Consider the following 142,781-nt stretch of genomic DNA (forward strand, 5'->3'; position numbering starts at 1 on the left):
GCCCTACTTTAACTTGGTTCATATGTGTTCTATGTTACGTGACAATAAATATTGTCAAAACGTTTTTAAATCGTACTAAATTCATTTGATTTGACAGTCAGGTATTGATTACATGCAGATGTGGACACAACTAGGCTACTTAAATATATAGCACACTAAATAGTTACACATTATGATCATCCAAACCTTTGCTTCAAGAAATGTTTTCTACTGGACCTCTTTGAATTTTAGTTGAATACCCCTGCTATATATCATCTCTTGCACTATAACATCTTATTATCTACAACCTAACTGTCTGCGGTCTTTTCACACTTGAAAGTCTTAAGAATGGAAACAAAGCACATGGGGAGCTCTCTGAAAGATGTGACTATTCTTTTCAGCTTTTAACAGGAAAGAAGGAGGGAACCATAGAGACTTAAAGAGATTAAAGGACATTAAAGACAGTTCCTGTCATGTGTGTGTATGGGTGGGTGTCTGTGTGTGTGTGTGACAGAATGTTAGCACGAGAAAAAAGCGTGTGTTTCACTGATTTGATATCTAATCATTGTTGAATGATAAAGTAACTGAAATGTCAAATAGTAGCCATTCAGCATGTGAGAGTAAATAAGCTTTCCTCTTTTTACACCTGCTCACCTCATGCTTCTTTTTGATTCTTAAAATATTATTCCTGAATTTCTCTTTTTTCTATATGTGTATGTTTTATACGCTGTTGAAGTTAACGTTGTGACGGAGTTTGGTCTTGGTGAGCCCAGCGACTCCTCCAACACCAACTATCACCCCACTACTGAAATATGAAGTACGAGCGTACGGTTCAGGAGCAAATGAAAGTTTTTGTCATCCAGCCAGTCCTCCTCTTAAAGCTGGTGTATCTCTCTATGTGACTCATGGGGCCAAAGTAACCAAATTAATTCCACATGAACAAAAATAAAATATTCTCTTAATAGCTCCCTGTCTGGTGCACATTTTCCACGCTGTCCAATTTTCCATTATTGTGAAACTCCCTTGGCAAAGAAGACTCACTCAGTATTCCGGAGAAATCAAAGCATCAAAGCATCACATACAACAAGAACATGAAAAACCAGAAGAGCAAGCACCAACTGAGAATCTGGAAACCTGAATCCTGCAGCCAGTCAGCAGGTGTTTAACAGGAGACATTCCACCACAGAACAGATGTATTTATTGCACACAGGCTTGTGGGGCTCATGACAGTTGGAATTGAAAATGGAGCAATTGCGCACATACACATACACACCCACAAACTACATCGTTTAGTCCATTAGTCCATCAATTGACTGCTTGAACTGTTCATATGACTCTTGAATTCATCTCGTTACTTGAGTGATCTGTTAGGGCCTGGCCGTGTCTCCCGTGTCTCCCTTGTCTCCTGTGTCTCCTGTGCTATGAAGGAAGCTCACACACCTCAGCCTTATCTGCACATGCTGGCTTGACCAAATTGAAACCCCACATTCAGGCTGAGTCGTATCACGAAGCTGCTAATAAACGAGAAAAGATTTGTTAATGCCGTCCTTGTTGATACAGAGATGTGCTAACTTCCATAAAAGGAAGCGTGGCTAAAAAGTTGAGCCTATAGGAACAAGATGGAACGTGTGTATTGTCTATTGTTTTTGCTTAGCCGTCTGTAAATGTCATTACTTACAAGGAGGTGTCATTATCTTGTTGATCTAATCACCCGTGATCAATACCTTAGACCAAGCATTATTGTCATATTGTTTTGGTTGCAATCCCAGCAGTGTGAAAAGCATTCCGAAGCACGTAAGAAGCTCACATAAACACTTGCCTGCCTTCCATAGAGAATCTTCTTTCATAGAGAGTCTTGGTGTCCTTACTGCTGCCCCCCCCTGTGCATGGATCAAGGCCTCAGCCAAATGTATTGTATATCAATTTCTGCATGCCACATGTCACCTTTTGCACTCTATTCATGGTGTCTTTCCTTATTGAACTAACATGCATCAAGGGATATTACACAAAGTTTAACACCATTGTAGGACATGTGAGGGATATTGTTCTAATGCAGCACCTGTGTCAGAGCACAGACCTGAGACCTGAGACCTGCTGCACCTCCAGCTCTAGATCATAAAATGTTATCATTGACAATATGAATGATGGCCAAATCTATATATAATAAATAAATATGATACACAGGTTGTAAAAGCCTTGACTGTTACCTACATCAGGATTGTGGTGAGAAAGCCAATGCGTATTAAAAAGCATCCAATTTTCAAGTATTGAGCCAAAAATCAAGTTTCAATCAGTTTGGTCCCAGGCTCAATAAAACAGAATACTATGGCTGTCACATGAGACCCAAAAACAAACACGGCAGAGACCCGCTGGGCCCTGACCCTGGGCTGAAGGAGCTGGGCTCTAGGGGATCGGAGAAAAGAGGGGTCAACAGGGGCTGTGAGACTCCAGAGAGTGTATGGCTCAGTTCCAGTGTTGGGTAGATGTTCAACGTGTTCAGGCCTGCCTGATACCAGCAGCCAGACATGCTCAGCTTTATCATCTTACTGTCACTCTGCTCAGATTCCTTCAATACAGCTCAGCTCACTGACAAGACTGCCCCTCACCGGGCTACAAGACCATCAGTCACACACACACACACACACACGCACACACACACACACACACACACTGTTCATTGCGTGTGCCAAAGTGCATCAGACGCCTAAATGAGACTCAATTAATGTAATTAATGTGAAATAAAAAGGTAGTGCGATCAGATAGATGACATAAGGATTTGGTCTGGCTCGCACTGTGATTAGGGTTCGTCACAGCAATCAAGAGTTGCAAGCTGCCATAAATCGGATACTTGCACCTTCCTGCGCATCATGAAGCAGACGGATCAAGATAACACAGTTGCTTTTTAATGCAAAATGGAAATGGAAAATCCAAACATCTCATGTCATAACCAGATGGTGTATTCGGAAAAACTGCTGTCAACAGAAACAAAGAGCTGATTAAGGGGATTTCCAGGTTCTGTGAAATAAAAATCACCACCAACCTAGACTTTCCCTAGAGTGATGCTGGCTGAATGAGGGGGAAGAGGGAGGTTAGCTAGTGAGGATTGTTCCTGTCTTCACCCAGATGTTAACCTTTTCCAGCAGTTACAGCGAAATAATACGGGAGAGATTCCATCGTTCTTGGAACACAGCAGCTTTATTATCATCAGCATGCTGCTAATACACTGTACATTTATTTATTAGTCTGCTGCACACACGCACACGCGCACACACGCACACACACGCACACACACACACACACACACACAAACACACACACGGTCCTGCCTTCCTCCTCTGGTTTCCTGTTGGAGTGTGTGTGAGCTCGTGTGTGTGTGTGTATGGGTGTTTGAACAGTGAGTCTCCAGCTGCTGAGCGGATTGGAGCGCCCAGCTCACCGAACTGGACGCTTCTCTCGCTTTTAATCTGAATGACACTTGGTAAACACAGCGAGGAGGAACATGGATCCGCATCGAGTTTCCTTACGAAAAGCTTTATCGATCTTTTTCGTCACCGTCCTGCTGGAACCGGGGACTGTCGGTGAGTTCTACTAACTTTACGCGTGTCCCAATCCCCCACAGAGGAGCGCCACATTGCAGCGCAGTGTCGGTGTTCATCTCCAAGCTTGTGTTTAACGGGCCGGGGGAGATGTTTGCGTCCTCCACATGTTCCGCCTGGCTCTCAGGAGAGTCGAGACCGGCCGAGAGCGACCGAGAGCGGCCGGGGCGCAACAGGTGACTCGCTCCCGGCAGGCAGCTCCTCTGCGCCGCTCTGCTGCTGCTCACACTCCGGGGCAGATCAAGTGGAGTTTTCCAATTTCCAAAGCCAAACACCTTCCACGGAGGCTAGAGAGATTTTTCTCTCTCCACACATTGCATAACAGGAGATTCTTCAAGTTCTCTTATCCACGAGTTGTAGTTAGATAAGAGAAGTCTAGACGAGTTTGTTGTAGAGGTTTTCAAAGCATCTAAACAAGTGAGAAGAGCTGTAGAATCTGTTAAGTCTTTGCTTGAAAGTATGCCTCATTTTGTTGTCTTCCTCCATGAAAAGTGAAATGTGGTTTCAGACTAGAACATTCTCTCATTTGGGTTGAGAGACTGTAAACTGCCTGTCTGGTGTGACATGTAGTAAGTGTAGTAAGTTGTGTCCAACACACTTGGCCCGATTCCATGTGTCATGCAGCAACGCCTCCCACCTCAGTAAACCACAGAACCCCCCCCCAGAGCTTCTGACAGGTGGGTTGGACATTGCAAAGTAGTGTTACGGAAACCAAAAGGCCAAATGCAAAGTTCATACTTGCTATGAAGTCATGCACATTGAAGTTGTCTTGTGTTGGTGTCCACTCCTTCACTTCTCCCCTCTTCTTCCACTGTCTGACCTCTTCCCCTCCTCTCCTGCTCCTGCTGTTTGTTCCTGCCCTCCTCCCACACTAAGGCCTTTTTTTAACCTGGAAATCCCACATACCAAAGGACCGTGTGGTCCCACTGCATTGTAGGTGTCACAAATAGACACACACACACACACACACACACACATATGCGCACACACACAAGCAACACACCCAAACCCCCACCCACATACACACGCCCCCATGTTCCACACTAATACACGTGAATGCACATGCCCACACACACATGCACACACACACACTCTGTGATATTGCAGCGTAAGCCCTGACTCCATCCCTGCACCTCTTTGGGAGGAAGTTGCTTACCACTCTTTAAGTTCCAGAACAGCTTGACATCTTGGTTATCTAAACATGAGGGCCGGGCTCTCTTTTTTTTGTTTGCTTTTAACTGATGTTGATAACCATCTGCTGGCTGGGCTGTTAGAAGACGGTTCCTTCTTCCGTCCTGTCCAGGGAACCTTTTCCCATCTGAGGGCAGAGGTCACCATTGGTTTGGGTATTTCCCCTCACGCTCACTCAGGAATGCAGGGTATAGATTGATCAGGCTCACCAAGTTAGTCATGTAAGACTGTAGCTCGAGGAGAGGAGAGGAGAGGAGAGGAGAGGGGAGGAGAGGGGAGGAGAGAAGAGAAGAGGAGAGGAGAGAAGTCATCCACCCTGGTGTTTCTGAAGTGTCTGCTTTTAATTTTTCCCATATTAGTCCACTTCTCCTTGCAGCCAAGCTGAAGTGATCCCTCTCTGTAAATCCCTTGGTCAGAGGTGGTTGAGGGCGGGAGAAAGAGGGAGAGAAAGGAAAAAAAAGAAGAGGTGTAGAAGGAAAAGGGTGGAACAAGAGGATTAGGGCCAAGTCATGGAGGAGGGTTAGGAAGGGAGTAAGGCTAAGAGAGGATAACTTTCAGGGGCAGAGGGAGAGAGAGGAGCCTCCTGCTGTGAACGCTATGTAGGTCTGAACGGCCTCTTGTCAATTGTCCCGTCTCATTTATACGACAGGGTTGTACGGAAAATGCAGAAAATACGCTGACGTTTTGAGTGTTTAGGATTTAGGAGAGAAACAGAGCGAGGAGGGAGGAGAGAGAGCTGATTGATGTGTGATCTTGTACATCATTTTAAGAGGGGAAAGGAGAGAAAGGAGGGACAGGGGAGGCTGGGGTTAAGGGGGTGACATTAGGGGAAAGCACCGGAAGGTTTGAAGTCACTATTGAGCTGACCGGACACTCGACATCATCAGAAAAGAATTACAGGTGGACTGTGACTCCATCCATTCGTTCTCTATAGCCGCTTATCCTTCTGCTGACTTGAAACTTCATTAGAACCTGAGTTTCTGGACTAAAAAACACTTGATACCTTCACCAAACCAAAGATTAGACATTCAAGGATTTATGTGAGTACACTGGCATGTTGAACAGTGTCATTGTTGTGTGTGTGTGAAGGTTGTCCAGTGGGCCGAAGCAGGTCAGTAGCATGGAATCCTTCTTGCAATAACAGGAGCTCAAAGAAATATCCACTATCAATCCTAGCTCCTTCAGGGGACACTGAGAGCACGGCGGTCCACACTGAACTCCTCCACTTTCCTGTGACGCAATGAGGTAACTCGCGTTTTCGTGCTGTAATTCCTGTGCATGGAAGGGCAGCAGGAAAAAGTGCAGCAGCGGTAGTAAAAGAGGGGAAAGTGTTTCAGCAGCTGGAACAAAGACCCTCATACCAGCACAGATTTCATGCACAGTTACTCTTCACACAAGGCAGGCAGACATAATCTGCTGTCACTTCAAAGCATAACACATAGCACCACTGTTTCATTTCTATTGTTCCTACAAACTTAACCCATTAACTAGACACTACACATACACCCATTATCTATTATAACCCATTATTCTCTCTCTTGTGTTTGTGTGCACGTGAACCTGTGTTGATTGAACCTTTCCCTTGGTCTTTCCCTTCACTTCTTCACCTTGTGGCTCAGTGACAGGACATAACACACGTAAGCTATGATCACCATTAGTGCAAAAGAAACAGGGAATTTTTTTGCGACTAAGTACTCACCTTCCAAACTTGTCTGACGTGTCCATGTTGTTGGCTGGATCTTCCTGTGGACTGATGCATCCAAGCCCCTGACAACTTTCTGTGTGTCCAGTTTGATGTTCCAGTGAACATGCATTAGTGCCTGCTTTAGGTTTGTTCACGGGGATCAGTCCAGGTTTGCCGGTTTTAGAGAGTTGTTTGTAGATTCTGAATGTGTGCCACTCAAAGACCTGACTTACTATGTAACTATTCCCACATTATTTTGATAAGTGAGGTATTGAGAAATCTGTGGAGTGTGCTGCATAGTTTAGTTTGGTATATTGACCAAATGACCAAATCCAAATTTTTAGATCGTCCCAGCGTAGTGATTTCTTCCTAATTCATCCACATTGTGACCAATAAGCAGAGTGAGTGGCCTCTTTGTGGTTGTGTCCATTTTTCCCCTCCCCTCTGAAAATTCTTACATTGACATCAACAAGCCTGTTATGTTCTATATCATGACATTTCAGACGTGTGTATCACCATGGCCCACTTAACCACAGACAACGCAAGGCATAACAGCTCATGGACCTGCTGAGTGCAGGCCACATACTGTATCTCCAGAATGCTACAGTCTCCAAAAAACAATCAAAGGAAAAACAATAAAAGTGACTGACCGTGGAATTTTGTAAACTTTCTTAACTTTAATTCAGCTTAACTCATGGTTGGTTGTTGTTCACTAGCGAGAGTTGAACAGTAATATAGCTTGGAATGTCGTTGTTGTTGCTATGGTAACCTGCAGTTTAATATACTTTGTGCAGTGAGTTAGAACAGCTGTTGACACCCACCGACCAATCAGGAACAAGTTTTTTGACACAAGCGTGACATAATGAGTTCTTAATGTTTAATCAGTGTTACAGTACAATAAAGGTTAATGATCACTACAAAGGCCTGTGGCTGACGGCACAGACTGTAGCTCAGTGTGTGTGGAAACGTGCTGCAAGATTTATTTGTCTCTGAGGTTTTGTGTGGGTGTTTGTACGCTGCTACTTGGTGCGGTCTGTCCTACGTCTTGAAAGTACATTTTCTGTGGTTGCTGTTAAATGAATAAACCATCTTACTGAGACTATGGTCAGGTACCTCTCTCGCACACACATATAAACACGCAGTGTGTCAGGGCAGCTCAGGTCGTAAAGCTGAATCAGTGGATTCTGAGGGTGGTGAGAATTGTGCAGGCTGAAGCTGAAGAACTCCTCTGCTCCGGTTTGCAGAGATCATGGCATGTGAGCTGATCTGATGATAGCACAGACGACATTCTGTGCAGTTGTTTTGCCTACAGGTTAGTTTCCCTCTTATGAGATCTGTTGTTGTTGTTGTTCCAAGGAGAGGACCTTTTTCATCATAGTGAAGTGGCTCTCTATCATATCAGATCACCTCTTTACTCAACCTGTGGAGGAGCCTCAAAGTCTACAGATAAGTGAGTCTTTGTGTGTGTGGGCCACATATATTTATCAGATTACTGCACTAGTCTTGAACAGATCTTTCTGATAATAAGTAAAGGGGTGGGCTCGTTATGATCTATTCAGTACTATACAGTACTGTTCACCATCACAGGTCCTCCCAGCTGAAGGAGGATTTCCTTAACCCTGAAGCTGCAATAGACCTGAATGCTCAGAATATATTTCAGCATCACGCTCTCTCACACTCCCTCCCTGGGATAGAAACAACATTCTCAACCACCAAATGTAGTTTTAGAAGGCCGCTTTAGAGTAGCACAAGGTAATGAAACCCAGTTTGTTTCAGTGTGAGAGAGGCAGGTGGTTGGCTCTGACTGTGCAGGGCAGGTCTGAACAGGTCATGGAGCAGAGGGAGATCAGGCACAGAACACTGACTTCATAACAGAGTTATGAAAGGATTAGATATGACTGATGATGCTGCTGACCTTGGCTGCCCACAACCTTCTGTGGAACCATCTTCATCCAGCTTTCAGCTTTTTGATTTTATCTCCCAATGGATGAGGATCCAATGACTGATTATCAGAGAACTCCAGTCAGACTCCAGTTGCAAATTTGAGAACTTGAGATTTGCTTGACTTACATTTATAAAAGACTCGACTTGGCTTTGACTTGGTGTTCATGACTTGACGCTTCACTTAGACCTGAGACAGATGACTTATTAGATATTTGCATTTTTCCAAAATCTTGTGTGAGTAAGCAGAGAAAGACCTTCCTCACGGAGGAAACATTTGCATGAAACGTTCAGTGCTATTGATCCCATGGCAGTTCTTGGCCAGACCCGCCCTTCAAGCACTATGATTGGCCATGTGCCCATCAACACTCTTGCTTTGGCTCGTGTGAGCAAGGGCGGCTGCTGAACATAGCCCTTGATAAGATATTGATAAGATAAGACTTCATTGTCCCAATCTAAATTTGTCTTGGACAATTCAGTACATTGTTTACTGTTAGGAACAGCATGACAGAGGAATTGGCAATAATGGACATTCGCAATGACTTTGAAATCGTCACAGAGCGGTGCTTAGGGAATTTGGAATCGGGACTAGGAGGGTCAATCTCAGAATCTAATGCTAAAATGCTACCTATGTTGTACAGGGATTGTCTATTTGCAGTGGCATGTTCTCTCTCTCTCTCCCTCTCTCTCTCTCTCTCTCTCTCTCTCTCTTGGGTTCTCTGTCTCTCTCTAGGCCTGATTTAATTGTGGAAACTGAGGTAGATTATCAGAATTTAGCATGACTTGACTTTTGACTTGCTTGACCTGAGCAATGACTTGACATGACCTGCATGAGACTTGAAAGCCAAGAGTTGCTTGAGACTTGCTTGTGACTTGCACATGTGTGACTTACTCCCACTCTTCCGATTCCTTTAATCACAAATGAAAAGTTTTGGCATTACTAAAAACAGTTTTATGAACACTGTGGACCAGATGTACGTACAGGAAACACATATTGAAAATAGTTGCCTGATGAGCCGTGAAATTAACTTCTTATTCACTAAGGGTGCTGCTAATTACGCAACCAGCTAAGGTGCCTGTCTACTAATCGCATTCGTTGTGTGAATTAGAGCTTAAAAGGTGCAGTTGTACTAATTTGCACCTGTTCTTCAGAGGCGTAGAAATGCAGAATTGAGCACTAATTGCATGACACCTTGGGAAATTCAACGTAAAAGTAATGAACCACACTAGTGATTACACACAGAACAGATGTAAACGCAAACTGTACTTCCAGGCCCATTTGCCTGTTTGACACATAACATGCATGTTTTCTAGAGCAGAATGTGTCTTCGCCCAAACCAGAGCGAAAGGCTCAGTACATCTGGCCCTGAGAATCTACCAGTGGAAAGAATATCTAGTAACATGAGTAATAAAGATCCCGAGATGTCATGTGAAATCATCCTGCTGCCAGGTCTGTTCATCATTAGCCAGATTAGTCATGTTGGTGTTGTTGGAGGGTTTGTGAATCATTTGTTGATAAGTTGCTCAGTCATCTCTTTTACTTTGAAGGAACTGTAAACAATGTCTCATCTACTTTCAAGTACATTTTTTGGATCCACTTTGTCATTTTGAGGGGATTCAACACTTTTGTGAGGTCCTGTATTTAAGCTGTAACTTGGTTATGAACAGGTGGCTTTTGATTCAGCCGTGGTTGTCTGTGTTGATGGTTTTGTGTGGTTCCAATCTATTTTTGAAGGCCTGCGTGGTTTCCTCAGGCCACATCCAGGACGTTTGCTTTGGTGAACTGTTTTCAGACTCAGTTTTTGCCTCCTAAATCGCTACCTACTATATGAAATGAATGAACTTGGTAGAACAAGAAATATGTAGACAGTGTTAAACCCCTTCTGAGCTATGAAAACCTATATGTTACATTGCGATATATATTTTGGTAAAGTTGACATTCTCTATTGAGGGCATCAATGAAAAGGTGTAAAGATTATTGATATAATGTCTTCAATCGGCCAACAACTGCATGTTCATGTTTCATGTTTTCTGCAGGTATGCTGCCCCCTTCCCTCATCAATCAACTGTGTAAGTTCTGTGATGTAGAGCCTTCGTCCTGTAATGGTACGGGGACGTGCATGTCCAATTGCTCTATCACGTCCATCTGTTCTGAGAACAGTGAGGTCTGTGTCTCTATCTGGTACGTATCTGTGATTTACATTAAGTCATTTCATCATCACAACGTAAACATTGTTAAAACATGGAGGTGTGTAGTAGCAGTGTGCAGTGTGGTAAATGTGAGCAGCGGTACATTGTTTTCCTTCATTTTCTGTCTCCATCTCTCTGTCTCTCTTAGGAGGAAGAGTAATGGTAGTTTCTCCATAGAGACCCTTTGCCATGACCCGTCCACACCGCTGTATGGCGTCCTCCTTGATGACTACAACAGCTCCACCTGTGTGATGAAAGAGAAGAATACGATAAGTGGGCTGGCTCACTTCTGTTCCTGCACTGAGGACGAGTGTAATGACAAACTGGCTTTCTCTCCCAGTGAGTACATGAACATGAACTATCTGCACGGGGGCACCAGAGCTGTTTTCAATGTGCTTGATGTTACTGTCTGCACTTACAGACAAATGATGCAGATAGCAAATCAAAGCCTTTACTTTTCTTAGACATAGAAAACAACATTTTGATATTCGGGACTTATCCCTAATTGTGTGTCTGGTCTCCCAGCTGTAAAAACAACACGGTTTTATTCAAAGAGTGGTACATCTTATCTGAAATATGTCATTATTTACACAGCAGGTCTATAAAACCACACCTCTTCCTCATTCTTTAACTGCTAATGAATAATGAATGGATTTATCTTCTCTGGGCTCTCGCTTTCCTGCCTCTGTGAGCAGCCATCTATCTCTTCTAATCTCTTTCAGTGAGTTATGTTTCCTCATGGTTTTACCCCGTGCTGCTGCTGCTGCTCCTCCATCTGTGCTTCTCTGCAGCCACAGAATAGGAAAGTTAATGCAGATTTTGGCATGGAAAGCTGCTCGCTTACATTTCACAAGTGGTGGGTGGGTTTCTCTGGTGACATCATGGTACCTGGAGATCCGTCCTCACTGAACATTTCTTCAAACATATTTTGACTAATCTCATTGACTGTAGCAAAATGCACGCTACAATGCATTCTGATCTGGAAAAATGAACCACATCCATTAAAGACAGAGCAGTCCCCATTATTTTCAATACCTAGAGAACTGATTCCTGTTTCCTACATACCATGACAAACCCACAGCCACTACCACTCTATGCTTCCTCATATAATCTAACAATACAATGTGTCACCTGAAGTAGTTTCCATCTTCCTCCCTTGCGTCTTAACTTGTGTTTCTTTATCTTCTAGTATATGATTTTGTTTGTTTGCATCTATGAAACTGTCCATTCCGTTCCATCAGCTGATATGTAGTGAGTTTGTTCCATTCTTTTGCGTCCTATGTTGAAAAGGGAGGCAGTAGTCGAGTGGGTAGAGCTTCCGCTTGAGAACCGGAGGGTTGCCGGTTCGAGTCCCTGCCGAGGTGCCCCTGAGCAAGGCACCGAACCCTCAAGTGCTCCCCCCTCTGCGAAGGGTGGTAATATAATGTAATGTAAGTCGCTTTGGATAAAAGCGTCCGCCAAATGATCGTAATGTAATGTAATGTAATGTAATGAAAAAAGCAACAAAAACACACAGAAAATAAGTATAAAGGAGGCGTTTGCATTCCATGTAAACATCAGCAGGGGATTCCTCACTATGGTTACATGCACTACATACAAGTGTGTTTTACTGCTGTCTCTGAAAAGAGACATCGGGCCTGTGTGAGTGTTAGTGTGTACGTGTGTATGTGGTTGTGTAGGTCAGTCGTGCTTGAGAGCTCAGACATGTGGTTTCCTGTCTGTGTTTAACTCAAATCAGAAACATCTCGAGCACATGGTGAACAGGCCCAATAGATACACGGCACCTCTGTGGTGAATGACAGTGAAGTGCTCACAGCAGGTCCATTACTCTCTTTCAATGAGTTCCTCAAAGCAAAGCACACTGGGCTCCTTTCCCTTCAGCCTCACATCACCCACTTATTAAACCCAATGTATATTATCTAAGTACAATACTGTCAGAGTCTGATGACGTCATGTGTTTAAACAGACCCACTAACACTGAGTTCCAGCTCTATACTACAGATAGACAGTTAATTGTAACCAGGTGTTGGGTGCACAGAATTGCAGGAGCTGTTTAAATAAATAGAGATTCAGAGAGATCTTGAAAAAAGAGCATTAATTATCATGTTAAATGGAATTTGCTTATTTTCCCTCATTGTCATAGTATTTATGCCAGCTTCGGCATAGTAAGCGGCTCCTAAAGAGACAGTACTTTGACCTGACCTGTTTTCATTAGGTGTGCACAGTGGTGCTGCAGCAAGAGTGGGTAGACTCAGTGTTGTTGTTGCACATAGAAAGAAAGGTAAAGATTCATAAATGAAAAAAAGAACTAATTGTAAAATACAGTATGACCATAAGGACGCTAGGATTTCCCCAAGCTGCAATGATAGCAAGTTAATGTTTACTTAGTGTCCACTGGGGAGCACAGTGGCGTGAACAGTTGCCTCATAGCTACAAGGTTGTGGGTGGAGTTTGTCTCCTCTCCTCCTGTCATGTCTGGGTTTCCTTTCAAAGTCCAAAGCAGTGAATTGGAACCTCTAATGTCCTGTTTGTCTCCATGTTTGCACCCAGTGACCACCAGCTCAGTCACATCATTCATTCAAGTTGCCTAGCTACCTGGCACTATATGGTTCTACCTAGCCTGTTTAAGTTGGCTATTTCCACAGATTTTGTCTGGAACTAAAGAAGGAAGTGTAGTTGCTGTACTTGCTTTCACACCTGGCAGCCTCTTCTCATAACATCCGTTTGTGTTTGATCCTGGTTGAGCTTAAAAATATTATGTGCCACCCAAACAGTAATATTTGAATTCTACATTTAAAAAGGCCATTTTAAATTGTAATGTGTGCATCTCTGTAAAAGTTTAGTGGATCTGGATTGCATCAGCTCCAGGGCCGATGTTACTCTGGTCACCCTCTTATTGATTTCCTACACTGTCGGGCCTACAGACATCAGTAAATATGACACAAAACACTAACACAATGTTTACCAGGGAAAGTTGGAAACGAAAAAAGGTCAGATAAGGACATAATATGTGGTAAAATAAGGGTTTAATCTGTGTTAAATCATTTCACACACACACACACACACACACACACAGGCACACACTCTTCCTCCCTACACATAACAGGAAGTCCATGTTTGTTTATTGGATCACTGCCACTGCATATCCCTCTGCAAATCCCTTTCATTGTTTCTCTCCCCGCATTGCATTCTTATGACATGCACGTAATACTGTTTGTACATGTGGTTAACTTCTTGAGTGTCACACTTAAGGATTCTTGTGTATGCAGTTGTATGTGTTTGCGCTTGTGTGAGTCCCCAAACATGCACCACACTGCAGCAAACACAAACATGGCTCTGTGAAAAGTCTATGAGAAGCAGATGTTCAGTAAATCAGATATGGAAATGCATGCTGTGTTGTTGTCACTGTCTCAGCGTGCTGTGATCACCAGTTGAGTAGATCAGAGCTGCTGTGAAGCTACACTACGTGAACCAATGATAAGTCGTCACTCCCGCTGCTCTGCAAAACACACAATAAGTCAATTTTAGGGTGCTGAGATAACAAGCATGATTTTTTTTAAATTGTAGTTTATTATTTGTGACCTGATCAAGTGAAACTGAGTTCAAAACTTGCACTTGTCACATGGTATTAATGGAGCTGAGGTCTGAGTCCAACACTTGGACTGGATCATATCTGAAACAGAGGCCAGACCCTGAATAAAGAAATTGTCTGTTTGAACTGAATGCATTTATGGAGCCGTTTTGATTTGACAACAATGCTCACATGGAGAAGACACTCCCACATCTGCAGTTTATGATATCATCTCTTATCTGCAAATTGCTGGGATAATAGTTATAGTTACGAATTACAGATCCACTTATCTTGTCCTAGAGTCTGAAACTTGGCACAGTGCCGTCATTGGCGCCCAAAATTTTAGGTGAGTTGGTTTGGACTCTTTATCTCACTTCCTTCAGGGTGCTCACATAGACTCCAATTCAAAAACGAAAGCAACATGTGACCAAGTGTCACAAAAAAAAGGGGAGCATGTTAGCATAAATAGGTAATCCTACAGTATTTCAGCTGACAAGACAGAGTTTAAAAAGGATGAGAGTAAGTAAGTAAGTACATGCTTTCAAACAGCGTGTGTCCTTTCAGTTGCATATTTAGCAAAAATAAGCAGCCAGAATCACTCTAAAAATGCTCATGACTGCCATGTGCACAGGGATTTCAGAATCATCTGCACTAGCGTGGTCATGGCTGTAATATCATAAATTCAGGTTCTGCACAGCGATAATTCACAAGTACTGATTTGGAATCATCACAAACGCATTAAAACTGATCAGCGTTTGTCACTCATAGCCTGAAAAATAGACCTGGATCTGCAACACACCAGCTGTTTCTAATGAAGATGCTGTAAAGATGATTTGGAGACAACTAATACAGTGTGTCTGCCGGTGTCAGTTACACACATGTGTTTTTGAGCTTGTGAACTAGATAGTTTCAATATGAAGAGATTGACAGTAGATACTGACTTGGCATTTGCCATTTTGTTTTAGCGCTGGTGAGAAAAGTTTGTCTTACATGCTGTGTGACAAATGAGACCACGCTAGAACTAATTCATCCCTGACTCGGATTGCTTCGCTTCCTACAGCATATTCATTTTTTTTATATCACCTGATCCCCTCTCGGCCATTCAAGAGGTGATTTTGGTAGTTCTATTTTACATATATAGGTAAAGAAGACGGCAATAAGAAATACTGCACTAGTTCTGTTTTGATGCAGCCTGTAAGAGCAAGAAGACGGAGAGAGAGAGAGAGAGAGAGAGAGACACACACACACACACACACACACACACACACACACACACAGAATGGAGTGATAAAGAAAAAAAGTTGCTCTGGAAATGTTCCAAGATCTGCTTTTTTATTCTTATTTTTACTGTTCGTCTTCCACTGTGGAATCTTGGCTCAGTGAGAACATCAGTCATTCAGTCACACAGCAGAATGCTTTATTGAGAGATGACTCACAGGCTGTCCAGGCCCGAGATGTATGAAAAAGGAGGAAAAGAAGAAGTCAGGCAAAAAGAGAGATCAGTGGCCAAGATGGACCAAGGTTCAGACAGAAATAGAGTCATGAAGAGATGGATGGAAGAATAGGGTTGCATTGATATGACCATGTTTATGAAGAGGTCTGGGTTGTAATGGAGCGCTGTTACCATAACAAGTAAATAGTGAGTGTGATAGTCACATATAGTCTGTGTTACCAGCCTCCTCCCTGTGGCCGGACTCCTCCATGCTCCACCATAACATGATACCAGCTTGGGTAAAGGACAGTTATTTCTATACATCTAAGAGCATAAAACCTCCAAATGGAAAGATGGTTGACAACTTAATTGATGTTAAACCTCGTCAGTGTGAGGTTTTAATTGGTAAAACGTAACCAAGTTATGGTTTGTACCAAGATACTGTATGTTGTGGTATGTAGTGGGTATAATTGTTCCTCTGAACAGCAGCCTCTGTTTGATGAGTTTTATTATTGACTTTATTTGAAATAACAAACCGAAGTGTTATCATGGCGTCTTAGCAAATTGCTGCCATTTACAAGACATAAAGCTTTCCTCCAGACATGAGGTCATGCTTCACCTGTTTGCTGTTACTGCCTACATATTACTATTCCAGTTGGTTGGCACCAGCTGTGGAGTAGACACAGACAAGAGTAAAGTTAGAAAAATGTAGATGAATTTTCAGGAAATGTGGGGAATACGAGGTCCAATCAACCAAAAAAATGACCAAGTATATGACAACATAAACTAAGTCATGATATGCAGTGCCTCCACCAAGTTTTTAGCACATGTAGAAACCTTTGATCTTCATCTGCATATGACTCATGTCCTTGTAGGATCCACCTTCCGGCCTAATGCCATCATACTTGGCACAATGGGGTACATCCTCCTTGGTTGAAGCTCTGAATGGAATTGTAATGAATTTCCTCTACCCAGTCCTCTACATTACCTGGTTTGAGCATGAAATCATGTCTGTCTCCTCCCTTTCCTCACTTCCTCTGTACTATCCAACCCACAACTTTGTTATTCACCAAACACTGTGAGAATCCAAGCAATTAGTGACTGGATAGAGCATTATGAGCATGAGTCAGAGATTTTGTATTGGCAAAAGTCATCCCAGCATACACTTATTGGGATGCACGCGCACACACACACACACACACGCGCACACACACACACACACACACACACACACACACACACACACACACACACATACACACACATACACACACACACACACACTCACTCATGGCAGGCTGTAGCTGAAGATCTCTCTATTAGTCTCAAAGTGTCAAACCTCATTGAACGCTGCATGAGAACACATTGGCATTCTGATAGGAAAAGGAAACATGACCACTTTTTCTTGGAACAACCTGACTGGCATTATTCCTACTTCAGCACACACACATACTATGGCAAACACACATGTACGGACACACTGAATTTGAGACGCAGGGTATGACTGTTCACCAGCGCTTTGAAGTGTTTCAGACCTCACAACTCTTTCTGAGCTTGTGTTCAGTTTGAGTCATTGCATCCGTGGCTTTGCCCAAAGCACTTTGAGATGGATTTATTGCTTGACAATAACACACATGCACATCAACACAACCACATAATGAAGAGATTAATCATCCCAATGTGAAACGTATTCACTCAACACCCTAGTGCATCACTTATTAGGCAAAGGCAAAGGTTCTTTAAAGGCAAAGAGAGACTTCAAAGCAGGTCAATCAGCTTAACTTTATGGTCAGTGTTGTGTGTGATCATATGATACATTCAGTTTTAGCTTTAGGCACGGGAGTTCAAAACAGCTTCACATATCACAACACACAATAAAGAAGATTGGAGCAAGTATCTCCAATGTGCTCCAGCGGTGGGAGAGTCTGGATCTTTTGGATATTTTCTGCTTTATGTAGTCAGTTGCAAATCAAAGACATGTTTCTGCACATTTTACTGCATAAAGTCACAAAATGTAGCTGTCACATATTTCATTTTTACATTTGTGCTGCTGTGTTGTCTGAAGAGGGATATCATGGAAACTCTTGCAGTCCTAATGCAGAATCGTTGCAGAGTGGTGGGACTTCTTCAATGGTCAACTGTGTGAGCTCCATCTGTGGGCCAGTGTGGCAGCTTCACCCACAGGGGTAATGATCCCCTGAGGGAATGACTGAGAAAAGTCTCAGTCTTTGAAAAGGTGCCCGGCCATGCCAGACCAGGCCGAGCCGGGCCAAGCGGAGGAAAACAGGCTCTCTACTGTTTTCTCCACGCCTCTGGAACTCGGCGGGTTGGCTGCTGCTCTGCCCCATCTGGCAGCAGAGTTAGAGGAGCGAGGTAGTTCATGCTATAGCTCACAAAGCTGTAAAGGCTGCTCAAACTGTAGGCCGGCTGACTGAACGCAGTACACAATCGGCACCCCGCTGAGATCACAGATCTCAAGATACAGATTCATAGATCTTCTTATGCGTTTCTAAAACCCTGTTATGATGGAAAAGTCATGATTTACAGTGCTTCATGGAACAAGACCTGCATGCTGTTTTCATAGCATAAGCTTCAAGGATGAGTTATATTTGGAGGTCTAGCAGCATATGCTTACGTTGGACTGCTGCTGTATATGTTGTGTATAACCCAAAATAAGGCTGTGTGTCCCAGAGATCTCTCTTTTCACAACTGCCATCGGGTTAGTTTAGTTATTTGCTTAAAAAACGTTGGACTTTGCTAATGAAATCTGCAATTTAACAGATTTATTATTTAGACACAGCAAGAACCACAACAGTAGCTGCCACTGCAGAGTTTTACTTGGCTCAACATACTTAACAGGAGAGGGGAGTGTGTGTTTAAGAATTCTATTTGGGATTTGAGGTTCACCCAAACTGCAGAAAGCGCCAGTTAACATATGTAAAACTAATCCACTAAAACGGTGGTTTTCAGTTCCGGTTCTCAATTACCACTGAAAATTTCCCATCTCCACACCCAACGAGCTGAATTTAGTGTGTTTAGCCAATCAAGGGAGACCTAAACTGGCACTGCTTAATAGACATGGTGCTGGTGCTGGTGATCATGTCCATGCATGGACTTCTACAACAAAGAGTGTGCTGTTTTGGCCTCAAGAAGCTGCTGGGGTTTGCACAATAAAGGAACAAAAGAAGCTCAACAGACCTCGGTCTTGTTTGCGTTGTTTGCGGACTTCACAAAATCTAAACCCCGCAATAAAGCTTAAATGGTATCACCACACTGTTAATGAACAGATGGGGAAACCCCCTACGTTAAGGGGATCCTGCAGGAACAGTGATGCTATTTTCCAAACAAGGTGATTGGTTAAGAGGCAATGCTTCATATTTCTGCCCAACCAACACACTAGGCTTGCCGTCGAGGATAAATAACTGTGGCGACAGAGTTGAAGTGAGGCATGTTTGTGAAAAATCAGACTTAAGCCTGAATTTAGCTCATAGTACAGGTCTCTGGGGTATTCACTAATGAATCCATATCCTCCCTAATCTACTCCTTTGTGTTCTTCTTCTGTCCTCTCTTTTTCAGTTGTGGATCCAACTCCAGAGAGCCCAATGGTCCTGGTGATCCTGGTGAGCCTGATGCCTCTACTGGTCTTAGCAGTTGTGATTGCAGCCATGTTTTACTGGCACCGCGTCTATCGACATCGTTTACTCAACCAAGAATGGGAGAGCAGCAATAAGAAGCGTAAACCCAAGGCCGGCGGGCTGGACTGCAGTGACGCCTGTGCCATCATGATGGATGATGACGGGTCTGATAGCAGCTCAACACATGCCAACAACCTGAACCACAACACTGAGCCGCTGCCCATCGAGCTGGATCTCTTGGTATTCTATTTGTGTTTCATTTCTATGCTTCATGTGATTATGGGAACATTATAAAGGTATCTCCACAGTTTGACAATGGAGATGTTGATTTACTTGTGATTTTGTTCCAGGTTGGGAAGGGCCGCTTCGCCCAGGTTTACAAGGGGAAGCTGAAGCAGAATACATCAGACCAGTTTGAAACAGTGGCTGTGAAGATCTTCCCCTATGAGGAATACGCTTCCTGGAAGAACGAGAAGGACATCTTCTCCGACACAGACCTCAGACACGAAAATGTCCTCCATTTCTTGACAGCTGAAGAGAGGAAGGTGGACAAACAGTACTGGCTCATCACTGCCTTCCACCCCAGAGGAAACCTACAGGTGAAGAAGAAAAGACATTACTCATTCATCTTCTGACCATTTCAGATTAATGCAGTTATTTTCTCCCTATTCTACTCGCCGTATTAATTTATTTTGAAAACTGTTCTCCATTTCCCTCCTGACCTCCAGGAGTACCTAACACGTCATGTGATCAGCTGGGACGAGCTTCGGGTGTTTGGCAACTCTGTGGCCAGAGGAGTTGCCCACCTTCACAGTGACCACTTGCTCTGTGGACGCCCTAAGGTCAGACACTATGAATATGTATGCTCTCTGTGTGTGTGTGTGTGTGTCTATTGAACTGTTATTCACTCATGAATTCGGAATACTGTGGAAATGGAAGAGATATAGATAGACAGGATTAGAATGAAGGCAATAAATACATTTTTGTCAAATTCAATGTATAGATCATTGATTGATGATTCAACAAAATCACGTTTGTTACTGTAATTTGTTTGATAATTTTCTTTTTTGATGCGTCTTACTTTAAATGCTTCATCAGTAACCTTGTCATCTGACGCTGTGCCATCAGGTCCCCATAGTCCACCGAGACCTGAAGAGCTCAAACATCCTGGTGAAGAACGATCTGACCTGCTGCCTGTGTGACTTCGGCCTGGGACTCCGTTTAGACAACTCCCTGTCTGTGGACGACCTCGCCAACAGTGGACAGGTCAGAGTCACTGAAGCTTTAGAGTTTAAATTTATTTGGTAGATGCTTCAAAGCAACATACAGGCTGCTGATGCTGAGTGTGTAATATTTTACTGCAGCTGTGGGCTGGAGGCAGTACGATCATTTGATGTTATGCTAACAGTGTTTGCCCTGCATGTTATGCTAGTATAAAGCTTCGGTGTGGTTTCTGGTGAGATATGAGCTGGCTGTTTGTTTTACTTTCTTCCATCTCTCTTTGTATATCGGGAGTGAGTTTAATTGGGAAATACACCCATTTGACTGACAATCAAATCTGACAATAAGAAAGCAACAGGGCAATCAAAGCATTAAGTGAGAGGTAACAGTTGTGTTGAGACAAGTCCACATCTGACAGTGCTCACTTCTTCTCGCCATCTCTCTCATTCCGACACTTTGACTTACGATTTATTATTCATTGGCTGGAACTGCACCAGCAGCAGGTGACAGGGTTCTGACTAATTTGATGACAGACACCAATCTACCTTTGTTGAACACACTTATTGTAAGTTGCTTTGGATAAAAGCGTCTGCTAATTGACCGTAATGTAATGTAATGTAATGTAATGTAATGAAACTGCAAATCCAACCACTTACACATTTTCCACAAGTATGCACTGTAACATATACACACAACCCATGCAAATACAGCAAAAACATGATCTCGGCCCATCAGAACCTGTTAGTAGTTAGGAATGCACACTGAAATGATGCACTGCTGCTTTGTGTGCCATCTGCATTCTTATAATGCATCAAACCTTTCAAGTTATGATCTATACCATAACAAGTACAATCCTGCACATTTTATGATTTTAGGAATAAAAGAAGAAAAGGAACACAAAATCTCATCCTTCACTCTTCTTCGATTCTATACTGCATGTTAACCCTTTGTTTTGTTGTCTGTGCTGCAGGTGGGCACGGCGCGCTACATGGCTCCAGAGGTTCTGGAGGCCAGAATGAACCTGGAGAACATTGAGTCCTTCAAACAGACAGACATCTACTCAATGGCCCTGGTGCTGTGGGAGATGACTTCTAGGTGTGATGCCATTGGAGGTCAGTGACATCAACACACACACTCTCACGTCTGTGTTATTAAACACAAAGCCGAGCATCAATGGCTGAGGTGCAGCAAGCTCACCTGAGCGCCCGTGTCACAAAGGAAACGACAGCCTGGAGATGGAGAATGTAATGAAGAGTAATGAGTTGAATGAATTGCTCAGGGAGAACCAGGTCCGGAACTGGTCTGGGAGTTGTTGCAAAAAGGAAACATTGTTCATGGTTACCTAGCAGACCTAGCACGTGGTCCATCAGCTATGAGGGTCTGGAGTTACCGAGCACAGGCAGAGAAAAGAGCTGGCAATATCTCTGATTCCCACAATCTAATGCGGTTTTGCTGAGCTTTTAGGGTGGTTTATGTGTTCAGCACTGGAGGATTGTCCAGTAGGTGTAATGAGGGAGCTGTGATTTAACTCTTGGCGAAGAACTAATGTTAGATTGAATCTGTTTTAGTTAGTTAGCCTCAAACCAAATCCACCACACTCAACACTCAAACTAGACCGGGAGAAACCTTTCCTCTATAAGTTTAACCACGACCGGAGGTAAAAAGCTGAGGTGAATGGGAAATTTCGTAAACACAGAAAATAATACACCTTTATGTTTTCACAATCTGTTTGAGTTATAACTCTTTAATAAATGTTCAGTGTTCTGCCAGTGAGTGTTGGCCACAGTAGCATACATGCAGTGTAACTATATCTGCCACTTGGTTGACCCACAGAGTTTGTGGTGGTTTCCTGTTGTGTTTGAGTGGCAGGCTGATGGTCGTGTCTGTCGGACTCAGCCTCACCTCCACGTCTGCAGCAGGGATCTGTGGAATGTCTGATATGTGAGGGGAGACAATCTGAACTCTGCCATTGCCCTTCTTTGGGCAGGAGAGCAAGGAGACACACACAGTGGATACTGTAACACTGCAGCTCCAGCTCCGGCTCCGGCTGTGTGTGTGCGCGATCTTTCCAATAAGTCCTGAATATCCTCATAAGAACAAGAAATAGAGAGCTTTTATATTTAGTTTTTCTCAACTCTCTCATTGATTTCTGTGTCAGGGCCATGTTTCTGCATCTGCGGTCCTATTCACATGTCTGGCTGTCCAGATGGTGTAAACACACACACACACACACACACACACACACACACACACACACACACACACACACACACACACACACACACACACACACACACACACACACACACACACACAGATGTTGGAATGTGACTGTCTAGTTCTACATGTCTCAGACTGTCTAGAAAGGGGCTGTGAGGTAGAGGAGGGAAGACTAGAAAGAGGAAGAAAGACAGAGAGAGAGAGTGTATGTGTGTGTGTGTGTGTGTGTGTTTGCGTGTGTGAGAGCGTGCACCCTGCTGCCGTTCCTCGCCCCAACAACAGTGGACAGAATGGGTGGATGGAAATTCTAAACCTGCACTGGCATTGCTGTTGTGGTCAGTTATAGTGCATTTCTCTCTCTCTCTCTCTCTCTCTCTCTCTCTCTCTCTCTCTCTCTCTCTCTCTCTCTCTCTCTCTCTCTCTCTCTCTCTCTCTCTCTCTCTCTCTCTCAGTCTTTCTGTCTCTCCCTTATTTATATCCTGTATTAGCCTGCAGGGTCTGCATGTTCTGTCTGTGCTGGGTTATGCAGGGTAACACAGCAGAGTCTGTATGGTGCCAGGCAAAAGGCTTCTGGTCCATGAAAGGAGACAAACTACAACTGCTACCAACACATGGTGACTGTGTGACCTTTAGACCACCCTGGTGTACGGTGCGATGCTGAATTCAATACTAAAAATATGCCTGCGTTCAGTTTTTACCGAAGTAGAGCAGTCATAGAGAAAACCTAGGATGCAGGATTTACCGTCAGTTCAAGAAGGAGATAAAGAAGGACATTAGGACACAAGAAATAAGATGAATGCAGTCGTGGAACAAGTACTGAACTAGTTTACATAAGTAAATAAAGAATGATATATGATATAATAACAGCAACATGTAATTTTAATTTTTAAATTAATCAAATGTAAAACAATAAATTGTGTTTTACAGTAACCAGGTCAATATTAAAGGAAAATAAGTCTGAAAAGTATTAGTAAATGTGTTTATACATGCTGCACTTCAGAGTTATTATAACTAGGAAATGTTGAGCAGCTTGTAATAAGGTCAGTCTCCTTCCTCACTTTGCTCTCTCTAAGTCCCGTCTAAACACAGTTGGTACTAAAGTGAAACTTTCCCTGTGCTGTAATGTGTTAGCCACAAAGCATGCCACAGGAATTCAACCCACAACTTTCTCTGGAGAAGGGCCTTTTGTTTGTTTCTCATCTGATGGATTGGAACTGTTTTGTTTTGATGATATTGCTGTTCTTTCCCGTTTCATCTGAGTTTGTGCTGCATGTGACATTGCAGGTGAAAAATCACTTCTGCTTTAGAACACCAATATTATCAAACTCCAGTGCTTTGCTCTGCACAGATTGGGAGTGAAACATACCTGTGGAGCCTCTGCACTGTTGAATTGTGTTTTCCAACTCAAACAAGGAGGCGTTCCTCCTTTAAGATTGTAGATCCCAGACAGTTTATCCAGCCACAGAACTTTCTGCCAACCTCCAGGCCACGAAGGATTTCAGACAGATAATCTGTAAAGGAAACTGCCGTAAACCGCTTCGTCGGCTCAGATTGGATACAGTAGGATTGCTTCATGGTGAGGCTCTGGGTGCAGTCTCATTTCAAATCTGAAATTCTTCTCATAGCTCCTGGCTGAAGAGAAGCAGCCTTTTGGATTTTGCTCTCTGTATTAAGTATATATGAAGAAAGGACAAGTAAAGACGTTAAACCTGTGCAGTGCAAACAATTAGCTCCACATCCCATCAGCTATACACTACACATACAGCAGACGGGTGCATTCCAATAGTGTCAGCCCCTCACCCAGCCTCCTCTGCACCTCCTCTCTCCCCCTGAAGGAGCGTTAACGTTAGCAAATTCAGTTAACAGCCCCTCCTCTGTAACATGACATGTGCTGTGACGCCATTCATTATTCTCTCAGTGGTGTCTGTGTCAATGACCTCATTAACAAGCATTCATGATGATGTCAGCCATTTGTGTTGCCTATCTCCGACTATTATCATTTGCACAATTTGTTTATTGCAAATTAAACATTATATAAAAACATAAATGTTATGAAAAGCATCCTTACGCCTAATTCTATAATAATGTGAGGACTGGACTAATTACCAGGCTTCTTGTGTGTGTTAATATTGACTTACATTAAGATGGGGTTCAGGGTTACTTATTCTTAGAACCACAGGTGGAGCAAACAGTTTCAAAGGAGGGAGGATTGTTTTGGGAGCACTGGGGTGTCAGGTCGGTCTGTGTAGCAACAGTTAATGGTTTGCATGGCTTAGGGGTCAGGTAGGAGGGCCCCTCAGGGCCGCAGGGAGGTCAGGAGCGGCCCTGTTGTTTGCTCCACTGAGCCGTCAGCTGCTGCTCTGCTTTGGTTTTTTCTGCTGCCCGCTGGGGTTCTCCCCGCTTTGCTGTTCGGGTGGTGAAGGCCACAGATTATATGGACTGTGTGCCGCCTGCTTGTACGCTCAATCACCACTCAGTCATTCACACACACTCTCACACACACACACACACACACACACACACACACACACACACACACACACACACACACACACACACAGTAGATTAGATTAGATTAGATAGGACGTTTATTTTTTATCTCACGGATAGGAAATTCAGTCGCCACAGTAGCTGACCTCTGTGACCTCATTGTTCAAGTCCCCACTGCTTGTTTACAAAGAAGTAACCAGGACCTTCACTTATAAAACTTACAATTGATCTATCAAATATATTGAGGTTTAGTTTACATTTCTCAGTAAATTATTTGTACATCTGATATGTAGTGGAGGACAGGTTAAGTAGAAACCCTCAGATTCAATTGTGTACACATGAATTTGTACGTATAAATGTACAGTATTGTGTTGCCAAATCCTTAAACGTTTGAAAGCTTTGCCTGATATTTAAAAGTGCTCCACCTCTTATTTCTGATTGTCAGTTTCTCCTTTTAGCTTCGCTGCCCCTCTTCTGTGTTTAGCTTTATGGATTCCAGGAAAATGTGCGGTATTTATTCCAACTGCACAGAGCCCAGCAGGAGATCTAAACAGCAAATAGCTGAGGACAATATGAGCCCTGCCCGCCTGGCACAAAGAACCTCCCGGAAAACGAGCCAGGCCGGGGCGGGTCCCTGTTTAAAACACTGGAAACGAGGGAAGTTCCACATGTCAAAAACAGGAAATGTGGGCCTGTAAAGTCAGCTTCTCTGCAGAGTCCCCATCCCAGCCCTCCAACTTCCCGTCCAGGGGTTCCACTCCAACCTTCCCACTTCCTGTGGTTAAGGACACACAGATGCAGACACCACACAGGCCTGACTTATACAGTATAAAACTGCTGCAGGTTTTCCTAGGTTCCACCATTCCATCATGTCACTGAACATGAGCAGTATATTGGAACTCTGGAGACACAGTGTCAAACTGCTGCCTTAGCGTTTGTGGAGTTATTTTAACAATTGAACCAAGGTTTGACCCAAAAATACATATGTGCCTTAACACATATGTGATGGGCTTTTGATTTACATTGAACATTCAGGTCTCCATTTTATTTTGCCATATTTGTAGAACACAGATATTAAGGATTTGACAGTTTGAGACATTGAATGTACAGCTCACCTACAGCTTTGGTTCAGTTTAATCAGACTACGGTTTGTTTCCCCATTGGTACAGTCCTTTGGGCAGCTCTTATCATAGTAATCCCACTGGGGCCCGGACCAAACAACTACACCTCCACCAGTTTAAGCATGTGGTTTTTAGTCCAAACAACCTCTGGAGCATCTTGTTTGTGGTCTGAACATGATCCAAGTGTATTGAGCCAAACTGCCCTGTGATTATCCACAGCAAATGAAAGGGACACAGGTGGTAACATAGCAAATTTACACATCTTCAGCTGAGCATATTGAAGTTGAGCTTGTGGCCATACATGCTGAATATGAGCCCCACACTTGAATCCTCTATTAATTCAATAGTATCTAGATATTCAGTATATGAAATAATGACATAGTGAATATGATCTTGCACAGACTGGTGTTTCATTTCACGGCGGCTGTGAAATGGTGAAAGCTTTGTGTTTGGGTCTGAGCAGACTGCAGCTGTTGAGAGTTCTGTTTCATGAGGTCTGGATCAAATCCCAGAACTTTGTTCTTTGTTTAAAAGTTATGATCTTTGTTTTTCCTGCTCAACATGAAATGGAAAAAAAACAAAAACAGATTGTGAGTTTGGTGTGTTGAACACTCTTAGATTGTAACTAGTTGCGTTCTAGTTCTGATTATTAGCTGATTTGTTGTTTATAGGAACAATAATGGTTCAAGTCTCCCCCCATGGTGGCATCATAAAAGACATTTCCTTTCCCGCCGTCAGCATTTATGGTGCCAGTGCATAAAGCGAAAATAACTGCCCAGTGGTTTGGGATACAATGACCTCATAGTAGGAAGCACTTACGCTTTCTTACCACAGAAAACCACCACCGGACACCTGTTCCGTCTGTTCTGTCTGTTCCGTCTGTCACTTTTAATATTGAATTATAACACAAGAAGACGTGGATTGACACACAAACTGACTATAATGTCAAATGTAAAGAAAAAACCATGTCTGCAGTGCCGTCAGTTGCTCACTATCTGCGGTCTGTGTGAGTGCTGCAATTCATTGTTTGTCTTTCTGTTTGCAGAGGTGAAGGACTACGAGCCTCCATATGGATCTAAAGTACGAGAGCACCCCTGTGTGGAGAGCATGAAGGACAACGTGCTGAGAGAGAGAGGAAGACCTGAGATCCCCGACACCTGGCTCAGACATCAGGTGAGATACACAGGAGGGATGTTCAGAGACATGAATCTAGTCTGTCTGTCTGCCCGTCTATCTATCATGTCTCTGCTCTATTCCTCCCTCTGCAGGGTGTAGCGGTGGTGTGCGCCACCATAAAGGAGTGCTGGGATCACGACCCTGAGGCCAGACTCACCGCCCACTGTGTCGCCGAACGCCTCGATGAGGTCGAGGACGAGATCGACAAACTGTCAAGCCGCAGCTCCTCAGCAGAGAAGATCCCTGAGGAGCTGAAGATCCCAACAGAGATGGAGGCCATGGTAGAAGAGATGAAAATCACAGAAATCCAGGAGATCATCCCAGTGGACTGCTCAGTGAGCGATGAGAAATGAGAGGAGACACATTTATTTCAATGGATGCTGAGGGAGATTTGAGGACACTTATTTCACTGTCATGGGATGGAAGACAGAAACCTCAGCAGTGAGGAACCACAGGAGCTGAGCTCCTGCTTTTCAGGACTTTGAGCCAGCCAGAGTTAACATTAACCATTTAAAAGCTAGAGATCCAAAAAGCCAATAAGTGAACGTTAACTGGAAGCTTCCAGAGCATGGATCCAGTCTGGGAGACAGAGATGTGTGAGCAAAGGGCACACACACTCTGCATGACACAAGAGTAAACAGGACAATAACCGTTCAACCAAAGATGTTTGATCTGCACTTTACCCTGCAATACTTATGCATAACAGGTGTTTTAGCTTTGATCTGGTCAGGGATTTTAACATGGGAGTGTTGGCTTTCACCTTACAGTGCCTCTGTGTGAGAGATGTTACCCAGACGCTGCCCACTCAATCCTCATCAGCAGGACAGTGTCTGTGTGTGCATGTGCATGTGTGTGTGTGTGTGTGTGTGTGTGTGTGTGTGTGTGTGTGTGTGTGTGTGTGTTTGTGTGTGTGTGTGTGTGTGTGAGCGCGTGTGTTGATTTTACCCAGCTATTGCTAAAACTCGTTTGCCAGCTAAACAAGCACAATGTAAATAAACCACAAGTGTACATAAAGAGATAAATCATCCAAAAGGGAAATTATTCTCCTACTTACCTTTGAGTGCCGACATTAAGATTTCATAGACAATTTCTTTCTCAACATTTTTGTATGTTTTCTGCCTATATCAAGAGAATACTGAGGAGCGTGCCAAAGATCTTCCCTCTGCTTTTATATGTGTTATGTAAAATAGTGTAAATCTTTTATGAATTAAAGAAATTTCTGTATTGTTTACTCACTTTGAGATTCCATTTTTGGCATTCTATGATCGATCCCTTGAAACCAGACTGGGAAAACGGAAAAAACTTCCATAGTGTTGTGAAGCATGGAAATGTTTATAGAGGAATGAGCTGTGACTCAGACAGAGATGTGTTTGGTTCTGGTGTGTGTATGTGTGGGTTCATATGCGTGTGTGTGTGTTTGGTGTCTCCCACTGCAGGACCAGACCAGTACCAGGGATGGTAACGGTGAACACACACAGAGACACAGACACACAGACACACGCACTAACACGCAGACACAGACACACACACACACGCAGACGCACACACACGCAGACACACACACACACAGTTTTTCTCTCTTTCTCATATATTTTTCCATCTGACATGCCACCTCTCCTCTGTACATCTGCTGGTGTGTTCCTGGAATTGCTGAGTCTCCTCAGGGACAAACCAATCCTGTGTCCAGAATTAGCTCCTGGCCTGTTTTCTATTTTTTTCTTGGCCCCAGTAGCACCAAAGTGTATTTGATGTAATCCCGACCTGGAGGCATCGCACTCCTTGCTGTATCTGTTGGATCAGCTGGAGTCTGGATCAGGTTGTGGTCTGAGTTTCAGAAGATTAACTCCAGGGTGCCTGATGCACCCACCTGGCACAGACAGAATAGCATCACAATATGATTTCCATAGTTTGATACACTAGCAATGGCTCCATCAACATTGTGAATATATTATATAATCTGAAACTATTACTACCACTGAGTAATCATCCTGTGGGAGGAGGAGAATTTCGCCTAGGCCAATGAGCGCCCTCTTGTGGAGCAGAGCAGAAGAGCGGTCTGCTTTATTGTAGATTAGGCTGTTAGAAATAACTAGAACATCACAAATAGAAAAACATTTTGCTGCTAAATCTACACTGTGGATGTTACAGATTTATTACTGTGGTTCTAAACAATGTCAGGTTTTTAGTCAGGTGCTGAATAGAAGCACTGGCCGGACCCGAGTGCTATTGTGTGTGTGTGTTCACATGTGCTCAGACGAACCGATCCAGGTGGGTAAACGCACGGTGGTTGGTGAGCAAAGTAACATCATGAATCTCCTCTTCATCAGCTCTGTGGACCCACCATGCATACTGTGGGATATTATGTAAGACTTGGAAGGGTCAAAGGAAGAAGAGCAGCCCACACAACAAAGTGTCAATTAAGTACTTAAAATATTGACCTAAACTGAAAGATTGGAGTATAGTGAGGGTCGTATCAATCTAAAGTTGGTGACAATCAAAGAAGGCACTGCTAGGACTGACATATTTCTAAAAGCGCTTTATTAAGAAAGATATAGTTACCTTTTATCTATTCTATATGCTGCAACGCACCATTCATGGCCACTAGATGGCAGCAGAAACCACACAAATGATAATAATCTCTATCTGAAACAATAAAATAAAATACAAAACCTTCACCAATGGCTAATATGGTGACCTGATCTTTATATTTCACCCCCACCTTGCAAATTTCGCTTTATGATGTGTGACGGTTTTGGCTGCAGAGCCAATATTGAGTTACAGCGCCCCCTATGGGTAGATATACACCAACATTCACCACCTTTGGAACAGGAATTGGTGGAACGTTCTGGACGTCATTCTGAAGTCTTTGTCATTTGGGGAATCAATCAATATATATTTTTTTCAAATCAAGAATAGCGAGCATAAAAATTGAAAAAGGTATAGGATAATTGTTTAAGAAGACTTATCAAAGAATCACACCGATTACATGTCTGAGTCAAAAATCCAGTGACTAGGTTGAAAAAAGATTTTACCAATATTTACACATTTGTGAATACAGCGCCATTGACCTAATGTGTTGAGTTTTTATTTTTTTTATCCATTTTTGGAATATGTTTATGTGCAACAATTCAATGAATGTGCCCTCTACCCAAGCATATATGTAAGTCCACCAGATCCAGTATGTCATCCAGACCAAATTTCCAAATTGTCTGTATCACACCATGCCACACCCTTCACAAATAAATCAACAACATGATTGATTGAGAGAGTGAGAGAGGGAGAGAGGGAGAGAGAGAGAGAGAGAGAGAGAGAGAGAGAGAGAGAGAGAGAGAGAGAGAGAGAGAGAGAGAGAGAGAGAGAGAGCGAGAGAGAGAGAAGGTGGTTCAGGATAAACCGTTAACCTGAGACACATTTTATCCACAATCCTTCCCCAGATTGTCAATCTCATCAAGGACAAAGTCCAGGTCCTCCCTCCGGACCTGAGGGCTGATGATGATCATTCTGAAGAAATTGACCTTGTCACCGTGAGGCTGATAGCCCACCATCATACTGCCCTTCTTCATCATGCGCTCTTTCACCAGTGGCGCTACCTATAGGAGAGGGGTTTGAGTATCTTAAATATCAGAACGTAATTGTAATATCAGGCTATTTCTTCAAAGGTTAGAGTTAGGCGAAGGTTAAGATTTTATTTGATGTCTCTGGTTAGGTTTAGATTGCACTGGCACAGGGTTAGTGTGGTCCCCATTCCTGTTTCCCAGTTTCTCACGCTCTAGTATATAAATCGAACAATGAGTATATTTGCATGCATTTACATGTTTATATGTGTATGCAGGTATATTATATTATACAGGTATATTTGCATATACAGGTATATTTGCATTACCTGAACAGGAAGGAAAAGTACAGGTTTGAGAGAATGAGGTTTGTGTTGTATGCAAGATCTGATCATTTGAACAAGTGAGCTATTAATACGCATTTAAACTGTCGAGAGGTGTTAAGGATTCGGCTTAAATAAGGCCAAGATTTTAAAAATGACTTACAGTGTTAAGCTTTTGCCAGAACTCAGGACTTTCCGACATGTTCCTCAGACTTGGTGGAATGTACCAGAAGCAAACATTTGTGTATTCCGGCTACATAGGTGGAAAGGCACATGTCAAAATATGGCAGCACATATAGGACGTACAAAAACAGACATGTTTATTTTACTGATGAGTAGCAGTACAATTTGGAAAAATATACAAATGCTCACCTCGATCAAGAGACAGAAACCCTCTCTTTTCTTGATCTCTTGGACAAGATATCTATAAAAAAAAAAGGACATTTATTTACCTAAAATCAACAATCGGGTTTATGGAAAGTATTCGGACTTCACATTTTAATTCATACTGATGCAAAAAAAAAGAGGATGCTGTTTCTTGAACGTTGGCTCTCTGTCTGTTGCATTAAGATCAGACACTGCGTCAAATTGTTTTACTAGGGTACAATTTCACAGTGAAGAAACTGAACTAACCGTAGAAGGTACGTTGCACAAAGCACATGGTGCACAGATTAAGATGCAGTCTCATTACTTGTGTTATGACATTTTTACATGTGGCACCACCACATTTTACTGTTCATTTCAAATGCACTCTGTTTGATCAGGCTGACCTGGCCATGGCAAGAGCTCTATCCACCCTCCGCGCCAGCTCCATGGTTCCCAAAGCCTTCCACATCAGCCAGAACTTGAAGGCATCTGGTTTTCTACTGCACTGAATGGACTTGTCTCCTGTGTCATAGCTGATGTCATAGAACTTATCCACCTGAAAGAGGTAGGAGGCCTGGGCGGAGTGGCAGTGCTGGAGAAGACCCTGAGGGAGAAAGATAGGAACAAGAAATGATGCATTGCTTTATTTGAATACTCTGAAGGGGCTTTTAATATCTTATTATGCATGCACAGGGCACATAGAACATCCTGTTTTAATATTACATTACTTTGACCACATCCAAGTTATATTTGCTTTTATCTTTTGAAATATTTAATGTGTTTTAGCTTCTAGGCCTCATGAGATAATCAAACAATTTGATCCAGAAGAAGGTTGAGAGGCACAAGTCGAACAGATGTTTTTATCAAAGCTAAGCGTGCATCCCTTACCGTTCTGTCCCTGACAAGGAAAGCACAGCACTGCAGACACGCCATCAGCATCTTGTGGGGGTTCCAAGCCACAGAGTTTGCCCTGATCACATTGAGATTTCACAGTAAGCATCAGTGCATACAGATCTGAAGACTTGTCGCCATTGTGTCTGACTCTAAGATAATCAGGCAGAGCTCAGAGCTAGGAAATGTTGAATGCTTTGAGTAGAATATGAAGAATATGAAGACACCCCTTTAAGTAACTCTTTTAACCATTTAACCAGTTACTCTTAACTGTAATAAGGATTCGCTGGACAACTTAAAAGACAATGTAAATTCCTTACGGCTTCACTCTGGCTCTTATTGAAGTGTTTACCTGTGGATTCCCTTTAACAGGTGTTTATGCTTCTCAGACATTAGAGCTGCTCCTCCCCAACATGCCTGTGGAAGAGCGAAGACAGGCGTGATATACAACAAGATAGGATTATTTCAAAACAAATGCATGGATGGATGGATGGATGGATGGATGGATGGATGGATGGATGAATAAATGAGCTCACATCCACATGCAGCCAGATGTTGTGCTTCTCACAAATGTCTGCAATTTCCTCTATGGGGTCAAACGCTCCAAGGACTGTGGTCCCTGCTGTGGCGTTTACCATAAAGGGCGCTGCACCCTGTAGAAAACACAAAAACACAAACAGAGGATTTAATTCAAGGAAGATGAAAACATTATACTTCATAATTTTGCAATGGTTTTTTTGAGGTTTCCTTCTCACCTCACTTTTAGCCATGTTGATTTGCTCTTCCAGCGCCGAGGGAATCATCTTCCCTCTAACAAGAACAAATCTCAGTTCAGTTTGACCCATCTGTCACACGGCAGACAGTAGGAGTTTGTGTTTTTGTTGTTTGATGATTGTTGGTGTGTTTCTTTAGTGTTTATTACTTTTTTGTATGATTTGGTGTTGGTTGCCTCTTTCAATTTGAGATACAATGAAAGGAAGTTGTAATAAGGAAGTCGTTATGATAATAGAGAATAGAAATGGGTACGTCTTGTTTGATTGTAAAAGTATTCAGTTGTGTGGATGTGCAGAATGTCATACCGGCTATCAGATGGTACAGCGTAAACATTCTTGGTGCCGATTCCCAGGAAAGCTGCTGCTTTTGAAATGGAGTAATGGCACTGAGAGTAAAAATAAAACAGTTTAGAGCAGGAGAAGGTTCTGTATTTATACTGTAAGAACATGCTTTATTCATGAATCATTACTTAAACTGCATTGGTGTGACAGTTTTGAAAGTTAGCGCCACTTTTGAGAAATTTGAAATGGAGTTATACTATTATTAGACAATTAATGCACTCTGTTTCTATTGACCCCACCTCCTTTGATGTGAACATGACCAGTCGTTGAGAAGCAGAGAGGCCGAGCTCCTTCAGGTCAGGGCAGTGATGATACCTGGCTACGTTCATGGCGTACATATTGGACACTGAGCCACCTGGAAGGGGAGAATAAACCATGAGATGTAGAGGTGAGGTGCAGATCAATAGCCTGCAGGATCTTGAAGGCTCCTCACGACCCCACCAACAGTCTGTTCAAGCTGCTGTGGTCAGGTAAACGACGCCGCAATCACTCAGCAAGAACAGAAAGCGACTGAGCAAACACCAGGATCTGTTGGTCAGTGTACCTGGGCTGAAGAGACCGTCTCCTCCTTCCTCCCAACCAATCATCGCCATCATCTTCCTCAGCACAGCCTCCTCCATTACAGTAAAGACTGGCGCCACCTCATAGGTATACCTGATGAAAACCACATTGTGATAAGTACCTGTATAATAATGTCTAAATGGAACAGCAGACACGTTGCACACATTTTGTACTTACAGGCTGGGTTTTATTGCATCTATAATGAAGCTGGCGACCATGGAATATGGCTCCATCCCTGCATACAGCTGGTTGAAGAATCGTGGATGTGCTACAAATAACATAAAAACAGACGCTTATCACTACATGATGACTGATTAAAGATGCCAAGCTTTTAAATGAGAGAGAACAGCAGTGAATTCTTTATATGTTAATCATCTTAGAAGAGCAGTGGCTTGGCTTGGCAATACAGCAGTCACAAAAGCCATTTAAACTCATCCAAACATGACTCAGGTTATATTGCCCCTAAAACCATCCAGAAGCCCCCATTTATTTCTGAAACTGTTAAATGTATATGGAGTTTGGGTTACTCATTCACTTTTCCAGCTCTCAGTGTTATTTGGAAGCTGAATAGAGCCTAGAGTCAACAGCATCACTACTCAAATCCTGCCCACAGGATACAGAGAGAGACGGATGAGAGGCTTCTATACCAGTGCATGCAAGGTTGACTCTCTGAACTATGATGTGAGCTTTTTAAATTCTGGACACGTACTTGTCTTGACGCTGTATCTGACGACATCTTTGCAGCGCTGCAGGATCTGGGACTCAGACTCGCCTCTATCTCTCAACTCCAGGTCCAACATGTTCTTCAGCTCCTCTGGAGGATGCCACTCACAAACCTGGGCAGTTTGACAAAGGATCTCACAGTCAATCTACAGCTTTTCACAATGATCTCTTGAATTCCACTATCTAAACACAGGAGTGGATTATATGACTTTCAATACCTTTTCTCTGACATCACTGGCATTTTTCACTGCATCCTCCATAATCAGGGTCATGGATTGGTGGATGAAGCTCTCTGCTGCATGTACATCCACAGCGGAGTCATTCAGAGCATCATCTGTCCAAACTGGAGAACACTCCCCTGGTACGTCAGATTCTGCCATCGGATTCTCTCACTGTGATTCTCCTCTACAAAGTTGAAAAGTATTTAGCTGAGTACTGTGATCAGTGGCAATAATGATAACACAATAAGCTCTCTTTGTCGGGCTTGAAGAGCAGGTAAGCATATAGGTAAGCAATTAGTTTAAGTGCACAATATCCAATGATTGATTGCACTTCTACCTCGCAGACTGTGTAATAGCTTGCATAAAAAGACTTTGGCAGATAAGATATCCTTCCTATTTAATTACTGCACTCATGTATAACTTTTAAGCAGCTGCAAACAGTTCAGCCCGACTCCAAGGCCGTCCAAGTTCCACTGAGAGTAAACGACTACATCTTCGGATACAGAAAATGCTGGGTCCCAAACGTTTGTTTCACTGGTAATTGGAAAGTGCTGCACAGAGGCTGGTGCTACATTTACATTACTGGTGTCAATGCCCAATGTTTTTGCCAGATGTTATAAACACAAGGTAGCCTTAAATGGATCGGAGAATATTTGATTCAATGTGCATTTTTACTTTATTGACGCATATCCAATATGTGCCACGTGAGAAAAAATGGAATTGGTTCATTTTGACCTGGTAGTAGAAATTGGCATCATATTTGATTCAAACAGGCCAAATGTGTGCAAAGGCTATCAGGCATTTGATAAGATTTGAGCTGCTTCTTTACTCTATGAAGGACATTTGCCAAAGTCTCTGGCAGACATGGATACAATCGGTGTGAATGAGAGTGTGAAGGAGTTTGCCTCCCTTGTGATGGACTGCCACCTGTCAGGGGCGTGCCTGCCTCCAGGCTCCAGCCCCCTGCAGCCCTTCACAGGATAACTGGGTATTGAAAATGGATTGATGGTTTGATAAATAAAAGGTCAAAAAACTAAAAATACCAATAGACAGACTTCATAAAATGCAGCCACTTAGTCAATACATACACGGATAGAGTAATTACATTTGCACAAGGCATTTGTTGTGTGCAAGAATACAATTTGGCATATTAAATATCTGTTTAGTTTGGCAAACACAGCAGCAAATGAACCTCACTACAATCTTCCATTCAGTTGTGTATTGAACACATGTGGTTGTTTCCATGGAGCACCAATCAACTTCTCCACCTTTGCAGTTCTGTACTAATGTCCATAGTTTAGTACCTGTTGTGGCACTATGTCTTGCTTCCTCTTCAGCATAGATGTACCAGTTCTTGAGTAAGCCTGGCAAACAGCGTTTGTTACGTGCACTACAAGAATAGGTAACTTTCCTTTCAATTTGTAACTAGCGAACACAATGACACAATGTCACATCAAATGTCAAAACACTACAACTGTTGTATAACAGTGTCAGATTCTAAAGCAACTTAAATAGACTATAATGATGCAATCAAACAAAGTTACATCATTGATGTCATCCAAATTAACAAAGTTTTAATGATGTCATGCTTATAAAACAAAATCTAGTTAATTTTTGGCTCTTATAGTACGCTTATCCACAAGGTATGCGAAGGATGATTCATAGATTACATGTATTACATTTTAAGCGTCTGGCCAGCAAAGTATTGGCACATCGTGTCCACATTTTAAAGAGTTTAGAAAGTTGAACCTTTATAAGATGAACTTCACTGGATCAGTCCATGTTTTGCACATATAGATGATGTATGCACTCTCACAAGAGCCCACTGCCAGGGGTGAGAGTAGGCCGGTTGTGTTGTGTCTCTTTCACAGACAGTAAAGACTACTTTGAGTTCAGCGTCAGATCATTTAATGAAACATGATGAACATTATATCTTACAGGCCTGATTGACAGCTACACTTCAGCTAATCAGAAGAGCTTGTATCCCCGAACCATAGAGAGCCCGACCCTATGACATCGACCAGAAAAGATTAAATGTCAAACTGATTATTTTATACCACATACCTCTGTTAGGGAAATTCTTTGGACTCAGAGACGTCAGGCACTCGGTTGAAGGAAAACAGCTTTATTCTTGCAAGGAGTCCAGTCAGTTACAATGATACAGATATCTATTGCCTTCTGAGTCGACTGATCTTCGACAGCTACTACATAGATACTTATAGGGAAAATGCCCCTCCTCTTATGACAAAGTATGCCCATCAGTACTTTTCCATTCTAGCAGCACTTCTCTATCTTATGGTCTTTTGTCTTTTGTCTTTTGACAGATTCAGTTTCGCCATAACAGCAAGGTCGACAGGACCATTATTGTTGAATGTTGTTGAATACCAGCCAGAATGCCAGCGTACCAGAATCCCTTCTTCCTTGAGGAGATACAGCAGGAGATACAGCATGGCCTTCTTTGTATATTCGGTATAATAACATTTTTCTGACACCCCCTTATTTTAAATTCTAAGTGAACCTTAGCTGTGGCTTCTGCTCAATTCATTTAACACACAGAAGATGTAAAATCCACTTTTTAAAACTTTGTATGCCCATATAGTATACAGAGTTGAACTTTTATAAGTTCACGCCCCTTCCCCTGTCTCATCTTCTCCTCCATGGCAGACCCTTCTCCGCCAACTGCTTTGCACCCTGCCATCTTCAGCTGTATTGTGCTTAAATCTGTCTCTCTCTGTCTCTCCCCTGTCGACTGTGTTTACTGCTCTTCATGCCTTCCCACTGGCAGTTGCTATTGCACACCCAGCCACATTGTTTGTGATATTGGGCAATACAAATGAAGTTGACTCGGTTGTGCAGCTCATCTTACCCAACAGACCATTACAGCCAATATAGCTGATTTTGCCCTATAGAAAACAAGAAATGTGCATTAAAGCAGATTGTAGGACTGGGTTCAGATTAATATCTTCATTGAAATTATATGCTTCCACAAGAATTAATGAGGCCTAATATGTTTCTTTTTGCATTATGTGCAAAGTGATATTGCCTCCCCAATGATAAGGAATGAATCTCAAAGACATTAAAGCTGCCCATCCATGACTTCTCTTGTTTTAATGTCTTTATACTGTAGCAGATTATACATTTTCATTTTGTGCAGCTGTCTTGTGTGGGTGGGTCAATAAAAGTTAACTGACAAAGGCATCATGAAAACAAATACAGAATATGTGATACACTATCTTACTCTCCTGCACTCTCCTGATTATTAAGCCTGTAAGAGTTAAAAGTGTCTACATACACAATTACGACACTGACTTCTTGTTTATACCCTCAATGATGATCCCTTTTTGTACACAAACAAACCATTGTAACTCAATAAAACACAATAAAACACTCTGAGCATGTACACTACAACCAGATGAAAGCTGCAGAATCTCACCTTCTGACAACACCTTTAATGAGGCATGCAGATGTGTGATTTGACACTACGCTGGCAGCAGGAAGACAGCTCACCACAGCATCCTGTGTTTTCATAGTAAATGCTGTAAATATTTGATGAATGATTTTGTCTTATTATGGCGTCAAATAATGTCAAGCTTCATCACATTTGGTGATGGTAGAGAAAGAACATGATTTAATAATGTAGGACTATATGATATTGAGGAGGCAATAGAATATAATATAATAGCTTTTATGGTCATTGTACATGAGAATACAACAAAATGTATTTGTGCTGTGCCTGAATCTCAGGACAGTAATAAATAAACAACAATAAATAAACAACACACAGTTCCATTCATACATTAAAATATAAGTAGTCCCATTGCACAAGAGGAACCTGCAAAACCTCTGTATGTGTTACAGAAGCGCAGACACCAGATTGTAACACCTGATATGCAACAGATATGCAAATACACCACACACAACCAGGGTTTATTGGGAAGTTGCTGGGCTATGGGCTATGAGCCATGTAAAAATGTTCCCATGTCGGAAGAGGAGTAGGCTTATAGGATATCTGGAGTCTCATAACACCACAGAAACACATCGGCCTGGATTCTTTGGCGAGAATAGAGTAGAATAGAATGGAATCTTCTTATCTCATTAGTTGCATGGACTCCAAAGTCTAAACAAATGCCTTGTGATAATACCAATAATGTCTCAGTACTGGTGGTGTGATACAGAATGAGTGGCCGCAGTCTGGGCGCGCATTTGGCCTTATAAGACTCAACCGCCTGTCACATTGGCTGCTGGTCAGTCAATATTTGCTGTGAAATTCATTTATCGCATTGGCTCATGCGACACCGGCGTGCGCGTGCTGTTCTCATGCGATACGCTACTCTCAATGTCGGTCACAAACCGTCTGCGTTTCATCTGCCACGGCCAAGCAGCTCTTTCAACATTGGTCAGTCTTTCTGTCTGTCAAAAACGTCCTGCCACGTGATTGGCTGACACTGGGAGACGCGTTCCTCTCGGCTGTACCTGTCTCGCTGTGACTGGCTGACAGCTCTTCCTGCTTCACTCGCTAGTCCCGCCCCCTCCGTCCAAGCTCCAAGGAAGGAGGAAGGAGGGAGGGACTGACTGCTCCTGCTTGTGCCGCATGTGTCACCGCTACAGAGCCGCCGCTGCTACACCGAGCTGCTATGTGACTCCTGGGCAGGATTTTGCTCGTTTTTGTGGTCGGTGGGAAGTGCGGAAAGAAAGTTCACCGTCTCGGGTCGGTGTTTGGGGGCGCCCGGCTCGGAAGGTGTCGCGAGGGGTTTCGGAAGTGGAGCGTGGCACCGAAAAGGAAGAAGGGGGGCTTCTTTCCTGTGCTACCAGATAGCTCGCTTTGCTTGTTTGCCACGACGGGACTGACGTAGAATATGGCGGAGCATCACCCGGTTTCCGATATCAAACACAAATCTGGGCTGAATTCCGGAGCGCCCTACTCCGGGAATGGACGCAGCAGCACGACAGCCGCAGTAGCCGAGCGGGGCAGCGGTGCCGGCGCAGGAGCAGGTCTGTCCGGCCTGTCCCAGCCGGCCGGGTGGCAGTCGCTGCTGTCTTTCACCATCCTGTTCCTGGCCTGGCTAGCCGGCTTCAGCGCCAGGCTCTTCGCTGTCATCCGATTCGAGAGCATCATCCACGAGTTTGACCCTTGGTGAGTAGACTTGGAGGTGTTTCTAAGATGTGCTGCCTATAAATAACCCCTTTTATTAGGCTGCTCCAAGAAGGAAGTTTCTCTTTTCACGTCAGGTGAGCGGGTTACAACATCTCATCTGGAGAGGCGCCTAGGTTCATTGAAGGCAACCATGTCCTTGTAGCACAGTTGATGCCTCAGTACCGGGGCCACCAGGCTATTATGTCACATTCCACATATTTCTGAAGATTTCTGCCTTGACTTATAACATTAAGACTACTACACACTCATTAGTACCCGTGTAACAATCCGATTGCCTATTGGAGGCTTTGGATGTGCTGTTGTTGCTCTTGAGGAGGATTATAAAGTGCATGTTGTGGGGGGTGGGATGTAAAGACAATAGTGACAGATGGGCTTTAGCTTTGCTTTGGGTGACACCGCGGCTTGAACCCGGAAAGAGGCCACCGGACTCGTAAGGTTACAGGCTGAAGTCCGCCTGGCATGTACCGTATCTCCTCTTTGTTTACTCACCGATCACCTCTGCGCTGATTTCTTCCGTTTCCGTGCCGCAGCCAAACCGGGACTGTGACTTATTATTATTTTCCTAGAGCAAAGACACGATCTGTGATGGATGGTGCGCTCAAACCAATGAATGGCACTGTAAGAGGCAGGTGTCTGTTGTGTTGAACGACTTCCTTGTACTCGTGGATCATTATATGATATAGTGTCTCTTAAAGGTTAAACTACTATAGCATGTAGTTAGTAATTACATTTATTTTACATAGTAACCGCTTAGCCTTGTTTGAACATGGCTGTAAGACTGCTATTTTGGTTTGATTGTGATAAGTTTGTGTTGCTGAACGTGGCATTTCCATTACTTGGAACACTCTGGCATCCTTTTACTGAGAGTGGAAATGTGTGTCCTCACAGTGTCTGAGACATGAAGGCAGCCAGGCAGCAACTGACAGTGTGACACTTGGGTCAGCAGACTTGACTGCAAGATGAGGCAGAAGAACCCACAGAACAATAGTTTCTCTTCACTAAATGTGGTTTCTAAGAAGCACTAAGGTTACAGTTAACAAAGCATTTAAGGGCGGACACTATCAAAGCTGATCTCCTGCTTGTTCTTTCACTACTACCTTGGTTTGAGTTCTGTCCTTGTGCAAGTAACTGGCCAAGGTTTTATTTATACATCGAGGGGCTGTTGCCTAACCCAGGTGTGCATTGCACTTTCATTGTAAGTATTTAATGATTCTTCTGGGGCCAGGAACATGGGTTACACTTCCAGCTTCACATCTCTCCCCCAAGTATAAGCAGAGGGTAGAATCCCTCATTTTCTGCACCTCACTTTGAGAAACCTGAACAAAGAAATGGACCATTTCAGAGCCCTGCGAGTGTGTAATAAACGTATCAGTATGTTTTTGTGACATGGCTAGTTAATTGTATTTTTCCTTTAGAAGATGGAGCCGTTTGATGCAACAGCAAAGCATTTTGTGAGCAGCATGAAGCAGTCAGATCAGACAGATAGCCTTCTTACTGTCAGTTGGTGTTCAGATCTGTTATATCAATGCAGCCTGAAAACTGTTGACTGCATTCAAATACGCTCCTCCAATGTAAACCTATTTTCTCCTCATTGGTAGTGACATCCAGGAAGCCAAACATTAAATGAGCTATAAGTACAAATAATTGCAGTTTGCTTGAATTGAATCACGTCTGCAGAGTGGTTGGAGAAGGAGCTCACCAGCTGGAACGTACAGGTAAAGAACCCAGCAAAGGAAAAGAGCATTACAATGGAAGCCATCTAATATGAGGGCATTATTCTCTTGGGTCCTACTTACATAAATGTAAGATAATAGGAAATGGCGTGGTGTTTATTGTGGATGGAGTTGATGATGTGTGAGCCTTTGATGATGTGTGTGTGTTGCTCAATGGGTCATCAGCTGTGCACAATTACAAGGCACTCAGAGGATGAGAGTAAGAGAGCTTGTGTTCTGTAATGCACATGTATTAGGGGCTGTATTTGTTTTGGCTGAGAGGATCTTGTTTTTCCTCCATCTGTGCGAGAGGAAAATGTTCTTTTGACTGTTCAAAAATAAAAAGGAGGGCAGATTAAATGAAATTAGAAAAACAATAGGAGAACGGATCCTTCATTTAGCTCCACTGGTTTCATTATGTGGCTGTCTCTTCACATCCAATTCTTTTTCCTTGCTTGCTTTCTGTCCTCTCATCTTCAGTGCAGTTTCCAGGGCTGCTGGCAAAACTATAAAGGGGGTCAAAGAGGACCACTTAAGTTGAGAGTAAGAACCTTGTGTGGATTGCGTTAGTAATTCTTGGTAAAAACAAAAATGGGATCCAGGCGAGCAGGACTCTGCCATGCTGGGTTATGTCTTTTGATTTATGAGAGCAAGTCCAGTCTTCATGTCTCGTATCATTGACAATAGTGGCGCTTACAGAGGTCATCACAGTTTGAACCACTGGGCAGCTCCTTTGACAGTTTGAGCGAGTCAGTATGAAACCGGATTCTTCAGTGCCAAGCATCAGTGCTGTCAGGTGCTAGTCCCCGCCCCCCCATCACCCCATCACCCCGGCCTCCCCTAACCCTCCTTCTTCCTCCCTGCGTGAAGTGCAGAGTAGATGAAGGAGTATTGGGGCAGCAGAGTGGAGGAGAGGCCGACGCAGAAGCTTCTGAAAGACGCATCACTCATTGGTTCTGACAGGTTTAGCAGACTGAGCGACAAGGTGAACAACCTGTTCACACGGCTCGTATATTTCAGCCATCGCACGAGTACTGACATGTGGCCTCAGGTGGATGCAATGAAGGATGGGAACATCAGAAGCATGTGGCCTGGGTTGACTCCAGTGACTCGGTCCGCCTCTTGTATGTTGGTTAATGCTTACCTGGCTGTTGTGGAGACTCTTTTGCTGGAGCCAATTTGTAACTTGTCAACAACGAAGGTGGCTTCTTTGTGGATTCACCATGATGATATCATTTACCACTGACATCATTCATGATGATGAGGCCAGTAAAAACTAACATCCATGACGATGCTCTCATTATCAGACATTTTTTATTTTTGAGCAGTTCAATGTCGTTGACTGTTTACATATTTCAAAGATTGCAGTTCATGAAAATGGCTCCCACGTATACCACAGTACTTTCAGCTAATTTGTTTAGGCCTCATTATCCAACTGACCTCTTTCCTCTTGGCCTTGTGTGACTTGTTCAGAAATAGGTCCACACTGACACATTACACATTAGCCTCCTAGATAATCTCCTCCCCTCTTGACAGCCCCTTGGTTTCCATTAGCATTTTGTTAGACAGTCATTGCCTTTCAAAACCATTATTGTAAACAGAAAAGGTTTGTAAAAAGTAATCTGTTGACACATGGAGAGAAGTAACAGGCTGTGTCTGTGTGTGCTGTCAACTTGCAAACTAAACACATGAATAAGTTTCTTTTTGGAATAACCAACTATGTTTAACTCACTGAAAACATTACCATTGATATTGGGTTTGATTAAAATATTGCACAGGCAACATGTTGGCAAATAGTAGTTTGGAATCATAATGGCTACTGTGCTGAGTTCAAGCAAATTTCCAATGGAGCTGCCCCAAGCGTGAAATTAACTTTAAATCTGTGAATAGCCTCTTTTACTGGTGAAGTTTGAGACCATGTTTGATCTCCGTCTCCGTTGTCCATTGCTGCTATCTCTCCTCCACTGTTGTAGGTGATTAAGAGAATAAAAAAAGGATCTCTGCTTCCTGTGGGAATGTTCACATTTCTTCCCAATTTGTAGAAGCAACCTGCACACAAAATAAACAAACCCAGGGGAGTGAAGAATTGATTTAAGTTATGATACCATATCTATCTTGTGTACAAACAGAGCAGAAGGATTTAGTTTTGAGATTGTTGCGTTTGATTAATCTGGTTTCTGCAAAGAGAGTGGGCGGAGGAAGAATAGTGTGTGTTGGCTTAAGCCTAAAGCCACACTTGGGTGCTATGTTGTAATCAGCCAGTCATTCTCTGCGCCGTCATCCTCATTGTGTCTCCTCGCCTGCCCCTGCTTACCACAGTAAAGGATTTGGCGGAATTTGATGAGAAATTGTAATAAATCCTCTGTGTGAGGTTGCTTTCTTAGGTCCCCCTCCCCTCTGGGCTCCAAACAGGCTTTGCTTCCTTTCCCTGGCGCACTCTCACTTTAGTTCACTTCCCTGACACTCAGTAAACCAAACCAAATCACCTTTGTATGTGTGTATCTCTATGTGAGCCTCTTTATCTCTCTGTTCTCTCTGCTGAAGTGTGTTTTCTCCCCCTGTATCTTATCATTTGGTGATTAGTAGTCACAATGTACAGGGTTTTTTGTTTTCTCTCCATCTGTTATTTGAGTTGTGTTATGGAGAATCCCTATGAATATGAATGATTGGAGTCACATTGGATCACAGTGTGTAGGACTGCAGCTGTTCTTGCTCGGAGCGGAAGTTATAGAAATTTTTTGTACATGGTGCAAGTAGAAACGCATACACTGCTCACTGTCCTATACATCATCTAACCCAAGAATAGGACTAGTTTGCAGGTATGGGTTAATAGGGTTGATCAGTCCTATACTGTTATATATTGTAGCTGCTGTGTTTAGTTGTAGTGGATTGTCCTGCATGAATAACCATCTATTTGTCTCTTGCTGATTGTTGCAGGTTTAACTACAGGTCAACATACCACCTGGCCACCAATGGCTTCTATGAGTTCCTCAACTGGTTTGATGAAAGAGCCTGGTACCCTCTGGGGAGGATAGTGGGGGGCACGGTAAGTTGTGTGTGCAGAAGTTTATCATATTCATGATTGATTCAATTCTTTATTGTTATTAATTGATCATTAACATCTCTTTGGGTGGCTTTAATAGGATCCATTTCCTACTAAATATGATGGATTACCTTTGAGCTTCCTGCCAGAAGAGAGCCTAACTAATCCCTGCACTCTTCCTCTCGGTTTCCTATCCTGCAGGTGTACCCAGGCCTGATGGCCACAGCAGGACTCATACACTATGTGCTCAACCTGCTGCACATCTCTGTCCACATCCGAGATGTATGTGTATTCCTGGCACCCGTGTTCAGTGGCCTGACCTCCATCTCCACCTACCTACTGACGAAGGAGCTGTGGAACCAGGGGGCGGGGCTCCTGGCAGCCTGCTTCATCGCCATCGTGCCCGGATACATCTCTCGCTCCGTGGCCGGCTCCTTCGACAATGAAGGCATCGCCATTTTTGCACTGCAGTTCACCTACTACCTCTGGGTATGACTTCATGTGCTAATCTGACCATGATGAAATGCAAAGGTTGTTGTTGTTGTGTTTTTAATGGTTAATGCTTTCTTGTTCTCCTCTGTACACTTAAGGTGAAATCAGTGAAGACTGGATCAGTTTTCTGGACTATCGGATGCTGCCTCTCCTACTTCTACATGGTGAGTATCAACCTACAGTATCACCTCATGAAGAATTTCTATCGTGATTAGAAGCATTGCAGCAAACGTGTGCATGCTCTTGTTCATGCAAACAGCTGTGTATTCAAAATCATTACCCATTTCTCACTACATGTGTTATTTTGCAGTGAGAAAATGACCTTATTGTCTTTGTGTGTGTTTTAGGTTTCAGCTTGGGGCGGTTATGTCTTCATCATCAACCTTATTCCTCTTCACGTCTTCGTCTTACTGCTCATGCAGCGTTACAGTAAACGAGTCTACATAGGTGAGAGGCAGCACACACAAAAGAATCTTGTGTTCCCATTGATTCGAGGTAGGCCTGCATGATGTCTAGAGACTGTCAGACTGTCGACTGCCCAGATAGAAATGTTACAACTCTAACAATAGTAGACTTGTGACTTGAATCAAGACAATGCAAATTAGCAATTCAATGTTAAAAGCTTTCACTGAAGCAAGGCTCTGACACAAACATCTCAATGATTGCTTCTCCTCGCTCCTCAAGCTGACTTGTCATCAGAATCACATTGCAATGAAAGGAGAAAGTTTACAACATTTAACCTGCGCTTTCTGCCTTATTATCCAACCCAGTGATCTCGCTGTCATCAATAGAAAACAGAACAGATGAAGTATTGGGTACCAAAATGAACCGAGATAACCTGTCAATCATGATTGCAGTTCCCCCTGAAGTGTTTCCTATGCTGTATGCAGCCTAATCAGCCCCACAGATTGATCCGAACAGTCAATAATGAGCATAGAGAGACTTGGTTGGAGAGGTAGTGATGATACTCCTGCAGATGTTGAGGGGTACATAATAAGATGAAGTATAGGTACAGTATGGACACATTGTAGTAGAGTTTGTAGAGTTTTAACTTTTGTCTGTTTTCTCTCTCCAGCTTACAGCACCTTTTACATTATCGGCCTCATCCTGTCCATGCAGATCCCTTTTGTGGGCTTTCAGCCAATCAGGACCAGTGAACACATGGCCGCAGCAGGTTAGTGACCTGTGGGTTTGGTAGCAAGTGGAAAAGGCATTGAGTGGCATTAACAGTCCATTTATGCCTACAACAAGCAAAAGTTTGGTCAATAGAAGAAAATGTATCTAATAATAACACAAGACCTTTGTGTTACAGAGTTTTAGATGTCAAATGTATCTAAACGACTGTCTTTGATTGACTTTCTCTCCATTCTGGGTTATGTTGTGTGTCTCCAGGTGTGTTTGTGCTGCTACAGGTCTATGCCTTCCTCCAGTACCTGAAGGACAGACTGACCAAGCAGGAGTTCCAGACTTTGTTCTTCCTGGGGGTCTCTCTGGCTGCTGGAGTGGTGTTTCTCTCCGTCATATACCTTACATACACAGGTCAGTCCACATGCTACACTTTGGCCTTCATCATACCGCTGTCTGAGGCATTTTGCTATACTGATATCAGATAGCATGAGGAAATCTGATATTTTCCTTAAGTGTTGAAGGATTGGTGCATCAGATAAGACGCACTTGTGAGTGTGAGATGAGATTTAATTTCAATTATGATTATCCAGACTCTGTTACGTCGTCATTTTATGTTCCTCTGGTGAGAGATTACATGCTAAAGGTTATATGCATAAGGTAACATGTGTATGTGTTTAAAGGTTCATGCCTAACACATTTCTGAGTCTATATGCCGTTTGTGTGTTTGTCACGGTCAGGGTACATCGCACCATGGAGCGGACGCTTCTACTCCCTCTGGGATACTGGGTAAGTCAGCAGAATTAAGGCAGCTCTAGAATTACTGTACTGATCATTACCTACGTTAAGCAAAGAATTCCCAGTAATAGTGTCATAAATTAAGGCGGGGGTCTGGTCTGCTGGATGTGACCAACATGTCGCCACACACACACACACCGATGTCCTCGGTTCTCTCGTACTTTTTGTGTTTTTTGTTTTTTTGTGCAGTTTTCAATTCGTACTCTCTGATCCCATTCAGCAGAGAAGACTTTGTGATCAGTCTTTCTGCATTTTAATCTGCTTATAAATCCAGAAGAGAAGTCAAATGCATCACATGTTCTGGTGTGTCTAAGCTCTTTTTGTCCGTTAAGTAGGGAGCAGGTCTCGCTGTCACTCAGCCTGAAAAGCCAAACCAGATAAACTGTAGCATCAGCTGCACAATGCAAACTTCCTTTTTTCTGCTGGTGTATGTTTCCATGCAGTAAAGAGTAAAGTACAAACAAAAGGTATAAAGTAAAGAGTAATGGGGTCGTTCTTTGATTCAAAATAACTGTCAAACTCAATTTGAAGCCGCCCACACAGCTTTAACTGAAACTAGACTGTGATCTGGTTTTAGAGGAGAGTGCATGTCAAAGACTATGAGCCACAAATTGTGTTTTTATCTGAGGAAAGGATTGACACACACTGTAAAATGCACCCATTATGTCATAGCTACTGTGAAAAGAACAATGCCCCCTTTTCTTGTTCCTTTTCCACTTTCACTGCACTGTTAATATATTGATCAAACTTCTCCACAGCTACGCCAAGATCCACATTCCCATCATAGCATCTGTGTCGGAGCACCAGCCCACCACCTGGGTTTCCTTCTTCTTTGACCTCCACATCCTTGTCTGCACCTTCCCAGCAGGCCTCTGGTTCTGCATCAAGAACATCAACGACGAGCGTGTCTTTGGTAAGAAAAGTAGCATTGAATGAGACTTTAAACCTCAGAGCGTCAGTGATGATGTGACTCCTGAAGGCTCTCACCCTTGAATCCCCACACTCTGCTGCAGTTTTGTAAAAGCAGGAACCAAACCCAACATTTGTGAAGCTGTACATACATTCAAATTCCTATTTTCTTATTAATAGCTCACTTTAAGTAACCCAGCATGCATATTTTGATTATTAATTAAGGTTTGGAAGATTTGTAGTACATTTTTATCCCTTGTTATTGCTACGGCAACATTGCAGAGCCCCAGTTGCTATGCTGAGACGGTAATGAGATCTTGGATTTTAATGTTAAACAATTGAAGCGTATTTCCTTAGACTCAAGCTTTTAGCAGTTCATTTGTGCGTGTGTGGATTCTCTCCCTGCATATTCTCTTGACCTCAGAATTTCAATTTATGCGCACTATAATTCTCCTAATTATATACATAATGAAGAAGCTATTTCATTGATGTTGATTATGATCTAACATCCCGTGTGTAAACATATAACTGAGGTATTATTTTAAAGTGTTATTTGCGATGCAGTGTATACAATATGTCTCAAACAGTGGTGTGGCTGTCAAACCCTCTGCTCTGTGTATATTAGTAGTTCCAGTCCTCCGTATCCGGCCCTACGGTGTTTGTCACCTCTTTGTTTGGCTCAGGTTGCTTTGACATTGCTTCACCGCTGCCGTAGAACCTGACTAGGGTTTGCTTTGGAACCAGTTGTTTGAGTCCGCACCCAAATGTAATTGTTGTTTCTCTCTGCCTGTTGCCTTGTAATCTTTGTCTGAGTTTTTATTTTAATCCAGCATTAAGCCACACGTGCACAAATGTATAGGTTTTCTGCTTGTGTGTGGTGGTACTGTATACTTTTCTCTCGCCTGGTAGATTTTCTCTTTGATCTCATGTCCACCAGCCAATCAGAGTGAACAGAGCTGCCCTCAGCAATTCAGCAGCAGAGAGGCAGTGTGTTTTTTATACAATGTGAAAGAAGATTGACTAAAGGACATTGAATTTCGATCATTGCATCCCGGTTAAGAACAGAAAAGCAGGATGGTATGGGTGGAGACAATAAGATACACACACTCTCTGCTGCCAGTCACCATCTACGCTTTACATTTGTCAGCTCTGAATGTAACATGTCGTATGTAGGCACAGCACAGCTATAGTATACAGTCAATTCATATTTCCTTGCTCTTCGCCGCTGATTTTAAAATGTTGTTCTCTCTCTGTTACGTCCCCTCACCAGTGGCCTTGTACGCCATCAGTGCCGTGTACTTTGCTGGCGTGATGGTGCGTCTAATGTTGACTCTGACACCGGTGGTCTGCATGCTGTCAGCCGTGGCCTTCTCCAGTGTCTTTGAACACTACCTGGGGGACGACCTGAAAAGACAGAGTCCCCCTGCTGAGGACAGCAGCGATGAGGACGACAAGAAGAACTCTGGGAACCTCTACGATAAGGTTACACTTCCATACTCCCGTCCTTTCAGCAGAATCCTCTCCATTGGGAACTGGAGGTATACAGAGTCTTGAGATGTTTTCACACATAGTTCTTCTGCCCCTGCAGGCTGGTAAGGTGCGAAAACACGTATCGGAGCAGGAGAAGGCAGAGGAGGGTCTGGGCCCCAACATCAAGTCTATAGTCACCATGCTGATGCTGATGCTGCTCATGATGTTCGCCGTCCACTGCACCTGGGTCACCAGTAACGCCTACTCCAGCCCCAGTGTGGTGCTGGCATCGTACAACCATGACGGGTCAGTCAAATTGTTCCATCTGTATATCTGTGTTTGTCTTGATCTTGTATGCTATCTCATATTGTTGAAAGACGTATCCATGACGACATGTTATTTGACACGCCAGCTCCCGAAACATCCTGGATGACTTCAGGGAGGCGTATTACTGGCTGAGGCAGAACACGGACGAGCACGCCAGGGTGATGTCTTGGTGGGACTACGGCTACCAGATAGCAGGCATGGCCAACAGAACCACGCTGGTGGACAACAACACGTGGAATAACAGTCACATAGCACTGGTGAGAGGCGGTACACCTTTCATGCTATAGAATATGGAGTTATTCAATGAAAAAACAAACTCACTCATCTAATTTGCAAAAACATAGAAATACGATGACAGTAATGCCTTTCTTGTTTGTTTAGACTTTTCTTTTTCTCCATAGTTCTAACAGTCTCATTTATTATAAGACATAAAAGGTGCTGCACTTCACTTGTACACAGAAAGAGAGACCTGAAACACGTGAAATGAGTGAATTGATGTGTTTTGGTTTGTTTTATTCATTGTATTATCTCTCACATGTATTGTATGTGTTTGCTCTTCTGCAGGTAGGCAAGGCCATGTCTTCAAACGAGACGGCAGCCTATGAGATCATGAGGTCTCTGGACGTGGACTACGTGCTGATCATTTTTGGAGGCGTGATTGGCTACTCGGGCGATGACATCAACAAGTTCCTCTGGATGGTGCGCATCGCAGAGGGGGAGCACCCGAGGGACATCAGGGTGAGACGCATAGAGACACACTTTAGACTGTTTGATGAAAATAAAAGAACGGAACTGCAAGTTGCCTGCTCTAAATGATGTCACTGCAGAATTAAGTTCAATCATGGATCACCGTGTGTGTCGGTTCACTTATGTCTGTCATGTCACCCTTCCAAATCCCAGGAAAGTGACTACTTCACCCCGCAGGGAGAGTTCAGAGTGGATAAAGCAGGATCCCCCACCCTGCTCAACTGCCTCATGTACAAAATGTCTTACTACCGTTTTGGAGAGATGCAGGTTTGTCACCTTTCATAATAGCTGTACTGGTTTACATGCATGTTAAATATTAGATTCTAATCTTCCTGATGCTGTAAATAGTTTCTCTTCTTCTGTGATGTGTCGTTTCATTCACCTTTGCCTTTATTCACTTCTGTCAAGTTGGACTTCCGGACACCACCAGGGTTTGACCGGACACGTAATGCTGAGATCGGCAACAAAGACATAAAGCTGAAGCACCTGGAGGAAGCCTTCACTTCAGAGCACTGGTTGGTCAGGATTTATAAGGTCAAGAAGCTGGAGAACAGAGACCGTTTGGAGCACAAGCTCCGAGCCACCGAAACCACCAAGCAGAAGTACACCTCCAAAAAGGTAAACTGCTGTAATCCTCAACACTGTGGGCAAACGCCAACACACTGTACTTCCAGCCAGGTTTGCTTAATGGCAATCATGCCAGACCAAGGTGTCGGTTCATATGTAGTCTTGCTTTAGAAGTAAGATGAGTGAAGTGAATATTCTGACATTCTAGTGTGTACAGAGGACTTGACTTCCAATGACAGCATTTTTTGGTTGTTTGTTTCCTTTCTGCAGACAGCCAAGAGGAAGCGTGGATACATCAAGAACAAGCTTTCCCTCAGGAAGGGCAAGAAAATGACCAAGAAATCACTATAGAGTCCGACGGCAAACGAGTTGCATTGCAGATGGGAGAGAGGAAACCTCTTAATGTGATATATGAAACTTTCAACAATAACAAGCAGCAAAGGTAAATCCACCAATCAAAATAAATGAAGAACACCAGAGGTTCTCCAGACCCTCGTCACCCCTGAGCGTCCTCACCTCGACGCCTGGGCTGGAAATCTTACCATCGCCTCGGACGGCGGGTGTTTACATTGAACCCCGGCTGACCTTTAACCTGATCAGAAAAGGGACAAGGAGGAGGGAAGATGTCCAAGATCCTCCCCCGTGTTGGTTTTAACCTGAGGAACTATGACCCCCCCCCCCCCCCCCTCCTTGACTGATTTTTTTTGTACTTGAATGTGCTGGTGAGTGATATGAGAGAGAGAGATTAGTCCTTCAGCGGAGGAACCCTCAATGTGCTGCAGCGTTCAGATAGAAGTCACATGACTCTACCACATTTCACATTCAGTCCTGTTCAAACAGACACAAACAGCATATCTGAGGTCGGAGCGCTGGAGCGGAGCGGCGTTCCCACTGTTAGAATAAGATCGATAAACCTTAAATTTGGCAGAAAACGAAAAACCGTGTCACGACCACCTTTTTATGTTGAATTTGTATGTTTTCTTCTAGATTATTCTGCCATGTCTGAGGAAGTAGAGTCACGATCAAATCAGCGCTGTTTGGAGTCACAGCAGCCTTTTGTTTGTTCAAATTTAGCCTGACATCACCAGTATGTGCCAACAAACAGAATAACAACAACCCCTCCCATTCTGATTCATGCATTGCATTTAGGTTCAGACCAGTTCCTTGAGCTGTGTACGTGTGATCTGTGATGTTCTGACATGTTTGAACACACCGGAACATGCTGGAAGTGGCTCAGAACAGAGTAGTAATGAAGTGAAGTGGTGAGAACATATCTTTATGTTTACAGCGCTTTAGGGGAGCCTGGCCACGGGGCCTTATTTTTATGAGTTTGTGATTATTGAAAGTTGACAAGTCCTCTGCTGACCTGGGACCAGATTTGTAATTTGTTGAGTTTAACCAAAAAAAACAACCCTAAGTGAAACTCCTTCATCACAACATGGAGGAAGGAAGGAAGGAAGAATATGTAGCCGAGCATCCATCTCCATCTGAGCACACCAGAGCATGAGGTCAGTTGATCCCGGTCTCAGGCAGAGACATTATTCCAAGACTGTGGCTCACAATCATCTGAAAATTTAAATCTTTGGCTCTAAAATGGTCATAAATTGCATTATGAAACAGGTTTTGGACCAAGATCTCAATTTCACCGCCGCTTACACCCACATTAACAATGACATCATCAGTGTAGATGGATGACACTGCACATTTCTGCCTGACTATTTTTTTTTCTCCACTTCCAAACTTTACAACTCTAACTTCAGTCTCACTTATTGCAAACCTGACACAGTGACCCTTGTCTCGGTCACGGTGGCCCTCAGTTCCGGCTTCATGCAGCATCGGCCTGCAGGTTTCTCTCCGTGTTGCTGATGTATTTTTCCTCATTTGAGAAAGGTTTTGATTGTGTTCAGTCCACACAGCTGAGAGGTCACAGGTCATCACTCTGTTTGAATTACCCTTTTTTTTAATCCAGCATTCATGCATTTCTTCATTTCCTTTTATCAGACATAATAGTAAAGTTACAACTAAGATTTTATTGGACCCGTGTGGTTTTACATGCAATGGAGCACTGTTATTGCATTTAGCAGGCAAAAGGAGAAAGGCTGAGATGTGAGGCATGTGTGGCTCAATACCCGATGAATTCAACGTCACGTCTGCCAGTGTGATTATCAGAGAGGCGTTTGAAGTTGCTTATGATGTCATTGTTTCAGCCGTCAGTGTGCGGGATGTGGAGCATTTAGAACAATTTTATTCTCTGTTTAATATCATTCTTTCAGTTTCAAATGCTATGTGAACGCCGGTGTTTGAATACGCCGCTACAGTTAATGTTTGTGTCCGCAAGAGTCTTTTATTCAAATCTGATGCCTGCTTCTCTTTCATCTCCTCTTAAAGTGCTTCTCCCTTCAAGCATCACAGCAGCAGGAACACTCCTTTCTGCTTCATCCTTCATCAATACAGACATTTAGAGATTTTCTCCGTAAGCTGCTTGTGTTTCAGCACATGTGATTCAAAAACTCAATTTGTTTTTAATTTACAGCGGCATCTGTGGTCATGCAACCAGTACACACACACACACACACACCAGTATAATAAAACCCTGGTTTGATTGTTTTGGCCTCACCAGCTGAACCAGCAGACACATGACATGGATCCCAGAGCCCAGCAGAGACTGAGTCACTGAGTGTATTTATTACATGGACAATGGAGGCTGCGACAACTAATGCAAGCGTAGCGTCCTGTGATGAAATGCAACAATTTTTATTTGGTTTTGATTTTCTAAGTCAAGGTTTCTTCCATTAATTGTAATGATCTGGATGCTGGTGTGAGAATGAAATCTGCCTTTTTGAATAAAGAGGTTGAAATAATACCCGTGTTCATTGTTGTTCTAATGTATGTTTAGTAGTATAGTATCTAATGCAGTTTATAATATAAAAACAAACCGGAATGTGCCATTGGTGACAACATCAGTGCGATACACAGAGTGACCGGTAGAGGTCACACTCTACCCGTTACTGGCACTGGCAATGACACAGCACATGATGTCTGGAGATTTCGTTGGTACAAAAAGTGTGGCCAGTTCCTATTGGTGGAGGGCGCCATTATACCACCACCAAGCCTGAACAGACCCAATACGTCTTGGTCTGATTAAATATTGTATTTTCTTCATTGCAATATTGAAATTTGTGCTCTGCATTTGATGCAATCCAACAACTTCAGATAACACACACAAAATATTTAGTGCAGTTTATGTTATGGTTTTATGCATTTGGACAGGTTGTAATATCTGTTGTATGAAAAATTTGTGTCAGCTATGCCCGCCCCTGCCAGTCACTCTGCCAGTCAGACTGTGTGTTAGTGACGGTCTGCAGTTTAATTGGCAGCTGGTAAACAGGTTATTATGTGGAGGTGGAGACTCTTCTCAGATTTCTACGCTGAAGCCGGACTTTTACTTTGAAAATCCCTTTCCCAGACGATTTGCTGGGCTCTTCTCCCGGCGGGAGGAGCGGGCGGCTCGACTGGTGATGAAGTTCAACTTTACGAGGAGAAACATGTCAACGCGGTGATGGACGGTCTGCTTTTGTGATCAACATTTACATGTGCTTCCCCGGCTTTAGAGAGAGAGTTCGGAGCAAAGTTCTGGGCTGAGCCGAGACTTCAGGACCACCGACTGACCAGGACCTTCATTAAAGTCCACGGGGTGTTTGTGCGATAAATGATCGACTGCAGTGGCATGCACCGGACAGGGATCACTGACAATGGTAAGAGCGTGTTCACCTTTAATGTAAACAATCAAAGCCATGTGAAAGGCTGGAAGTCAAAAAGTCTAAAGTGCTGAGTCGGCAGAGGTGTGCAAGCTATCAGAGGACGTGTGAGGTGATCTGACACATTTCTGTTCCTATGTGATCCATCATGATTCAGTTTCTCTGATTTGCATTTTCATCTGGAGTCATTTTCTGAAATGGGTTCAATGTGTCTGACATGGCACAATAGAAAGGAACCAGTTGTGTGTTGGTGGAAGTGAGGCTTGTACAGCAGTTTTGGTCCTATGTGTGTGTTCAGACATGCCCAGGTGAACTGGAGAAATGAAACGTTTACACAGAATAAATGGTGGTTGGTGTGGTAGAAATCTGGCTGTTTGTGTTTGCTCAGAGGTAAAATCACTGCTTTGACTATTGGGTGGAGTGAGAACAGTACACACACTGAAACCAATGATCAGTCACTGTGTTATCATCTCGCAGGGTAACATGAAGGCGGATCAGCATACTGTATATCCAAATATGCATCAGTCATGATAAGGATAAAATCAGCAAGAAACTTATGAACAATGAAGCTTAATCTCCATCAGGTTTAATATGCAGAGTTAAAATGAGAGAGTAGAGGATAGATATGCACTTATAAAGTACAAATCTAAAGGTCAGTCTAAAGTGACACCTGACTTGTGCATTCTGAGTTGTTTTTGTGAAAGAAGTTTTCTAAAAGGCTGGCTGGGTTTGCCCGTCCAAACAGTCCTTTCCTCTGAGCTGCTGGGTGAACATCCCTCACTCACCCAGTCCCCATAGTCTCACATTTCTAATTGGTTCCATATGCGGTGAGACTGGCTGCTGGTTTTTGCTGGGCATGGAAACCCAAGATCTCCTCTCCTCTACCTCTCCCTCTCCTCTCCTCTCCTCTCCTCTCCTCTCCTCTCCTCTCCTCTCCTCTCCTCTCCTCTCCTCTCCTCTCCTCTTCTCTTCTCCTCTCCACTCTTTTCTGATTCTATAACATTTTTTTCACACAGAGAAACTGGGTACATAGTTTGTGTAAGTTAACTTAGATTCATATTTTGTACTACCTTCAGATAAGTTAATAGTATACAAACCCTAATATAATGTAGAGGTTTAGATGCTTTTTAAGGGTTAGTGTTAATGTAATGTTTCTCCCGGTTGAAATTTTGCTCCATTTGGTAGAAAACCCCAGTTTAGTTCTCAGCAGGACTAAAGCTAAAACTACCACTGTTCTTCACTTATTGGCCCCACATTGGAATTTACTGCTGGACACACACAGAACCTCCCAAAGCCAAAGTATAGGCAGTCATTATACACGTTAAACACAAGGGACTGCTGCCCTGCTGCTGCTGCTGCTGCTGCTGCTGCTGCTGCTGCTGCTGCTGCTGCTGCTGCTGGTGTTCTCAGCTGTTCCGCATGAACACCTGTGTGAGTGAGAGGAGAAAGAGAAAGTGAGGAGACACTTTGATTGATTGGAGTTATTGGTGTGTGTGTGTGTGTGTGTGTGTGTGTGTGTGTGTGTGTGTGTGTGTGTGTGTGTGTGTGTGTGTGTGCTTACGCATATCAGATGGCCGTAATCATACACACACACACACATGAGAAATGAAATGAGAATGAGAACTGTGGTTGTGAGCTCCAAACTCACTCAGTCATCTTCAACTTCTCAAAAACAGGCACAATCTTGTCAGTTCAGTATCTCTCTCTCTCTGCTGCTGCTGCATTTGATTCATCTGTCCATCCATCCATCCATCCATCCATCCATCCATCCATCCATCCATCCATCCATCCATCCATCCATCCATCCAACTTGCAGTCTGCCATCTATCAGGTGCTCTTCTCTCTCTGCAGCCCCTGACATGTACTTGTTTCCTGGCCTTGTTCAGCCTTTGGGACTTCATACTCATCTCCAATGCTGATGTTGCTATACCAACAGATAACTGAAAAGTCAGTCTAAGCTTCATTTTTACAGACTCATGGGAGATTTGCAGTGATACAGATGAATATGTTCATTAAGCCCATTTAAAATGGGTAATGTGAATGAACTGGGGAAAATAAGCACCCACTCCTGACGGTTAAGTTAATGGACGCACTAAGATGTTTAATGTAGTGAATAAGGGTCCATATTGTTGATTGTCCCCATGTGCTGAGGGTGGAGGGTTTATTTGATATGTTTACAACTCAGCGCAGCAATTAAAGAACAACTACAGCAAACAAAGGATCACATAAAATATCAGCAAGCTCAACTGCAGCTTTTCTTTGCAACAACTTCACAATGTGAAGATAAAAATATAGCACGTGTTTTCTTTGTATATAAAGTGAAGTAGCCGCTCGCCTTTGTAGCTTTGGCTTGGCCTTGACGAGCGACTGGACACATAGGAACATAACAAGGACAGCAGTTCCTACCCCCCACTTCATCTGCTGTGATGGAGGGATACTATCAATGCTGCCATCTGCTGCCTGTCTGTGCAGAGGTGGTGTGTGTGTGTGTGTGTGTCACTGAGCATTCATGATGTATAGTATCTCCTGTAGGGCACAAGCAGTGTTGGTGGTGACAGAAATGAGAGGTTAGGGTGAGGTAGAGATATAACCACGCCGTTCTAGCTGAAAGGTTTGCTTGATTAAGGCAACACAGTCAGCTGAGTTTTCATATTGTGGACATGTTATAACAGCTCTGTGCTAAAGGCCATTTTCTTTATGAAGCCTGATGAGCTGCTGTGTTTCTATCCCTCAGAGCATTCAGACAAGAGGAGCTAAGAACAACACTGCTGCGCTGGAATGTCATTCTCTGATTCTGATCCTCTTTTCGGTGAGCACATAGATGTGTGAGCGCATAGATGTGTGAGTGCATAGATGTGTGAGTGCATAGATGTGTGAGTGCATAGAGGTGTGAGCGCATAGAGGTGTGAGCGCATAGATGTGTGAGTGCATAGAGGTGTGAGCGCATAGATGTGTGAGCGCATAGATGTGTGAGTGCATAGATGTGTGAGTGCATAGAGGTGTGAGCGCATAGATGAAGTAGGTCCACAGGGCACAGAGGGAGGATGAGGTTTAACACAGTCATGTCAAACCCAATAGGTTCAACTCAAACTAAAAAGGCTTGAAATTGTTTACATTTAACTATTGAATTGATACACACTTAACTTAATCTAGCATCTAGATAATGTGCATGTGTGTGTGTGTGTGTGTGTGTGTGTGTGTGTGTGTGTGTGTGTGTGTGTGTGTGTGTGTGTGTGATTAGTCAGAGAAGGACAGTTACATGTCCTGTAGAAGTGGAAAAACAATCAATATCAAGTAAAGTCAACACAATCAAAGTCCCATTAAACTAAAAACACTTCTTTATTTTCTCTTATATAAGAGTTACTATAGAGTTCCTATATTCGACCCAAGCTGTCCCTTACGTGTCCACTTTTCCATCTGTCTCCAGTGTGTTTTGGCTGAAGTGAATCTTGTTTGGCGGCAGCTTTTATTCATTTGTTTCCTCATGTTGTGAACACATGATTTGGAATGTTAGGCTTGTTATTGTTTGGCTGCAGCTCTGCTCTGCAAAATATTCCCTGTTAAGCACCTTCCTCTTTGGAGAACGGAATGTAATATTGGTAACAGATTTAACCACGTGTGCACTGGCGTTGCAGCCATATGGAGCCAGCCTTCTTCTGGCCTGCTGTAGTTTCTGTCAGGACTGTGACACGATGCCTGGCCTCTGTGTATACTCTGTGTTTGTGTCTCTTTCTGTGTACATCTTCTTGGGCGTCTATATTTGTCCTCTCAAGTACTTTTGATCAAGTATAATCATAATTGATGGACTAATCTGCCTTGGCGGAGGTATGCACTCCGCCATCTAGTTACTGTAATGGTGTCCTGTTCAAAGTTTGGACAGTTGCACACTTACTTTCCTACCAGTGTCTCCATCTTCCTGAGTGTGACTCCATCCTGGCTCTTCTGACTTTTTAAACAGGCTAATGAGACAAAACGCTGCCTGCAGAAAAAAAGAATAAAAGCCTGTGAGCTGTCAGACACTCGGCCTGTCTGAGCGGGTGGGAGGTTATTAAGAGGCGTGTGCGCGTGTATTATACTGCAATTTAGTTCTGTGTGCGTGTGTGTTTGGCTGTGGGCAGCTGCAGAGTGGAGTGGAGACGAAGAGGGCGGGGCTAAGACACAAATAACCTGTCAGAGAGAAGAACAACTCTGAGAGATAATGAATGGAAAATACCTGAAGCTTAGAGTCATTGTTCTGTTTGGAAGAAAAGAGAAAATAATACCATCATTTAAAAGCTTGTGTAACCTTGTGTGTGTGTGTGTCCTCTGTCTGAACCCAGTGTGTGTACATGATGTGGTGTCATGTTGATTTCTTACACAGTAATTGTACAAGTCAACGTTCATGACATCATAGTCATAACAGAAGGTAAAGTACAGCCGAGCACAGCGCACAGAACACACAGCTGAACCTGCTTTGCTGACGTCTGTGTGTATATAGTGTATGTAGTATTTATAGTATTTATAAGTCGTTGTCCTCTGTAATGGGAGTACTGTCCTGTCTCAGCCCTGCAGCACTTTCACTTCAGTTCGCTTCAGGAATTAAACGATTCAGCTTCAGTGCAGCGTGCGTATGAAAAAGCTGCAGCTGTGTGTGCAGTTATACGTCACACCGCAGTAACCTACAGTGTCACACTGTTGAGGAACTCCTGCTGTAGTTAATCTCCCAGGCAGAGAACCCTGGCTCAGGACATTCCAGTCCAGGGGTAGAAGAATGGAATCCTTTCACAGGTGGAGGAGTCTGGGAATGATGGGAAAGACATCTCAAGGGTCTGAAACATTCCTGCACTCATAAATGGAGGAAAGGAGGGAGAGAGGGAGAGAGGGAGAGAGTAGTCGGGGGCAGAGTGGAGACGTAGCCGGTATCAGGATCACCTTGGGGGGAAATGAATATAGTATATGATACAAAACCATACAAAACAATACATAATCAAAATAATTATGGACACCCATTAAGAATATAGACACCATTCAAGAAAGTAACTATCTAAAAGAGTGTGTAAACAAAGAAAATGTCTATCTATCTGCTAAACACGACCCCTGAGTAAAGAAGTGAGACGTGAGAGGGAAGGGAATTCTGCAGTTTAGGCACCGTAAAGCTCAGGATGCAGCCCGCAGGAATTTCAATTCCCCATTCAGTTTTCTGTGCACACGCTATCTTTGCACTACACGGTCCCTCTCCATTATAATCATGGTGCTGCTGCTCTCCTCCTAACCGGTGTTTTTCTTTCTTTCTCCTTCCTCTTCAGGCCTGGAGAGTATGGTCAAAACTCTGCTGCGGTCAAACATGGCTGCTCCTCCTCTTCCCCCCCATCCTTCTCTTCCTGACAGTTTCCGTGGTGATAAACACCCTCCCGCTCCCTATACCTCCGTACGAGTTAGACCGATTGCCGTCTCGTGCCCTGAGCTCTGCTGGGGGGTTTCAATCAAGGCTCAGGGCCTTGGAGCCCCCCCCAATGGCGCCCCTCCAGAAGCTCCTCCTCCTCCCTAACATCCATAATGGGGCCTGGAAAAGCATCGACGGAGAACAGACGTCTAAACATTCCGAGCCACCTAAACCTTTGGGGGACGCTGCTGGCAGTGACACAAACGGCATCAAAGAGAAAATTCGCACAGACGTCCACAAGAATAAACACAAAAGTAAAAACATTGCTTCCCCAAGAAAAGTGATGCCAGACGCCATCCAGCTTCCAACCAATCATCACCGTCCCGCAGAGTTTATAGACGACAACGCGGGGCTAAAGCATAGAATTAAGCTCAGTAATCACAGTGCTGTGGTGAAGCAGACTGCTAAGATGCATATTCATCTTGATCGGAGCCAAACCGTTCCTTCTCCAGCAGATAGCCAAATAAATGGAAGGAGAGCGGCAGACAGACAGGCAGGCAGATGGGAAGATAGACACCATAAAGCAAATGCAGGCAAACAAGTGCATGGCCAGTATATAACTCCAAAGCTAGATGAACATCACCAGACCCAAGCGGCAAAGCTCTCTGTAAAATTGAACAAACCCAAGAGGAAAGAGCAGCAGGCTGTGAAAAAGCCCTCCAGGGATCTGAAGAAACTCCATAATCTCTCAGAGGATCCCTTGAAAACGGGCAGGAATCCAGGTCTAATTGGCCACAGCAAGACTTTGTCCAATCCTAAAGCGGCGGGAGAAAAGAAGGAGAGCAGGTGGTGCATGAGCTTTAGAGAGCAAGACTTCCCAGAGAGTGACCGCAGGAGGATCAGGATCAGTCTGGACGTTCCCTGGTTCAGTGTAGATGACGGCCAGAAGATGGAGCTCCTTGCTGGGGGTGAGGTCGTCCGCAAAGCCAGAGTGCCTGCACACGGTCAGGTGCTCCAAGTGGCTCTGCAGCCTCCTGGACCCCAGCGCTCACTGCAGGTAAACATGTACACTTACATGATCAGAGGTTAAAACAAGGTTATTCTAAATGTCACCCCAGGTTAAATGCATGTCAGTGACCATGGTAACCAGGTGTGATCCACCACCTGTGGCTGTAATAACTGTCACACAGAATAGCAGTGAGTCAACACATGAACTGTGTTTAACCAGACAGGCAGAAATATTTTGCACAAACACTCAATGTTGATTTTCCTTCCTTTTATCTCAAACATGTTGAAGTAGACTGATTGCAGCACATGATTCTAGCTTTATAACACAACATGATCTCCCTGCGAGCACAGTGCAGTGTGAGTTATGCTGCCATACCGAGGCGCTGAGCAACAAGCATCAATGTATGAATATTACTAGACGAGGTTGTGGCTCCCCAATTTCAAAGCCGATGCGGACTTGAGGAATTTGTTGTTTGGCGTGCGCCCCACAGAGTTTCCCAACCAAACAGTACCAGACACAGCTCCAAATACTAACAAGAGACAAAACCACAACAAACAATCCCTATTCTTTTAGCCTAAATAAGTCATTTCACTGTACTAAAACTACCTCATCCATTATCTGCCATCAACATTCCATTAGTAAACTGTAACTGTGTTTCTCTTACTGTGAATGTAGCGATGGCTTGATGATGTCCTCCAGCCATTGATTGTTAATCCAGCATCCCTATAAAACCTTTCTGTTATAACTTCTTACTTCAAGGATGAAGACACGATGCTGCCCAACTCTGATTTAACAATAATTCAGTACACGTGAGTCATTAAGGCACCAAAACACACTCTCTCACCTGCTAAATCAATAACTGGGCTGTATTTTGCATCAAGGGTATTAAAAAAGGTCTTGACTTGACTTCTTTCCTTGGCGGTGCCTCCAGATATCGCCGTCAGATGTTCTACCAAAGTTCTCGCCTGTCCTAGTTGCCATGTCTGTTTTTATGTGACAGGGTCAGAATGCAACAATGGATTTGATTGGCTGTTCAAACTCAAGCTCAGGATTGTCCAGTCTGAAATGATAAGATATATAATGTTATGTGACCAGCTCTTAGACGGTCAGACGGTAGATATTGGGTTTTTCTTTTGACCGATCAGAATCTGGACCAGCTGAGCTTCTGTCTGAATCTCGCTGATATGATATGAACAGTCTGGTCTGCTCAGGTCAGATTCAAATAGATTCAATTCAACTTTCAAATTCAAGGCGTGTAAAGTACTCAAGGCACTTTACATATACAGAGCATTTAAAGAAACCCAACATTCCCCCATGAGCAAGCACTTGGAAACAGTGGCAAGGAAAAACTCCCCTTTACTGGGAAGAAGCCTGAGGCAGAAGCGGGCAGGAGTTTATGCTCTACAAAGCAGATATGGAAATTGTGTCTCTACCTTTATGTTGAAACGCAAGCAAAAGTTCCCTCTGTTTCTGCCCCCACCCCCTCTGGCTGGACATGGTGTGTGTATTTCTCCACAAACCTGACTCATTTCCTAGACGGTGGGCAACATGGAATCAGCACTAGCGACCTTTTAGTTTCTATATCAAACCTGTAACAAACCTTAGATATTTGCCAGCTGAGTATTTATTAAAATTCCAACTGAATAAGGGGAAGTTATTTCAAAATATCTGTATCTATTAAGAATGAGATGTAATTGTTTAGGGTTACTAACATGACTTTATCTCACAGGAGGATTCACCCCAGCATGGAGCTGCAGCGTCCCACAGTGAGAGCTGCCAGGAGGGGCACTGCTCTTTGATCAAACGCCCTGATGATTGGTTCGAAGTCTTTGCCTTCCATCTGGACAGGGTGCTGGGACTCAACCGAAGTCTTCCCGCGGTCCTAAGGACTTTCCACAGTGAGATTTTACCTTGGAGATACATTAGTGGCGCCCCAAGACCTGCAGTGTGGTGGGATCCAGACATTCAGCATCTTACTGATAGTGACAATGATCAGAACTCTGTAGCACTCAGCTGGATCCAATACCAGAAACTGCTGCAGATGCACTGTGAGAAGGAAGCCGAGCTGAGGTCAGCGCCTTGTGTGGGGGTCCACCACTCAGAGTGGGGGAGGCTGGCTCTGTTTGACTTCTTGTTACAGGTAAGAGATTGAGGAAAATGACTCTTTTATATGAGTTTTCTTTCTCTTTCAGGCTCACCCTTCGTTTAAGGTGAAATGCATACACATAATTATTGTGGAGGTTCAGGGAAATGAGTTTTCTCCTCGTTGAAAGCGGCTGGAAATCTGGGGTGGTATTTTGTGAAATGGTAGGCAAATCTTTTGTCAGACATTTTAGAGGAAACCATGCAATTGCTTCAAAGCATGGTTTGAATTAAATTTCCTTTGTTGGATAATCAGTTTCCCTCTGTGATCGGAGTCTGCTGTATGCATAAGTGGAAGTGAGTGAGAGAGTTTTAGCCACATGAAGAGATCAAAATGTTCTCTTCATTCTTAATATAAATATTTTTTCACAATTTCTGAAGCTCTGGAAGGCATTTCTCAAGTAGTGATTTATGCTTTGCTGCTGGAAAGACTTTGTATTCAATACAGAGGTTTTCAAACCCAGTTATCTTCCTGTTGCTTGGACACTGATATTCCGCCCCCAGAACCGGACAGGAGCTCTCTCCCAAAATCTCAAAATAGGAGTCAAAGGAGTCTGAACAAGCAATCCAACAGGATTTCGTTCAATCAGTCACAAGCACTGGGAAGGCCGCTGCTGCTGAACTGGGCCTGAGTTCTCCTCGCTGCTCTACCTTACATTTTCAATCGCTGCACTCCAGTGCCACCTTATCCACAGTTTCTGTTTTCTCCCCAGGGTGTGCTGCTCTGTCACTGTGTCCCTATGAGCGTGAGTGAGTTTGTGTCCTTCACCCTGCTGTTCTTGCACCTTTGGTGTTTGGTTCTCTGTTATCAGAGCCGAGGGAGGTGTTGAAGGAGCAGGTAGGAACAAGTGTTCAGCGCCTCACTCACTGGCTCTCAGTAGATCAATATGAGGCTATTAGAGCCTGGTCCACTTACAGGGATTGACTTCTAGCACTGAGGGGGAGAGAGCTGGCTCATGGATTATTCATGTTCACCCCCACGCACACTGTTGATGGGTGTTAGATACACATTCCATCTCAGTGTGGACATTGTACTACAACAAATATGTAAAACAAGGATGCAGCAGGATGAGTCCACACGGTAAGCTTGTAGTCTGCGAGTGACAGTTATACTGTGCTGCAGAGTCGGCCATGACAGTTCAGCTGGAATTTAGCTGCTTGCATCCCGAGTGTGACATGTTAGACAGTCACACTGTACATAGTCACATAGTTAATACTTCAATATGTGTCATGTTTTGAGAATGCCTCAATAGAAAGTGCCCCCCCCCCCACAAAGCTGGGGTGCCTTTGTCAACATTGGCTGAGACTCCCAAAGGTTCCTGACCCAAACTCAGTGATTGTGTTCTAGTGTGGTAGTGACATGTCAGTGTGTAAATGTCAGCAGAGTGAGAGCTCTCCTAGAAGCACCACAGAAGTGAGAAGAAACTGCTCTAAGTGTAGCTCACTGCACAGCATCACACACCAACGCCGCGCTGACCTGAGGGTTGTGTGAGTCACACATCTGTGCAAACCTGCACCAACATGAGGGCAGATGTCATCAAGGTTGTGTGTTTTCTTCTTGTTGTGTTAGTCTCACACTATCACCGGCAAGTAAAGCACACTGAGAGGATCTGATCGGGTTCTAATTCTCCAGAGCAGCAATTCATTTTTGCTGCAGCAACGTTGTGCGTTTAGCTTGTGATCTGTCAGTGTAGATAAAACTTATTCAAGCTATTTTATGAATAATTGAAAACAGATTTTAAGGGTGTACTCATGCAGTATAGCTCCATGTCCACAAAGCAACTTCACAATCTGATATATTGACAGTTGGGCAGGACAATTAATCAAATCAAAGTCTAATGGTAATGTAGCTAAATGCAATTACCAAATTACAAAGCAATTTTAACATTTAGAGAAAAATAATAGAGAATGTCTCCTTGAATTGAAATCCAATTACAGAACTTTTACATTTCACTTTTAAGTGTTTTTCAGGTGGAATTGACAGTACAGGCATGTCTGAGATGCTCCTGACTCCTTTAATGAATGTTTGGACTTTGTTTTTTAGATTTGAGTCAATCTTATTATGAAACTCTTTTCTTTTAATATTCTTGTGATTTCCAAACACACTGTCTGGATTTCATCATGTGTAGTGAGTTAGGAGGCAGAAGTAGAAGAAAAATGATGAACCAACACTGGGTGAGTTGCGGGTCTTATTTCTACATGATTGATCAGAAATGTCAGTGAGGATCCACAATCAAAGGCAGTCGGCATTTTGTGTCATAAGCATTTTTGTAAGCTTTACATCACTTCATCGTCAAAAGCAAGACCAACGTTACACAATGTCGACTCTTCTCCAAGTTATTTTGACTGTATTTTTCAATTATGTGTGTGTTGGTGCAGGTTAATGACCGGCTGGACAGGTACTGCTGTGGTTTCAGACCTGATCCAACAGATACCTGTGTAGAGAATCTGCTGCATAACAAGTGCCAAAACCCCAAGGAGCTTGTGCTGGTTCACATCCTGGTAAGTATTTCAACCAAGAAAATGTGAGAACTGGTACCTGAAAGCTCTAGTATGTGTCTTTGTGTTCTAAAAAATATATCTTTTGACTTGCTGTTTGCTGGTGGAGGTAAAAACTGGTATATACCTAAAAGATAAGAACTCCAAAAAGGGTAAGAATCAGTGAACAGGGTCAAAGAAAACCACGATTCATGCTGTCAAGACCCTTAACGTAACTTGAGCAGTCCAGAAACATGTCCGTACCCAGATTAGAGCCGGTCTAGATAAGCATATTTGAAATTTTGATCCACAATCCGGGTGTAAACATACATATTATATATGTATTTCCTTGTTTAAGATCTGCTTTTTATTCAGTTTTGTTTCAGTGTACAAGAATAAACTCAAACTCATTGTGCATAACCTGTAGTGCAAGTAGACATCAATACACACTGTGCACGTAACCTCTCACGTGTTCTCCATGATTAACTCTGTCAGTCCGCTGGGTTTCCCGTAGAAAGGTCTTGTCATTTACGATTCCCATCAGATGGAGAACCATAATTCAACCTTAAGCAGAAGTAGGAAACTCGGGTTGATGCATGGCAGGTTTCAGTATTTTCCTCATTATTTTTGGTAAAGGAGAAAATAAATTACAACCCAGCTGCTTTGTTTTTTAGCTCTGAAACATTTCCCTGCTGGTATTTCCCCTTGGTATCACAGCTGAATGGATTCTATATTTACACCTTATAACAGCAGCATTATTGTCACCCCTGCAGGGTTTGGGTTTGTGGTGTTGATATTATGCGAGTGAGCTCACAGGCAGACAGATGATTCTGAGTAGGAGTAGATTTAGTTGAATATACAGTTTATTGTGTGGTAGAACATCCTTGTCCTATCTCACTTTAATTGGAGCGAGCATGTGTGTGTAAATGGTGCAGAATGGTACTGAATAGTTTGCTCCTTGCTCGTAATTTGGTAAAGAATTTTGATTTAGATTTATGGTTGAAAGCTTTAGTTCACCTCAGGAGGCTCTTACTTAGCACTAGTTCATACTTCATTGTTGGGTAAATTAGCTGTCACCCATCACCCAACTCTACCTCAGAAGGCACAGGTACATTACAGTTGTGCAGCAGAAGCCTCTGTGATGTAATGTGGTGTGGGTTGGTGCCTGGGCCGTGCACGACACACCAAGAGAGCACCACTGCTGTCAAGGGGAATGCAAAAGTGTTGAATGCACGTAGCCTGGGTGATGAAGACCATTGGATTGTGGACTACATTATTTTTTATAGGTATTGCATGTTGTGCTTCAAACTAATGCGGAATCCATGTGGGAGCCATCCTGCATATGTGTATGTACATGTATATGCCTCTGCTCCTTCTCTCCAACTCTTCTTCTTCTTCTCGTTTGTGTCGAGGTGAGGAAGGCAGATCCCTCCAGACTGGTGTTCATAGACAATGCAGGCCGACCACATCAATCCATTGACAACCTCAACTTCAGACTGGTTGAGGGCATTGATGAGTGAGTACAGGGGCACTATTTTCCAGCGGGATTTTGACTTCATCATGACACACAGGCTTAATAAATCGCACCAAACAACGTCAGAAAAACTCATTTTGTGTCACCGCCAAAACACAACTTTGAGGAGTATTCCATGAGAATAAGAATAAGTCCCCGAGTTATGAACGCCCGACTGAAATGAATGTAAGTCTAAGAGCGTTTCAGTAGTATGTAAGAGTGTTCCGATAGGGAATGTAAGAGCGATTCAGTTGTGCGTCTCAGTATTTAAGTCCTACAAGGCCCCTCATAACTTTGCACCTGTTTCAATAACGCTCAAATGACTGCACATTTCCAACGTTTCGCCTGCCCGAGGGAACTGTTAAATACGTAAACACTATGGCGTGCGTTGTCTGTAATTGACACACACAATCCATACATAGCTGTTCCAATTTACATACAAATTCAGCTTAAAGACAGACTTAAAAACAGAAATGTTTGGTAAGATGGGGACTGCCTGTAACCTAATTCCCTGCAGAACAGCTTTGAAATCAGCATCACAGAAATGTCCACTGAAAGCTTTATAGGATTTTGTTACAATGCTTAGCTGATTAGATTAGTCTGTGCTGTTCAATATGCTGAATGAATCCCGCCCAATAGAAATTCCCCCTTGTCTGTCACTTAGGATTATTAAACTTTTCCATTAAATGCTTTTCAACATCAGAATCCTAGACCTCAAAGAGAGGAAATAGGAAGTTGAAATCTCATATTATTTCTAATCGAGCAGACTCAAAGGAAAATCTGTTATTTTTCAGAAGTGGAGAGGGATTCATTTCAGTGTGATGACTTTTGGATGACTCTTTTCTAGTTAACACTGAACTTTAAATGAACAGCAAAGGAGACATTCATTGCCACATGATGGATCAGATCATTTACAAAAAGCGTGTTAGAGTCATAATAAGTTCCTACTTCGGTTATTTGCCACACTTCTGGATGATTTGAAGACTATTTATAGCCATTTAAAGGCCAAACACAAGTTAAACATCCATCCATCCATTCTCTATACGTGCTTATCCCCACTCCTGGTAAGACAGTAAGTAAATGTAGAGTTGTAGGCTGTAACAGGTATTGACTTTTAGTTCTGTACTGTAGAGTTAAAACATTGAAGCTAACACAATTTTGTCTGTCAGATTTCCAGAGAAGGCTGTGTCGGTGCTTCAGTCAGGCTGTCTGGAGGGTCTTCTGTTACGCTCCCTTTACACGGACAGGGAATTCTGGGAAAGCCACGGTGGGGCCAGTGGTCTCAGGCCTCTCGTCCACACTGTGGAGCAGCGAGGGAAGATGCTCCTGCAGCATATCAGGGACAAGAAGCTCTGGATCAACAGAGACCTGTGACGTGGTTTAACCAAACCAGATAAGAGATATGATATAAATAACATACACCCTTCAGTTTGTTAAGCTAGTTATCAGGATAACGTTTCTTAGAATGCATGAATGGAGTGATGGGCTTGTAGCACCTGTATCACGAGTTCCTTTACAGACTTAGTGATAGTCTTAATGATAGTGGCCAATCATTAGCTAGAGTTTTAAAACCGAGCAATGATTATCTTAGGTCTTCAGGGAACAACTATCACAAATCACAATGTCTCTCTGACTTGCAGTGTCTTTAGTTTCAGGTTTCCCTTGCATCAAGTGTCACTGTCCTGAGGCAATACACCTGCAAACTCAGCTCTGCCCTGAGTGGCTTTACTGGGTCTATCAAGAAGCAAAGCAACCAGCTTGTTGTCTTGGACTGAACCCCTTTAGCTTTCAGGTAAAAACAAACGATGCTATTATGTTTTCAATTGTAGAGTCCTTTCAAGAACAAGTTGTGTCAACACCAGTTAAAAGGTTTTAAGAACTGTGGATGAATGAGGAAACCACATTAGTTTAGTTTCTCAGACTGTAATGATTTGTGATGGTGATGGTCAGGTTGTCCCTCTATCCCTCTGTCGGTCCATAGTACAATATATACAAATCTAGTGGCGTTGAATGTGGCACATATATTTCAGAGAATCCTCACAAGATCATTTACAAGTTCATGAAAAGATACTGCAAAAATAATGATCAATTCCTTTCAGCCTCAGCCGCACTTCAATCATATTACAAATATAGATTCATGCATGATAAGATGAGATTGATAACATTTTACCATGCTATTATTTAGGTGAAGCTCAAAGCAGCATGTCTCCTCTTCCCGGCTCTGCTAGCTCTCATTGATAGTCATTTTGAATGTGAATTGAATGGGACTTGCCATGAATGTGTACCTATGCCTGGAATGTGGAAAGTGGCATTCTGGAGTTGTTAGTTATTTAATGGATGAAGATCGTCTCGATTGACTGAAAGAATGTCCACTCTGTCTGGGTACAGCAGGACAAAGAATAGACTAAAGGTTCCTCATCTTCCTCACCAATTTGTGATTTATTTGTCACCCACCATATCAGGTAAGCAATGTCACTACATCTTGCAAAATGTCATAGAAAGAATATTAAACAAAAGTATTGGTCTGTTCTGCCCATAGCACCATTTTAGTACTTTAAAGTGAGCCGGTAGCAAATCAAGTGATCGATTTGAATGTCTGTTTTTAATGCAATAAGCTTTCCTATCCTTTGATTGAGGGATTAAAAATGTCTGGCAATGGCAAATATATGCCAAACAAGATCCAGAAACCTTTTTTGACACAAATGGACTCAATATTCAGAAACTCCTGCTCTTTCACTATTTTTCCCCTCCCTCATTCATCACAATGTCAAAAAGCACAACTGGAACAAGAAAGGCAAGAAATGATAGAAGTTTTACAGAAATTGGATGGGAATGGAGTGTCATTAGGGAGGGGATGGAGCTATTCTGAGCTGATCATCAAAAGCTGATCTGTCAAAAATGTCTTGGTATTTCAGCCTGCAGTGTTACGGCTTCCTCGCTCTGATTAGTATTCCAGTACTACTTCAGGGTTCATGGATAAATTACATTTTCTGCGGCGCCCTCTTTCATCACGGAATAAATGGCTTTAATGATAAACGCTTCAAACGTGTGATCCTCTCTTTATCCTCATTTGATCTCTCTTAGACGTCTCAAATGCAGCCACTGCCAATATTATGACACGTATAGTCTTATTTCTTTGCTCATTATACTGATTTCAATGTTCTTACTTGTATCTTAACTTTAAGGGGTAAACTTCTGCGAACGTAGCTGCAGAACCAAAATGCATTCTGCTTTATGAAAGGTTACCGCCTGTCGAGAAAAATCAAAAACCGATACCGGCCACCTGGATGATTTATGTTATTGTGTTTATAGTTTCCCTATCATGAGCCTGTTGTTCCTTTCTGCTGTTATTGTCATTATATAAATGTTTATCTTCCTTAGGTGTGTTCATAACCGTAACCAACACACGTGTGCATGTATGTGTGTGGTCTACAGGGGCGGGTGATAGATGGCTAACATAAACAGCCAGTCAGCCATGACTCATCCACAATTGTTCTCATCATGCTGCTGCATAGTGAAGGTCATTCCATGTCGCTGAGGGGAATAATGGGTTGAGATGAGCTGTGAATCCCAGTCGGGCTCTGTGTGGGGAGAGGGGACACGAGAGTAATGAGAATATTTTCCCTCCCTATTAGTTTGGTATTAAATTTAGTATTAGCTTCGTCTTTAATGGCCATTTTGATCTAAAGTGAGTTTATGGCTCCAGTATTGAAGGACAACCCAGGGTGGCTCATTAGGCTTTTTGGTGTTTTAAAGGTCTCATGTTTATGCTGTAATATAGTACAACGTTTGTGTTGAACATTGTTGTTTCAAACTGGAGCCCTTTGGAAATGCATCCAGTCAGATCAACCCAATGTTCCTGAACTGCCTTGAATGTGTTTGTTATTATTGATTGGTACTTCACTTCTGTAATATGTTGACAATTTTACAGCTAAAGCTACAATGCTACTATCCCAACAATGTTTCAGCAAATCAGGTGAAATATGAAGAGATTAATTATTGGTTTTTATTATCAAACAGAAACTCGATTGCTACTTGAGATGTTCTGCTTTTGTGCATCGTTCCTCTCTGTTGCTCTGGAAACTCTTTGTAATGGCTGCAGGCATTTCTGTGACCCTCAGGAGCTTCACACGTGACCGATCCTCCACAATATCTGCAACTCCAGTCAGCATCTCTGACCCGAATCGCTTTACTTTGTCCTTCTCCGACTTTTTTAAATCAGAGAGCAGCTTCGGCTCCCAGAGGAAGAAGGAAAACGAGGTCAAATTCAGCAGTTTGTTCCCATCAGTGAAGTAAAGATCCGATCCAGGACAACAGCCTGGAGAGTCCGGCCTTCCTGCGAGGGAAGAAACAAATAACAAGCTGACTGAATTGAGTTATTTGTCTGTACTGTGAAAAAAAAGTGAAAAAAGAGATGAGTCATGTCGTATTTGTGGACAGAATTAATAATCTTTTGTTTTCCAAATAGACACTAAGTATGCTTCGATTTCATTGCAATATGGTGTTTGCAGTACGTTAGAAAACTAAATTAAATTATAATCAAAGTTTTAATCTGGTTAATTACTTGGGTGAGAAATGTGACGTGCTTCCTCCTCTGCCACAGAGCTTCCTCCTCGGTCCCAGGGGCTGATGGGTAATTTCCCTTAGGGCGTGTGCGATCCATTCCCATTTGTTGTGTCTCATTTGATGGATTGTTGTTGTGAAAAATTACCAGAACTCTTCATTGCTCACAGTGTTTGACATCACAAGCATTTGTTCATGAAGGTTTGACATTTATTGTTTGTTGTTTTTGTGGTTTCTGCCTTAAATCCACATGCTACATATTCAAAGCATGGATTCAACCTGAGGTGATGATTCAAGCGGTCAGGAAATGATCTTTTGAAAAGAGAGCAGTGAGACGCATTTGTGAAAACCTCAGAACCTGAACTATTTGTAAGGTTGGAGCTCCTCAACAGCGTTTGTCTCATATTGTCTCTCTACTGCAGTTTATCTTTCCAATTTATCTTTCCCTCTGTATATAACCAGTTGAATAATTGGTTCAGCAAGATCCGATGTGTGATTTTAGTGTTCCCTTCATTTTTTTGTAACAGTGTATATAGATTTCCGAGCCGATTCAGAGGTTCAGTACTGACTGCTTGCAGTCATTTTATTTCCTTATTTCTTTAAATATTAATACAGAAACCATTGAGACTAATTGTGCCATTAATTTTTCATTATATGACCAATTCCTTTTCATTATTCAATATTCTTTCATTATTGGCCATGGTTTGAAGATTTATTGCCCATCCACATAATCTATTGAAACAATGCACAGGCCTCTCTCTCTCTCTCTCTCTCTCTCTCTCTCTCTCTCTCTCTCTCTCTCTCTCTCTCTCTCTCTCTCTCTCTCTCTCTCTCTCTCTCTCTCTCTCTCTCTCTCTCTCTCTCTCTCTCTCTCTCTCTCTCTCTCTATCCTGAATAGTTTCATCAGGCTTCTTGGTGTCCCTCTCCTTCAAGAAAAACATGAACATCCTCCCCAAGGAACCCTCTCCCTCCCTCTATTGGAATTGTGTGTGCATGTGTGCGTGCGTGTGTGTGTGGTAATGGTACACCACCTCATGCCTTATTTATGTTGATGTCTCTGGTCCAGCTCCCTGGGCTCAGAGGGTAAACCGTACTGATGGATGGAGAGAATGCTTGGAGTGAATGGATGAGAGTTGGTGGAGGAATTTCTCCTTTAGCACTTCAGAAGAAGAAACGACACCCTTGTGAAAATGTTTGCCATTACAATTATCTTTAATTGAAGGTGTTATTATTCCGCATGTAGTTCACAGCGTCTCTCTATGTATTGCTTTAGAAGGGCTTTGCATTATTTAGAGGTGAAGTGTTTGCATGATTTGTGGTTGTAACAAAGGAGGGAAGGATGAGAACCATAATTATGCTCTCACAGAAACATGATGACCTCTACAATCTGTATTGTGGCAGCTTTTGTGCAGTTTTAATTTTGGCCTATAATTTGACATCTTATTAGCTGTGAATTGGATGAATGTTCTATAAAAATAATAATGTATAATAACAATTACAGTGTGAATGGCCTTTGTTAATTCTTCTATAAATTCTTAATAAAACTACACTCCCTAATCTGCCCAGTTCCCCAAAGTGACCATAACACTTAAACACACGCACTGAGGAGTGAGAGAGAGAGAGAGAGAGAGAGATGGAGGTAGAGCGAAAGGAGAGAGTCAATGATGAACAATCTCAACTTCAAACACATCCAGATTAACCTCACAGCCCTCATCACAGCAGCATGTTCCTGTGAAAACCCACAGAGCCATTAGTGAGTCCAGACTGTCAGGGTGAAGGGTTTGAATACAAAGCTTCATGGAAAAATCCTTCCAAAACTCACATACAGGCGGTTACTGCTGTAATCAGTCATCAAAAAAAGAATCATCAAAGAGACAAACCCAAGAGCTGCTCCACTGTCAGTGAAAGGTTTCATCACCTCTTCACAATCTTTCTGCCTCCATTCCATTCTAATTTATTTCCTTCTTCCTCACCCAGATCTGCCTTCTTCTTGCATTTAACTTTCCTCTATGCACCTTTTCCATGTAATGTCAAGGGTAATGTGACATCTTGTTCTGTTGTCACACTAGCACGCTGATGTTAAAGTGTATCTGTTGTATAATACTTCTCTACCTCTCTAAAATGTCTGTTAAAAGAAGGAGTATGTGAGGCAAAACTGAACACTTTCTAGAAGAAGCAGCTTGTAAGGCTCATTACTGTGACAAGGTTATCTTAAGGAGTGGGGTGGACCAAAACCCACGACTCAGCATCATTCATGGCATCTGAATAGTTTGTGTTTGTGATTGCCTTGTTATCAATCATTTAAATGAGCTTTCCCCGCATCCAGACTGGATATTGGGGGTTGTGTGGGAGTCGCCAATACAGCAACAGACACCAAAGTGTAGTTAACACAGAACTAATGGGCGGTCAGCAGACTAATGTTCATTTTAAAGTGTATTTTGGCCTTGTGTGATGTAAGTGTATTTCAAAAGCACTGGCTACCTCATCCACACTGAAACAACAGGCCAGTGTCGTCCGATTGATCCACTCCCGAGAGCTGCTTCCAAAAGCTCAATCTGTCGGTGATGAAGATACCGTCATAGTGTGGAATGAGATGAAGTCACGACCAAGAATAACTGTAAGGTGTGGCCATGCAATAGTAATGCAGTGTGCACACAGCACAGACACAAGATCCTGGCTGCACCTGATCCTGATGCACGTCTCCATATGCTCCTCCAGCTTGCCTATATGAAAGCAATGATCCTTGAAATGGCTCATAAAAGGACAAGCAATTCCTTGTGCCTTCATTGCATTTGAGGTGGCTAGTAATACACAAAGAGACTCTGGTAGGGTGAAGGGAGTTCAGCCCAACGTTTCACACCATCAACTTCAGCCCTGGTCATGGAGCTGCACAGGAAAAAGGTTAACACACCCATCAAGGGTATAACAGTGAACATGAGACCTCTGCAGTCTAAAAACAGGACAGTGAGGGAGGAGGTTTGCAGCTGATCCTGTGTGAAAGGAAAAGAAAGTTGTTATATTAATGTCATAGCGTGTGTGTGTATGAGTGTTCAGATGAGTGCAGGGCCGTAATTATGAAAATGTTGAGGGAAAAGGTGTCAGAGATAATTAGGATGTATACTTGTTTGTATATTTTTTAGTCGTAGCAAACACTAAGCCATATGTTAGTTACAGTTACTTTTATTATGTTGTGTGAACATTGATTGTTTGTTCACATTCACCATCTGATTGTTCCTTTGTTCAGACTCCCCATGCAGGACGACAGTTGGGAGGTGCTGGCCCAGAATTTCCTCCTTTTATTATGGTATTGGTGGTGTCATGGTCGGCATTAATGGGCCAAACCAAGTGGAGGGGATTTCAGTTCTGTGGGAATCTAGTTAGATGCATTCCGAGGTTACGCAGTACAATTATCTACCTTTTTTAGAGACATCTGATATTGCTGATGAGCTTGTATGTGAGTCCAGGGATGTTATGAGATGTCCTTGGCCTTACAGTAAACAATACAATGGATACTGTGAGAAATAAGTTTCTTTATTCAATCACAATAACTGAAAAAAGGAATTCCAAATATTTGCTCATGTAGAAAACAGACTTAACACAACACGTTCACTTCTCACTCTCAGGCGAAACACAAATCTAGCAAACAGCACAAACACACATACACACATAACTAAACCATCACATTCTTCACATGGCTCCAAATAAATCTCTCATACATGCATGAACAAATGCAATCTAAGGTTGATAACCCAGTCAGGAAAATCCTAGAAAAAAAAGGACACAAGGCAAATTCCATTTCCAGAATTACTAACATAAATAATAAAAAAATGGCACATTAATTGAACACAGTATTTTGGTGGCAGTGTATCGTTTATGATATGCCACTCCATATGCCATTTATATTTCTACTACCAATTTCTTACTTTCACTTCAAGAAACATACAAAAATGTATATGTCGCAGTCAGTAAAGCAGCGCACTTCATGACACAACAACTTTAACAATCAGCCATTAATCAAAACAAACAAAACCTGTTTATACCAGCAAGAAAACCTTTGAGGAAAACAAACAGAAACAAAGCTGGGATTTGTATAAATTAGCAGAGTTTAAAATGAGGCAATTCAATCCAATCCAAAAATGCAGTTTACCTTGTTACCTCAATTGAAATGGTTTTACACAAGGAAGAGAAATCCAACAAGACAGCTGCTTTAAGCTAATTACAGCCTGGCTTAATAGATTCACCCTCCTCAGAAAATGATAATTTTTACATTTGTAATCGGCACCAATCAGTCAATAAGAACTTGAGTTAATGTATGCAGCATAGTGGATGTAAATTGGTTGTGGTAGGGCTCTGCCGACTTGTCTCCTTACAGTTATGATGCTTTGGGGAGGAGGTAAAATGATCTCTTTCAGAATAAAACGTTTATACAATGTTACGCTGGCATTCTTGAGACTGGTAACTTATCATGCACAAATCTTTTCTAGCTAATTCATAGTAATTCATAACATTAGAAAAATGAGAAATCCGTGATATGAGAACACACCAGAGCAAAAAAAAAATTGCTTTTGTTTTGGCAAGATTCTGTCTGTCTGTAACGGTGTAAGTGAACTGAGCCACTCTGCTATCACACACACACACACACACACACACACACACACAAACATTGGTTAGACAGAAACCATAACAAAAATCTCTCTATCCTAAAATCTTCGCTATTCACAGAAAGGCTACATTGCATACTGTAAAAGGTAAGGAATCAGTGTTTCGCTTACTACTACAAAACACGTTATATATTATTTTTTTTTACCATAAATAAATCTGCTCCATTGAATTATGTTTCCAGCCAAAGACGTCTAGCTAGCATGTTTTTCCTTTCAGAGATACTGGAGATATACTTTCTTGTTATGCATTCATTCAACAGCTGCTCTCGAATTGTAGAATTATCCACGGGTCTGTGCTGGGAATAGAGTTCTAGAGCCTACACGCTGTCATTTACCATGCCCTGTTAGGCAAACAGTCATTACATACCAATGCTCCAATATGATTGTCTGGAGGAGGCAGGACTCTTTCGTGTGAAACAGCACAGAAACACAAAGTGACAACTGGTGGTTTATTAGGTCCTGCACATGAGAACATCTGCAAAGGGCCCCAGGAGGTTCTTGTTGAAGATACACCTGACCCACACCAAGTATGTGGTGAAGGGCTTAATGTTCTCTGAAAAGGTGTAGTTCTGCTGTGGAAGTATATAAGGCATATAAGTGTTCTCTCCCTGTTCCTGGATCCACACCTCGTACTTCACCTCTCTCACCTTCAGGTATTTCAGATTCCACGGGATCTGCCAAGAAACGGTGAGTTTAGCTTCTCTGCTGGTTTGCACTGAGGTCTGACACTGAGCTTCTCTGACCCGGCCTGGGTGAACTGTGCTGGCCACCTTGGCCTTCTTCAAATTAGGTCTGGTCTTCAAGCCCTCTTTGATGACTTCCAGGAATGAAGGTATGTCTATTAAAGTGTCCTGGTAGATTCTGAAAAGCCACTCCGGATTGCGGCAGCACAGGTGCCTGGGGACGTCTTTGCTGGCCAGTATTCGCTCCTGTTCCTCCTTCTGCAAGTGAACTATGCCTCCTTGTTCCCAGGGTCTGTCTGGATGGGCGATTGTGTTCTCCTCCATGGTGTTCCTCCAGGAGACATAGTGCAGGTCCATGCCTGGAAGGGACGCCAGGGTTTTATATGGTGTGTACTGTTCTGGGTTCACAGCATACGGGTACAGCTCAACCACAGCAGCTCCTCTAGGGAGGAAGAGTGAGGTTATCAGCTGGGCTCCATGCATGCTAACCAACATGGAAGCACCACTGATCACCTGGGCAATGCTGGGGAAAGTCTGTTCCTCCAGGGACACTGTAACAACTCTCATCTCAAATTCTTGGGCCAGTGCCATGATTAGCTCTGCTTCATTCAAGATCAGCCTTGTTGTTGAACGACTAAAGACAACAATGTATTTGTCCTTCTCTTTCTCACTGTCAGCACTCCCTCCATCCTTCTCTTCCACTCTGGTGATGTTCATCCTGTCCATCAGAGCCTTGACAAAGTGCCGTATTTCATTCCCAGAGACCAGGATGTTGGCTTTGGGCCCCTGAGGCTGGACAAAGCCATACTGGTACCAGGTTGTCATCTTGGACAAACCAACATACGACTTAGTAAAACACATTAGCTTGCCAAAGTTCTTCAGCTGCTGTTTGAGTAGTGGCTGCTTGCTACTAAGAAGTCGATAGAGGTCAAAGTGCGGGCCTTCACCCCAGCCCTCCATGAAAACCAAACGTGCCTCATCATCCAAGTCTAAATACTGTTTCATAGTGTAGAATGCTGGTATCAGGTCATCATGGAAAACATGCATTAGATTATCAGGATTGAAGCGGTTTAGAATCAGTGTGACATCTGGCACAAACACAGGCTTGGGCATAAACTTTAAAGCAGCAGCTGGGAGCTCTAAGAAGTTGAAGTACTGCGTGTTGTGATCTTCTACTGAGGACAAATCCAGCAGGGCAGGCTGGAAACGCCTGGATCCCAGGTTAGGCAACATGACAGAAGAGTTGGAGTGAAAGAACACAAACTCCTCTGCCTCGGAGCAGTAGCAGAGGTAGTCAAAGCGGCAGATGCGGTCAGTGTGCATCTTGCCAGTGCACACCATTCGGGTGCCATGCTCCTGGAGAGCCTGCAGGGCTACATGGTAGTCGATGCGAGCCTGGGAGAGCTCCTGAGACTGATGTGTCATGTGCAGCTCTTCCTCCAGCAGAGCGGTATGCTCAATCAGTTTGGAATACTTCCAAAGCAGTGCTGCAACTATAGAGACCAGGAGCCCGTTAAGAAGAGCGCCTACGCTCATCCTGCAGCCCGCCACTGAAGCCCGCATCACTGCTGCTGAGGACTCCAACTGACCTCCGACCTCAGGAGGAGACGACGAGACATCCGCCACCAGACAATGACCTGGAGAGGGGAGAGAATTGAGCAGTAGGGGAAAGGGGACTGACGGAGTGAGGTCGAAGGGGAAGGACAGAGAGTGGGAGATGGAGCTGGAGATGAAAGGAAGAGAAAGGGGATAAGAACAGAATACGTAAGTTTAATTATATACAAAGGACTTCTCTCTGTGCTTGTTCTGTTAGATCTTAGTGCTGCATTTGATTTCATTGGCCACCACATCCTATTACAGAGACAAGAACATCTAATTGGCCTTAGAGGAACGGTGTTAAACTTGTTTAAGTCCAGATCATACCTTAAAAAGCTCATGCTACCCTATTACCACACTAGAACGCTGCGCTCCCAGAATGTGGTTCCTAGTATCTTCTAAGTAGAATGGGAGGCAGAACCTTCAGTTATCATGCTCCTCTCTTGTGGAACCATCTTCCAGATTGGGTGCAGGGGGCAGACCCCCTCCCTATAGAAGGGGCCTGGTCTTTACCTCCTATTGGCTTCTCTGTGTGATCTTAGGTCCCATTGTAATAAAGACTCAAAACGTCACGCTTGAATTGATACACTGGCTTCTAATCTAGGTCTGTCCGAGCACAGTTATTGATAGGCCAGCTGCATGGACCCTCTTCACTCTTTCAGCTTTGATCTCCTGCACCATCTCATCCTGATCTCAGATACTGACCTCAAATTTGCACTTTTACCTTTTAGCTCCTCTACTTGTCTCCTTGTTCCATGTGCTCTCTCTCTCTCTCTCTCTCTAGTCCCTGGGCTATTTTCAACACGCCAGCGAGTACAATATGTCACAGGCAATAGGGTCATTTAAACTCTGCAGTGGATACACAACTGCAGTGGGGACAGGCCACAACGCTGCAACATATAGCAGTGTATCTAGGAGTGCATTCAGAGTGCAGTCAGTGTTTGAGTGCCCATACTGACTGCCAGCTGATGACTAGAGAGATGTGTGATGGAGAAGAAGAATGACTAAATACCTGCGTGGGTGCAGGTATTTCTAAATCACCCACCAGGCACTGTGGTGTTTTGCCTAACATATGGAAGTCAATAGTAATAATATGTTGCGTACAGACAACCTGAAGGTATTTCTGCCTCAGCATCTCAGATCCAGAAATAGCAGTAAGACAGGACAAGACAACAAATCCATTGTTTATGTAAATAAATTCAATGTTTGACCCCACATTGTCATTGAAGCAATGTGTCTTTCCTGCCTAAGTTTACACAATCATTGGTCTGGTTACTTTAATGTATGTAATGGCTGCTATAGTAGGAATACCTTAAACATGACAAAATTAACTATAGACCGAGGGGACACACTGATACGTTTCTGACAAATTCGCATCCTTTCATATAATACATTGGTTGGTTTATCAAAAGCTAATTGTTGAAATGTTCTTGTACTCTTCTTTCCCAATGGGCCAGGGTGTGGTGTGTGTGTATTTATCTTCACCTTTGCAAAAATGACACACCGCATAATAAGCTGATTTGCTGAAATGAAAAGCAATTGGACCCAGCACACAAAATGAAGTGAAACGATGGGTGGAGAGGAGAGGAGGCGGTTTGTGCAGCTAACATTAGGTGGACACTCTGCATGCTCCTTCAATCCACAAAGACTAAGGCAGTGCTACTGATGCTTAATCCCTCTCACTGCACACTGCCTCCAACGGGGATGCAAGCAGATGCCAAGAGTAATTTACCCGTGCCAAGAAACCCACAGATTTCCAATGTCAAAGCGGCACACAAAAAACAGTTTCAGAACCTCATTGACATTGGCGTGTGTCACAGAGAGCTGCACGTTGCAAGATGCTGTGAGCAGGGCTTCTGTTATATAAAGTGACCTCAAAGATAAGACCTTCATGTATTTTTGTATGGCAACAGCAGTGTGAATGAACAGCGCTGACTTTTCAATACCGGGTCTCTAAAATGGCCCCGTTTTCACTCAGTTGGACGGTGGTAGAAAACATCAAGAGCGTCAATGGATATTTGCATATTAAGCACTACAAAAGATTTCAAAAATAGACTTCATATGAAAATGAGAAAGAAATCTGGATGCGTCCCATTTAGAGCTGTCGTTGGATTTTCATTCTAATTTTCACTGGAACAACATGGAAGCTGTTCTCTAAGGGAGCGTTGCTTTCTTGTACTCCTCATACACAGCATACCGTATCTTCATGCATCTAAGTGCCTGTCTGTCAATCACCGCTCCCTCAGTACTGCCTTTTCAGACCGACACTAAAGGTCTCCCTTCCTCCGAGTCAGTGGTTAGCATATCTGTTTGCCTTAGAGATGATAAGCACCCCAATGATGTGGAGGAAGGCAGTGCAGGGCAGCCTGGAGAGTGTAATGCATTTTAATGAGAATCCTGGAAAGCCGAAGGGGGCTAAAGGGAGGAGAGCGGCAGTAGTGTCGAGCTGTTGCTGCTCATTTGGTCGGTAGTGCTCTTCATTCCCTTGCAACCCACCCTTCGCTCTCTTTCTCTCCATTTCTCCCCCCATTTGCCTGTAAATCACTTCAGAGGGACTCAACATCTCCCTTTCAAAAGATGAGGATATGCAACAAGAAATATACAGAGCTGGTCTCACTTTCATCTCTTTTCTTCTTCTTTGCCTCCCCGTGCTCTCCTTTCCTCCCGCCACATGATTGCCGGTCTCTTCTGAGCCCTGATGATGCATCCGGATTAGCTGTCATCTTTATTCCTACACCTAATGTGGCCTGTCAGGTTCTATCAAGGTGCTTGGTGCTTATTGTGGCGCTGGGAAGATTTAATGGCCCAGCAGCCATTATCTGGCCCATACAGCGACCAATCTTACAGCCAACTGCAGTGTGTCCCTGCTTTTGGACAGACAGACTGTTAGAGTTACAGAGTGTAATTGTAGCTAATGTAGTGGTAGAAATTCGGCTGCCGTTTCATTCTGACTAGCAGTAATTGTCCCAACAACGCCCATAACCTATGTCGAACGCACCATCTGTCTGATAATACAGCCGTGCATCACTGTGAATGATTATCTGGCTGATTGATTGCCTACTAGAAACATTTTGTCCTCTGTATCATTTAGTAACAGTGACCCACAATTCCTCCTGAAATATAACAGTTCTTAGGCTGAGACTTATACTGTGTGTGTGTGTGTGTGTGTGTGTGTGTGTGTGTGTGTGTGTGTGTGAGACACAGCCGAAGAAAGAGGAACAAAGTGAGAAAGGCATCCTCTCAAAACACCACAACACAGCACAGCCTCAGGACAACAGGCGATACGCCACAAAGAAACACACACACTGAATACTAAGGGAGGATCGGCATTTAAATACATCTGCTACGTTAAAGCGGCAAAGCTGCTGCTCCCACCTGTTTCTGAGATGTAGGTGATCTGTGAAAAAAACCCAAAAACATTCAAGACATTTTCTTCCGAGTAGGACACACTCGTAGGGCTGAAGATGATCTGAAGCTCACACCCATCCTAAAAATACTGAGGTAAAGCTAAGCCGACTAAGATGGAGACAGTGACGGTTCATAAACAGAAAAAAGAAGAGAGGGACAATATGCTAAACGGAAAGCAAAAGGAAAATCGGCAGAGAGGGGGAAAACAAGAATGATAGCAAATGCTACCAATGTAGAAACACAGATCACCGGGGAACAGGTGTGTCACACATGCAATAGAAAGGACCACAGCTCCAAAATGTGTTGCTGTTGTTGATTCTGGTGCAACAAGCAATGTGATGGGTGAGAAAAAGTATGAACAAGTAAAATAGGGAGGAAACTGGCTTTGCTGAATTCATTGTAATGAAGGGTCATGGTGAGCCACCGCTAGGGGAAAGGAAACTACGATGAAAGGTGTTGATAATAACTTTTGACATCTCTGCTGTGACAGATATTAGGCAAACACTCAGACAGCAGAACCAAGATGTGTTCCATGGGGTGCGAAAAGAAAGCAGCTTAGTTTGCTAACACCAAAGGGTGAAACCTGTAGCCCAGCTCAGGCACTACAACTCAACCTAGGGGGAGGGGGCATTTTATTTGACAACTTTAGCCTCCTTGTGCTCTATGCTGGATCCATGCATTACATTCATCTTTCTGCATGCATTACTAGATAACCGATTCAAATGTAACACACCATCATCAAAGTGAATAGCTCTCGTTTCAGATAATTCAAGTCCGTGGATCCATGGGAAGTGCATCAAATGACATTATGATGATAATCTGACAGAGTCTAGGACTATCAAGTCACTTAATGATGGACCCATAACTGCAGTCATGACCCATAGATATAAATGTAGTATTGTTGTGTTTCTATTTGGCAGTATAACAAAAAAGGTATATTTTCAAAAAACAGCAGGAAAAGAGTCAACCACAGATGATTGACAATGGTTAGGATGTCAACCAGTCTTATAATAACAATCTCATACAAATGTTTATTACTATTTTGCATTTTTTTTATTATCATGTAACCATATACAAACTTAACTAATATATAATTGAAAATGATAATAGATCATTAATGTTACCAAACTCTACTGTGTTACTGATGATCCTTCAAATATTTGATCGACCCTGACTGGCACATAAACACATTTCCATCTCCAAATAGACAAAAACTGAGCAAATAGCAAATTTGTTTACCTTATAGGCATATATTTCTACACCAGATTTACATTTTCTGTCAGTGCGTTATAAATACATTTCAGCGGCACTAAGGAGGAAATTGAATGAGAAATGCTCGTATAAATTCATTTTCAGAGCTTGGTTTGGTTTATAAAAACATATATTGAAGTATACGTGTATTTACTATGGGACACGTTCATTCATCTCACACATACATTGTACACCAAGACCTGCAACAAACATGACACTCAAACAGACGGAAATTCAATAATACAACAGTAGACAAATCTGTAACATTAAGTATTATTATTAGTATGAATTCTTACCTTGTGTGTGATTGAATATGTTGCTTCTGTTGTGCAGAGAGTTGAGAGGTTAGCTCAGCTAGGCAGCGTCGGTCCCTCCATACACACAGTATCACAGACGACGGGACGGAGAAGCAGGCGCGGAGTGGACAGAAAAACGACAAATTGCCCGCGGACAGAGACAATCCTTTAAAAAACAAATGCTATGTCTTCTCGGGAGCTTTTCCGTGACGCAGACAGATGTATTGTTGTGTTTACATGCTAACCGTGAGCTTAAACAGGCGGCAGAGAGCAGAGCAACCCACTCCACTCTTCTGCTTCACACTCCACCTACTGCCCAGGGAAATCGCGCGACCAGATCTCGCGAGAGCAACCGGCCTCTTTCTGTGCCACCCTTTCGACGAAGATTTCTTTCATACTAGGTGTGAACCCTCTGCACCCTTGAGTCTGGAGTATAGTCTGCTGTTGTGGCTCTCAGGCAGTGATTCAATTCAAGTTTAAATTATTATTACAATTATTTGCATGTGCTGAAGAATACTCCCCAACTCCCAAAAAAATGAATTTAATGTGCAAAATCACTAGAGTTGATGACATATTGAAACATGACATACAGGGCTAAGTAACTGTTCTTGTTCTTACATACATACTCAGATATAACAGGCACACATGCTGAGACTGAGGAGGACAGCATGAATTTGTGATGAGTTCAACAGTTCACATTTGAAGAAGAGAGAGGTTATATTTGTAGCCAGGAGCCAGACCATATGCTTTAAAAGGGATCAAGGATCAATGAAACCTTGAAATCCATTCGACATTGAACCGTTCACTAATTGAAAGACAATAAAATCTGGAGAGTAGAATTTCATATCAGCTTACAATGGAAAACAAAGTTGTAGGAAATCATAGAGCCATGGGGCTAAAAATAAACAGGAACTGAACACAACCATACTATATAGCAGAATTATTAATCAGTATAAAATAACTTAAGCCTCCTCTGGTTAGATTAGCAGAGAAAACACATCACAGACATGACAGATACTGTTGTTAACTCAATTCAAAATGCAGTGACGTTGACTAGACATCCAAACACATCCAGGAGGTATAAATTCAGAATTGCAATCATCGTATTTGTCTCCAAGAGAGATCAGGAGATCAACATAAAGTATGATCAACTAGCAAAAGAACAAATACGGTAGGCTTCCCTGATCAAACAAGCTGATGTGGATCTCCATAAATGTTTGCCCTGGGAACAGTACGTGCTCTTATTAGGACAGGTCATATGCAAAGCAACACTCCCATCTGGAGTTTGGAAAATGAAATACAAGCAAGACTGCATTTAAATTGCTGTGTAAATGACACAATTGAATTGAATTCATTTAAATTCAACTTTCTTTATATAGCGCCAGATCACAACAAACGTTATCTCGAGGTACGTCAAAACTTGTTTCTCCAATAAGAACATTCAGCAAAAAAACCTTATGCCTTGTATTTTTCAGTCCCTGACACTAGATGTCGCTGCATTCCCTTTAGTGAACTATTACACGCTAAAACAATCCAATCATGCCTGGCAGTCATGGATCCAGTGCAAATGGTTACTACACACTCAAGTATGGAGTAACAAATATTTGACAGTTGATCAACTTCATTATTATCATAATCATTAACATTGTCATTATTATCAACATCATCATCATCATCATCATCATCATTATCATTATCATTATCATTATCATTATCATTATTAGTATTATACCTACCCTTGCATTTGTTTGACGTCAGAGTTGAATGCGGTTGGTGATGCTCTTAGGAGGCGTTCAGGTGTTCCTGGTAAACTGCACGATTTCACACATTTAAATTATTTTTGCTTGTAAATAAAATTAAATCCGTCACTAAATTGGATTTGCGTGTTGCGTAATGTTTAACAGACAGCGATGCCTATTTGTCGTTATCATCGTTGCTAAACACACAGTGGAATCATAGTTGCTAAACACACATCATCTAATAGAAGGAAATCGCCACACGTTTATGAGCACTTGAAGGCACCATCACAGCCCCACCGCCTCGGCTGGGAGGATACAGCGACTCCGTGCAGTGCTGCCGCTGCCAACAGTGCATTACCTCGTAACGCGGATGAGCCCTGGGCACAGGCGCCTTCCGAGTGTCGTGGTCACATGAAGGAGGCATTATAATACCTGACTCATCCCATAGTTTGGGACTACAAGTACAGGGACTAAAAGTACCCGTTGGATGCCGGACCGAGTGCTTTAATGTTTACCGGAGAGAGGCTGCTGAGGTGAGCAGAGACAACCGTAGTACCGTTGCTTGCTACATGCTACAGGCTAAGTGTAGCTAGCTGTGTTGTTTGAAGCAGCACCTGGGTACATGTGTAGTCAGCGCTGCGTGTTTACATGCTTCATAATGGCGTGGGTTTGCATTATTATCGGGTGGGTTTCTCAGTAGCGTTCAGCGTGTTAAAGACAGGAACCAGTTACCGTTAACGTGCTTGTCAGTTAGCTAATGTTGATCATTCAATGAGCCAGCGCTAGCCCCTGGTGCGCTACCGTTCAGTCGCCTGTGCTGCCGCCGGGCCCGTAGCGAACTTCAGAAATAGTCAGCGAAACTCTACAGACCATTGTAAAAATCTTTTCATGATAGTTTAAGGGAGATTTAGATCTGCCCATTGTAGTAGCTCACGGCAGCCCGCCAAGGTTCATGAGGTCATGCTGTAGCATCCTGTCAAAACAAACAGCTGCTGCTTGAGATGTTTAGTAGGTGGCCATGTCCTGCACATATGGAGGTATTGAGGCTTGCAAATCATTATACTCACATTTATTCGCGTCATAGCTTCATGCCTTCAGAACAGAAGCACTGGGAGACACTGGGAAGGTGTATTGGTTTTCTCACATCTTTTTTTCCCCACATTTAAGTCTGATTGAATCATGTGCTGTCTTGTGATTCACAATGTAAATGTAACAACTCCTGCTTTGCTCAGATTTCTGTACGTTTGTCTGCTTTTGTCATTCAGGAAGCTGGAGCCATGGGTTTCTCCTTTTTCTTCTGATGATCAGAAGTAAGCTGGTCCCACCCTAATCAGCCAACTCGCCCCCTACAGTGGGGGCTCCCCTCTCCCCGTCACCCTGCCCAGCTATGGCGGGCTTCAAGCGGGGCTATGATGGCAAGATCGCTGGCTTGTATGATCTGGACAAGACGCTTGGGCGCGGCCATTTTGCCGTGGTCAAGCTGGCACGCCATGTTTTCACAGGGGAGAAAGTAGCTGTGAAGGTGATCGACAAGACCAAGCTGGACACAGTGGCCACGGGACATCTCTTCCAGGAAGTCCGCTGCATGAAGCTGGTCCAGCACCCCAACATTGTGCGCCTCTATGAAGTGATCGATACTCAGACCAAGCTTTACCTCATCTTAGAGCTTGGTGATGGGGGAGATATGTTTGACTACATCATGAAACATGAAGAGGGACTAAATGAAGAGCTGGCTAAGAAATACTTTGCTCAGATTGTTCATGCGATCTCCTACTGCCACCGGCTGCATGTTGTGCACAGAGACCTTAAGCCAGAGAATGTGGTGTTCTTTGAAAAACAAGGACTGGTTAAGCTCACTGACTTTGGATTCAGTAATAAATTTCAGCCGGGGAAGAAGCTGACAACCAGTTGTGGCTCTCTGGCGTACTCTGCTCCGGAAATCTTGCTGGGCGATGAGTATGACGCTCCGGCCGTAGGTATGCAAAACACGTGTGTATGCTGATTGATGAGGTTTGGGTAATAACACAAGTCACACTCTCAATTAAACACTAGACAACATGGTTATAGTGCAACACTATCAGATATACAAACAGAGCTAGATTGCTGGCTGTCAGCCTATTTATGGTCTGGTGCTCTCAGCCAGACGCAGTACTTGATGATCCATTGATTGTTTTGAACCGGCTGGATTAGGCTTGCTGCTCGTTCCCCTTGCTAAGCTTTTGCCCGTCAGCTCAGCCTTTTGGCATCAGACCACAGCAGACATCTTTTAACAAAGCCCATCGGAACTCTGCTTCTACAGAGTTATGAGGTTGCCGAAGTGCGTAGCTGACACACGCACACGTCACTCTGATACCTCGGCTGTTTGGTACCTGTCAGAAGCCGTGCGTGTGTTAACTATGGTGCTTTAGATTTTGATTGTCTCGGGATAGAATAGGCATCAATCATCCACCTGTCCTCTGTGCAGCAGAGTATGAAGGCATGGAATTTTAAGTGTGCGTGTGTGTGTGTTTCAGTATGCAGCTAACAATGCTTGACACCAATCATTGTTGCACAATTCCATAGGCAGTGTGCTACAAGGTCAGTTCCAGTGGCAGCGATGTCCGTAGGTGTTCTATTGCACTCAATTAACCGGCTCATTGAGTTTCCTGGCAGCTGACAGAGGGCAGGCTGACAGAAATTGCGTGTCTTCCATGACTGATATGATGCCATCCCTCTCATCGCGTAGCATGCAAAGATGTTCTAAGGTCCAGCCTTTTATTTGGATAATGAGATGTAGTTCTAGTTAGGGATGTTAAAGTGCTGATCTTCACGTGTAAATCCTGAAAGGGTCTGAAGACGAGCTCATGACAAGCTTATTATTAAGCTTATTTATTTATTATTTTATTTATTATGTTTTGGAAAAAGGAAACTCATTTGTTGTTCATTTTAAAAGAGCTGCTAATATTTACTATTGCTCTATAACTCAGTAAAAATATTTCTTAATCGGAATAATCAGTGGAATACTCACTTACTAAAATAATCCAATGCTGCGGCACTAGATTTCATATCTGAGCTCGAGTGTGTATCATGACACAGATAGCTGCATTTTCAAACCACAACGTGTGGGCGAATTTCCTTGCAAATAAAGTAAGAAACGGAAACTGCCAGGCTCGCGGAGTTGCTGGGCAATTTGTTGCTTGTTGAAGGAGTGAATCTTCACATGTCCTGCTCGTGATCTCTCTGTCTCAGGCTGCACCTCACCACTCATCAGCAACTACTAAGTTTAGCTTAGCACACAGCAACACCGCCAGCTTGCTGTGAAAGAGCGGCAGTTGTTGTACATACACACACACACACACTCACTCACACAAACAATGCTTGTATTTATTGGACCAGGTTTTCCCCTCAGGTTGGTGGGGCAGTAGCTTGGCTTGTCCCTCTGAGATGTCGGTGCTGCTGCAGCTCCACTCTGCAGAGAAGCACACTGGAAAGTCTCAGAAAAGTGAGCTGACAGCTGGGGAGCTGCCTGCCAGTCACTGGGGATGAGGTGGAATGAGGTGTCTGTGTTGTTCTGAATGCATGGTGCACACTGAGCGTTGGCTTTTTAGTGAGTTTTTTGGACTCAAGCCGGTCTCAAGTTGTGATATGAATCACGAGGTGCGATCAGCCGAAGGATAAAGTTCATTTAAGATGATTCCTCCGTCCGTATCCGTAACAACGGGTCCTGTTAGTTTATACTGTAGCTGTTACACTGTCTGCAATGTTTTGTGTGGACTGCATTGTTCTGCTGCTTATACAAGTATTGTAGCTTGTTGAGCTCATTTATATATACTGTATATCCATTATTATAGTGCAGGATGAGTCTCAGAATGTTAACCGGATCCTTTCTGCTGTCTAAATAACAAACTATATATGTCACATGTGTGTCCCTCACATGTGACAGAAGCAGCCGTGTCTGCCATCTTGGCTGTCCGACCTGTGCATGATATGGGTGTGCAACATGACTGACTGAAGTTAATTAATAGGTGTGGTCGTTGGCTTGGTAACTGTGCACTTTACTTTTCCATGGGTGGATTCATTTTCACATCCTAAAAGTTTACATTTATGTCATTTGGTGACTGATCTGCCTTGTAACCATTTATTCCACCGATCAGTCGATCAATTTCACACTTGGAGGCTACACTGCAGCTATATAGCTTTATAAAGGCTTTAGTGCCCATGCTAGACTACCATAACCAGATATACTCTGCTTTGATTGGCGTTGGAGTATTGGTGTGGGTGTAGGTGATGTGTTAGAAGGAAGGAGCAGTTGGATGTTGAAGGGTGGGAGGACAAGTACAGGATGCCAGGATGGTAGTTGAAGAAGAAGAAGAAAGGATGAAGATGAATGGCACCGGATGTGTGATTGCAGGGACAGAAAAAGATTTGAAAGCGTATTTATGGCCCAGCAGTGAACTAGTAGTGTTTGGAGTGAGTGAGAGAGAGTGGAAGGAAGGAGAGGAGGTGGAGGAGGAAGACGGGGGAGCAGGTGCTGAGTCTTCCCTTCCTCTTTCCTCTGTGGACATTGTGTGTGTGTGTGTGTGTTTTTCGTTTTTTCTGTGAGACAAACTTTTGAAATATTTGAAGACAAATATGTGTGCAGTGTTGTTAGTTTGGTTTGTGTATGCATGGATTAATATGCCAGAGCCCTCGACACACAGCAAATGTTACTATGGAAACTATGCCGTGGGTGAGACTGAGCCAGGTGTGAGTTGATGGCACTTTGCCCATGAGCTTGACACGAACCAACGGGGTCCATATGTTCATGTCGAACTTGGTTGGATTTGTATTCAGGTTCTAAATGTCTTGTGAAGGATCTCTGGTTATTGAAGGTGTTTACTCATGACGCTGATTGATCCTAGCTGATCACAGTTGCAGTAAAGGCAATGACATAAGGGTGACTGAGTGGATACGTGTTTCATGAAGCATCAGACACGTCAACAGAGAAACATTGTTCAGACGGAGGCTAGTCTCTTACCAACAAAGGCTTTCAAATGACTAAATACAATCAAGTATCACGTGTACCTCAAGGCGGCTGGAGGTGGAGCCGCTGTGAGTCTGTGTGTGACAGTGAGGAGCCGTCACTCAAAGAGCTCTCTCCAAACCATCTGCCTGCCAGCCACAGAACCAGTTATGTGTGTGTGTGTGTGTGTGTGTGTGTGTGTGTTGTAATGGTAAGGGTCTTCAGGCCTGAGTGTATCTTAGCAAATTCCTCTCCTGCTAAGGATCCTAACATGTTTCTGTGACAGCTTGAGCGTGTGTGTGTGTGTGTGTGTGTGTGTGTGTGTGTGTGTGTGTGTGTGTGTGTGTGTGTGTGTGTGTGTGTGTGTGTGTGTGTGTGTGTGTGTGTGTGTGTGTGTGTGTGTGTGTGTGTGTGTGTGTGTGTGTGTGTGTGTGTGTGTGTCAGAGCAGTGTTTTATTATCATTAAGAGTTCAAACCGCCGATGATGCACTTAAGTAAGTCTAAAGTTTTAAATAATGATCTTTCTCGCCGTCTGCATGTCTGCCACTGTTCTCGGCACACACTCACAGAGCCGAGAGAAGGAGGAGGGCAACTGTGAGTGTGTGAGGTCTCACTACATTCGCTGAGTTGGCTGCTTATTGTGATTTGGCTCTGATCACAGCTCTGACTCTTGCTCTGTCCATGCAATCAAGGCTAATGTATCCAGTGACAGGGATTCTTATTTGTTGGGTCATAGTTTAGTCCTATTGTAATGCCTACTTGGATGATATTGCTGAAACAGTCCAGGGCTGTCTGTCTGTACCAGGATCCTACACAAAGACGGCACCAACGACCTCAGAGATATAGATGAGGAAGCTTGGGTAATTTGCCATATTGTGCCATTGTCATTGTGTAAGGAGTAAGTACAACTATTTACGTAGCAGTTGTCCAAACACGTGTTACAAATTGCCTCACAATAGGTTACAAGGGGAAGGAATGTAAGAACTGGAAACATATGTACACACACCTCATACAAAGTGAGAGCAGGGGAGTATTGGTATAAAGTCTTAAGGCTGTATTCAGACCATGCGCACACACACACACACACACACACACACACACACACACACACACATACACACATACACACATACACACACACACATACACACAGAGCCCCCCCTGTGATAACATTTTTGACCAAACCGAAACTGAAATGCTTGAAGTAATTCACTAAAAGCCTGTGAAAGACGTACAAACATTGTTGGCGCTTTGTAAACGGGTTTAGGAACGTTTTTAGTTTTAGACAGAACCACCAGCTGCTTCTGTTCTCCCTCATCTGTTAAGCTTCAGCAGCAGTGTGTGTCACTAATGCCTCGGCCCATGGTCATGTGTCACTACTACCCTGGTTGTGTGTGTGTGTGTCAGCACACGCATGCTTGCATGGGTTTGTGCGTCTTCGGGTCGCTTGGCGTTTATGCGGTTGAGTGCCTCAACATGCTGACAGTTTGGCTTCTCTGGAACCTCAGCAAGTGCAGATATGCATACTTGGATAAGCACACCCTGACACGGCATTCATTATACTGCGGGCACACACACACAAACATGCACGCAGAGGTGTGTGCAGTTGTGTTGTACACAAGAGTTGTGGTTGTAGATTTTAATAAACAGGTACATGCACATGTAGAATTTGCATGTGTTTTGCTTATGTTTGCTTTATGCCTTACACAGTTGCTTGCCACCATACTGATTTTCTTTCTGTCTCTCTCTCCCTCAGATATCTGGAGTCTAGGTGTGATCCTCTTCATGCTGGTTTGCGGTCAGCCACCTTTCCAGGAAGCTAACGACAGTGAGACCCTCACCATGATCATGGACTGTAAATACACTGTACCAGCCCACGTCTCCAGCGCCTGTAAAGAGTGAGTAGCGCACACTGCCGATGAAGTGAATCACACACTGTACAGACGGATGTATTGAATCACCGCAGCGACGCCTGCTTCTTCTTGGCGTGCTGCCAGTGTTGAGGTAGACCAGCCATTCGCCGCCGCCGCCTCCGTCCGCTGCTCGTGGTCTGCAGGGATCTTATCCATCTGTAACTAATCCCGAGCACGACTGACGGCAGTGTCCCGCTCCGCCCGGCCTGTTAGCCCGTACCCTGCATCCCAACGTTTGCTTGTTCTCTCAGAAACACACTTGGGAATTGGAAAAAAAATGAATTTACGAGAGCCAAAATGAGCTGCACAGGCTTTCCAGCCTCCAGTCTGTATGTGTGAATGTGTGGGTGGATGGGCATGTTTGTGTGCAGCTGTCCAAAGCCCAGCGTCGGTTAAAGCACGGTTCTCTAGACCAGGACAGAGATCGAGTGAAATAATCTGCTTCCACTCTTCATCACGGCTGTAATCAAACCTGATAGTAGATGTAGATGCTTTGTTCCGATTCAGGGAAATGATCCTTGAGTTGACTTGTGTTCACATTTACCGGCATTCCAGAATTCTTAAACAAACACCATCATCCGATAAGCTCTCACTGCATCCCTTAAGGTCTTTATGCTCGCTTAAAGTTTTCAACTCAGGAGAACATGTGGAGGAACATGTGCTCCAGAAACAAACCATGCTGGCGGCAGCGTGTGGTGGAGAAGAGAACATCCATTACTCTGGCAACAGCTGTGTAGGACATTCCTGGTACATTGGAGAGAAAGCAGGTCTCTGAGAGCATAGATCAATCTTTGCGGTATTATTGAAATGACTTGAAAATGGCTGCAAAATCAAAAGTATAGCATTTATATGTTTTGTTCAGTGTTAATACAATGATTCCACTGTAAAGGTTTACTCCTCCTACTGTGTGTGTGGAGGCAGAACAGGTCCAACAACATCATTATTTAGAAGACCGCTTAGGCAATTTCTCAAACCTCACAGTTGGAGTTTGTTCAGAAAGACGGTAAAGCCACTGATGCTAGATATTGAAGCGCTGCATCTCCTCTCAGTTAAATTGAATATTTACTCTAACCCATGATGAGGACGGGCACAGCTGCAGTGTAGGAAATGGGGACTCACTGCTTGTAGTTAAGATGTGATAAAGGGCGATGTTATACTGCAGTCACACTCTTCTCCCTATGACAGGAGAGACTGTTCAGGAAGGAATCGTAGAAAAACAATTCAGCTGAATGTCTAATGGCTAAAGCAAACTGAGGCTCTGGAAAGCCATTTGTTAAGAGTTAGCTCAGAGGAAAAAGTCAATACTTCTTTGGCAACAATAAAGCTTTTGATATAGATATTCATTTTCATATTCACTCGTTCATTTGCTTTTTTTTCTCTGTCCTCCCTCTCCCCTGTCGTCATGGCGGCAGTCTGATAGACCGCATGCTTCAGAGAGACCCTAAGCGGAGAGCGTCGCTGGAGGAGATCGAAGGCCACACCTGGCTGCAGGGGGTCGACCCATCGCCCGCCACCAAGTATAACACTCCCCTGGTCTCACACAAGAACCTGTCGGAGGAGGAACACAACAGCATCATCCAGCGCATGGTGCTGGGAGACATCGCAGACCGGGAGGCCATAGTGGAGTAAGTTTCATAACATCGCTGAACAGTAAACTGTCTTTTCTTGGAGACTAAAAACCGAATTTGGGTGTCTTACTCATAAATCAATGCAACAGGAAGCAGAAGGAGTAGAGAGGAAATGATAAGCAGATTGTTATGATCCAGTAGATGTTGCTGCCACATCTGTGATTCTCTGCGAAGCGTCAAAGACTACTTGTGTGTGTCTGTAAATCTGAGACCTGCCAGTTGAAGTGGCCTGCAGGGAAGCGGCTCTGGAGAGCTCTTGGACTCGTTGGGATTGAGGAACTGGAAGCGGCTCGGCCAAGCAGACAAAGGCGGCATCCCGGTGGCTTTGGATGAAGCAGTGATAGAGCCAACCTGTTGACGGGCGGACAGCAGGCGTAGTCCTTTAGAAAAGTTGTAGTTTTATAGAGTCTGTGAAAAACGCCCATGGGCCGCTTTATTGCTTGGCATTACAGCGGTTATTCCTGTGACTAGGAGTAGAACTAACGCTGCCTGTGTATTTAGCTCCTGCATGACCCAGAGTCTGCCGTAGTGGAATACTGAGGCAGAGGCCGATCCCTGGAGGATCTGGATAGAGCAGGGAAGAGCCAGGGCACAGCCAGCCTGGTGAGGGAGATGTGTGGTGGACAGTGGGGCGTTGGTAACAGGACGCTGGCTCTACCTTCAAATGTTGAACCATCTTCAAAAAACATTCCACAGGTGAACAGGTTCATGATTGGGTCTGTAAGGAGCATCCTTGAAAGGCACACAAGGATAGAATGAGGCTCAGGAACGTTTCTCAATGCATGATTGCAAGGAATTGATGGATGTCCCCCTCTACTCTTCATCATATTTTTGAAAGATTCTGAGAATCCGCAGAAATCTCTATAAGTCAAAGGTGAAGGCTGAGAACCTCGACTGAATGCTTCTGATCCTCCAGCCCTCAAGACGCCACGGCAATAAACCCCAGCATGCTTCTGTGATGGACGTCTCCACACGGGCTCAGGAACACTTCGGAAAACCATTGTCAGTTAAAAAAAGATCTTTTGATAATGACGTTCTGTGTTGCAAACTATTTTCCATTGAAATTTAATTTCTTCTCATCTAGTGGCATCTAGTAGCTGTTTGTGGTATTGCATGTTGTTGAGTAGTTGGACTTCCAGGGTAGCTTAGAAGAAGTGTCAGACAGGAAGTTCCCTCTCTTCAGCAGGGCCAAAACAGAGAAGAAACAGAGAAGAAACGGTGCTGAAGTAGTCTGTATGTTTACACATGCGGTTAGCTTCAATTGTCCATATTATCTCATTACCCCTCACATCTACATGCGTATATGACTCATCATATTTGTCTTATGTGCTCACCTGCTTTCTTACCAGTAGAGTATTGACAGTTTCACACTTCTTCATATTATATCTGCCTATGACAACTATTGCCTGTTCCTTGGAAAGAGATTATGAAGGGGAGTTTGAGGAGGACACTGCGGAAACAAGATGTCTGCTTCTGATGTCAGTGGCACTAACAGTCATCGACAGCCAAGTTTCACCAGCCAATGAACGGTCTCACCTTCAACAGCATGACTCAGTTGACAACATGGAAAATAATGAGTCAAAAAGGACAAGCAAATGCAGCGGCAAAGTCGCACTCTGCTGGGAATTGCTCGAGAAGGCTCGATGGAAGAAACGTCGGAAGTTCTCCGACATGAGAAGGAAGCCGACGCCGCACTGGTAAAAGCCAAAGTCATGGAGTCTGCCTTCGTGCTCCTAGATATTCAGTTCCTGTCTTTATAACAGACTTCAGTACAGAAACGCAGGGAATATGTGGAACACCAACCAAGTGAGAATACGGTACATATACAGAAATATAGAGAGGCCTTCACAGCAGGGAAGGATATCATCTCTCTACGAAGACAACTGACAGCCAGTCCATCTTAGCTCAAGCCATCATTTCTCAGGAGTGACACCATGAGCATTAACCATTGTACTGGGACAACTGAGATCTGCACCAATTCCAAATGCTTTTGGCTTATAGCTCAATGGAACACACTCGTCGAGGCTGTTGTGTTGCAGCTTCTTCCCATTTACTCGGAGCTTTGCTTTGCCGTGTCCACAGATAACAGCAGTTGCGTCTGTTGGCACACCTGTGAGAAAAGCCTGACAGATAGAGAGATGACGAGAAGCAGAGCATGCAATCATCAGATATGTGCAGCAGAATGTCTACTGAGGGAATGAAGTGCAGCCAGGCAAAGTGAATCGTACCTCCTAACAGTTCACTTTGCAAACTTCAGCCCTTCATCGATGGTGATGGTTTGGAGGGATGTCATGCTAGGGCCAAATTCAATAACCACAAAGCCGATCCTTTGCTCACCCCAGGCGGACACCACATTGCTATTTGTCTTGTCATCAACAATGGAGCAGTGAGACATCAAGAGAGACACTTGATGTATCATAACGGTAGACCGGATGCGGTCCAGCTCCAAGTCTCCATGCAAACAGTCTCCCTTCCAGGCTGATCCTGTCCAGCTGAGTGTCTGGCATGTCCACATCTTAGCTGTGATTCAGTTTGTGTGTGACAGGATCTGAATGGAACGCAGCTCGCAGCACTGCCAAAGACAATATTTAGGTTGGATAATTAGTTCTCTCAAACCTGACAGCGGCTTGCTTTGTCTGGCGTCACAGCCGGCTACACAGGTCTGACTCGAAATGCTACATACAACTCAATGACACACTGCTGCCACTTCAGTTTCCAGGTTCTCCTGCCAGCCCAGAGACTGAGACTCACAATGATCAATAATAGGAATTAAATTTTCCTCTGTGATGAAGGGCTGTGTTGTGCTCTTGACCGCAGGCTTTCACAGTGCAGTGCAGTGGAGAGGCTTCTGTGGAGATGCTGCTCAAATCAATCCACTTCTCCTGGATTGTTTTGACATGTTGTCTGTGTTTGTTATTTTTGAAAAACAAGCACAGACACACGGCCTCATTCTTTTGTGTTCTTTGTGTGTAATATTGGATTTGTGTTGTTTCAGAGCCCTTGAGACCAACAAATACAACCACATCACAGCCACCTACTACCTCCTGGCTGAGAGGATCCTGAGGGAGAAACAGGAGAAGGAGGTCCAGACCCGCTCTTCCAGCCCCAGCAACATCAAGGCACAGTTCAGGTACCAGAACACTCACTCACTCGCTCACTCTCTCTCACTCTCTCACTCTCTCACTCTCTCACTCTCTTGCACTCTTGCACTCTCTCACACTCTCTCACACACTCACTCACTCACACACTCACTCACTCACTCACTCACTCACTCACACACTCTCTCTCACACACTCTCTCTTTCTCACACTCTCACTCACTCTCTCTCTCACTCACACTCACTCTCTCTCTCTCACTCTCTCTCACACTCACTCACTCACTCACTCACTCACTCACTCACTCACACACTCTCTCTCACACACTCTCTCTTTCTCACACTCTCACTCACTCTCTCTCTCACTCACTCTCACTCTCTCTCTCACTCTCTCTCACACTCACCCACTCACTCACTCACTCACTCACACAAATGACCATAGTGTGGTCCTTGCAGAAAGGCACTCTGAACAGTGTAACCAAGAGAAATAGGAATACTCATCAGCTGAATGTCTATCCTGAGTCATAGTGTGAGCTGAGAATAAAGCGATTGACTCGTCTTCCTCCCCTCCATCAGTCTGTCTGGCCTCACTGTGGAGAGCTCTGCACAGTCATTCTTACTTAAGGCAGCGTTAGATCTCACAAGGTTAAATTACCATCTGTAGTTCACCGAGTTCACTTGGCTCCCATGGGCTGAGGGGAGGCAGAGGAGAAGCTTCTTATTCAGTACCTTAATCCTGGCCTTTATTATCAGGATAAGGACATTACATTACGTCATTGCTTCCTTTCCAACAGCAGTAAAATTGGTGTGATGTGAGTCCATGTATTATTGGCCAACAGTGTAATAATGTAAACAATCTGAGGATGCCTCTGGTGGAAAGTTCTTTGGTGTGTTCCGCTTCAGTCCTTCCACACACAGACAGGATGACACACACACACACACACACACACACACACACACACACACACACACACACACACACACACACACACACACACACACCAACATGACGTTCCCTCCCCCTGCTGATTCTGACTAATCAGCATTACAAAGTCATTCCTTCCCCTCTCTCCAATGCAGGAGCAGACTATTAAATCGGTGCATCACTCAGTGTCACTGAATGGTGTTGTGATTTGGCTGAGAGTGAATATTCCGATACACACTCTGGCATTTGTGCAGCCGCTCTATTAACTGATGAACAACCATACCTCAGCATGGACGTCAATGACCTTTAGCAAAGTACACCAATGATCTTTTGAAGCTGATTAGATCGATGGAGCCTTTTAACAAGGAATGGCATAATTTACCTTCAGTTTCTCGGGGGTAAATGGAAGCTGCACCGATGGCAGGCTGATGTAATCATCTGAGCCTTCACTACTGGGAAATCTCCCTTCCTTATGAATGTAGTTAAGTGATTGTACAAAGATGTACGTTCAGAAGGATTAGATGAGATTCTTGTCCATACAGACCCTCTCCCTCTCTCTCTCTCCTCACAGGCAGTCGTGGCCCTCCAGAGTGGACATGCACCAGGACATAGAGGACAGCTTGGCCACCTCCTCCATCTCCCACGCCGGAGGCCCTCAGTCTCCGGCCCGCAGCGCAGAGAACCTGCTCAACGGACATCGCTCCAAAGGCCTGCTTGACCTGGGGCGACGAGAGGAAACGATGACCGACTCCCCAGGAAAGACAGCACAGGTGCCCCTCCTTCATCACACACTTACAGTTATCTCTGTCCCTGGAAGAAACAACATTAAAAGAAGGCATTTCATAAATGAATAAACAAAAATGTATTTGAATTTCTTGATCTGATTGTCTTGATCCTATGTCCAGGGAGCCGGTGCTGCCCCCTCGGGCTCTGCTCCTGGGTCTGGGTCTCAGAGGGGCCCCGCACCCTCCACCTCTGCCAAGCAGCGGACCTGCCTGTTCAGGTCTGATACCTTTAGATGATCTTTTACAGAGATTTTGTGAACTTGCTTGTACTTTAAAGTTAAATACATTCTGAGTAGCATTTCAGTTGAGATACATCTTGTATATCTGAAGGACCTGAAGTCTGTAATTACATCTAAATGTGTGGCCTGGAGTCTAAGGTTTAGACTTCGATTTGGATTTCAGTGAAACTCTGACGTAAAAAGTATTTATGTCTTATTTTCCTTCAGAGTGGAGGAGGATGAGGAGGAGGAGGAAGAGCAGGACCCGTCTCCCCTCCCAGCCCAGGTGGTCCTGCGGCGCAAACCTCCATCCATCACCAACCGCCTCACTTCAAGGAAAAGCGCGCCTGTGCTTAACCAGATCTTTGAGGAGGAAGGAGAGTCAGACGACGACTTCGACATGGACGAGGGCCTCCCGCCCAAACTCAGCCGACTCAAGATGAACATGAGCGGGAACTCTGCTGCCACAGCTGCTGCCAATATGAGCGCCGGCGCCGGATCCTCCTCATCCCCAGGATCCACACAGAAGAGATATCACAGGCGCAAGAGCCAAGGGCGCGGCTCCTCGTGTTCCAGCTCGGAGACGAGCGACGACGACTCGGAGAGCCACCGGAGACGCCTGGACAAGGACTCTGGCTTTGGATACGGCTGGAACCGAAGGGACAGCAGTGAGGGGCCGCCGGGAAGCTCAGGGGGCAACGGGGGAGGCAGCAGCTCAGGCCAGGGTAAGCCCCCTGAGGGCGGGGGCACTTCTGGACCAGATAGGGGGAGTCCTCCTGGAGGGGGTGAGAATGGAGGAGGAGGTGATGGGGGTAAAGGGAGCAGTGGAGGAGGAGGAGGAGGAGGGAGGAGGGGAGGTAAAGGACAAGACAGCCCCTCTAGTTGTAACAACAGTAGCACTACTAACCCTTCCCTGAACTCTTTGTCGCGGTCGTCCCGCACAACATCTCGCAGCACAGAGCTGGTGGAGAGCCTGAAGCTGATGAGCTTATGCCTCAGCTCCCAGCTCCAGCATCACCGTGGGGGGCGAGCCAGCCGGGGAGGCGGAGGAGCAGTCAGTGGGAAGTTCATCATCGACCCAAAGAGCCTTTCAGCAGGAAGCGTGAAGATCCAGGAGAAATCAGCCTGGAGAATGTGCATCGGCTCCACGGGGAGCCTGGACACCATAACCCTCCCCACCACCGTCGCCACGCTGCCCCGCACACACGCCACACACCACCATACACACCGCAAGGTGCCACACTGCCAGGACGGTAATGCCCACCTGAGCAGTTTGAAAAACGGCGTGATCCAACTACCTCTGTGTGAGAAGACCATCTCTGTAAACATCCAGCGGGGGGGCGGCCCCAGGGACGGCCTGCTCTGTACCTCAGCTCCAGCCAGCTGCTGCCAGGTCATCTGAAGTCCAGAGTGGACCATCAGCCACCTCAGCCCCACAGCTGAGAAGCCTCTCCTCTGTGGCCTCCTTAGTCTCTTTCTGTAAACACACTCACCGGCCCTCCTCCTCATTACTGTACGGCCGATCACCCCCAACTCACTCCAGTTATTCTTTTGAGCACACAGCACCCCACCCCTTCAACCTCCCTCACCCTCCCTCACACACATACACCCCCACCCCCCCACCCCCCATTTGACTTCACTGGTTCCTGTGTTTGTGCTGTAACAGATAGCTGACCTCGCAGCCTCACGCTGCCTTCTGCTGTTTTCTTTAACACGTATTTGTTTCTGCTCTGCTCACTGTATGTGTGTATGTGTGTATGTTTGGGTTTTGTCTTGAGTTTACAACCTTTTCCCATTTGTTTCAGATATTGTGGCTTGCAGAATGAGGAGGATTTGAATTGATTTGTGTTGATAAAAGGCCACAGATGGTCTGAGTCTCTGAACGCTGGGCGGCTTTGGCCACTCCAGTCAAGATGGAAAGGAAGAGGAAGGGGTTAAATTCATATGACCTGTTTTAAAGGTTGGTGGAGATCTTGACTTGTTTTTGCTCTCAGACAATCTGTTTTTATCTTGTTTTTAGAATTGAGTGAATCCAAATTATTAATGTCCAGGACGAATTCAGCTCAACTCAACTTTAAGTCCTTTAAAGCCCCAGGAGATCTGGACCGGTGCCACCTGACAAAAGGTTGCACATGTGAGCTACACGTTATTTCTATAGCTCAGTGTCTGGGCTTTACAGACCCATAACATCAGGGAAAAGCTCCTTAAACACACACACACAAATCTCATAATGCCATTAAGAGGCCTTTTCTGGGATCCATGGATGTACATGGACATAGAGAGCCACATGTTGAGAACCCCTCCAATTTGACCTCTGCAGAGTTGGTGTAGCTCCCTCTGCCCCCACAGAGCAGCTTTGGCCTTTGACCTCTTCCTTTGATCTCGTGTGTTTAGTATGTATATATCTGGAGACAAAAGTTTTATTTTTCAAAATAGTATTTTTTTGAGTGACCTGCTGTTTTAAAACACTTGGTTTTACCGGGGACCCTGAAGACGTCTCAATGCCTGCAGGAACTCTCATGGGTGTGCCTGCGTGTTTGTGTGTGTCTCCCTGTTCACGGCGCCGGAGAAGAAGGCTCCTGACTGACCAGCTGTAGCTTTAAAGGCGCTGGCCTGGACATGAAGGACAGAACAAATGAAAGTAGAACAGGGGTGGGGGGGGAACCTTTAAGGGCATTTGGCAATAAGCTATCAGTGCATCGCAGCTATCTGTACAGATCCAATGTCCTTCTGTTCAATTCCAAACCTGTGCAGACTGAAAAAAAAAGGAAAGCTAGCTTTGTTTTTAATTTGTCCTCCTCCTACATCGAATGAGTTCTCTTTCTAAACTGTGTGTACATAGAGTTGTAAATATGGTGCTCCTTCTCTTTACCTAGAACAGACTAAGTGAACCTTTTGGTGCATAGCTGTACAGTACTATAGCCTTATTATAATTAGTAACATGGGTGTCTCAGATAAAAATAAAGGCGTGTGAGGAAACGACACGGTTCTCTTCATGTCAGGTTTTTTGACTGTTGTCCTACTCGAGCTGTATCCAGGTGAATGGCGTGCATGTGTTTCAATGTTTGACATTACCACTCCAACGATGCCGAGGAGAAGGAGACTCACCGCAGGAATGACGTTACTGGACCAAAAGGAAAAAAAAGACGACCAGTTTGAACTGACAGAAATATTCATTGTATTATTCTGTAGTGGATACCTGTTGTCAAACGTTACATATAAGCATTGGTAATATCCCAAAAAATAAAAATGTTGTGAAAACTGCCTCTTTAGTTTGGTCTTCTGAGTGTTTTGCTGCTTAAACTAAAGCGTGACTCAAGTATGTCTCTGATGAGACTCTTTGGTGGTGGAATCTTTTCTCTGTGGCTGAAGTGACATCAGGCCCCGTTTCCAGTCAGTCTGTCTGGAACTCTGCCATGGACTGCCGACTTCTTTGTGGGTGTTTTTTGTGCGTTTCCTCCCATCTCAACACATGCACCATTTGTGAATTGGAAAACTCTAAATTGCCCGTGGGTGTGAGTGAGAGTATGACTGACGTGTGTGTCTCAATAGGCTACTACAACAAAATACAAAATAGGGAAATGAACCATGTAAAAGAAAATCTATGTAAATGTTTCTTCACTGTCACACTAAAATAAATCACTGCATTTGACTCACACAGCTTCAGTCACTTACTCACCTCGGGAAAACGACTCTGAAGTCCCCAATGTACTTTAAAACTTGAACACTGTATGCATTTTATAAATTCCAATTGTTCCCTGCAGCACCAACATGTTCTGGGTTCTTCCACATTGGGTCAAACTTTGGTTCAGTCCTTAATCTGAGCACACAGACGGGCACAGACACTGATCTTCTTTGAGCCAAAACAGTTTAAATACATTTAATAATGTAAATACCAGTGGGCAGAGGGCATATACACACAAAAGAAAATGCATTTCAAGGCACCAGGGGTGTTAGAAGATTGCACGGCTGAAGTTATAATACCTTCAAGTAACATTCATTCATTCATGGAAGAAACAAAGCCAAGCTCTGACCGAAACCCTGTCTGTCCACATGCAAAGACCACAGACTGAAGCACTGCAGCCTGTCCTGATCTCTTGGAGTGTTGAATTAAAGCAGAAACTAAACCCAGCCACCTGTTTCTGAGCAGCTTCTATAGCCATCCTAGCCTAGAGGGTGTACTTATAGCTGGAGGCCCGTATACTGCTGTGGTTCAATGTAATAACTGTACACACTCCACTCCACTCCACTCACCCTGTAGCTCCTCACTCTTCACGGGTAATTACAGTTATATGTGTGCAAACATTAAATTGGCTGACAAACAGGCCCCCAAATTGCAGAATCCCCAGAATTACAGTGAGTTTCTTGGTGATCAGGAGCCCAAGTGAGCATGTGGAGACTAAAAACATGAAGGAGTAGGATGTGCTGAACATTGGATTCAGTTCTTACACATGCTCAATAGAACTCCACCCCCAATAACACAAAGATGGTGACAACATGATGAACATTTGCTACAGTAGCTTTCCAGCAGCAGGTTAAATCCCTCAACCACCTACAAGAGCAGAACTTGTACGTTATACCAACCGTAAATAAACCCTGATTACAGTACAGTGTGATTTACCGACCACACCACATAAGAGAAGCACTCAAAACTAAAGGAATCCATAATTGCATTGACAAAGTGAGGATACTGCAGATAATACATCACACCTCTAAATCAAACACATACGCTTTCTTTTGAACACGTGCGCATGAGTTGTGTAAGCAGTAGTGTGATTTGGTTAAAGCTGTGTGAATGTCTTCTCCTCTCCTCTCCTCTCCTCCTCACTGGGCTGTCTTGCTGAGTTCCTTGGCTTCTAGCATTTTCTGTAACACAGAGAAGGAAACAGAACAGTTGTATTGATTGCTGGAGAGAAAAAAATTGGTGCTGCACTGTTAGGAGACGAGGTGGCATCTGAGGGAAGGTGACCATTCCTCTTACTTTTTTAATCAAACAAGAGCCAAAAAAACAATCCATCTTCCCACAAACCATCTGGTTGATTAACATCCAATACCATCAAATGTAACTCTAATAAGCTCTATGGTAATGTGGAGGAGGGAGGAGGCAGGTTTGTGTTCGTCTCATTGATCACTTCATCCTGAGGAGGTCTGGCATAGCTCACAATCAGACTGCTTTGTGGTGCTTGGACTCGTGTTCTTTGGGTGTTTCTTTGTGTTTGGACCTTCAACCCAAGCAGACGCAAACAGAGAGAGAACACATCATATGCATACGCTGTGGAAATCATTGCTCAGTCAAGGTTTGGGCCGATGTGTGGTTGCTGTAATGAGCCACCCTCCAGAAGAAGAGGCTTGTTTTATATCTCAGTGCCTGAGTGCAGCACACAGCTTTCTCTCCTCTGTCTTGTGAAATGACATTAGGAAGGCTTTGAAAATGACATTGGGGGGCCTGGACAGGATCAGGCGGGTGGAGTTAGAGGGCTGAGGACAGAGCCGGGCTGTTTGTTATCATCCCAGAGAGCCGCAGAGAGACCTTGGAATGACAGGCAGGCATTGTTTGTTTCTGCTCTGGCTGACAGCAAATGTCTCGGCCCGGATCAAAGGTCACTGAAGTTGGATGGCTGAGCTCGTCTCCATGTTAGCTGGAGTGAAACTGTGAAATCAAGCCTGATCCAGAAAATGGCAGGTTTGATCTTTTCACACTTCTCCATGCATGAAAGTTCCATCCAGGGGATTTGTGCCCAAGGTTATACAGGGATGGAGGGAGGGGGTTGATGTGGGTTGATGTATACATGGAGGTGTTCAACTCAACTCAACACAACAGGCGTTACCTGGAGGCCCTGTACATACAGAGCAGGGAACATGAAGAAACCTCAGGCAGGACCGGGATCTAAACGGCCATCTGCCCTGACTGGATGTCCTGTACAGGTTTTAGATTCACCTTCATCATTCCAGTCAGCTATGAAGCCTTTCCCATTAGTTCCTGGTTGCGGTTTAATAAATTATGATCTACAACTTTGAGCCCCTCCTGTTCCCTAGACAGCAATCCTGGCAGAATTACAGTTTAATCAATTAATTCCTCTGTGCCTCTGGCAAAGGGGGGCGACGCCGTTCTTAACCATTCTCCTCCCATAAAATGATACACAGGGGGTTTGTGCTGAGGCGGCATTTAGCTTCAGTGCTGATGACTCAAGGAAAACGCAACGGTTAAATACCAACAGACTCCTTCAGGCACTAACCATGCACAGTCATTCCTTGGGGGAGCTACAGAGACAATCCTTCATCTCAGGGAGAAGCTAATGAATTCATGCAATAACATATCCTGAGAGTTAACAAATAGGGAATCTGCAGCCTCATTACAGCCTGGACTCATTTGGCACTGCTTCATGTTGAATCAAACTCCCATCCAGGCACTGTGAAGCAAGAGTTTACCTTTTTCTTAAGAGCCTCTAGCGATTCAAACTCCAGGCGGGACAGTTTGATCTGGATGTGTTTGGGAACGTCAGGGATGAGGAAGGTCAGGATGAACTTGAAGGCCAGCAGTCCGTGCTGAAATCACAGAACGACACGGAGGGATTAAAACGATCACCATAGAGATCAACATCAAGAGAACTAACTCTTATAATACAATAGAGTACAATATACAATTTGATGTATATGACTGAAAAATAGTCGGTCATTCTAGAGATTACATGATCATTTTCAAACACTGTTAATTCTACCACAATGGCATAAAGCCACACACACACACACACACACACACACACACACACACACACACACACACACACACACACACACACACACACACACACACATCCCTCCCTTGATTCAGCGCCCCCTCTCTCTCTCTCTCTCTCATCTCAGTAATGGCTTCATGTATGCAGGATGTAATGAACGGTGTGTGTGTGTGAGATCAGATCAGATGTGTGATTCCCATGAGCTTCTACTGGCAAACTGTTGAGATCTGTTAAACTAGACAATTTCTATTTGGTTGGCACAAAAAATTGCCAAAAACAAATCCCAGCTTTGAGTCGTGGTGATAAATAAAGATTTGATCGCTGCTCTTCAATTATTTTAGGAGGATTAAAAAACCTCACAAGCAGCCGCTCCGCCAATTAACAAGACAAACAATCACAGAAATCCCTCATGTTAGTGACTTCTCAAAACGGATTGAAACTGCACAAAAACACTCAGCTCTTAGTTGATTGCTAAATGCTATTCAGGGCTAAATGATAATGATATTGTCTCTGTGCTGACGGAGAGTTTGAGCGGCTCAGACAGGAAGGAGAACGTGTGTGCCGTTAAAGAGGAAGGTGAACTTGTTCTTTGTAAGACCTCAGACACTAAATCCACTGGAGTCTGTCACAACAGAGGTGATCAAACACAAGAACGTCTGATATATATTCTCATTGTCATTGCCGCACTGAGGAGATGAGTCTGGCTAAATAATACCACCTGATTTATTTCCTCCTTCACCTTCATGAAGCCCAGGGTCTCCTCCTGCATTCACACTGGGCTTCATCACCAATAACATGCTAGTCAAAGGTCTCTAATGGAGTCCGAAATATCTCATCTCTACCCACACTGGTGCTCTCTGGCGTGTTCAGTCTCTGAGCATTTGATCACGGTTTAATTGAAACAAACGTTCAAACACTGAACAGCAGGATTACAACTATGATACTGCAAAGAGTTCAGCAACTCACTTCAGCGTCTGTCCCTGGACCTTTGAAACCAGTCAGTGTATGGAGAGAGATTCCTATCTTCCTCCAAGAGCCTAGTGTGTCAATTCAAGAGCAGAAATTGATTTATATACCAGTCTTCGGTCTCAAAATGTCTCTGCTTGCACAAACTCAACTTTGTGTGAGAGCACCCCGGGCTAAAGGCTGGAGAGACAGACAGCAGATAACAACTGGATCAGTCATGTTGCAAGTCTGAAATGAAGTTCCTTAAGGAGATGAGCTGCAACGACACGACGGCTCTGAGGGTACGGAGCTACACTGATCTGTCTGCGTCTGCTAAAGCTTTATCAATACGGCCCTGACACTCTTACACTGTTTACCAAAGACATGGAAATCTGTGCTGATACAACTCGCATTGTTGAATTTGAGTGTGAGTCGTTCCATTTTAGGTGGAACAGCTGAGGGTGTTACAGAACCATCTCTCAGTGTCTCAGTGCATTTTGATCAGTCAGTGTGTCATGATGCATTGCAGTCATCCTGCATTTAATCAGATTGAGTTACAGCTGTTTACTGGAGGCCCTGGAGGTCAGTACAGCCCGACTGCACAACACACATCCAATCACCTCCGAGTGTTGGAGGAACCTTTGACAGACACAGTTCTGGTGAAAGTCAGAGTGAAGCTTGTGCTGTGTTCTGTTTTGCTGTGTTTCAGGCGGCACTGCAGCAGGACAACCCAGCGTGCAAACACACAACACAGGCTACACGTTCATAATAAATACCTGCCTTCTCTTTGTCACATAGACGGCAGAGGAAAAGGACAAAAGGTGCTCGCCGTCAGGTTCTAACCATATTTTTCCTGATCTGTGAGATCTGTGAGGAGTGCTGGTGCAGAGTCGGCGTTCTGTTGGCTCCACTGCACTGACAGGATAGATTGGAACAGTCTGGCTGGTTGCCTAGTTACTGCTCAGTGGTGTGTGTAAGCCCTATACAGTAATTATCCAGGTATCATCGCACCGCGGCTGCAAAGTGACGAGGCACTGCCGGTGCGCCCGCCTCATCCCATAACCAAGAGAGAGAGAGAGAGGGAAGCTGAATGATTTGACTTCAATCTGAATCACTTTGTTTTTGCGTTTGGCGTCCCTGAGCTTCCGTCGCTCCGCCCACTTTCACTGACGTCTTTAGGTGAGCTGTGCCTGTGAGTTGCTGAGCGGACACAAGATGATGACTGATACAAGCTACACACATTTCAAACACTTATCAAAGACAATGAGAGAGGTGTGAATCCCTAAAGCGCAGCACTAATAGAGACAGGTTTCCTCTGGAGGTGGAGAGAAGCAGCACATGCACTCACAGGCCCGCTAACAGCTGGAGGGGAAAAAGGGCTTCGGCAAAGGCCAACAACACCTGTATGTGTGTTTCTGTGTGTAGCCACCACTCACAGCTTAAGATTGCACAACCCCGGCTATGATTGTTCTTGCTGTCCCATCGATTTAATAGCCTGTGTGTGTGAGCGAGAGAGAGAGAGGGAGAGAAAGGGTGTATTTGTTGAGGCTTAGATGTACAATCAGTTGTGACTCTCTCACACACACACACACACACACACACACACACACACACACACACACACACACACACACACACACACACACACACAGTAGTGTATTCCCTCATTTCATTTTCATTCATTTTCACTGGACTCTCTGCTGCTGATCTGGACACACAGACAGAATAACAGCCAAACAGCAGAACAGCGCCTTCATATTCAGGTGAGAGGGCAGAACATGTGTCAGACCAGAGAACATCACCCCGGGGCTGTGTATTACTATAAAAAAGTCATGTTCACTTCCATTCAGCCCAGGAGACAATTTGAAGAGGCGAGAATGGATTGGAGGTGTCGTGCTCCCTGCGTTGCTTTGCTCCCGTCTCCTCTGGACTGTTCTTTTGCTATTATTACAGCCTTAGCAGTAGTGAGGCCGCGATGTAGTTTACGTTTACGTCAGCCAACATTACGAGAACAGTGGTGACATGTTGGACTGAGGCTGATGCAAGAGGAAGAACATTCAGATTCATGTTGTAACAACACGGGATCACCACACCAACTGACCTGAATGACATCATTATCTCTTTAGTCACTGCTCTATCTGTGTCTGGGGAAGTTAAAAAATGTTATTTTAATTTGCTGTGCTGTAATTTGTGGGGGAGTCTAACCAAAATAAATAAAGCAATTTCATAAAAAGGCAAACATGCTTCAATGAATTGTCTTTACACTTGCATGAGCTTTGCGGTCTTAGAGACACAGAAGAAGACGTTACCCTGCATCAAACTGACACACCTGCTTAAACCCTGCAATTACTGCTTGTGGCTATAATTACCGTTACTATTATTATTATTGTTATATCATGTTCAAATGATGTTCATATGAAGATGACTTGAACATTATAACCTTTTTTCCTACACAGACTTCTGCCTCTTCACACACAAACACAATCACTCCCTCTCTCTCCCATCCCCTCTCTGCTTTCTTCTCGTCTCTCACAGCCTCACACATGTAGCTTCTTCCCACAACACACACATTCACACAGCAATAAACATTAATGTCTTTCCCCCTCGATCTCTCCATCTTTGTCCGTTTATCTTTCCGGCTCTCTCCATCTCTTGGCAAATTTGTGTTTAAATTTTTTTCACTCTGGCTCCATCTAGTGACACAAACTCCAATTGACCCTCCAATCAAAATCACACAGAGAATGACGATAGAAATAGTGGACTTGACTTTAAAGCTTCCACCTCTTCAAGAGAGGACAGTGGATCTCTCTTACCTATCTCTGTGAAAGTGATCAGGCTTTATCTGACCAATATTGATCCAGTAAAACAGTCTCAAAACTCCAAATACCAAAACAACAAAGGCCTACTTCCTCGTATGTGTGCATGTATGTGTGTTTCTGTGCGTGCAGGTTACCTCAACAAACACGATCCACAGTATGAGCTGCGTCTCTGACTCGGGGAAATAAGCCTTGACTTGCGGAGACATGCCGATCAACGCGCAGTTGGTCACTACGGCGATCACGCTCATGGCCTCAAAGGCGAGCTGGGAGACAGGGAGACAAGGAAGAGACAGACTGAGCAGCACTTGGGATTTAACTCCAAAAAACACAGTCAATAATGCTAAGAAAGAGAAAGATAGCGCTATGGTAACAATAGAGGTCACATGTTTAGTTACTGGCCAACATATTTGAAGTATGATGATGATTTCCTATTCTGAGGTTTCTAAACATCATTAGAAGTTCATGTTTTCAATTGAGGTTCATATACTCGACATCGTCTTTTTCTTCTTACCTGCCAGACCCCTATGTTCGCTACCGGGTCAGAGAAAGGCCGTTTGAACACATAACACATCTTGAAGGCATCAGAGTAAACCTCGGTGACGTTGTTCAGCACCACCAGCACAGCAGCCAGAGGGTAAACACAGGAGAACAGACTGACATAGCCAAACAGCAGGAACATCTCCAGGTAGTCATCAAACGTCCCCTGAGAGAGGATACAGAGAAATGAGGGAGACGTGATCCTACAATGAGATACAATCTAACCACTGGATCGTTTTTAGAGTTTTTGCGTACATACCAGGTAAGAACTCATGTCGGCCTCCAACCGGACCTGCTCAGCCAGGGGGAGCTCCGTGTCCTCCAGTCTTCTCTTTGTCTGGACTTTGCGAATCATCTTCTTGTTTCGTCTCCTCTGGAGCCAGTAGGGCAGGAAGGCTTCCATGAACTGATTCAGGATCTGACTGGTAATCAACAAGGTGGCCAGACTCTGGGTAAAGAGAAGGAACGAAGAGGACAGAAGAAGAGGCTCATTACAAAACATACAAACAAGGGGATCGAAGGGAAAGAAGGACCAGAGCAAGAAAAGTAGAGTGAAGTATAGGAAGAGTGAAACTAGAAAGAAATGTGAAGGATTGAGGGAAGGTAGAAAGGGGAGAGGAAACAAGGAAAGGGGAGGAATGGAAAGAAGGGAGGTAGGACGGAAGGAAGGAAGGAAAACAAACACCTAAGAAAACATAGAGATGAAGAATGAAGAGGAAGTGCTTACCTGTCTGAGCAGCACCATATCCTGCATTATGAAGGCGATGTAGAACAGCGAGGCAAAACAATTGATGAAGTTAAACTGAGGAGAAATGAGTTAAAATGACAATGATGAACAGTGTTGACAAGGAAAGCTGTACACTGAACTCTGCAGGGTTTGAATCATGAGTAACACGGCTTCTATACTCACTACCAACACTTTGAGGACCAGGTGGTTTTGATACGATGTCTCTAGCCTGTGATTCTCTAAAAACAAAGAGCAAAAACCATTAAAGCAAAACAGAAATGTGCTCCCGAGACCCTCAACACTCACAACATCATTTTCTCCTTCACCTACTAGAGGCAAGGTTCCAATTTTGAATTTACTATTGTTTTCACGTGCTCAATGCTGCACCTGATGACTCATAAACTGAATTTAATGTGCAATGTGAATTTGTTACAGGCGGTGCTTGAAGACAAACATGTGTGCTTGGAAGCCATTTTCTGCACTAATCACCTTTTGATCGCTTTTACTTTGAAAGGTCTTCAACATAAGCTGCCTCAAATGGGCCACATTTGCTTTAGCCTTTATTTTTTTCATTTCAACTTAATTTACTGTTTATAGTTTAGTTTTTCCAGGTCTTCTTTCAAAAGGAGGTAGCTTGATTCATTAAATATTCATGTTTCACCACTCCCTTCATACTGCAGATGTCTTCTATAACTATGATGAATACTCACAACTCACCCCACTCAGTGAGGAACTCAGCTGCATATCTGTAGATCAGGTTCAATATTTCTATCACCACCGCATAGATAATACTGGGGATGAAGGAGAGTACGCCTGTCCAGAAAGTGGGATCCTCAGCGTGGACCGCCAGAGCCCAGTCCTCCATCTCAAAGTAAATCATCATAATATGGAGGGACAGGTACAGGCAGATCAGGACGAAGGGCAGGGAGACAAGGTAGATACGGAGCTGTCTCTTGGCGTTGGGATAAAGAGGCTCTTCCCGGCCTGTCACAGGGTTGAATCCCAGGATGCCGTGGAAACCGGGCCGAGGCTCTTCAAATGCCTTCTTCCTGCTTAGTGTGCCCCACTGATAGGAGAGTGAGGCACTGCGCCGCTTCCATAACTAGGAGAGAGTTCACATTTTACTGTTGTCATGTAGCTCATCAATGTAGCTGTCAGCTAACAATCCCTTCAACCATTTGAGATATTCTTTTATAATGAAGCTTAGTTCGCCTACCTCCAAGATAAGAGTGCACCAAAACAAGTTGAACACAGCAAAGATGACGTATTTGTCGTAGTCCTCCCAGTCGAACAGATAGTAAGGCACTCCGATGAAAGCCATCGGCACCAAGGCAAAGGTGAAGTACTCCAGGAAACCAAAGTACAGAGCCTGGCCCTCGCCAAAATAGTGTCTGATGTCATCTGCAGGAAGGGAATGGAATGGGAAAGAAAAACAGGGAGCAGTTTTAATTAAATGAATTAAACAAAAAGCGAAAAAATAAATAAACCAGAGCTCATGTATGAAGGTATGAGACAAACATTCTTTATCTGCAAAAGCTGAACTCACAAAGACACACAGACTCACAGACACAATTCACAATAGGAGACAATTGGTCTTTCTCTGACTTACCAAGAGGCTGGAGGGCCACCTTCACCTTTTGATACCAGGAAAATGAAAGTCTCTTCAGTTCCTCCTTTTCATGGAGAGGAAACACTTGGATCAGGATGCCCTTCGACTGCAGTCTGCGAACTCAGATGTCAACAAGAAACAGGAGTTTGTTCTCCTATTTAATTACCTTTTTGTGCTCTGGATAAGGGCACTATGTAAGTACAATCTATCTATTCATCCATTAGTTGAAGTTGGTGTAATTCCATTATAGCTCCATTTCTCTAATCTCTAATCTTTCCCAATATGCAACTTCATTCTCTAAATAAAGACACCAGAAAATAACCGGGACCCAACTGAATATACAGAATACACTTTATGGTCTATAACAATCATTTCTATTGTCTAATAGACAGTGCCAAAATACAAGTACATAAAGCGTACCACCATTCCATCTGCTCTTTCTCGAGTGCTTCATTTGTCAGAAATGATTACATTGGGCTTTTACAAGATTTGGCAAACTCCTGCAGTGAATAGAAGCAGCCTATCTGCTCCGCACCTTCATTGTTTCCTTATCTCACTTTAGAAATAATTCACCACATTTGCATATTTATTGTTTCCATAATGCAGCGATGGGAGAGAGCAAGAAAGACAAAGAGAGGAGCAAAAGTGGGGCGGGGTAGAGATGCATCCGTGGGAGAGACGGGCTGTGTTCAGATATAGAGTTGTGCTCCCTCTACAAGCTGGATAAGTAACTTCACAATCTACCGCAGGATAAAGAGAGTGGCTGCCACAATGCCTGCCAAACCTCACCTGTCACATCCTGTTAGAAGCTGGAATAGAAAGGAATTCCTGCTGATTTTACATCCCTTGATTAGTATTTCATTACTACTTTTCTTGATTACACTCCTATTAGTTATATTGTTCATTTCCTTTGGCCATGATGATTACGTTTGCATCTGTCGTTGACAAAACTTGATGGAAGGCTGGGCACTGACGCAGGGAAGGACACATCCAATAATAGAATACGAGCCAGGGACGGCTTACGACATATTCTAAATTATTTGTCAACATAATGAGATAAGGAACAGAGATTTTTATCAATCAATTTCGTCAAGTATCCAGCATTCAAAGAAGGAAAAAAGTTCATGTTTGACTATCAACTCGTCTACTTTGGTCCGATATTTAGATTGGTCTAAATTAGGTATTGTGTATTAATTACTATTGGTGAAATTTCAAATGATCACTTTGTCGTGAATTTGTTCTCTTGTCTGACAAAACAGTGTAGCAGCATCAGAGAAGCTGAAGTGAGAGAGGCCATTACAGAGAGATGGGCAGAGACTTACTGATGGATTTTCCTGGATAGAGCTTGGCCTGGGTGTGTCCTGGTACATGAGTCTCATCTTTGGCTCGCAATGTATCCAGTTCATGTTTTATGATGTACTGGCACTCAGCCATACTGATGAAGCCATCACCGTCCCCTGAACAGACAGAGCAGATCAGAAACCAACAGCCAACACAACACATCGCTACAGCAGCAGTTTCACGTGTGTGTCTAAGAGGAAAGATTGGTGAAGTATATGCTTAATATTTGTTTACTGGCATATAATCAAAATGGCAAACTCTAGCCTTCATGCAAACAATGTCCTGCACTCTACCTTTAAAGTCTATAAAGTTGTGTTTATTGGAGCAGGTGAAAGCTCTCATCGATCCGTCGTTAAACTCCTTGAAGAGCCCCACTTCCTCAGCACCAGACAGCAGCCTCTGCCAGGATGCACCCACCAGGAACACATTGGGATTTTCCTTCTCTTCAACACACACTCCAGGGCCCAGCTGCTCCACCAGCAGCTCAGCCCCTGGGAGAAGGACACATTTATAAACAATACATGTATCTCAAGATCATATGAACCACATGAGAAAGAGAAGTAGATGTACTTCAGCTTCCATACCTCCATTCTGTTGCTGGTCTCGTATCCTGCTCAGGAGCCAAGCGATGGCTTCCTCCTTGGTGTCTGGGCCGAGCTCCAACACCACCAGAGGAGTGAACCTGGAGCCATAGTGGTCCACTGATGGCCCTTGCATTTTCCCCTCTCTGAGGGCACCTGGTGCAGAAACAAGGGAGGGATTCATTCTTGAGAATATGTCTTCCTTCTCCCATTACTTGGTTTATTCTCGACCAAAAACACTTGACTGTGAAATGGGAAGTGAAAGCTTACAAGGAACACATGAAGGCAGCATGTTGGACCTTCATATTGGTTTGTAGTTGTTACTTGTCATAGTAGGATACCAGGTTAAAAGTAGGCCAAACAATTAAACATCTGTAATTTCATCTGTGTCTGAAGGGTCTAAATCTCCCTATTTGCCTCCTCAAGTACAATTATGAATAAAGTACATTTGCATTTCTTCATCTGGCAGGTGCAGATGCTATTTCTAATTATCATTATTTTGACAATTTGAGAGTGAGCTGGGAGAAAAGTAGGATATATTGGTGCAAAATCTAATTCAGGATGAATCTCTTTAAGATTTCTTTGATTCATTAAAGATTCATGTTACACCACTTCCTTCATTACACATTTTAAAATAAGTTGTCAACCAAATATTGTGCCCCAGTCAAAGTTAATATTCTATCAATGTCAGCGACAAGTTTATTAAAGGCGTGTCAGGTATGGCAACAGTCCAGTGCCAGCCAGAAAGACTTTCATCACCTTTGACACTGTTTTCATTAGTAATCTCCAAATCTGAACACAGAACGACTTTGTGTGCGTGTGTGGTGTGCCAATAAGTATGAAACGTGTGTTACGTCTTGCTGTGTGCGAGTGTGTATGTATGTGTGTGTGAATAGAGAGATCCAGGTTACTGACACAGACAGCTGAGACCAGAGGGTGTGGGGTGCTGGATAAGGGCCGGGTGAAGAGGGATAAAATATCAAGGGGGAGGATGTTACTACGATCAGCCACACCATGACAGAAACCACCAGCTTCCCTTCACCTTTCACACTAACAAGGTCAGGGTCAGGAGAATGAGTGAGTTGGCATACACCTTCTCTACACAGCCTTCACCAGAGGAGAGAGAGTCCTGCAGCGTGAAAGCTTTCATTGAGAAAATGAGGAAAACCAAACAAAGTTCTATTTCACCGCAAACTTTTCCAGACTTACCCTAACGGACAAAGTATTTTAAAAGGACTCGGAAAGTTTAAATTCACATAAACGTGACCAAATACTCAGGTTAAGCTTTTATTCATTTTAAGATATTCTGAATGGTTACATCAAGTTTTACGTATTTAGCTCAAACTTTGGTAAGGAACGTGAAGATTCTCATATTGCTATACTTAATGTTTGTTTGCAAAAAGGCCATATTACAACAACGAATGTCACAAGATGCAGTTCAAAGATACTAAATCAGGGGAGGATTCCATACAAATTAAGTTTTTCATGATTATCTCGTTTCCAGGCTTAGACTGTGAAGCAAACTCTGTTGATTAAATAACGGCTTTAAATCTGAGCAATGCAAATTCACTTAAGCTCTGTGACGGCTATCTTTGGAGTGTCACTGAAGAGGTGGAGTGCTGAAAGGTTTATGTCAAAGGGACAGAAACTGCTGTGTGTTCAATGTTTCTGATAGTAGAAACTGTTGTGCAAAAGTCACCTCCTTTCACATCAAGTTAAGACCCTTAACCTGAGATCAATGTCGCCTCTGCATGATATGATTAAACTAGGAAAATGTGGCATTGTATATTGATATATATTATATTAAATATAACTGTCATATACTGTCTTTATTAGCTGCTCAGGATGAAACGAAATATGAGAGATTTTTCTGTTTTTGCACCATAATGTAATGGAATTCAAGACAAATTTAGGGTTAACATTACATTTAAGTATATTTGATCTAACTCAGTTAACTACTACAGTTAACGCTTCCAAAACACACATTTAGGTAGACTATTAGCACAGATTTTTTTTTTTTTGTATTTGCAGATTTATTGTCTAATTATCCAAATTCAAATTGTCATGTCACTATTGCTAATATATAATGTTATTTGGAGGAACACTTCGTTATATTTACATATGAAATGACAGGACAGGCTTTGAAATGGTACTTAATTATGGCTGACGTGTAAAGTCATGGACCAAGATTAGAGAGCGACTCACAACGAAATAACCTGCTTTTGTACATTTTGTAATAGTTCCGGGTGTGTCAATAGCTGAAACCACTAACAAATAAGCTTTGATTCTTGTCATTAAAGTACAAAAATGTATCTATGCTACTTACCAGCGCTATCGCCTCCGACACTAAGCAGTGTTAGGACAGAAACGCTTGTTCCGCAATGGTTCTGACACGGTCATTAGGAGCGCTTGTTTTGCTTTAAGATTAAACTTGAGAGGGCGGGCGAGGGTTTAGTGAACGTGGACGGGGCAAAGACCCTGCCCGGCGGAGTCATAGTAAACAGAATCAAACGCTTTAAATGCTGCCGATGTGACGTTGAAGTCTCAGCGAGTGTCGACAAGGAGTGTCAGCAGAATGGCCGAGCTAAGGGAGCCAGTAGAGTTAGCAAACACAGGGTAAGTCTGTCCCGACGCTGTTGACAAATGTTAGGGAAGGAGCCGAAAGGGAAGTTTATGCTTCTGTTTTCCCCCCGCGTGTAGTTTCGTCAAACTATCTGCCATGTCATTGTTACACATTGGCAAAGTCAAGCTCCTCACTTCAGGTAAACAGACGATAAGCTCAGAGATGTTGTTGTATTGTCATTTAGGGTTATTTAACAGGTTCGCATTATACGCCAGTTAACCCCACAACTAAAAACAAATACACTCTATAATAAATCTGAAGGTGTCGTGTTCTTAGAAGGCCTATTTAACGGTTCTGAATATTTGTTTTACTGTTGATATAGAACACGTTTCCCCAATGGTTCTCAAACGGTGGTACGAATGTCACTGGTGTCATTTGGATGGCCTCCTGGTGGTGCACAACAACATTACGTTTCAGTGAATCAAAGCTATTGAAATCGATGTAAATGACTATAATGCTTTTTGTATAGAAGTTTATTTTTTTGTGTTTGGTAGTGAACTATACATGTCACATCTGTTTGAATACATTAAAGGTTTGGGAAAGGTTTGGCATTTCAATCATGCATAGTGCAGTACATGAAATGTAAAGCTCCGAGTAGGGAGAGGAGTGAGAGGCAAAGCATGCTGAGACCCAAGATAATGCAGGAGCGAAGCCAACAAGATAAACTCGAGAATCATGTTCCATAGAGAACCTGCAGACCATCACAGAACTGTAGTGATGATTTTACCTGGCCACCTGATCTGTATAGTCTGCCTAACTACCAGAGCTTCTTAAAGGGCTACAGGGGCGCTCACACAGAACTGAAGAAACAACTTCAAGTCTTCACTACCAAGTCTAGTTGCCTGTGAATCAACTTTCCTTGGATACCATGACCTGGATTACTAACAACCTTCACAGACTCCTTGCTGAGTGTTTGGTTGAACTGCAAAAAAACGCTGCCTCTCTGTCCTGCGTCAAACTGGTTTTAGTGTCAGTGTTTGTTGTCCCTGTTCTACATTTTGTTATATTTTTGTTTACCTCCAGGGTTGTTCAGAGAATACTGGCTGCTCCGGGATTTCACAGTTTGCTCGGCAACATGAGGGGTTACCTGGACACCACATTAAGGTAACCTCTCTGTTCTGCACACTGAGGCAGACCCAGCAGCCTTGTCAATCCTGTAAAGAGATTACAACCAAGAGAAATCAGCCGAATAAATCTTTTAGTGACTGAAACTGCTGCCTATAGAAATGAATTAGACAAACCCATAGATCCCAAACTACCATGAAAGCCTGTTTGATCATTTTGTCCCATAACCTCTGCAGCCCTGTACTGTTATGTCCTTACAGTACAGTCTGTCTATGAAATAGCAGCTTGCTTGGCTGGAAAGTACCCTGTAATTGATACACAGCAGACCAAACTGATCATACACACATCTACACGCTCCAGTTTCCAGTGTCATCTGATGTGGGGTTCCTACTGGCAACACATGCTAACATTCAGTCAAAGGCCATCTCACATGCCCCTTCTTATAAAGATGCTTTTGTTGAGATTGTACTCCTAAATCTAATGATGTAAGTTGTTCTTCTTTATGTTTTAGGTGGTGGTGGATCCCCAACTGGCTGCCATCATGGTGTCCCACCTCTCAGAGCCAGCTTAAGACTGCAGAGGACAGGATGCTGCGATGTAAGCCCATACAAAGCAATATTAAATAGTAATAATAATAAATAGTAATAATATAAAAGTCACTAAAAATCAAACTGTACTGGACAAGTTAACTAGGTTCTTATCTCCCTTCCAATGAATATAAATAATAACAAAATCACTGTCTGCCTGTCTGTTATCCAGGTGTTAAAAGTACTTTTTCAAGACGCTACATCTCCATCTCTCATGGCAACCAGCTGTGGACCCTAACATTTAACTGTGACAATGTGAAAGACAAAACCCCTTTGGTTCTTCTGCATGGGTTCGGGGGAGGTGTGGGCATTTGGGCTCACAACCTGGATGAGCTCGCCCGGCTCCGACCTGTCATCGCTCTGGACCTGCTAGGCTTCGGCCAAAGTAGCAGGCCTACGTTCCCCACGGACCCCCGGGAGGCAGAGGACCAGTTTGTGGAGGCAATAGAGCAGTGGAGGGGAAAACTCGGCCTGGAAAAGATGATACTGGTGGGACACAATCTGGGAGGATACCTGGCTGTGTCATACTCAATGAAATACCCAGACAGGTGAGGGAAGTTTAGCAGATGGACTTTATTCTGCTGTGGGCTTCAGCTGTCTTGGATTTGTTTGCTTATTTTCTTTGGATATGTGATGTTGTTGAAAATGTTGTTCAGTCTTAAACAAAAATAGAAAGTGAGTACAGAACAGCAGGGTTGTTGAATAAGACAGCAACATGTGAAAGTGATAATGAAAAAGTTTATACTGGCCTATGTCATCACATGAATCTCAAAGGTGAATGATAAGCTTTCTGTCTATCAGATGCAATGCAAAACCCAGGAAGAATATATTAGATAAATATCAAGCTTTGAAGTAACCCGCCCTTATTGTTGACCATCAGGAAGAAGCTAGAGAGATAAAAGTTCAGACATAGCCCTAATAAGTTATATGTGTAAGCCCAATACCAGGTTATCGTGTATTTTGTGCTCTGTAGAATAAAGTCCTTAGTCCTGGTGGAGCCCTGGGGTGTCCCTGAGTGCCATGACACCGCAGAGGCAGATCATCCCATCCCTGTTTGGATCAAAGCTCTTGGGGCCATTATCCGTCCCTTCAACCCCCTGGCTGGCCTGCGGCTGGTTGGTCCACTGGGTAAGACAGATTCAATGAAGCACAAGACAGCAAAGACAGACCGTGTGTTTGTAAGCAATTAGATCAGATTAATGTTTAATCATGATCCTGAGGATCCTTGAGAAATATGGAAATATTTTGAGTCTCAATGAGAAGAGAAATGGAGAGAAAATGAGAAACAACATGACATTGACTGAAACCTTCAGAGTTTTCACAGTCCTGAAGGACCTGAAAATGTATTGTAATTGGACAATGTGTTTTCTAGCTCTACAAATATTTTCGAAAATGGTTAAATATCCCAAAAGTTTTGGAAAATCCATGAAAATTTGGAATATTGATTTCAATCTTGTCAATCTCCAACCGATGGGATTCAGTCTTGTAGGTCATGCTTGGCCTTAGTTGGTGCCTGGTTATATTTGTCCCTTCAGCATCTCGTTTGCGCCCCCCCACAGGTCCCACTATGGTCCACATTCTGAGACCGGACTTCAAGAGGAAGTTCTCCTCCATGTTCAGTGACAACACAGTGTCAGAATACATCTACCACCTAAATGTGCAAACCCCCAGGTATGTTTCTGTATGCCTCTTCCTAAATGGCTCTCAGGTCGTGGGCCACTCTCGCCAGGTTTTTGGAACTATTTGTCCAATAACAATTTATAACAACAGATGACGTTTCTGTATTATGACAGTGGGGAATCGGCCTTTAAGAATATGACCCTTCCCTCTGGCCTGGCTAAAAGGCCGATGCTGCCGAGACTCGACCAGCTTCAACCCGCGATCCCCATAAGCATCATCTATGGCTCACGCTCCAGCATTGACAGCAACTCAGGCAACACCATCAAAGAGATGAGGCCACGATCACATGTGGAGATCACTGTAAGTTCATATACAGTATCTCATATACATACAGACTTTGGACAGTTAAGGGTTTCTCCTGCCATGTTCATATTTGATTCCCTTTCTGTTCTTCATCCCTCCCTGCAGACTATCCGTGGAGCGGGCCACTATGTGTACGCTGACCAGCCATTGGACTTCAACCGCAGCCTTTTGCTCATATGTGATCAAATAGACTGATACTTAAGGTCTCTTACTCTGGACTAAAAAGGGTAACATTGAAAGCTTTCTTTAACTTGACCAACCAGTGTGGAATAACTGGAATCCCAAGTGCATAACCATCAAAAAGGATCACTTTTCTCTTTTCAGCTCCCACTTGAAATAAGATTGAAGATAATGTTATGTCTCCTGACTAGTTATATCCGTAGTAAAGATTAAGAAATACAATCAAGTCTGCTTAACATGACATTCAATCAATAACAAAGGACCAGCACCAACCTTCTTGCTTTGATCAAATGAGGCCTGAATCAAATTTAGCTTTCAGTTCAAAAATGCATTTCCAAATTGAAGTGTTTGGCTAAACACAGAGACACAAGACCACAGTGTTCAGTCAATGTTCAATATTAGCATTTACAATGATGGTACCACAACAGTATGTTAGAAGCACAAATTTCACATGTATGTAAATAATGTTTTTGTAAGTGAAATGTTTTGTGAATTGTCACAGGTGAATTAATTTCAATTTCAGGTCATTATTTGTAACGTATTGATTATATATCCATACGTTTCGATACAGATGGGAAGCATACTCACTAGTATTATGACACATCAGCATCAGGAAAAGACTTTAAATGTATCTGCAGCCAATAAGAATCCCCCGTGTAGAAAATCCATTGTGGGAAATGTCTTTGACGTTGTCCTTTGTGTCTAGCTTACATTTTTATTTTGGTTAATTTCAAACCCGGAGCACAAGCAAGGTAGGCCTGAGGCCTCCCAGCTTTTAGTCAACATTTTATCCACCAATAATCATTCACAGTTGTTTTTATAACCCTTTTGTTTACCTTGATCGCAAATTGTTCTCATATTCACATACACACACAATATTATTATTGTCCTTCAGATTCTTTAACGTTGATACATTTGTATTTGTTTATGGTATTTCTTTTCATTTAACTCAGGTTTTTGCTCAGGACGGTGTATCAGTAATTGGAGGCACCTTATATTGTCTACACTGAGCCATTATGATCCATGCAGTATTAACATCCCAGAGGCCAATTACATATTCTTTGCTTTAGCTTTTGTAAACAGATCCTTCCGCCTAAGTGTCTTCCTCATAAATAACTGTTTTCACTTTGGCCGCTGCAGAAGATTTGGCCTAAGATTGTGAAAGCTGTTTCTGAATGCTAAACTATTCTCAAACCTAAAAGGATTGGACTAGGTTGGTACAGTACAGCACTAAGTCTGCTTTTATGTCTCTGTTGTAGAGAGTGATTTACCTGCCATTGTCAGTACATTTACATGCAGATACAACACTTTTGATTATATTATTTATTGTTACATTGTATCATGTGTCAAACATTGTGTGAACTCTTTAATTACATAGATCAGCTCCTGCATACTCCAATGACAAAATGCATCGCCACCGAATTGTGTAAATTTTGTCTTTGTATATGCCTTACTCACATTTCTTCCTTAATCACAGTTCACACGAATAACTGTATAAGTATATAAGTATACGTACAGTGTGCATGTAAAACTAGTGACCGTTTCATTCATGTCAACATGAGCTCTTCTACAGTGACTGTGATTTTTGTATCAATTGCAATTGCATCGAAAGTCTACTTTTATACCACTTTAATCAGTTTTCTTATTTCAGGCTTTGACTTGAAAAATGACTTGATTGTAAGGAGACAATTAACAGGCTGTTGTTTCAAGTGCCAAGATGTGAGAGCAAGCAGTGGGAAGTCTGCTTTGTAAAGCCACTGTAGTCATTACTATTTCATGTCACTCTACCTACCTACCTCTCTCTTAAATTACTAAATTGGAATAAATTTAGGGCTCAAATGCTATGCTGTTCGCTTTGAATGTGGGCAATAGATCAGAATGCTATTTTGTAATCGGTTTATACCATTAAAAAACTCACAGACAGGGTTTAGAGAAGATTTGATGCTCTCCTATTTCCTCTGAATGTCTAAATGTAAAGACACATGTAAATAAAATATTTGGTATCTTATAAATGTCCCTTCTCTGTTTTGTCTTACATAGTGCAGTTCCAAGTTTGTGTGATGCAACACTTTCTTCCACCCTTTTGTTATTCATTTAAAGTAAACGCGACTAAGGATTCAATCAAATTTTTCCTGCAGCTTCCCTCATTTCAGAGCTGTTACCTCTCTGCCAGCTGGAGAAATGGATCCTAAATGTTTGCGTTTAACCTCTGTAGTTTCCCCTCATGGCCACTAGAGACCACTCATATGCAGATGAGGAGTTGGAAAGCTTCAAAATGTCCTCAATGATCTGTCTGCCTTTCTGATAGTTGACTTTTATACCTCCTTTTATACCTTATATCTCCATCCTCCTTTAGTTGCATTTATTTTATTTGCACAGTGAGCATCTGGCCAGCATCTTGCGAATTCTCGAATCTGGCCAGATGCAATTGTATGTTGTGTATTACAATAGTGAGAAAGTGAGCAAGACTGCTGGTCTGAAAGACGAAGGGAAAGAGGGAATAAGGATGCCAAGCGGATGTGTGACCCCCCCCCTTCATCCTTGGATCCGGAGCTTGCACAACATTAACACAGATATTGATCGTAAAGACATCCTATCTGTTTTTATTATCCCGCTGCTTGATCAATACAGGGGAAATATGCAAGCTCATGTAAAAGTATTTCCGAGTCATATGGAGCAGACGGGCGCAGTTTGTCCAACTCAGCTGATTGCATTAGTGATTGAGGTTTGTGTAATGAACTTTCCTCTCAGCGTTACAGTAGATAGTCTTTACCTTTGTATCTCAATTATGAAATGTATCAGTGATATTCACATTAGCCTACAAAACAACAGTGAAGTTTCATAAAATCATACATTGGAACATGCAGGGTGGGGTCACAACACACACTCCACTGACAGACTATTTTGTGCCTGGTTATGGGAATGATTTCTGTAGCTGGATTTACTCATCCAGTCACAGTCAAACCAGGTGGGAGTTGCATCATAATCCTCCAGCGAAATAACCACCAAATCCTTTCAAATGCTTGTGCCATCACTACAGTTTTAGAGATTAAGATTAGGTCAAAGAGCCGTCTGCTTCGCTGTGTCATGCCTTGAAGTGTCCAAGTCAGACAACCCCTCAAAACAGCTTATGTAGAATGCAGATATGAGACAGGCTGCTCTGCTGTTACTTGTGGAGGACCACTGCACACAAAACAGTACAGAGCAGTAACCTAACATGCATCCATGACATAACTCGCATACATGCAGCAGTTTGGACACTAGTTGAATTTAATTAAGCATAATTTCACCAGAGCTGAACAAAAGTGTTGCCTGTTGCCAAGCAATGTGCAAACTGAATGCCCAGACGACAACTCTAACAATGCAACAGACATCTCATCTCAGTCATTTATTTATATTAAACACACAATTATATGTGGAATGATACAAACAGTAAAATGTTCTAGTGCTGTTGGAAAATATCAGATCTCTGTTCTTATCCTCATCCTCGTGATCCTTATTAGCACTGCTATCAGTTCAAGTCAAGATTCTTTTTGAGCACTATAAACTGGTCAACATGCAGGATTTAACATTCTCTGTGAGACTGTAAGCCCAAATATCCTTGCAAATTGAATAACTAGCTGCTTCTGTTATTGCCTTGGAATGTGCAGAATTAGGAGAAAGTGAGGTTTGGAAAAAAACACGTTTGAATTGAATCAAGTGACAAATTAGCTGATATGAGGCTGGACTTGATTTAATCCAAAAAGACTTGAAACTTGACTTTGCCTGCCTGGATACCTGCGGCTGCTTCTACAGTGATGTTGTGCAAGCTAGCCAAGGACGAGGGCGACACCACTGGAGACTCCTCATGAAGAAGTAGTTATAAACTATAGCCAAGATATGGTTCAAACTCACCACATTCAAGCCATATAGAAAAAAGACGGATAGGAAATAAGGACATAGATGCTAAGGAATTAAATTAAAAGCCATCATACCACAGCCAAACTGAGCTGTGGTATGACTCATGAAAATAAAGATTTGTTGAAATAGAGTTTGGAAATGACGACTGTTACTCTAATATATATCATATAATAATACAATAATATATATGTAGGAGCTGCAAAAGACATGTCTACTCACTACCCATACCCGTGTCAATAACCTTGATTATGTTTATTGCTCGTATGAGTGAGCTGAGTAGGAGGAGGGAAGAGGAGGACCTTTACTTTGGAGCACAGACCAGGCCAGACCAGGCTTGTCTTGTCTAGGTTGCTAGGAAACCAGCAAGGCACCTGATCTAATTTATTAAATTCAGCCTCATGCCTTCTCTCTATCTCTCTCTCTTTTTCCTCCTGTGTCTGTCTCGCTCACTCACTTTTCTCTTCCTGTGTCTGTATCGCTTGCGCACTTTGGGCCCCTGTGCTGCTTTCTGTATCTGTGGTTACCTTTAAGGCACTTATCTCTCTCCCTTCTTCTCTCTGTTTCCTTCCTTACTCACTTACATGGTTGTGTGCATTTGGATATGGTTTTCTCTCTTTTTCCCTTTTTGTTTCATCTCAGACCTCAGACATTGTATCCTGTCAGGCTGTGTGGCAGCACCACCCCCATAAATTCCACACAGAGATGTGAGTACCGCCCACAGGCAAGCCAGACCTTCTGTGACTTACCAACACGAAACACAGACATGTAAACACACATACAAATACACCACAGACTTTAGTCTGTGACTTGTTTCTTGCTTCCTTCTGCAGTCTTTATTCATAAATATGATACATCAGCCTTTCACTACAAAGCAGTTTGCTCTGCTCATTGCCTGAATTATTCAACATCACCATCACTAGCTTCAACCAGATCAATGATTGTTCATGTTCAAGATAATCAATAGCAGCAGAGGTACACAAAAGGAGGCCTTTCACTGCTGTTGCCAAATGATCAACTTTCGTTTTCTTCTAAGGTGGAAATTACATAAATATCCTATTGATGTAGGTAGATTAGTCACTCTTGGCCAGTGGACGAAGAAACACTTGAAGTGTTGAGAAGTGATACTAGAATGTGTGTGAGATCAGATCAAAACTCAGCATTTAAACTGACTATCGATTATTGTAATTCATAATTATCAGGCTGCCTCTAAAGACTGTCCAGTTGGCCCAGAATGCAGCAACACGTGTACTGACTAAAACTAGGAAAATAGATCACTCTCCCATTTCAGCTTTACTGCACTGGCTTCCTGTAAAGTCCAGAATAAATTTTTAAATCCTCCTCCTGCTTTCTTTCAAAGCTCTTAATGGTCAGACTCCACCATACCCTCAAGAGCTCATATTACCGAATTACCCAACTAGAATGTTGCACTCCCAGTATGCAGGCTTACTTGTGGTTCCTAGTATCTCCAAAAGTAGAATGGGAGGCAGAGCCTCTAGTAATCAGGCTCCTCTCTTGTGGAACCATCTTCCAGAAGGGGACTGGGGGGCAGACACCCTCTCTTCTAACTTTCCTTTTTGATAAAGCTTATAGTTAGGGCTGACCAGGCTTGCCTTGGACCTTAGCTATGCTGAGCTCCTCTCTCCTCACCTCTTTCTAGATGTTCAGACCCAAGATCTCCCATGAAACGAACATCTAAGTGACAGTCTGTGCACGATTCAAATACAACTCTACAGTGCAGTCTACTCTAGAACACATTATTTGGCATCTATGGGAAACTTTAGACCGAAAATAAAATAAAATTTGTACAAAGCTTGGATGCATAACCTACCAAACCTACCTTCTTAAACATGCATTGGCCTGCATATGAAGTGAACAGAGTAACTGGTAAAATAGTAGTAGAAAGACACCAGGAGAACCAAAAACCATTATCTGCCATTATGACTCAAGTGTGCTGATTTGTAGTGGTAGGTGAGTATAATGTAACACTATAATCTAATGTAACACTGTACTGTAATGTGATACTGCTTACTGGCTGGTGAGTTAAATTATCTAAGAAACAGCCCCCAAATGCAATGAAAATGATCTCCATCTCTCTTCAATGTCATGTGTTGGTGGAATTTGTTTAACTCCAATTTGCAAGAGTAACAATAGAGCTGTAGACTGGTATTTTGTTTTGTTTCACTGTAAAATAATGAAGACACAAAAGAGAATACATTATCCAGTGGCCATCCTAGGTGGGAATTTAGAGCTTTGGTAATGCTCCAGATCGTCACAAATCATGAGCACAAAGAGGCAACAGAAGATTTAAGTGGAGCATAAAAAGTATCTGGAACAGAGATGTATTTTCACTGCCATGAATCAGCCCCCTCCCCCTTCCCATCTCTATCATTCTTTTCTTCTCCTTTTTTGTCAATGTGGTTTAGCACCAGTGGAAAAAAATGTTTTGCTCTAGAGATGTTTGAGCCTGCCACCCCACAGGACTGTTGGATTGTACTCACACGTACAGGTATCCTCATGGCAGACCTCAGATGCTGTGACATATACTGGATTTGGTTGAGGGGTTTCTGTTTTGAAAAGGAGAGAGAGAAAGGGAAGTAAAGGCAGAGATCTTGAATGCCAAAATCAATGTGAAACTGGCTGTGTGTGGTTATGAGAAACAAGCAGAGAGAACAGAAATACATACCTAAAAATACCCTGTGACTACAACTGACAGCAGGGTAGCAGCAAACAAAGTGAAGAAATCTATAATACATGATGGTGATATTGTATAGGTGAGTAGGTATGTGGGTGTGCCTCTGTGGGCGCATAGTGTCTTTCTGTAAACCTCTCCGCCGTCTGCCAGGCAAAGAAACGTTCTTCGACACGCACTGCGATGTATGCCGGTCACCACGGTGACATGGACTGCATGGACTACATAAGAGTGATTATGATGATGATGATACCCACCTGCCCACAGCGTGTCTGTCTGTTTCTGTCTATAAGTCTTTGTCACTGCGCCTCCTCAGGTGAGGCACAGTGAGACTCCCCAAGCAGGGTTGTCATAGCAACTGGGGAAGTCCCAGTTGAAAGCGGGGACATTGGCGAGTGTGTGACACACAGTAAGACAGACAGGTGTGCAGACAGATATGCACGGAGGAGGAAAGGGAGAAAGGAGCAGAAGGGATTACCGATGATATCAGAGAAGCAGTTTGTTGCTATGCCGATTGTGTTAGGTGAGATAAATGAATAAAAACCTTTCTCCCTACTTACTTCCAAGAAGGTTCAACTGAGCAAAGCATGTTTGGACTGCAGATTAGATTGTTTCATTTACAGGTTACAATAACTGACTGACTTAAATACAGTTAAATACAGTCTGTTACACGTTATTCTAAGAGAAAGCAAATGGCGATTTGAACTTAGTATCACCGGAATGTGATAATGGACCATTATCTCCTTGCCATAATAAACACATTTTATGTTTTTCAGTTACTCTTTTACTTTATTTTACTTAACCTTTAAGTTACTTAGTAACTTAGTTCCGTTTGGTAAGCGAGTGTATTTTCCATAATTTCATTTATATATCTAGAACACATTTGCACGCTCGATAACTTAAAGTTTAAATTCTTGAGGCCAGTCTTTTCAATTTCATAAATCTTAACTCAAATCTTCACCATGCAAGAACAGCCAAAGATCCAACTGGTTCAGTTGTTTTTATTGTGCATGCTCTATAGTATTGCATTTGAAATTGAAATTCATTTCAATCACACACACACATATATACTGTTAAAGTCATCATTTACAGACAAATACACTGCTGAGCTTTGCCCTCACTGTCTTGTCGACATAAAACTGGCCAAGCAAACAAACTACACGTACACACACACACACACACACACACAAAATCACACACACAGAGGAACAAGCATTAAGCTACAGGTCCCTGAAACATTCAAACAATGTAAATGCATTTGTGTTTGTGTCTGTGGGTGTGTGTGTTAGTGCATGTGCACATGCGCGCGTGTCTGTGTGTCTGTGTGTGTGTGTGAGTGCATGTTCATGTTCCTGCCAGGCCCGCACTAATAGTCTTAATGCTTCCTGAGGAGTTGCCCAGAGTTGCATTAGCCTCTGGATGGCCCATTGATTTGACGCAAAGAGCCTTCAGCTCTCCGCCCTCCCAGACACCCACCCCACCACCACTTCCACCCCAGTCCAACACACACACTTCACACATCCAACCCCTTAAAGCTGTATATGGCCAAGGCTTCCTGTCCTGCGCCCACTGGGTTTTCTCCCCAATGCAATCATGGTGCTTTAAAAGTGCATTTTCAGGAAGAAGAAGCATGGGGGTAATGAAGGAGAGTGCTGGCTGGACACAGTGGGATGGGAAGCCCCTGTTACTCGCAAAGAGCCGGGCCAGATGGATAGATGGATGGACACACCCCTACTAAGAGGAAAAGAGGGAGGGGGGAGGAAATTACTAGGAGGAAGAAATGTGTATATGACTGTTATATTAAGAAAGTATGAAGCGACTTTTAAGTCAAAATCCATGTAACATTCACACACGCACTAGTTAAACTACACACATGCACTTAGAAACCTCCCGCATATAAACAAGAGATATTACGCACACAAACTGGTAAAAGCGCGCGCGCACACACACACACACACACACACACACACACACACACACACACACACACACACACACACACACACACACACACACACACACACACACACACACACACACACACACACACACACACACACACACACACACAGTGACCGAGAATAACCCAGGTTTTTTTCTTTGAGTAACAACATTAATAAACAAACCTAATTCTCATTAAACGTGCCGAGATAATTGTTGGGTTTCTATTTGATGTAAAGAAATCACCTTTAAAATGTCATAATGATCATTTTAATGGGAAAGGTTGTCCATTTATTTGTTGGGAGTGATGGTGGTTTATGTATCTCTGACATACAATGGCTTTTCTGAGGCAACTCCAATAAAGTGGTGAGCCTGCTTGTGCAGTACAGTGAGCCATTTCCCTGTCCAGATGATTTAGACACATTATAGTTAATGGGCTAATTACTGCAGCTGCTCCAGCTCACTCGCTGCATGTTATGCAATATCTGGGAGGATACAGACAATTGGGTTTCAGCATCTGACACTGACGGAGAATGTCTGTCTGATTGCTTCCCTGCTGCCTTAAAGCAGTCCTCAGCCCATCATGGAAAACACCACATACTGTGATTTGGTTGAAGCACTTTGTATACGGGAGTAATGCCAGTGTTTTGCTCAGGCTGAAGGATCCATTTAGATCTCTTAGTTCATCTAAGTTGTCCTCTATAAGAAATAAATCAGAAGAAATGCCCTATTTCAGTCATGGGATTTAAAATGGATTATATATGTATTGAATAATGCACATAAAGAGACCTCCAATTCCTGCTTTAAAGATGTATAAAGAGAAAGATAACACACCAGAAAACGAAAGGAGGCAGAACTGGAATGTAGCAAAGTAAGTAAAAGCAGTGCTGAGTGCATGCACTGCAGTGATAATGCAACTGGAAAACTTCATGAGAGGAAAGGAAACAATGAGGGAAAGGGAGGTAATAGAATAGAAAAAGGAAAGGAGTCAAAATTGTTATGTTATGTTATGAAGCGAAAAATAGAAGACAAAGTAGTAGCAGAGTAACAGAGAAAAGAGAACTGGGAGAAGAAGACGAGGAGGAGGTCCAGAAACACAATATAAGTTAATGAAGTGGGAGTGCTCTCCTCTCCCTGCCTGTCTCTAGTCCTGCACTGCTGCTTTCAGTAAAACTGCAATCAATTGCTCCATAATTTCAACCAAATAGCTGCCCTGGCTGCTGTGAAATGGCGACAAATCATCTTTGCAGAGGCAGCAGCAGCACCACAGCTCCCTCGCTCGTCCCTGCAGCTTTGACAAGGAGCCAAATATTCAGATCACTGAATGCAAACTGTGAATAGAATTTGTGATAAATAGTGGTCCATCTGATGGAGAGAAAGACCGAGAAAGGTAGCACAGATATGCCCAGAACTTACAGGTCTCTTGAGGCGATGAGGCGTTTTATAGCAGGTGGTTTTGAAGCGGCAATGGTGTTTTGATTGCATTGTTAAGCCTTTGTTTGAGCACTAGGCAGTGAGGAACGCCTGGCCTGTCGTCATTGCCTTCTTTGTGCTTCTGAAAAAGCTCTGTTGGAGAGTTTCTTTAAGTTCAAACCATAATTGCTTCTTTACGGGTCAGACTTTGTAAATCATATGCCGCCATAAAAATGAGGTAAGGAAACTTACTACTTTCATTTTATGTTGAGCTATTGACCAGAACAGCTGTTCTTGGCTGTGAACTTTAATGGACCCACTGAGGAATTGATTCTTGGACCCCCTGGACCCCAGTAGGACCTGTAATATTAAGTTATTGCCTTCCCCCTTGGGAATAACTAGCCAGAGATACAGCATCTAACAGCAGATAACAGCATCTAGCTCGCACTTACAGCTGTGACCATGCAGCATGGAGACAGGCCAGTATGTTAGCAGTATACAGTAGAGGTGGTGCTTTAAAGAAGAGAGTAAGTGCCAGTCTGGGGCTCATTATGAATCCTGAGCCTGATATAGCTGATATAGCATTAGAACAATCTTCATGTGGGTTACATACAAAATGGTGCAGACCAGCGCAAATGATGCCTCCAACGTGCACAACTACCAGCATATATAACAAAGTAATGAACATGAAGAAGATGTGTATACATGTCTGCTAAATCTATGAAATGTGATCACTGAAATCTCAGCAGGCAGGCCTACTTGTTATCCTAAAGGTCAAGACAAAGACTTTTTCGAAAAAATAGAGCATTTTCCTACCATGCACCCTTTCTGTGGAACATACTTCCCGCACTTTTTAAAGAGGCAGGCTTGAAATTTTAAATCCCGTCTAAAGGTACAGCTCTTCTCAGTACACTCTGATAATTGCTAACTCACCAATGAACTGAAAGCACATTCTCTTTTTTGCACAGAGTGATTAGCCAACCAAGGTTCAGTTCAGGGCTTAGACAGACTCTGTCCATTCTTGGTCAATGATAGCGTGAGTATAGTGAGAGGATGGGGCAAGTCAGCTGATTTTCTGTCTTTAACCGCTCAATATTACATGCTGTGACTCGCCTGACCACATCTCTGGCTTATGGGCCCCATAGGCTCTCATACCATAATTCCCTAGAAACAATGCATTTATGTTCCCAATGTCTGCATCTGTTCCGAGCCTTCCTTTTTCTTTATTGGTTCTTTTCAAAGGTGTTTGTAGCATTTTCCTGCACATTTCCAAAGCATTGTTTCCATGCGTCTGCCAGTCATTTTGCATTATTTGGGTTCGACACTGATTTGGGACAGTACTGTCTCAAAAGGGACAGGGCCTGTGTTTAGAGTTAGTTGTTTTGTTGTATTTTTTGATTTAGAAAGATTATCTTTCCTTTCAACACAAGGAATCTCGTAGTGAAAGTGTCTAGAACAATTGAGAGCTTTGCTATGTTTATAAAAGACAAGCCACAAATACAGGCGTGATTAAACATTAGTAACAGGTTTTAAGAAGAGAAAATGATTTGGACATATTTTTGTGTCGGGGTAGTTTGTTTTTTGCATGATTAATCACTTCAGGGTAGCATGATCCATAGAAGAGTATACAGTGTTTGTAACAGTGATACAGTTGAGAGTGAAGTATAGACTGTCTTTGGGAAGCAGAGGATGAATGAATGGAAATTGATGACACACAGCAAGACAGGCACTGCAATTCACCAACAAGACTTAACATCCATCTGTCTGTTTCTCTGGTCCTCTGACATATATGATATCATCCATTTGTATTCATTAAAGGTTGTAGTTTTATTCTTACTGATAAAATTATGATAGTCTTCACTGATTCAGTCCTCAACCCTTCAAGGCACCCATCACCCGTTCCCAACTCCTATTCATCTTTCCTTTCATTCCCCTCTTTCCTATTTCTTTTCTTCAACTCGCTTCACTCCTCTTAATTTCCACACTTCCTTCCCGTTCCTCCTTTCTTCTTCCCTTATTTCCTTCCTTCTCCCCTCTTCTTGAATCTCAATACACAGAGGATGTGGCAAGGCGAGACCTTGCGTCGTCGGTGGGAAAAGAGGAAGAGACCATCGGTTCACACACAGAGGGATGCATCAAATCTATAGACGGGGAGGTAGTAGTATAGCTCCGGCCTGGTCCTTCATCCCCCACCCCTCCTTTTAACCCATCCCCACCCCCCCTCTTCTCCCGTGCCTGGGTGGTATGACCTGCTGTATTACAAAACAGCCCTCCCATGTGTTTGCCTGTTCTCTGTGCCAGCCGAGAGACAGCGATACCAAGCTCCTGGAGTGCCGATGAGAGGGAGAGGAGGGGGGAAAGAAAGAGACATGGATGAGGGAAAAACTGAGAAAAGAGAAGGCAAATGGGTGAGGGAGTAAAAAGATGCTGGTTGGAAAAAAATGAGTGGGAGAGTGAGTCAGAGAACAAGGAAGAGCACAACGAGAGACAGACAGAGAGAAAGAGAAAGAGTTTGTGAGACAGATGTAGTTTGGAATGATGGCGCGCTTACTGGTAGGTGAGAGCTTTCCAAGGAGGACAGTAAGGAGCATCATGGCTGTCAGAGTGTGTTCAAACCTCAGAGACAGCTAGGGGTAAGTCTCACACACGCGCACACACACACAGACGCACACGCACACACACACACACACACATTCATACATTTACATGCTCTGTATCTATTTCCTCCACTTCTCTTTTCTGCAACCCCTTATCAAGGTCTTTTGACATTTATTATCATCTATTTCTATCATCTGCAACAATCAGATTATTTTAATTTCAACTGGAAGCCACAAACCACTTAAATCTGAATGCTGGTCCAGGTCACATGCTCATTGGTGTCACTGGGTTTTCTGAAAGGCAGCTGCACTTCCTTTCTTAAAGCAGGACTGAAAATGTTTCTACTTTTACAATAGTTTGTACTTTTACATAAACCATTTATTTTCTTGTTGAGTTCCTCTGTTTTATAATATAGGTGATAAGAGAATGATCAAGACCAGAATGGTCAGGGGAATGGATAATGATGTAGAGAGAGGCGCTTTCGCTGCATGGAATCAATTTCACACGATGTGTGACAGGCTGTCAAGGCATCATTATGAAACCCCAAGAGACAAAGAGAAGCTTTAAGAAACTGAAGGCGTGTGTGTGTGTGTGTGTGTGTGTGTGCGTGCATGTTGTATTACTGATTCACATGAACCCAACATGCACACATGCACAAATTCTGTTAGCGCACAATTGTCCCCTCATTTCTGCACACTAACAGCTCAATTTCAGAATAATAAGGCATTCGGGCAACCCCAGCCCTAAACAGGTTACAGCAGTCATTCAAGGAATTTTCTAGTGGACCCTCTAATCCAGGAGAATCTGGCTGAATTTTCTCCAGGCTGTGAGACAGAGAAGGGAGTTGATAGGTTGTTGGTTAGTGGCACTGTAGATCCAATTGATTCCTGTGGTAGAAGGCGAAGGGTTTCTTAAGCCTCTGGAACCCGGAGATAGAGTGGGTTTTATTGTCTGAATGAGAGGCACTTCCTCTGATTTAACCCCCAGGGTTGAGGAGAGAGGGGAAAATGTGAGCAACACCAATTGCAGAGAAAGAGAGAGAAAGAGAGTGAGAGAGTGAGAGTGAGAGTGAGAGTGAGAGAGAGAGAGAGAGAGAGAGAGGGTGGTCTCAGCATGGTAAGATTCAAGCCTTGGCAGACAGCAGGGTGACAGAGGTCGTCATGGTGAGGGGTCGTCATGGTAAGTGGTTGTCATGGAGGTTGTTATGGGGATGTGATGGAGCTGAGTGGGTGGGACCCCTTGGACAAAGCTCACCTGCTCTGAGGAGACCATTGTCCTCATCGTTACCTGCAACTTTTTGTGGCTGCATTATTAGGTTCTGAATAAATCAATAGATTCAAAATAAAAATTCACTGATTGATTGATTGATTACTACTGCTGCAGTTTCTCCGATTAAACAATCTGATTTCAGAGAGGAAGGTGGATCGAGGTGAAGTCTGGATTATGAAGCTTCTGGTTCTATGCTTCAAATCTCCTCACATAGATACGAGGACAGACACACCACGGGGAGGCAGGTGTGTGTGTCTGCACATTACAGTGGCTCATTAGTTGGCCATTAGTAGGGGGGAGCAGGTATACTGTATGTGTGAGTGGCTCCAACCCTACATGTCTGTACATAGGGGAGGCAGTATATGATATTTTTACACACACACACACACACACACACACACACACACACACACACACACACACACACACACACACACACACACACACACACACACACACACACACACACACACACACTATGGATGTGTATTATTTAAAAAACATTGATACTGGTATCGATAACGCATGTCATCTAGATCAAAATGTATTTGATTTATTATCATTCATTTAATTAGTTTTGCATAATTATATCAACGAATAACTAATCATTTAGAAAAAAATACAAATATTTAAAAAAGAAAAGTGAATCAGAGAAAAAAGTACCAAACCCAAAAGTGTCAAATAGCTCTGCATATTTGGATATTCAGTATATTGTTTTCAGTTCATCTAATAGCTTTATTTTTGGACAAATACATTGCTATAGGTTTTCAGCTCAAAAGTGTCTCCCTTCTCAGATGCCACAGGGGGATTTGAATATCAAAAGCCACAAAGCTCAAAGTACCTACTGTATGCATCACACCCCTGCAGGCCCCGAGGTTCAACCCCAGGTTAAACATCGCAACATCAGTTTATTTCTCAGTCTGTTGAATAGAGTTTGTATGATTTTTTAAAAAAACCTGAAACCATCATGGACATACTATAGCTTGACTAAAAGCTACACAGCATGGATTTTCACAAAAAATAGACATCCCCAATTGAATTTGTTTCCTTTGATTTGATCAGCGGTAATTCAATCAGATTTTCCTGCTGAATGCCTGGTCATCCTCATCCATCACTGAGAGGCTGTGAGGCGCCAGCCATGATTTTCAGGCTGTGGTTTCTCCTTGCAGAGGAGATTCTAAGGATCATCACACACAGCTCAGCTTCTTATGTTGCACGTAGGAGCGCCAGAACCCCTGACACTGTGTGTGTGTGTGTGTGTGTGTGTGTGTGTGTGTGTGTGTGTGTGTGTGTGTGTGTGTGTGTGTGTGTGTGTGTGTGTGTGTGTGTGTGTGTGTGTGTGTGTGTGTGAGAGCAAGAGTTTGACGGATAGGACCAGAACCAAGCCTGCTGGAGCAGAGGCCCTTGGGTGTGGCATTCACTTCCACTGCTGGGAAACAGACATGTTGGTTTTTCAGTGGTTCTCCTCTTCACCTTGTAACATAAGTATGCATGGAAGCTTTGATGCACAATTGCGTACATTGTCAGACATGCTTATTAGATTGCAATTTGTAGAATGTATTTCTTGTAAAGGCTGTACAACGCGTGAGAGTCTATAGCCGCTATAGCCGAGAATTTGTGTCATACGAGCTGTTCGCTCTATTGCTGCATCAAATGCTTGCAATCGAAATTATTATAAAAGTGCATTCAAATAAGAAAACATTAAATGGTGCATTTACCATCCACATGGCAAATAATAACCATTATCACCACAATGTGGGATGCATATATAAGGGCCGTGTGTGTATGCATGTCTCTTTCTTAAAGGAGGTTTAAATCCTTTGTTCTCCGTGACAGTTTATAACAAAGACATTTGATATCAAATTAATTAGATTTTTAATGAATGTTTTTGCACTCTCGTCGGTTTTGTTGAGGAATGTGTTTTAACGAACATCCACACATCATGTAACATTATTTCAATTCTAGTGAGATACTAAATTAACTGTTAGAAATGTGACACAATTTGCACCATTTAATTTTTTCTACATATTATTATATGTTATACATTATTTAGTATAGGAGGTATGATTATCTGTTCATATTTGTAGCTGTAAACGGAGTGCAAAACATCAATGTTTAGAACAAATGAAAAATAAGGGAAATAAGAATATTGTATGTAAAGGAATAAATAATTGAATTTAGGAAAATATTAATATGATTTTGTGGTAAATCTAAAATCTAAAAAGGCTTTGTATTCTCTTATTACAGTATTTATAATAGAGAAAAAAGAATGCAAAACATTCACGCACACCACTCAAACATAATTGTGTGACTAGTTATTGTTGTATTATTTAATTCAGCAGATGGAGATTGTTGTCCATGGAACCTTCACCTTAACCTTTTATCCTCTATAGGAACACAGCAGGTATGCAGTGCTAAACGAGAAGCCAGTGAGGCTTTTTGGGACACACATTCACAGCCACACACACACTTGCTGAAAGGTTTTCAAGATTTACGTGCGCCCATGCCGCTCGAAGATTTAAGTCTGTGTAGTCAGAAAATACAAACGGCTAAGCTAGCAAGTTGCTGGACTCAAACACCTGCAGTCAGCAGGAAACAAGCCGAGGAGCCAGACTAAGGCAGCACAGCTTATTGCATCGTCTGATTCCCCTTCTGTTGCCACATGCTCAAACATTCACTAGCTGCCTGTTATGTGTAATGACCCAATCAGCAGAATATAACCTAGTGTGGACAAGCACAGCTTATGGTTTGATTGTTCTTCCTCAGCATTTTTGAATTACGAGCACTAGGAAAGAGACACTTTCATGTGCTTTTAGAGATGAAATATGCAACTAAGAACCAACAGAGCAAAGTGAAGCCCTAAATATAGCTCATTAATTAAAAAATGTGTAGTTTGTTTCATTGGCCTGTTTACAATACGAGATTTAATGGACAATAGGTTTATGGATAACATTGTCAAATGTATGACTAATTGTTTGCGCATATTTATCACTTTCACTGAGGTCTGTCTTTCACGGCTGCATAACTCTGCAAATATGTTATCGAGTGCAGATCTGCATATAAAAAAAAGAAGCAAGAATCGGATCTGCAAAGACGTGTAGAGTTTGATTTCAAGTGCATCCTCATCAGCGCTGTGTTAAAACATCCTCCATGTTGTAATGGCACCATTACCAGCCATCAATAATGCAGAGGGGGTAAGTACATGTAGACATGCCACCCCTATGGACTAATAGAACAGACATGAGAGCTGCACCCTCTCTTCTGGCTGAGGACAGTGTGGGGTTGTACAGGTGCTTGTTAGTGTATGCTTTGGTGAGACACACACCCTGTTACATGAAGCCATGTGAACATAGTATGGACGTTGTTGCGTAGTGCAGAGGTGCAGGTGTGTACAAGAAAAAACGCATGATGTTACAGTGTAGACCACACGCACACGCAAATGTACACAGTAGACACAAAGGGCTGATAAGGAGCAGCCAGCAGAGACACCACATGCTCTCACATGCATGCATGCGTCGCATATCGCACACATCACATGATCAGTGTGAGTGGGAGTCTTTGTGTGGGGGTTTGTGCTGTGTGCTGTAGTTACCAGACATATAGGACGGAAGGGTGTGTGTGTGTGTGTGTGTGTGTGTGTGTGTGTGTGTGTGTGTGTGTGTGAGAACTCTTGGAAAAAAGGGAGGCTAGACTGTTGATACTGCATGTTTTTTTTAATCCAATCACTGTGACTGTGTGTGCATGCGTGTGTGCGTGTGTGCATGTGTACATGTGTACGTGTGTGTGTGTGTGTGTGTGTGTGTACTGTTTGTGTGGTACTCCTACATGTTTCCATCCAGACACAGTTACGCATACGTGTGGGAGGGGTTATGAGAACAATGATGGGTTCTTGTCTGCCAGTCCTCACACACGGAGTGTGTGAGAGCATGGGAGTGCAAGTGTGTGATGACTACATATCTGTGTGAGTGTGTGTGTGTGTGTGTGTGTAAATGTGTGTATGTGGATTGAAGAGCAATATACATGTGTCTACTGAAAGGTAAGCCTTTTCTTTGTTCTTTGCCTTTGTGTTGCTGAATTCCTCCAGTGATCAGCTGCTGCCCCTGTGCTTGTATTTTTACATTTCAATGATGATCTTCTTCTATTAGCCCTTTGCGCTTTCAAATAGTCCAATTAGAAAAATCAAAGTGATGCTTATATGGATGTGAACATGCACACAGTATTTCTTTGTTCTGCTGAGCTGACAAGCTAACCTGCCTGTACTTTGAGCACTTAAGTACTAGAGTGTTTGAACACACTATGCAGCTTATTGGCTCATAGTTAGTCGATCATCCACACCTACCATTTGTCTTGTGTCACTTTGATATGTGTATATTGGCTGTGGGCTGCGACAAACCTTCAGGGATGCGTACTCTCAGTCCCAATTTGTCCAAACGGTTTACAACAGGGTTCCCTAAGGATACACCTTCAATTTTTCATTGTCTTCCCACGCTCCTCTCCCTCTTGCTCTCACACACACACACACACACACACACACTCACACAAAATTGCACTCAAAATCAAATCCAGCGCATGTGTGTGCAGCTTACACAGATGCACAATTTCCATGTCAAAGATTGTCTCCCACAGACAAGCAGGCAGAAACTTTCCATTATAATTTGTTGCAGGCTAATATCAGCTCCTGGCTCTGTATGGATGTGACGTACAGGTTGACAAGGGCGAGAGAGAAAAAGTAAAGCCTTTTCTGAGAATTTAGCGAGGTGATGAAAGGTAAGCAGTCACCAAGAGAAGGGTGAGAGGTGAAGACTGGGTGTAAGAAAAGGACAACTAAGTGAAATAAATAGAGCACAAAGGAGTCAGGAGGAAGGAGAGAGAAGGGAGGGAGGAGAGAGAGAGAGAGAATCAGAGTGGACTATTTTCACACGCCCGGTTGCAGACAGCAGCAGCACACACACACACACACACCCCCCCCATCACACGCTCATATACGTCCTCTCTCTCCTCCCTCCCCCCATTCTGAGGGTATGTAAGGCAGGCAGGCGTATAGGCCCTTTGTTTGACATATAGCTGCACACAAAGGCATGCGTGCCACAGAGCTGAAATAGGGACTGTGTGGGGTGACACACACTCTCATCAGGACCACTTCTGATTGGCTTAAAACCGAGCTTCAATTCTGCCGGAAGAGATTTTATTATTTCTTTTCAATACTCATGTTGATTAGTCACTCTAATGAATTTACAGACTGTACAGAGTGTAGGCGGTCCCTGTACGGAACGGCCAATCCATTTTCATTTTGGTGTTGGGAAACAAAAAAGGAGCCTTTTTGCAATGTGCAATTTTTGCAAAAATGGGAAATTCGTTTTGGTAGCACTTAAAAAGTTTCTGCTTTGCTTTGAGCTTAATTTCTTTGCCTGCCCTTGGATCCCAAACGAGACACATTTTATATCGTCAAATGAACCGATGGTGGCGGTGATAAATGCAAAAGCAAAGAAGAAAATGGTTTCTTTTGTTTTTTTCCATTTCCACATTCCAAAACAAAAATCTAATTGCCGTTATTTACATTGAACTGTAAGCTCTGTTCTCCAAGACAGACAGAAGGTGGACTCCAGAGAGCACCGGTTCACTTTGAGACGCTTTGAGGCTCTGGCACTTGCTCAGCTTCCGGTCAGAACGGATGAGTCATCCAGCTTGATGCACATTTTCATTTCATTTTGCACTGAATAATCGCTCATGTATTCATAAACCAGTGAAAAGGATTTGATTTCTGCTGTAGGACTATGGATGATAGGTGTCATTATGCTGTAGATGAAGCAAGCTTATTGTTCCTTCTTGTTTCCATTTGATGCTCAGATTATCCTAACAGTAGTTTAAAAAAAGGATTTGTTACAGCTCCTTTATATAGTAGTTACGAGTTGCTATATTTTTATAAAAGGGTCAAAACCTAGCTTTGAATCATCATAATTTTCATCATGGGTTTAGCCTAGAAATGCTGTGGTGCTCAGTAATAACTTGGGCAGGGCAGAGGTGCTTCATGCTGTGCTTGGCTGTATAATGTAATGAAAACAAGCCATTCATCAAATTTGGCCCCTATAGGATTCGAATTTTACCCAGAGAGCTCATGTGGGGTAAAAAAGTCAAAAATAAAGTCATGTTTAAATTTGCCACCGCATCTTCCATAGTTAGGAAAGATGCAAAATAAAGGTACTTAAATAAGAAACATTTTTGATTGATTGCTTTGAATCGCATGGGACTAATATTGGCAGATGTCCTTTGTTTTCTGGAAATATGGTCAGGTATTTGAGATATTTGTTATTTTCTTACTAATTCCAAACCTTTGCATGGGATGAGGATCACAGAGGCCATTGTGCAAACAAGGCAAATCACTGCAGAATGATTTATTGTGAGTGTTTTATTTCGCAAATCTGTCATGGGTTAAGAGCTGGTTTCAAAGCTGGTTGTTGGTGTGTCAGTGTGACAGCAGGTGCTGAAATAAAAGCTAAGATACACTCACTACTGCTTGTTAAATTTCCATCGCCTCAGGCTCCCAGAATGTACAAACTCTCCTGACACCTTTTATGAAAGATTAACCCCACAGTGACGGCGCAGCCATTTTTGTTTACCACCGGGAGACCAATTTATTCCTTTTTTCAACTGAATGAGAGACGCTGCTTTGCCAGGACAAAGAGGAAAAATGGCTGAGGAGAGCTACGAATATTCTCCCTTTTTTTTTAGAGACCTATAGGCTTCATCCATATTTCAGGAGGATTTTTTCAATGAGATGACAAGCTTTCTGCTAGAATCTGTGGTAAATGGATTTCACACCTCACTCTTCGCAACAGGGGAGTTAGGCGCTGGCAGGCAAGAGAGCAATATCTGCAACCAGAATGTCAGCACTTTCAGATCTGCCATTTGAACTGCAAAACACTGTGGAATACAGTGCACAAGACAGTTCATGGCATCGTCCCCGGTCTTCGTCACACAATCCAAAAAGAATCCACAACAGAGAAACTAAAAATAAAAGCACCATGCTGATGTTTTAACCTGAAATCTGCTGGTACACCAAGTGTAATGGAATTCTATTTATATACAGTAGGTCTGTGAATAAGAAGACACATCTTGTATTTTTTAATATGGAGGCTATTACCACAGTGATTAATCCCACACACTGTGCTGCTTAGAATGGGGGGCTTTAATGCCATCTGAGGATGGCAGGTATGTTAACACCAGATAAAATGAGACATTAATTGAGTGACAGAGTTTGCTTGTGGCTGTTATCAGACGGGTATGTGTGCTGAAGAATTTAAGGGAGAAAGACAGAATTCATTTGTGGGCTTGGTCTCACGCTCAGGCTCGGGTAGGAATGTAAGGGATGAGAGGAAAGACACAGCTTTTGTCTTCCAGCTGCAGATGTTTGAGCCAAGAGAGCTGCCAATTTAGAATAAACATTTTCTTCCCAATCAGCTTGATAAACTGCAGGAGTCAATTAACAAACACCTAAATCATAACCAGAAATGTATTTTGTAAAGCGGAAATGTTTTATAAATTTATAAAGCCATAAAACAATTACATGCACAATACAATAAATACTTAATAATATAAAACCCACAGTTTGAAAAGATCACAATAAGAACATTTCCACAAGCACAAAATGTACAAATGCAACGCTGGTGATCACATTCGGCTCCGATGCA

At 43.2% G+C, this 142,781-nt stretch overlaps 8 protein-coding genes across 10 annotated transcripts; 5 read left to right on the plus strand and 3 right to left on the minus strand.

The window, feature by feature from the left end:
- Positions 1 to 3,260: 3,260 nt before the first annotated feature.
- On the plus strand, positions 3,261 to 28,683 carry LOC143003260 (TGF-beta receptor type-2-like). Its single transcript, XM_076153826.1, has 10 exons — positions 3,261 to 3,557; positions 10,429 to 10,573; positions 10,730 to 10,920; positions 19,161 to 19,459; positions 19,570 to 19,818; positions 19,948 to 20,061; positions 20,348 to 20,485; positions 21,411 to 21,552; positions 27,317 to 27,444; positions 27,540 to 28,683. The coding sequence occupies exons 1-10, from the start codon at positions 3,479 to 3,481 to the stop codon at positions 27,798 to 27,800; spliced, it is 1,746 nt and encodes a 581-aa protein (XP_076009941.1). The 5' UTR covers positions 3,261 to 3,478; the 3' UTR covers positions 27,801 to 28,683.
- A 1,785-nt stretch (positions 28,684 to 30,468) lies between these two features.
- Positions 30,469 to 37,380, minus strand: LOC143003261 (acidic amino acid decarboxylase GADL1-like). The gene is made up of 15 exons (XM_076153827.1): positions 37,266 to 37,380; positions 35,199 to 35,385; positions 34,967 to 35,093; positions 34,435 to 34,525; positions 34,241 to 34,350; positions 33,936 to 34,051; positions 33,661 to 33,740; positions 33,337 to 33,391; positions 33,118 to 33,234; positions 32,934 to 32,998; positions 32,579 to 32,660; positions 32,095 to 32,294; positions 31,697 to 31,748; positions 31,488 to 31,577; positions 30,469 to 31,037 (listed from the first exon to the last, which is right to left on the minus strand). The coding sequence occupies exons 2-15, from the start codon at positions 35,358 to 35,360 to the stop codon at positions 30,861 to 30,863; spliced, it is 1,524 nt and encodes a 507-aa protein (XP_076009942.1). The 5' UTR covers positions 35,361 to 35,385; positions 37,266 to 37,380; the 3' UTR covers positions 30,469 to 30,860.
- Positions 37,381 to 39,750: 2,370 nt separating this feature from the next.
- Positions 39,751 to 54,407, plus strand: LOC143003197 (dolichyl-diphosphooligosaccharide--protein glycosyltransferase subunit STT3B-like). Its single transcript, XM_076153716.1, has 16 exons — positions 39,751 to 40,335; positions 45,006 to 45,114; positions 45,313 to 45,600; positions 45,702 to 45,767; positions 45,951 to 46,050; positions 46,679 to 46,777; positions 46,996 to 47,142; positions 47,469 to 47,517; positions 48,285 to 48,439; positions 49,706 to 49,917; positions 50,024 to 50,211; positions 50,318 to 50,489; positions 50,797 to 50,970; positions 51,133 to 51,246; positions 51,388 to 51,597; positions 51,817 to 54,407. Exons 1-16 carry the CDS (start codon positions 40,058 to 40,060, stop codon positions 51,895 to 51,897), a joined length of 2,442 nt encoding a protein of 813 aa, XP_076009831.1. The 5' UTR covers positions 39,751 to 40,057; the 3' UTR covers positions 51,898 to 54,407.
- A 589-nt stretch (positions 54,408 to 54,996) lies between these two features.
- Positions 54,997 to 70,839, plus strand: gask1a (golgi associated kinase 1A). The gene is made up of 6 exons (XM_076153676.1): positions 54,997 to 55,301; positions 60,590 to 61,723; positions 63,405 to 63,815; positions 66,197 to 66,319; positions 67,708 to 67,811; positions 68,978 to 70,839. The coding sequence occupies exons 1-6, from the start codon at positions 55,299 to 55,301 to the stop codon at positions 69,180 to 69,182; spliced, it is 1,980 nt and encodes a 659-aa protein (XP_076009791.1). The 5' UTR covers positions 54,997 to 55,298; the 3' UTR covers positions 69,183 to 70,839.
- Positions 70,840 to 75,920: 5,081 nt separating this feature from the next.
- On the minus strand, positions 75,921 to 84,567 carry pomgnt2 (protein O-linked mannose N-acetylglucosaminyltransferase 2 (beta 1,4-)). Of its 2 annotated transcripts, none has more exons than XM_076153944.1 (2): positions 84,267 to 84,567; positions 75,921 to 79,352 (listed from the first exon to the last, which is right to left on the minus strand). In XM_076153944.1, exon 2 carries the CDS (start codon positions 79,276 to 79,278, stop codon positions 77,485 to 77,487), a length of 1,794 nt encoding a protein of 597 aa, XP_076010059.1. In that variant the 5' UTR covers positions 79,279 to 79,352; positions 84,267 to 84,567; the 3' UTR covers positions 75,921 to 77,484. The 2 variants fall into 2 exon arrangements, with proteins under 2 accessions (XP_076010059.1, XP_076010060.1); XM_076153945.1 differs by having other exon boundaries at positions 75,921 to 79,438; positions 84,267 to 84,437.
- A 1,761-nt stretch (positions 84,568 to 86,328) lies between these two features.
- On the plus strand, positions 86,329 to 103,116 carry snrka (SNF related kinase a). Its single transcript, XM_076153686.1, has 8 exons — positions 86,329 to 86,538; positions 87,271 to 87,981; positions 92,743 to 92,884; positions 94,312 to 94,524; positions 97,523 to 97,657; positions 99,118 to 99,316; positions 99,452 to 99,549; positions 99,778 to 103,116. Exons 2-8 carry the CDS (start codon positions 87,393 to 87,395, stop codon positions 100,949 to 100,951), a joined length of 2,550 nt encoding a protein of 849 aa, XP_076009801.1. The 5' UTR covers positions 86,329 to 86,538; positions 87,271 to 87,392; the 3' UTR covers positions 100,952 to 103,116.
- Positions 103,117 to 103,400: 284 nt separating this feature from the next.
- On the minus strand, positions 103,401 to 117,231 carry ano10a (anoctamin 10a). Its single transcript, XM_076153687.1, has 14 exons — positions 117,172 to 117,231; positions 114,849 to 115,001; positions 114,558 to 114,755; positions 114,246 to 114,380; positions 112,924 to 113,043; positions 112,531 to 112,715; positions 112,032 to 112,416; positions 111,498 to 111,553; positions 111,315 to 111,389; positions 110,847 to 111,035; positions 110,562 to 110,753; positions 110,185 to 110,313; positions 105,979 to 106,095; positions 103,401 to 104,415 (listed from the first exon to the last, which is right to left on the minus strand). The coding sequence occupies exons 2-14, from the start codon at positions 114,979 to 114,981 to the stop codon at positions 104,374 to 104,376; spliced, it is 1,956 nt and encodes a 651-aa protein (XP_076009802.1). The 5' UTR covers positions 114,982 to 115,001; positions 117,172 to 117,231; the 3' UTR covers positions 103,401 to 104,373.
- A 154-nt stretch (positions 117,232 to 117,385) lies between these two features.
- abhd5a (abhydrolase domain containing 5, lysophosphatidic acid acyltransferase a) lies at positions 117,386 to 121,518 on the plus strand. 2 transcript variants are annotated; one of them, XM_076153891.1, is made up of 8 exons: positions 117,386 to 117,461; positions 118,492 to 118,572; positions 119,045 to 119,130; positions 119,293 to 119,668; positions 120,094 to 120,248; positions 120,680 to 120,791; positions 120,914 to 121,100; positions 121,209 to 121,518. In XM_076153891.1, the coding sequence occupies exons 1-8, from the start codon at positions 117,421 to 117,423 to the stop codon at positions 121,296 to 121,298; spliced, it is 1,128 nt and encodes a 375-aa protein (XP_076010006.1). In that variant the 5' UTR covers positions 117,386 to 117,420; the 3' UTR covers positions 121,299 to 121,518. The 2 variants fall into 2 exon arrangements, with proteins under 2 accessions (XP_076010006.1, XP_076010007.1); XM_076153892.1 differs by lacking the exon at positions 117,386 to 117,461 and adding an exon at positions 117,468 to 117,607.
- The last annotated feature ends 21,263 nt before the right edge of the window (positions 121,519 to 142,781 follow it).

Source organism: Genypterus blacodes, unplaced genomic scaffold, assembly GCF_046128005.1.
Source record: "Genypterus blacodes isolate CSIRO-AG114 ecotype Tasmania unplaced genomic scaffold, CSIRO-AGI_Gbla_v1 ptg000059l_1, whole genome shotgun sequence".
Classification (NCBI taxonomy): Eukaryota; Metazoa; Chordata; class Actinopteri; order Ophidiiformes; family Ophidiidae; genus Genypterus; species Genypterus blacodes.

Excerpts from the sequence above, each read along its gene's own strand:
- abhd5a (XM_076153891.1), top strand. The coding sequence starts at position 117,421 with ATGGCCGAGCTAAGGGAGCCAGTAGAGTTAGCAAACACAGG. Across the intron at positions 120,792-120,913 it reads CTAAATGTGCAAACCCCCAG|TGGGGAATCGGCCTTTAAGA; the intron begins GTATGTTTCTGT and ends GTATTATGACAG. Across the intron at positions 121,101-121,208 it reads GATCACATGTGGAGATCACT|ACTATCCGTGGAGCGGGCCA; the intron begins GTAAGTTCATAT and ends CCCTCCCTGCAG.
- ano10a (XM_076153687.1), bottom strand. The coding sequence starts at position 114,981 with ATGCAAGGGCCATCAGTGGACCACTATGGCTCCAGGTTCACTCCTCTG. Across the intron at positions 114,756-114,848 it reads AGACCAGCAACAGAATGGAG|GGGCTGAGCTGCTGGTGGAG; the intron begins GTATGGAAGCTG and ends TCCTTCTCCCAG. Across the intron at positions 110,314-110,561 it reads CGAACATAGGGGTCTGGCAG|CTCGCCTTTGAGGCCATGAG; the intron begins GTAAGAAGAAAA and ends CCTGTCTCCCAG.
- LOC143003261 (XM_076153827.1), bottom strand. The coding sequence starts at position 35,360 with ATGGCAGAATCTGACGTACCAGGGGAGTGTTCTCCAGTTTGGACAGAT. Across the intron at positions 31,749-32,094 it reads AGAGCTCTTGCCATGGCCAG|ATATCTTGTCCAAGAGATCA; the intron begins GTCAGCCTGATC and ends TTTTTTTTATAG. Across the intron at positions 31,578-31,696 it reads GTTTCTGTCTCTTGATCGAG|CCGGAATACACAAATGTTTG; the intron begins GTGAGCATTTGT and ends CCACCTATGTAG.
- snrka (XM_076153686.1), top strand. The coding sequence starts at position 87,393 with ATGGCGGGCTTCAAGCGGGGCTATGATGGCAAGATCGCTGGCTTGTAT. Across the intron at positions 87,982-92,742 it reads GTATGACGCTCCGGCCGTAG|ATATCTGGAGTCTAGGTGTG; the intron begins GTATGCAAAACA and ends TCTCTCCCTCAG. Across the intron at positions 99,317-99,451 it reads CCCCAGGAAAGACAGCACAG|GGAGCCGGTGCTGCCCCCTC; the intron begins GTGCCCCTCCTT and ends TCCTATGTCCAG.
- gask1a (XM_076153676.1), top strand. Across the intron at positions 61,724-63,404 it reads GACCCCAGCGCTCACTGCAG|GAGGATTCACCCCAGCATGG; the intron begins GTAAACATGTAC and ends TTTATCTCACAG. Across the intron at positions 66,320-67,707 it reads TTGTGCTGGTTCACATCCTG|GTGAGGAAGGCAGATCCCTC; the intron begins GTAAGTATTTCA and ends GTTTGTGTCGAG.
- pomgnt2 (XM_076153944.1), bottom strand. The coding sequence starts at position 79,278 with ATGCGGGCTTCAGTGGCGGGCTGCAGGATGAGCGTAGGCGCTCTTCTT.
- LOC143003197 (XM_076153716.1), top strand. The coding sequence starts at position 40,058 with ATGGCGGAGCATCACCCGGTTTCCGATATCAAACACAAATCTGGGCTG. Across the intron at positions 45,601-45,701 it reads AGTTCACCTACTACCTCTGG|GTGAAATCAGTGAAGACTGG; the intron begins GTATGACTTCAT and ends TGTACACTTAAG. Across the intron at positions 51,247-51,387 it reads ACCGTTTTGGAGAGATGCAG|TTGGACTTCCGGACACCACC; the intron begins GTTTGTCACCTT and ends ACTTCTGTCAAG.
- LOC143003260 (XM_076153826.1), top strand. The coding sequence starts at position 3,479 with ATGGATCCGCATCGAGTTTCCTTACGAAAAGCTTTATCGATCTTTTTC. Across the intron at positions 19,460-19,569 it reads CCATCGAGCTGGATCTCTTG|GTTGGGAAGGGCCGCTTCGC; the intron begins GTATTCTATTTG and ends ATTTTGTTCCAG. Across the intron at positions 20,486-21,410 it reads ACCTCGCCAACAGTGGACAG|GTGGGCACGGCGCGCTACAT; the intron begins GTCAGAGTCACT and ends TCTGTGCTGCAG.